General features: G+C 39.6%; 3 protein-coding genes across 5 annotated transcripts; all 3 read left to right on the forward strand.

The window, feature by feature from the left end:
* Window positions 1-65,276: 65,276 nt before the first annotated feature.
* NPVF (neuropeptide VF precursor) lies at window positions 65,277-68,787 on the forward strand. Its single transcript, XM_066181970.1, has 3 exons — window positions 65,277-65,414; window positions 67,219-67,591; window positions 68,486-68,787. Exons 1-3 carry the CDS (start codon window positions 65,277-65,279, stop codon window positions 68,491-68,493), a joined length of 519 nt encoding a protein of 172 aa, XP_066038067.1. The 3' UTR covers window positions 68,494-68,787.
* A 13,045-nt stretch (window positions 68,788-81,832) lies between these two features.
* Window positions 81,833-100,149, forward strand: SPMIP4 (sperm microtubule inner protein 4). Its single transcript, XM_066190935.1, is given in 9 exon segments — window positions 81,833-81,967; window positions 83,898-83,950; window positions 85,454-85,571; window positions 85,574-85,577; window positions 94,110-94,361; window positions 96,982-97,074; window positions 98,305-98,386; window positions 99,406-99,495; window positions 99,714-100,149. Coding segments are annotated over 9 exon segments (1,263 nt in total).
* A 9,229-nt stretch (window positions 100,150-109,378) lies between these two features.
* On the forward strand, window positions 109,379-111,832 carry CYCS (cytochrome c, somatic). Of its 3 annotated transcripts, none has more exons than XM_066195578.1 (3): window positions 109,379-109,482; window positions 110,281-110,457; window positions 110,610-111,832. In XM_066195578.1, the coding sequence occupies exons 2-3, from the start codon at window positions 110,289-110,291 to the stop codon at window positions 110,756-110,758; spliced, it is 318 nt and encodes a 105-aa protein (XP_066051675.1). In that variant the 5' UTR covers window positions 109,379-109,482; window positions 110,281-110,288; the 3' UTR covers window positions 110,759-111,832. The 3 variants fall into 3 exon arrangements, with proteins under 3 accessions (XP_066051675.1, XP_066051668.1, XP_066051659.1); XM_066195571.1 differs by having other exon boundaries at window positions 109,390-109,510; XM_066195562.1 differs by having other exon boundaries at window positions 109,393-109,502.
* Window positions 111,833-121,896: the final 10,064 nt, after the last annotated feature.

Below are 121,896 nucleotides of genomic sequence, written 5' to 3' on the forward strand. Positions count from 1 at the left end.
CTTCACATATAAACAATATATGATCTGGGAGATCTGATCAGCAGTTGGTGAAAATACATATATTAACAGTATAAATGAAGTTGCAGCAGATACATGGTACAGAAAGCAAGAAATGCCTTGTAAAAACAGGATGCCAGAAGAAGGCAGGGTATGAATTGCATTCATTTATTCATGTTGGGATTTGTTTACAGTCCTGTTTAGGTTATTTTAGTAAAAATTTCAGCAAATCAGAGTAGGAATTAAGCATAAAGGGCATTTTTAAAAAACATTCAGAGTAATGTGGAGGGGCGAATGATTACTACATATAAAGCATCAGAAACACAGGGAAAGCAAAAGGACAGAAGAGCAAAAGGAGAATGAATTTGGGAAATCAGCTGGGTATAGGGACAGGACAAGTTTAAAAGAAAAAGAGATGCGGAGACCAGGGTGATTAACATATGCAATTGCAGTCTTCAGAGCTGAGTGAATAATGACTTTAGGAGGGTGTGAAACCTCCTTTTCACTGCTGTTATTGCATTTGCAGAGGGTCAGGAAACCTATGTGCAGACTCAGCATTTCTGAGAGGCACCAGAAAAGAAGTCCCACCTGCTCTAAGATCTCTGGATACAACAAAAGAAAACTAAAAATCAAAAGAGTCTGAGCATTGAAATTAGCCTTTTGCAGTAAATTCTACTTTCATTGTGGGACTAGGATACTAGGGGCTGTATTACATTCTGGCTTCCCAGGATGGACAGTTCAATGGACTGCATTACCACGTAATCATTGATTCGGTGCCTTGAAATAGAGATTAAAGGGAAAGCTGCTGGGGAAAATAGCACTAATATAGACTGAGACTGGTTACTAAAATGAGCAGGAAAACTATTAGCCTGCAATAATTTCATAGGAAAGCATTCTTAAGTGAGGGAAAAAGAGTTTATGTTCCATGTAGAAGAATCCCTGCAGAACAGTTTCAGCTTATTAATATTAAATTAACCACAGCAGATGAGTACCACTATTGTCAGTGACCTGGCATTTTATAAGCACATTGGGGCTCAGTTTTAAACTATTTCACACACATAAAGAAAGTGAGATGGAAGATGAAAGCAAGGAAATCCACTCTGAAGTCGCAGCTTCAGAGACTGCTGCAGAAGGGTGTTCTTAAGGGTGTGCACAAAAGTACAATGAGGTGTGCTTTGCTTCTGGAGTTTTACTGCAGGCACTGAAATATGAGGCTTAAGATGAGACAGCCCTTAATAGAGAAATCATTAGGGCTATGTACAAATTGCTAAACAAGGAGGAATTTAATGCTTCTGAATGAAAGAAGTCATGGAAGGCGCGTAGAATTGGGAAAGTAATAATAGGAACTGATGTGGGGGAATGACCTGGTGAATGGGACACGTTCTTTTGAATCATACTAACAGAATCATCAAGTTTGGGCCAGCAAGATTCAGCTGTGTACCTAGCACCACTACCATGTTCACCACTAAACCATGTCCTCAAGAGCCATATCCACACTTTTTTTTTTTAATTTTCGGGGATGTTGATTCAAGCACTTCATTGGACGGCCTGTTTCAATGCTTCTTTCTGTGAATAAAGTTTCCTAATATCAAACTTAACCTCCTCTGGGGGAACTTGAGGCCTCTCATTCTGTCACTTTATGCCACAGCACAACACAGGATTTCTCTGTGTTGTGTCCCAGAGAGGCCCTACACAGAGCAAGTCTCTGCTGTGCATGCTGGGGCAACAGGACAAGTCCATGGGCTGGTCAGCTGGACCTTTCTGTAAGTCAAGGGCATCCCAACTCCCATCACTCCAGATTTTGAAGCCATGCTGTGACAGAATTACTGTCCTGCAAGTTACAGCCCGTGGTAAGTGCTCCACCAACTTCTTCCATGCAAGTGGAGCAAACCTTTTGAGTCACCCGGCACGGTGATCCTACAGCCCTCGGTCAAAACAGCCCGTATGATCTTGTCCCTCCATGTCTATCTGTAATGCCACATCCATGTACCCCTCCTCAACCAGAGAGGTGGGTGGACTCTACACTTCTTTATCAGCAGAAGAACGGCTATCACACAAACAGCCTAGAAAAAGGCAGTAATTTATTTTCTACATGATGTGTTGTAGCATTCTCTTGCAAGGCTTTCTGGGTTGTGCCAATAACCACAGCATAATCTTGTTCATCTGGGGTCTGTTGCCGATGTTGATTAAACTCTGAGTTCAGTGAATCTAGGTCTGAAGTTCTGACATTCATAGGATTTCAGATGTCAAACTGGCAATCAAATAGCCAAAACAGAAATGGTAGGAGGCCACAGGCAACACCGTTGATGTTACAACTGATGCCAGTTTGCAAGGTATATTAACAAGGCAAATATTAACCGACGAAGACAAATATTAACCTACTATCCAGACTTTCAATCAACAAGCAAAGCTGTTGATATACCAACATCAGATACCAAAGAGTATCAGATACTTTCATGCTCTTCGAGTTTATTACACTGCAGCACTTTCCTTCTCAGAAGTTTTGCAAAAGCTCAGAGTTTTAACTTAGATTTAAGATGCACTGAGCTTCCCAGATACGATGTCTAACAATGTTAATGATGGCTGCTTTCAGAAATCCCAGTAGAATTTGCATGCAATTAATGTTCTCTTCCTCTGAACAAAAACCTAGAGGTTTGCAAAACACACCATATGTTTGTCAGTTTGCCAATGAATCAAGATGTTTTTGCAGCCTTCTGAGTTTCAATAATTAATGGTAATGTCTAAAATCTAAATCACAGTCCAGGGGCACGGAACAGACCTTTTGCAATGTCCAGTATTCTTCAGCATCATCAGACACATTTCAAGTGAGAAATGAAACAGTTGTACTAACTCCCATTTCCCCCTTCCCTACCTGATCTCCCACTCTATCACCATTGCTCCTTCCAAGATATCTGACTGGATTTGTTCAAAAGGCTTATTTAATATGAAAAATAATGCTATTGCTGCAGCTCAGATTTTGGTCTCAAACATCTAAGTGTTCAGGGCTCCAGCATTATCTGCCTAGGTTGACTTGATCTTGGTTAATAAATGCTGTTTAATGATTTCCAGGTCTGAAAACATATTTTACTCTCATCAAGTACCTTCTTATTTGCCTTAGCAGATTATTAGCAACTATTTAATAACAACAATAAAGTTAGCCAAACAAAGCAAGTCAGTTACACTTTAAAATTGTGTTCACAAGAAGGAGGGCTAATTTTTATGTTTTTTCAATTATTATTTTTAAATGTAACTGCTTGAAAGAGCAATACAGAAGAGAATACTTATTGTAAATTCCTCATATGTTTCTCTTTCTTTCACCCTTGGGTGAGTCTTCTGTGATATCCTCTGCTTCCACACTTTTGAAGAAGCACTCCTGCTTTGGCTGTGACTTTCCAAGTTTCTTTTCAGTGATGATTTTATTTTTGCTAGGCTACTAAAAGTCTTTTCCTTTATTGATTCCCAGCTGATCAGACCTGTTCCAATCTTTTTCCCCAGACAGACCTAAATTTGTGGTTCAAAATGGCTAATAAAGAATCAGGAAATTCCTTAGCTATCTTTTAAAATGCTGGACTGCTTCCCCCCCTTTTTCCCCTCCAGAACAGAAGTAATGCAGGAAGTATTCTAATAATAATTATAATGTCACCAGCTCTTCTACTTCAAAGTTATAATCATCACTTGAATTGGACTATCCTTCAACTTGGGTAGTATCATGATCATTTTAATATTATTCATAAAATGGCTAATTTGTACGATTAATGATCTTAATTTATATCTAGTGTGCCATATACATTAGCAGTTCCCAGGATCAGCATATTTTTAATTTCTTGATTTTTCTCAAGTGCACCACAATAATATTGGTGTCGCATTGATAGGAGAGAACATGTGCTTTAGGACTTATTAGTTTTCCAACTCTGCCCCTGCAAAGAGCATGGAGTACATTAAAAATATTCAGAGTAATTCCTTCAAGAATCAACAAATTGCTCCTGTGTGACAGAGGCATGGGATATACCATTTGGAACACCTTCATCCTGTTAATTTCTGGGGTAAAACCACTCCCTAACAGTGTGACATGCATAATGACATGCAGAACAACATAGACTGGAACTGCCAGATTTTCCCAAAAACAGAAGGATTCAAACCCTACCATGAGAACTGTGGGACAACACTAAGAGATTACTGGCATTTAATTATGTGATCTCTCTTCTCTTTTAAAGATGACACTGTCAGCAGCAGCAATAAACATATCAGTCTTAAGCCATCTCTGCATATTTCTGGGTTTTCTATTAAATGATGCCTTGCTTGCAGTATGCCTTTTAATAAAGTGATGCAGCAGCAATAACTGTAGTGCTCAATTAAAAAAAAAAAAAAAAGAGTTTTAATGTTAGGTATGTCTTGCGCCAATACAGTTTATTTTGGTTTGAAGCTGACAGCAGAAATCCTGTTTCAGATAACATATAAATACTATTAAACCTCAGTGTGAGACAATATTATTGACATACAACTTTGGCTGTGGCAAACACAGGGGTTTCCTTTAAATATTCACTTTCTGTTTCATAAAAGCTGTATCCAGTACACCTCCACATGACCCTTTTAAGCCAATTTTAGTACAAAAGGTTTAGATTTTCTTTTTGACTGTTTGCTTCCCAGCTTCATGAAAATAGTAATGAAAATTACTTCCGTTGCCTTAAGAAAATGATGAATTTTCAAAACAATAAAACCCACCTAACAGTTACTTCTGAACTGAAAAGTTTTTGTCTTTCAAAAAATGGAACCCATGAGCAACATCTTTGACCAGTATCCCAAATTATTTTATCTGGAAATGCTGGTGCAGTGAATCCTGAGTGCTGCAGGATAAGCATCCTGTAACCCCAGGCTTCCATTTCCCATTAGAAAGCTCGCAGTTGGTTGCCCCACTTCAACCTGAAAGATCAACTTCCTGCTCTTCTGCAATGCAGTGTGTCCACCAGACAGGAGACCTTGCTGTCCATGGGACTTTTGCTAGGTAGGTTGCCAGGCCTGCAGAGAAGGGTAGGGGCATGGAGAACAGGCATAAAAAGCCCCAGGGAAGGGCTGGGCAGAAAAATTCTGACAAAAACAATTTTCCATTGAAAATTGCTTGTTCAGGAAAAGGAATGGTGATTTTCACTCACCCTGCAGGAGCTCCAGTGGAGCACCGTCTGCTTTCCTGTCAGCTCACCCCCCTTCCCTCCTCTCTCTGCTAAACTTAGCAGTCATCAAAACCCTGCAGGTTGAAAAAATTTTGGTTTCCCAGACAGGGACCATGAGCTCAAAAACTCTTCTGGCTGCAGGTCATCAATCAGGATTCATGGAGTGCAGATCTGGGTCCCACAGTAGGAAGCCAGGGAAGAGGTACCTTGTGGATATCAGAGCTTGAACTCCCCCAGTGATGCTGCCTTCTGAAAGCCTTGAAGTGAGATGTTTTTGATAGTTTTATAATAGCTTCCTTTAAGAAAATCCCTGCTGAGGGAATTTAAGATGTTGTTTGAGGAGTTTTTTTGGTCTGAATTTCCCAGAGAATGGACAGTCTAGCTTTAGTCTGGATTCAAACAGGAAAATATTTTTCAAAGTACTTTTTTTTTTTTTTATTTTAAACTTATTTAAAGTTTATAATGTCAACCCTGTAATAATTCTTTTTCAATCACAGCTTAAATTTTCCATGAGGGCAGGGAGAGAACAAATACAATTGAATATGAAGACAAGAACCATGATGATTTCTCCTGTACGGAGAAATCTTTGCTTTCTGCCATCTGGACTTTTAGGTCATCCTTTTCTCAATCCTCTACGCATGAGAACCACCCATAGGATAAGGGAGTAAGACAAATCTACATCAGAATGTCTGCCTGCCACAACAACCCCTTGAAGCCCTGGGCAACAATAACCCTGCTTTATGCTTAGATCTGACCAAGACTCTCAGCTAGTTAGCAAAGAAGTGAAAAGTGAGAAAATTTGGAAGTGAATTGCTGAAATAATGAGAATATACTTTGGTGGCTGGTTCAAGATCCATCTATCCACATTGAATTCTGAAAACAACACCTCTCAAAACTTATCCTTTATATGCCTATTGGTGTTTGAGAGTTATCAGGGCTCAGTAGTACAGCTAAGCAATTTAAACAGGAAACAAGGCAGCCTTGAGAGAGAGCTGCCAGAATTAAGTGTACAACCCTTACTGACTGCCACTGCCTGATGAAAGAAAAAAAATGGGAGAGGGTGGGCAGATTTTCACATTGTCACAGTGAGAGGAATAGAAAACTTTCTCTCTGCATCTTAAAGGCTCAAAGAAATGCCATGACTGACATATGCTCTTATACATACTAAGAACAATAAAGTGCTTGGCAATGACACACACAGGACTGGACCAAGAGACTAGGAAGTGCCTCTGCACCTGGTGCAGTAAGAGCAGGCGATAGTGTCCCTGTTGTGTGGTGCTGCCAATAATCAATAAAACAGCCATGCTGTTGCAGACACTCTCAGGAGAGGGGAAGCCAAGCACTCTACAGTGGAGGCAGTGAAGGAACCTGTCACTGATTCATCCATAGGAGCAGCCTGATGCTCCTAGGGCAGTGAGAACAGCAGGTGAGGAGGAAGAGGCTCCCCAGAGCATCCTCCAACGGCAATGACTGCTGCCATGGCAACAGCAGCTACGTGGTAGAGGAGGAGACAGGCACCAGCTGTGGCTGGGTGATTGTTTTTTCCCTTATTTTCAGCAGAGCTGCTCAGTACTGTGCTGCTGCTTTTGAAGGACAAAAGGGCAGATGCCCCTCTGCCAGCAGTGCCACCCCAGTAGCTCTTCCCACAGATTGCAGGTACCTGTACACCACCCTGAGCACAGGGCACTCCCACTCCCCTTTAGACTCTGAACTCCCTTGCACTATTTTCACTCATTTAACAAAATTCCTCCTTGCTTTCTGTAGGTGTGAGATAAAAAGAATCACTAAAGTGCCCCCACAGTTGTAATCTGCAGACTGCAGGCACAGTATGCTCTCAGCTGCACCAGCACGGAACCCTGTATCTTCATCCCTACTGCAGATTTAGTTCCTTATTACCAAACCATTCTGTCCTGGAGATTCTTAGATCAAACTCTGCCCCTGGCATGACAGCTCTGATTCTAGCTGTGATCACCTAAGGAGTTCAGTGTGAGAGTGAAAACCAGGCTCCATCCATTCTCAAAGACACCTGCAGAAGGTGAATTATCCACAGATAAGGAGACGACTCATATTCTGGAAATGCAAGCCCTTAGCATCAGATAGGATAAATTGCCCTCTGAGGGCAACAGGGAGACACTACTCAACCAAATTAAAGTGCAATATTCAAAGCCTAATGTCTGATGAAGTGACTCTCATCTGCAGAGTAATGTTGCCTTCAGATCTACTGAGTCTCATTCATCTCACACAATTTACTCCCATTTCTTGCTCCCTGCAGCTGAGTCAATGGCTCACATATTCAGGGCTGTGCTACAGCCTCTCATCTGCTTAGGGACCCCATACCAGACACAGCTAAATATGGCCCTGCCTCCTTGTTGCAAGATGCCAGCTTCAAAATATGCATTTCTCCCAGACAGAAATTATCTGAGCAATGCCATTTGCAATTGTACCTATAGGGCACATTCTGAACTCCAGTTATGGTGCGATTGCCCAGAGAGTCCATTGAAACTCAAATAACCCATTTCAGTACATTTACCAATTATCATGCAAGGATGAGTAAGAAACAATTTTCTGTTTAAAATCAGCAAATTAAATCAAGACAACTTTTATCTTTATGAGTTTCATTTGATTTTCCTGTACTCCAGATGAACTCCCACCCCCAAACCAGAAGTCATAAGTGATTAATATATATATATATTACTGAAAGCCACCAAGGGCACTAAATTAAATCTGCAATGCTCTCCCTCTCTCTACCACACACATAAATGGCCTGGAAGCCTGTGCAAGACTTCCTATTGGAGTGAAATTGCCAGCCAGCCTAAGAGCTATTAGTGCTGGTTAGAGAGTCGCAGAATGATTTAGCAGAATTTTAAATGGTTGCTGCAGCAGCATGCTCCACACTGGAGACTGGACAGTGTTCTTGGAAATGCATTTGGGAAAAGCTTATGATTTTAAAGTCATCTGGCACGTCTCTTGGTGTTTCACATTCCTTTAAGGATCCTACTCAGGCACACGCACATTGTCTTTTCATGATTTACCATCAAACTTCCCGTTTTAATTACCAAAATCATGTGTAACTCAAATGCTGTTCATTTCAACCCTTCCTTTTGTCTGTCTATGCCAGCAGCTGCTGTGAACGGTTTCAGAAGGGTCACAGGTCTACTAACATAACAAGACCCGTTCCAATAATGAGTGATAGTTGTTCATCATGTAAATTGCATCTACTTGCAGCCTACATCTACCAAAAGTGCACACTACTAAAAATTTATTATACTCAGACAAGGAAACACTGAAATCCTCCAGGTCTCTCAGCATTTTCTGATAAAAGGAAAGCATATAAAATCACGTAGATTTTTCTGTTTACATAGACAGTTTTTGAAAGCATCATTCTCATCAGCCCAGTGGAAATTATAAATGCTGTCAGCATAGAAACTGGAGCTGCATTTGAGTGCTGAACCTTGAAATTCCTATTTTTTCCCAGTGAAAAACAAGCAGTATAAGAATTTGAGGGTCAGGGAGTGAGGATGTGAGAAAAGGGACAGATGGTCATCTTTTAGATGTCTGCACAGAATAAAAACCATCTTTAAATGGAATCAGACATTTGTAGTTTCCTGTCCAAAACGGCAGATTGAACTAAAGGCTATGAGAGAGTAGGACTTTTCCCAATCCTACCAACTTCAATCATCATCTTGACAAGGACTCTACCTCATCTAGTAACTTAGGTTAACAGGAAACCTAAACCCTTTTTCTTTTGAATGATGACAGAACCACCTATTTTGGGAAAGCCTTCTTGTTTTCCAGAATGAATGGTAACCTCCAGTTGGATCCCCTCTCTGCAGCTTGTGCTAGACAAAGCACTGCTAAAGGTTTTCTATTCCTAAGCTTCAGTTCAGACAAATGTGAATCTGGGAATAAACAACAAAAGGGAAATACCAGAGTCACAAGGAAGACTTATGATTTGCCTGCAGAAGCCCAGGAAGAGGTGAAACAGAGCCTGTATGCTAAACAGACATTTTTGTTCTCATTTTCCCTTGTGAGAAGATTTATATAGAACACTAACCTATCTAGCTTGGTGCTTCCTTGCCTGTTTTTAGGACTAAATAAGTAGTCAGCACTTGAAAGCATAAACTCTATTAACCAATAACTAATATGTCTCAAACATATAGAAAGGCTAATGTTGATTCCTCAGACTCCAGAAGCCTAAGACACTTAGTAAGGGCAAGTGGCTTTACTTGGAGTTCCTCCATGTTAATTCTACCAGTGAGATTTTATGCCACAAAACTTATATTTACTGAGGTTGTTACTCTGGTGAAAATGGGTATGTTTTCAGATATCTGGTCCAATGGTTTTCAGATATTCTGTCCAATGTTTGCTTTTGTACCATTCCAACTCCTGTCAGAACAATCCACTGTCAAATGGTGAGGTCCATTTCATGGTCCTCTGCTGGTCCTTCTGGTGCCAGCCCATCCTCAAACTACCTTCCACTCCTCCCTTCTGTTGTCACACCCACCTCTGTCTCATTTCCCTATTTTGTCTTCCAATGTTGAGGCTGTCCTTGCCTGCATGTGATCCATCAGGGACAATCAAACACTGGCAGAAGAATGATATTGGTAGGTCTGTAATGGGAAGAATAAGAAGGCCAGTTTTCAAATCTGTTTTTCTTCCCTAGGTTTTTATATGAAGCTCACAGGACCTGGATTGACAGATCGTTTCCTCCCTTTTCAGCATGAGTCACCATGTGAGCTAGTCACCAAAACAAATGAGCTGGGGGAGCATTTTCCTAGTGAAGTCCTGCCTCAGAGGGATGCTATGAGGTGTCACAAAATCATTATGAAATTCTTGATAAAAGCCATATAAAAGACACTGCAAGCTGGAGCCACTGACTATTGCAGTCAACTGAACAACTTCTAAGGACTTTGGATCTGACCCCTTAGAAAACACTAAGCATGGGAATACATAATTTCCCAATAAATCCCCAGTCTCTGAAAGGCGTGGGGTTTTTTGTGGGAAGAAAACTTTGGAGAGTGTTCTGATGAGCAGTGGGCAGTGATGTTATCTAAAGCTTCCCTGTGTGAAATCTTTAGATATCATCTAAATCATCTTCCATTGACAGCAGGGTTGCACCAGAGTTTCCCCTAACCAGCTCATGCACCAAGCATGGTCTGTCTCTGCACAGACTTTTTCAAGAGCAGAGAGGTCCACCACACCCCAAAATCAAGGTCCTAACCTTTACTTCAAATGCACCAAAAGCCCTGGCGCTGGCACCCCACCACTTGTCACAATCATTCAAATTCAGTCCAAAAACTCCATAAATTCTGCATGTTTTCTTTTCCCTTTTTGGTTTCCAGTCTGGTTTGGGACTGGCAACCTTACCCTGATCCAGAGGAGGGTGCAAGCTTCCCTGGTCCAGCACTACTGCACACCTGCTGACCCACAACAAACAGCAGGCCAGGTGCCCCAGGGCTTTTCACAGTTCAAACTCCAAGGGCTGACTTTGGCTTAGCTCCAACTTCACATTTTCTGGCTTGGCCAAGTCATTTCTTCATTCTCGTTGTTATTCTCTTCTCCTTTCCTTGATACCATGCCACAAAGTTCTTTGTCTCAAGGCCAAAGGCAACTACACAGACTCTTCTGATCTCTGACAGAAGGAATGTAATTGCCATCCCAAGGATCTGTCTGACAATAGTCAGAAGACTTCCTTGCTAAAGCACACAAACATGGTTTTAGAGGAGCTGATATGAATAGAACTTCACATATTTTAATCTCATGCAATAGTGAGAGTTTTGTTTTACATTCCTGGGACTGTAGAGATTTGCCAACTTTAGGTGGACCTGACCGAACAGTCAAAAGGAGGAAAAAAAGTGCAACTAATTTATTTTCAAGATATAAGGATCAAAACTCCATAATTAAATTAACTGATGGTTGGAAACAGTGCATAAACAGGGCTACCGTGTCTTAGAGGAGACAACGTATTCTCTTGTCTGCCTGCTATGGCCTACATTTTCTGAGGTTTCCTCAAATTTTAGAGGAAACAGCAAGTCCTAGTCCAGGGCTCAAGATCCAGCAGGCAGATGGATGGATGAAAAAAGTGTGGAGAGAGGTCACAGAATACTTGGAGGAAAAAAAGATAAAAAAGAAGTCACAAGAACAAACTACTTCCAAGCTCAGAAAAAGTACTGATTTTTTAATCAGTTATAGAGAGACCAATTTCTGCCTCTCTATGCAATTGTGTATATATATATATATATATATATATATATATATATATATATATATATATACACACACAGATATAGATGCCAGACTATAAAAAGCTGTAGGAAAGTGCTGATTCCATTTCAACTAGTGCAGACTGTGTATCTTTCAACTAGGGACTGGATTCCACTTCCGTGAAACACATAGGTTCCATTTTAGCCTGTCTTTGTTAACTCTCTTTCTCCCTTTGCCCCTGCTTTTATTGCCAAGCACAACATCGTATGGTATGGAATATCCCTTTTGTCAGTTGGGGTCTGTTGTTCCAGCTGTGTCCCCTCCCAGCTCCTTGTGTCCTCCCAGCCCACTCTCTGGTGGGGTGCTGTGGGAAGAAGCAAGGGCCTTGATGTTGTGCATGTGCTGCTCAGCAGCAACTAAATGTCTTGGACACAGGATTGGAAGGGATACTCAGCAAATTCACAGAGGATACAAAACAGAGAGGAGCTGTTCACTCCCTTGAAGGCAGGGAGACCCTGCAGAGAGACCTTAACAAATAAGAGGCCTGAGCAATCACCAACCACATGAAGTGCAACAAGGGAAAGTGATGGATTCTGCACCTGGGATGGGGCAACCCTGGATGCTGGAGAGGGGAAAATGGAAAGCAGTGCTGTGGAAAGGGACCTGGGGTTCCCGGGTAATGGGAAGCTGAATCTGAGTCAGCAGTGCCCTGGCAGCCAGGAGGGGCAACCCTGTCCTGGGTACATCAGGTGCAACATCTCCAGCCAGGCAAGGGAAAGGATTGTCCCACTCTGCTCTGCAGTGGGGTGGTCTCACCTTGAATATTGTGTCCAGTTTTTGGCACCACAATATAAGAAAGTTATTGAACTATCAGCATCCAAAGGACAGTGCTGAAGAAGAAGGGCCTTGAGGGGAAGCCGTGTGAGGAGCAGCTGAGGTCACTTGGTCAGTTCAGCCTGGAGGAGACTGAGGGCAGACCTCATTGCAGTTACAATTTCCTTGTGAGGGGAAGAGGAGGGGCAGACAATGACTTCTTCTCTGTCGTGACCAGTGACAGGACCCAGGGGAATGGCCTGAAGTTGTGTTGGGGAGGTTTAGACTGGATGTCAGGAAAAGGATCTTCACCCAGAGGGTGGTTGGGCACTGGAACAGGCCCTTACATGGAAGTGGTCCCAGCACTAAGCCTGACAGAGTTAGAGAAATGTTTGAACAATACTCTGAGGCACATGGTGTGACTCTTGGGGAGGGTGTTGTGTGGGGCCAGGAGCTGGACTTGATGATATCCTTGTGGGTCCCTTCCAACTCACTTAATTCTGGGAATGTGTGATTCTGTAAAACAGAATTCTGTGATTCTGTGTTGTCAATACTTTTATTAAAATTATAAATACAAATCATAGCACCATACAAGCTGCTGTGAAGAAAATTAACTGTATCCCATCCAAAACCAGCACACCATGGCTCCTGAGCTAATAGAGTTTGTTTGTTTGTGTTGGGGTTTGGTTTTTTTTTTTGGAGGGGTGGGTATAACTGGTTTTTACTGAGTTTTTTTTCCTCCAGTCATAAATTCATTTAGCTTGTGTGAAACTCTTCCTCTTGATCCTCATGTTTTTCTAGTCATCCAGTAATAGAAAACTGTGGAAATGTTATGCGTGAGAAAAACAAAACAGTGGGAGTTTACCTAACCACTGCTCTTGAAAGTAAAGTCAACTGCTGAAACTTTTTTCTAGTCTGGCATTATTATCATCAGCTTCTACCTCCAGCTTGTTAATATTGCATGCAACTGTTTGTCTTGCTGTTTGATAGATACCAGCCAGCTCTGGTTCAAGAACATAAGACAGGAGGGAGGAAAGGACCTAACACAAAAGCCTTCTCTCCAAGCAGTAATATTACACCCCTTCTGAATCGCAGTGGGAAGCAGAGTCTGTGCTTCACTGCCCACCAAAGGAACAGCATTCTCAAGGTGAAAGCCAGTGAAGCTGGGTACCAGCACTGTCTCTTTCCAGGGTTAGGAGAGGAAAGTCTCCCACTACCGTATTTTTCGACAGAAACAGATACAAGAAGGAACAATCGATGGACCTATCACCTTCCACTTTCCCACTGAGCTACACGTCCCCCAGCCGAGCTGATAGGAAATCCCGAGGGGCTACAGAGGGTTTCAGGTTGAAAAATATTTCAACAAGTATAAAATCTCTAAATTAATCAACCTGCAAAAACTGTTTCTTTTTCAGACCCTGGTCTCTTATCTCGGAAGAGTCCTTCTGAAAATTTCTTTCCTACTTTACACAGCCTGCTGCAAATATTATTTATTTATTCATTTATTTTTACCAGAGCACTATCAGCTACAAGGCTGAGGTTTAGCTATCAGAAAATTTTTTAAGGACAATGTAACAGAGCTGTCAACAAGACCAGGTGTGTGTGTGGGAGGGTTGAAGAAAAGGCCAGGCATCTAATGCAAGAAATATTTAGGTTTTTTCCCCAGAGTAAAGCCTGAAATATCCTTGATACCTCTCAGGAAGTGCTGTTCACAAGAAACTATGTGCATACCAAACAGAAAAAAAGGTTTCAAAGGGTTCATCAGAGAATGATGCAGCCACAGGAACTGCTGCCTACTTTTGTTCCAAGCACACACGCGCATATTCACAATGGGGCTGAGAAGGGTATCTGAAAAACTGTTGCTGCTGCTGCTAGTTTCATTAGCTAAAACACATCTCCCTCGGAAAAAAAAAAAAAAAAAAAATAGAAATGTCTTTTGCTGACATTGTCATTCCCTGCTGCCCAGTAAATAAACATAACATCTATTTGTCACCATGGAAACATCTTCCGTGGTCCAAACAATGCAAAGGAGAGGTATTTGAGAAACTCAGAAGTCTGAGGAAATGAGCAAATATCTAATCTAAAACTCCATGTAGTGTCTCTTTTCACTTTGCTATTTTTTTTTGTTTTTCTCTCTAGGGTACAAGCATACTTATTTTAGAAGAAATCAGTATGTATCTTGGATATGAAGCTTAAACATTTGCTTAACATGCTGTCCCTACTGTGCCATGTTTCTCCCTCTTCCCTGCCAGAGAGGGATGTGTAAATAACTCCTTATTTGTAAATCTAAAATGCACTTGTTTGACCAGGGACACTGCATTTTTTTCTTCTTATGTTATGCATCAAAGTTAGAAAGACACTGCCACGAGCAACATAAATGGTGTATTTACATCAACAAAGTTTGTCTTCTGCCCACATTGCATAGGCAGTCAGCTGGAGATGTGGCAAACATGCCTCCTCCTTCCTGGGGGACTCTGATGCCACTGACAAGGGTCTGACCATCTTTCCTGCTTGGGGACAGATGCCCATGGAGGTGGCACCATGCTGTCCCACTAAGTCCCATAAAGACAAGCCTTTCATTTGCACAATATATGACTTATGTCCCACTGGATATTTCCTTTCATAATTCCCTTATAGCAACTGCTGCAAAATTAAGGTGAAAATAATCTGTCCACCTGTAGAATTCTATCATAAGGGTTATGGTAACCTGCAGACATTGGAAGAACATCAAGGTGCACGTGAAAAGACATTCTTGTTTCTAGGACTCCAAACAGCTAGACTTGGGAAGATGTATCCTCCTTATAATCCATGATACTTCCTGAGGCAAAGGAAACAAGGAAGGAAAACATTTATGAGTACATCTGTGAGTACATCTAGACAAAGCAACTTGTTATTTGCCAGCTATCCTATGTGCCATGTTCAGGAACTTGCCATCATCACACCCAAGGATCATGACCTTCACAAAACACACGTAAGAGACATCTTGAACATTTAATTTGGAAGAATTTGTGTTCTCTGGTAAAGGAGACAGTGCTGCCTAAGACACTGACAGTCAAACAGCAGGCTGACTGCAAACAGCATTTGCATTTCTACCTACAGTCCAGGTCCAGAAGGCAATGGAGGTGTGAGGTTTGAGCTGCCAAGGGAGCACAGGTATGAACAGAAAGCAGGAAACCACCTTTAAAATAAAAATTATAAGAAAAGGGTGATTTGAGACAGACCTAGAGGGTCTTTAGCTCAAGTTCCTTTGTCTATTCTTCTCTATGGAAACAATAGAGGTGTGTGTATATGCTGTGCATAGAAAACAACATCTTAGCTGCATGACCTCAGATGCAAACTTGAGATTTTCTGTTCTGATTGGTTTATTCTGATGAGAACCACTTTCCTTCAGTGGAGCAGCTCCTGGTATTCACCAGTGTCATGGATAGGAAGACTGATTTCTGCAGAACTTCTCCTTTGTAATTTTGATTTCTCTTCAGCCAAAGTGTCCTTAACATTAAAAAGTGAATATGAGCTTGTATCACTCCTGTACCCTTCCTCTGAGCAGCATAGGGAAAATATCTGATTTCTTTCATTTTTTTAGTAGTTTATTATTTCTCCTTGGGAGTGCAAGAACTTCTCTTAAACCTCACACATGCACACACAGACACCTCTCTCCCCTGGCAAAACTGTTTTTCCACAGGTTTCCAGGGCTTGTCCCTCACAGCTGAGGGTCGCTTACCTGCCTGAGATACAGCCCAACCCAAGTGTCTGCAAGCAAAGCAAAGCAAAGCAAAGCAAAGCAAAGCAAAGCAAAGCAAAGCAAAGCAAAGCAAAGCAAAGCAAAGCAAAGCAAAGCAAAGCAAAGCAAAGCAAAGCAAAGCAAAGCAAAGCAAAGCAGGCTTTTGGGGGAGTTGGTATGTGGAGTTTGGGTTCACGCTTAGCCTTAGCTGAGCTGTTTTAATGAAAAAAAACATTGCTGTGTTCGTGTCTTCCTGCATTTCTTTGGGATTTTTTAAAGATTTTTTCTTTCCCTGTCATCTCTCTGACATCATACACTCTCCATTAATTCCTCTCTTTGTCTTCTTTCCACAGATAGATATCTCTAACCAGCTTTCATATCTATTGTGCTGCTCTTCCTTTCTTGCTTTAGCAGTGTAATTTCTCCTCATGTCAAGTGACTTTTGCCTTCTCATCCACCTTATTTTTCCTAGACTTGATACTCTGCTCATATCAATGTGTAACTGTGTAACCATCCATCATCTTTAGTTGAGTACTCTTGTTTTATTCACGGTGAGAAAATCATTTGTCTACACTGATCCCTCCACTACGAAGCTTCAGCTATCACTTTTCTTCTCTATCCCATTGACAAAACTATGGTACATGTCCTAATAATACCTTTCGAACTGTTAACAGCCACTTTTTTTCCCCAAATACCAAGAGTAGATGAAAGTTCCCCTTCAGAAACAGTTTTCAACAAATATTTCCCAATATGCTTCCTTTATTTAGGGTGGATAAATCCAAACAAGTAATGAGATCCCAGGGCACTGGCAATGGAAAAACATAAAAAAGACACAAAGGTACATAGGGTGGTATATTTTTCACTGCCTGCCATTTTGGGGGGGAAAAAAAAAAGTCTGACTTGGAAAAAAATCCCATTCTCTCCTACACATTGCAAATATGAAAACGGACAATTTTTTTTTTTTTCCATGTGATTTCTTGCTGATTTGACCTGGAAAGTCAAAGGTGGTGCTGGTCAGATGCAGCTATGCTGGCTGAACTTTACCAAAAAGGTGGTGCAGCTTTTGATTTCGCTGTACTCAGTTTTGCTAAAAAATCTTGGTCCCTCACTTCCAGGAACATTAAAATTCATTGAGTTTATCTATGTTTTTATTAAAAATGGAAAAATGACACAATTTTAGCTTGTGATTAGGAACTACCTGTTTATTTATAGACCCATTTGTTGCCTAAAAGCATTTCTTTTACATAAGTGCTTCTTCAGACTGTTTGCTTATGTCGATCAGAAAATGTATTTTGGAAGATTAGGTCATTTGCGCTTGTGCAAATCTGAGAAATAATTCAAATAAAGCAAGGTCAGTTTAAATGAAAACCATATCTAGCACAGGGCTAAAGCCATTAAATTAAAATCACTGAACGTAAGACTCTGTTGATCATGTACTTACAGTGGAAAATATCAGATGAAGACACTTCCTATTTACTAATTTATGTCAATGCCACAAAGGTGGGATGAAATTCTCTTTAAAGTGTAAAGGTGGTTAATATATATCAGAAGGTCAAATAGGAACTGATTTCCAGTTGGCAATAAGTTAATGTTATTTCTATCAGTCATTGCAAATAGCTAATACTTGATTTTTAAAATTAAGAAAACCAAAGCTCCAAGAGGGTAAACAACTGCAAAAGCCAACTGGGTTTCTGAAACAAGGTGATAATTCTGTGCATAATATTGGAGTTTCCATCATTCATGGACAAAAGCATAATTCCAGATGTATTCCTCAGGCCTAAAAACTTTATGTGGGTTCTTAATGTCTCACATGAGAGTAGTTCCACTGAATGCAAACCTGTAGTTCTCTTGTGCCCACAAAGTGAAACTGGGGTTTTTTTGTTTCTAATAGCCAGAATTTGTTGATCATTATTACACTGAATGAGTGATTTTCAGGTTACTTGCAAAATATTTGTGTTTAAAATTCAGATACCTAAATTGCACAGTGTTGTCTGTCTTCCTCCCATGGATGACTGAAATGGGAACTTACCCCATGGAATTACATCCATTCTCTGTGTTTCAGGAGAATACAGAAGTGTGTGCACTTCAGCTACTCAAGGCTTTGCTGAATGAGGCCCCAGTGAATAGAGGGGAGTTGCACAACGGTCATTTTGAAAAACATTCACCTCCGCTAAAACTGGAATATATCAGAATTTTTCCATATGCACAGAAATGTTCCTGAGTAGCTGGAGGCACTGACCAACAGGAAACCCAGGAATGAGAACAGGAAGAACTGGGGACCAGCTGTATGAAGAGCTTCCAGTGAGGCTTCTCACTCACTTGAAACCTTTGTGTGTGATGTAGGGACACATTTGAAGCAGGTAGACTTGTCAGTTCATAAATCCTGGGGCAGTTCCATGAGATATGAGTTCCTCAGTCTCTTGGGTAAAGGAAAGAAACAAAGAAAGAAATGAGGCCACAGATCACATTTCTGCTTCTGTTCATAAGCTGCTTGTAAGCATATGTTTTGTGTGCATTTACACGTACACAGAAATACATATGCATGTAGAAAAAAAATGTAGCCAGTGCCCGGATGGAGGATCCTTGTTGGCCACAGGACAAAACATTCCTGTCCTGATAGGAGCCATGTAGTCAAAATTGAGTTGACCCATTTTCGATCCTCTTTTCCACATTCTCAATGCTTGGAAAACACTTCCTGATGTTCTGGCCCAAGCCCAGTGTCCAGCAGCCTGCTGCCTGGTGAGCCCCCTCATGGTGCAGCCAATTGACAACACGTACGTCACAGCAGCTCTCCACCCATTCTGATGGGGTGCATGTGTACCCATCCCAATTCACCATGCATGTCATTTTCTTTGCGATGTGCTGGTTGTCTTTTCACACAAACAGTCCTTCTACCTCTCCTGGGTCCCAGTAAAACCTCACATTACTGAGGAGACGGTAATACTTCCAATGCCGAGAGATATTTTGTCCACAGAGAGGCTGGGGGTTTTCTACACTTGGTTTATCAAGAAGGGTTAAAGTCTTAATTTGTAAACAAGATTGAGTCTGAATAATTTTTTTAATGCATTCTGCTTCAACTATCCCCTAAAATGTATCACTTAAAGTTAACATTAGAAGAAAATTCTATTAAGAGGGCATGAGGTAAACTCATTTAGTTGCTCAAATTGTATAACACAATGAATTAATATGGTAATGCATCTTCAGAGACCAGAAGTAGATAATAGAGGTGAGCAGAGGTTTTCTAGCTTGGCTTCAGAGAGGCAAAAGTAATTTATCATTCTGTTTCAGTTTTGGAGGGTAGCATTTCTCGTTTCTTCTGACTCTCCCTCTGAAATTCTCTTAGTTTCATTTTTTAAACATCCGGTTTCTGAGATTTTGCTTCTTTCTTTTTTTTTTTTAATTTTTTTTTTAAATTTTATTTCAGACAGAGCTCCAGTTGAATTTAGTCATACATCATTTCCCCTGGAGAGGCAGCAAGCACCAGACACTTTTACTTTCGACTTGTGCCTTCAGGCTTTAAGGGGCTGCAGAAACCTAGGACCTGCCTCTCTAGGATGTGCAGCTCACTTTTCTAGCTCACAGAAGAATGGTACGTAACGGATAAAATTATACATTTTCTTTTTTGGGTCATTGGTCAGGGAGAGACTGCAGCTGTGATTGGTGGTCTATGAGTAACCTACTGCTTTTCTTTATGGCCACACAAATAAGCATTACGTCTTTATTACTTACATGCATTGTTTTATATGAACCTATTTTTAATTAATAGAAAACAAAGCCCTTTTGACCTTACCCACAGGAAATATTGCTTCCTTTATGCTAGCCATAAATTAAGCTAATACAGCCTGAATGTCCAACATATTTCTCTCAGATAACATTCACTCAAATATTAAACAGGAAGAGAAAAGGAAGGAAAATGTAAACCATTGGCATCAAGACGGACTCTGCAATTGTTAGAAGTTGTATCAGAGTGAGAGACTTTATTGTGCCATAACAGTTGTTGGAAGTAGAGAAAAGTATCTGATACAATTGAAAAAAAAGGGAAATTTTAGCAATGTAAAATCTAGTTGCCCAGACAGGAATGTCATCTGATGCTCCACTGAGACAAACATCTTCAAAGGAATTCAGCAGAGAACAAAAACCTTTACCGTGAAGAATAAAAGATGTTGTACTAATATAGAATAATTAACCATACCAATTTGGCTGTATAATTATAGTCTCTGTGTTTTTCCTTTTGCTTTTTTAACTTCATGCGGTGCACAGCAGTAGCAATACAAAATATTTTACTTTGCCTTGTGTGTATGCTCAATGCTGGCAAACAGTAGATATCTCCTCATAAATGAGCTGTCACAAATTACTCCTCGTTTGGTGGCAACATCCTTGGTCTACATCACAGCAACAGGAAGCCTAATCAATTATGCTCCTAAAATGAAATAAGAGCTCTGTGGTGCCAGGGGCATAGCTCATAAAATTAATTACAAGGCAAGTTTACATATTGAAGTACCAGTTTATGGAGGGACTAATAACTTTTGATGAAGACTTTGACAGGATATTACTCACAAGGATTATGAAAACACAAAAATCATTTGCAACTGGCTACTCAGACACTGGCTTGTACCTCACAGCTGCACGTCCCAGCTGTCACCCAGGGTCTGCCCCTTTCCTTTGTCAAGTGCAGACAAAGATACCCAACAATATCACGATATCATTAACCATGTGGAGAGCAGAGAGCAGTCCCCATCAGCTGCCCACATCCACCAGACAATATCTCATTTCTCTGACTCTCCCTTCCACAATTCCATGTTACATCCACCAGATAATGGCAGTATGGGGCGGACAAAACTAATATATATTTTTTTTTTTAATTTTTTTTTTTTTTTTTTTTTTTTTTTTTAAGACTGGGAAACCCCTGTGAAGAAAAAGACCCAGGATATTTTTAGTGGCTGCAGAGAGGGTAAGGCTCCAGGGTGAGCCCTGAGGTCTCAGGGAATCCAGCCAGGGGCAAGACATCACAACTGCCTTGACCTCAGGGCACTTCCAAGGACTGATAATGGGAAATAGAGTTATTCAGGCGTTGGTGTTTGCTCAACTGTGGAGCATAAAAATGTAAAAGGTGAATAGTGACAGATGGCAGATCTTTGGGGGAAACAAGTAATTTTAGTGGTGAAAGCAAACAAAGCAAATTGTGGCATGGATTAATGTGGAGCCTTTCATGCAAAAATTGAAAACATGTTGCTAGTCAGCCCAGCAAATGGGTGAGAAGGCAGGTAAATTCTGGTATGGCCATTACACCACTGGCTGAACTGGGGCACCAAAAGGACAAGCACCCTGCCAATATACTGCAGCCCTGGACAATAACGCCGGAATGCCATGGCCAGCAGTGGGGTGCCAGCCACTGTTTTTCACCAGCCCACTGAGTCACCTCTTGGTCTGGCAAAAGCTGCTTAATGAATTGCCTTTATGAAGCTTCAAGACATTGAGACCCACGTAGGACATCGAATGATGAATAGCCTGCCTCAAAGATGCCATTCATAATCAAATTTTAAATGTAATTCAGTTGGATGGAATCATTGCTCTTCTGCGCATCATTTACAAGCCTGGATGCTGGTCTCTGAACTGGCATGGTACCTTCCCCTGTAAGAAAAGCTGTGAGCTACCCTGCACATGAGCTCAGAGAAGAGCTGCACAAAGCCACACAGATTAACTCTTCACAGCGTGAAATGAGATGTGTGAAACAAGGGTGTGAGTAGGTGTGAGTATGTCTGTGTTTGAACATCTTAACTTTTCTATGCATTGACCCATTTCAAGCATGTATGATACAGAGGTATCAATATGAGAGATGCTGCCATTTTCTAAATATTGAGTATAGGGAAAAGAGCTTGTTGAGCAAGCAAGAAGGGAACCCTATCCATGACCTATTTGAGAAAAATAAACTAAACAAAGACCCAGGGTCGGAAAAGTTGAAAAGAAATTTTCACAGCACCTTAAAGCAAATCTTTCAGTTCCCAAGAACAAAGTACAAGTGTGTTCTTTAAATCATCATTACAGAGTTCCTTCTTAGACTGGGCAAGAGATTTTTATTTAAATGGAGGTCTCCTCAGAAGTGCAAAGAGGCCTTTGGGGAGGTGCAGGGGAGGAAAAATGTAATTTTTCAGGCTCCAAGTGTTCTTTTGTGTTTTATAAACAGCTGAGTGACAGCCCAGTGATTAATAAGTTACATAAATAATTATAAGCGACATGTAGCTGAATCTAGTCCACATTCCAGACATGGTACATTAAATAAAGAGAATTCTGCTCTTCCCCCAGAAGAAAATTTATCTGGCAACAGCAGATAAATCAGAAATGATACTGTTAAAGTATATCCAGTTCTTTGGAGAGACAGCTCATCAAAACCAGAAGTTTTTACTGCACTCACTTTCTCAAGCAAATTGTTTCATTTACTTCAGTCCTACCTTGTGCTCATTCAGTATGAAAAATTACTTTCTTCTTTTATTCTTCCTCTCTGGTTGAGCTTATTATTTACCCAGAAATGCCCGAGTGAAATGGAGTTTTGTGCCAATACAGGCCCATGCATAGGAAGCTAAATGCTAGTTTGCAGTACCAGCACTGGAGCTCACAGGGAGGCTCACTGGATGTGTGCAATTGGTCATGTTTTACAGCATCATCAAGAAATTCCAGCTAAATTGGTCCCTCTCCCTTGGATTGGTACTGAAAGAAACAAACCTGAAGACAGTGCCTGCCTATGTTTTCTGTTGCAAAGACACATTTTTAGCACACAGGATTTGAGCAGTAACTTTGTAAGATATTACTGGGGTTTTTAGAGCATCTTTGTCTTCCCCAGCAAACCATAAAAGGGTGTAATAGAAAAGAGCAGTCTGATCCAGTACACTGCCTTAAGGTTAGGAAACAACCTTGTTTGAAATCCAGCTGTGCCCGAAGGTCTCCTCATTGGGTGGAGGGTAAGGATATGAATTCCAGTTAGAAAGGTGTATTATGAGAATGATTGCAGTACTGAGAAAACAATTGAGAAGTATTTTGAAATGTGTCTAAGATAATTTAAAAGTACTAGCTAATGCTTAACACCTCTCTTGCCCCTCTTTCAAACCCCAACATTCTTTTTGTATAAATTATTCTCAAACTCTCATGAGTTATCTCTCTCTTTTTGTGAGAGCTTCATACATTCCTTGTTCTTATGGAGAAGGGGAGTCACAAAAAGACCTAGTTTCCTAAGTTTGTCTTTTAATAATATATAACACTGAGTGGTTTTCTATATTTTAGAGTTCCAATAATCTTGTGGAAATAATAAAAAAGAAGACTTCTGGTAATGAACACTGTTCTTTTCAACAATTTCAGTAAAACACTGATCATCTGGTATATCATCTTAGCAGGTAGTAGCCACATTTCCAAGAAATGTGATTACTTCAATAATGAAAGTGTGTTTTTAATGACTTAGAGTGTGAAATGAGGCATCATTTCCTAGATTCACAGATTTAAGGCCAGAAGGGACTTGAAAGATCATCTGTTCCCAGTTCTCTTGTAAAAACACCACTATTTTTTCCATTGCTGTTACTGAAGCAAATGCATTCCTTTCTGTGAAGCTAAGCACAGCTTTTTTCCAAAACAGATTTAGTTGTAGTTTAGTGGCAGAACCTAAACTTTCTATATTTACATTAAATTGCATCTTCATTCCTTTCTTGCACTTAGGATAATTTACCATTTTAAAGGCAGCTGGCTGACAGCAAGCAGAACACTAAGATTTGACCCCTAAAACCATGAATAGACACCTATTTACATTAAATTTCAGTAAAGCAACTCCAGAACAGGGGTATTGCACTGTTGCTTTCCTGTTACCACTTCTGGCCAGAACAGCAGTGATGCCAGTAGCATCATTAGCAGAGGCAGCCACCAGCTCAATCCATGCTCTGGACCATGTATCCTTTCAAAATAGATTGCATGCTGGGATTTTCTCATCAGCTTTTCTGAGGATCAGCCAACACATTCAGGGTCACTCTTTTTGTTTATTTTTTAAGGTTTTCTCATACAGGAAAGTTTCAGCCTAAGAACTCCTGCCTGGAATCCGAAGAAGCAGAGAACTTGCCAGCACATCTTATCTTTGTGTTGCCTGCCCCTACGCCAGGGTACAAGAATAGGCACTTATGCAGTCCTATCTTTCCAAGCTGTGGCCATGGTCAGGGAAACCCTGCTCACACCCATGAGAGTTTTTAATTTCTATATGAATTTTGTCTTCCTGACTTTCTTTTCTAACTAACCTTGATCTCTTTCTTCCCCAGTGTACATAAAGGTCTTCTGGCAGAAATGTCAGTTTTAATCTGCTGTTTGTACTTTTGTAGTAGACACTAAGGACCTCTATTTTATCTTGCAAACTTTGCCCTGACCTAGCATCAGCTTAATTCCTTCATTGAGGTCCTAGCCAAGCAAAACTCAACTTGTTTTCATCTCTCATTGTAATTCATTCAAAGCTCTTCCAAGTACATCCAAGATTTATTCTGTCATTTTAATCTGCTCTGGAGAAATAGATTATCCAAACAGATGCACACTTTATTTTTAGTTTCTGATTTGTAAGCTGCAGTAAAAGTGGAAAAAATTCAATCTTCAGTAATAACTGAAATTTTCAGAGAAATTCTGATCCATCTCAGTGACTGTAAGAGAAATGCAATCAAACAAGGAAAGAGCTCAAAATATACTGGGGAGAGATGGGTGAGAGGGGAGCATTTGCTTGTTTATTATTGCACAGAACTGCTGTGCAGAACAACTGTTTATCTTCTAAGGCTTTGAGTTCGCTGCAAAAATAAAATCCTCCAGCAACCAGTGGAGGTGCTTTATAACCACATCAAGTGTCCTCTGACTCCCTATGTGCTGTTTTTGTGGCTGGCTTATAAACAAACCCAAAGATGAATTTCAAATATTTCTTTTTTGTCTTATCATACTCCACATCATACTATTTTTCCATTAGAAGTAACTTTCAGGAGAAAACCTCAAAAGATAACATGCTGAAGATCGTGTGGAAATTATTATAACCACTTTGGTTGCCTATTGCAATTGTCGAAGGTTTTAACTGTGGAGACAATGAATGGATCTCATCAAAATGAAAACCATAGAAATAAATCAACCATCAGTAATGAAAAAAAGAGAATGATATAATTTCTATTTGTCAAGGTATAATGATGTCACCACCCATTTATCCTCTGCATTTAAAGGTTGAAGCTGTTCAACAAATCTCTCCTGAGCCATATACATCTGTTGCTTTAATGGTGGCTATAGAAAAGCTTTCTGATTAGTTAACACATCATTCATCAATTAGAACAGAAGGTAAAAGTTATTTCTCCCTACCCACAGTGCTTCATTAAAAAAATAACCTTTAACGTAATGAATGACAGCAGCATCGAGAAATAAATAAGGGGAGAGATGGTGCCTGAGGAGGTCACTTTTTTGAAGAATTCCAACTTTTTCTAAAGCAAAGGAAAATGAGGAAATATGGGAAGAGGGGTCTTGACAGCTACCCAAATACAGACTTTTCTGTGGCTCAAAGGGAGTGGTTACCAGTACAATAAGACACATGCTGTGTTACAAGCCACTTTACAGAAGAGCTCACTAAATAATAAAAATGCACTAATACTTACACCAAAGTTTGCATTGAGTATTGTCCATGCTGGCAATTTATCCTCAAAATTCTTGCAAAGACAAGTGAAGTATTTTAGCCAATTCTAACAAGGAAGATGAGCAATTTTTCCACATGAATCTTTATGTGAATCGTTAGCTGAGAAATTTTGTTCTTGTACAGTGCATATATTGAAAGATGCCCCTCGAAATCCAATAGCAAACAGCTCCCTGGGTTTACAGGTAACATATTCACCTAAAGGTGAAAGACAAGGATCCTGTTTTCAACAATTTATTAAAAGAGAGCAATGTCAACTAAAGACACGCATCATGAACCCACTGTACCCCAAACTGTATACAGACTTTTATCTTCATGGCTTAGCACTGCAGGTGGTGAAGCTTTCCTTGAGGACAGGACCGTAACTGCCTTCAGGGAGAGAAGCAGATCTGAATCCAAATTCCCCATTTTAGATGTGTTCTAACCATTAGGCTACTGGGTAGTCAGCATGAATAGAGCCCAAGGCTTCCTCTTTACAGGGGCCACAAAACAAACTACTTCAATTTTGTTCAGTTGTTCTTTTTGCATCTAAGGTTGGCCATTTTGTATTAAATGAATCTATTATATTAGGTCAGAGGTTGAAGTAGGATATTTATTTTGCCATTTAAAGTAATAACAGTAACCGCTGATTCAATCCAAATTGAATTCTTTATTTGTTTTGTCCAGCAAACCACAACATTAGGCTCAAGTCAAGTATTAGGAACAGCTGCTGCAATTACAAAGTTAGCTACCCTACCTATTGTATCAAACACGGTGGATAGCTGCAGGCACAGTCAGATGACAGGGGTCCTTGGAGTGATCAAAATGAACATGTTTCACTTACCTGGAGATGGACCCAGAGTGGTTGCAGGGCCAGTGACAACAAGGCAGTAATTCACTGTGGAAGGATTAGAACATGGGCAACCTTGGCTGTTTCTCAGGCGGATCCCCCACTGCACCCTGAGCTGTTGGCATTGCTCCAGCAGCAGTTCCCCATTTACTGCAGTGGACACTGCTGGGAGCCATGTGTGCTGATGACACACAATGCATTTTCCTTTATGTCCCAACTTCTGGTCTCAGCTAGACCAGCTTTGCAGAGGACTGGTGTCATCAGCTTAGTGGACTCCTCACGGCTGTCCAGTCTGCAAGACAGTTTTTCCTCACTCACAGTGCCACCAGTAACACTAGTGTAAATCCTGAACTCATTTTCTTTCCCACTCTAACTTCATCAGTAACTATTTCAAATGAGAGGAGAGAAATCAGACAGAAGACTGACCCCACCACCTATTTAGTGGAAAAGATCCAGGAGTGGGGTCTAAGCTGATGACTGCCAGGACAACCTCTTTTTCAGTAAGAGCAGTCGTCATCTTTGGAACGCGGCACTCATCTGCAGCCCAGAAACACTTTCAGGCTTTTGCCAGCATGCCTGTGACTGTCAGCAATAGCATTGGCTTTGCAGAGCTACCAACAACCTGTGTAAAGTACAAAATCTGTGCACACTGGGTGTGGATTTTCCACCATACCATTTGGCTTACCTTGGTGTAAATTGATGGGAAATTAGAGGCAGGACATCTATTTCAATTGCAATGCAGGAGGCAGCAGGCTTGATTTTCAGTTCTTTTGAGAAACAGTCAGTAGAGTCAAACCAAGAGAGATTTTGGCCGTATCTTTTCTTAATAGTATTTTTTAGATTGGAAGCACAGTTTATCATCCAAGTACCAGTAATACTGACTGTACAGGTGTCGGCATTCAAAACACTGTAATCGATTTTGTCCAGCTCCAGTTTTGCCACCCTTAAAAGAAGTTTCCAGGGAAACACTTGGTACATGTTGCTAACTATTCTGCTGTGCAACTACATTGGTCTGGTAGGGGTGGTGGAGCAGGAGATGAGATGACCCCATTCACTCTCCATCTCAGACTGTCATACAGGAAAGGTTTTTTTTCAAGAGTAGGAGCACAGCTGGATCCCTGCCTTCCTGCTCTGATGGGCTGCAAGAGGAGTAGGACCGATAGAGAGGACGTTTCTGGTACCATTTCCTGCATGGAGTGAGTAAGAGACAGATCTATGCCCCCACAAACAGTGTCAGCAGAGATGAACAAAGCCATCAACCAGTCACCTCCCTAAGATCTGCTGTTTCAAGCAGTTGACAATGTTAGCCAGTAACTGAAGAAGCATGATGAACCACACAAGATGCTGTAAATCTTTGCATCCATTCCTCTGGAATGAAAAAATTTCTTAGGAACATTCATGGTCACAGGAGATGGCCACAACTGCCTTTCTCTTCTGAAAAAGGTAGTGAAGTAAATCTTGCTCAGAATCATCTCATACTCTCTGACTTTATGGAATGCATTAATTAATTCCACATGAGCGAGGGGATGGATTTCCTTCCATTGTGGTCATATTCTTCCATTCATAATTTCTATTATTTTGAAAGCTACTTTTTAAAAAAGCATTGTTTCCCATTGATCAGCTGGAATCCTCATTATGTCTGTGGGTTACGTATGCAGAGTGGACTGCACACAATGCGATATTCTAACACTGATTGCTCTTGCTTTGCTCCCATTTGCTACCTATTGATTTTCAGGGCTTTGGTATAATCATGTGTGCAGTTAGTGAACCCACACACGCCCCAGTGAAATGACACAGGTTAAACTGTCCAGTGTATTTGTGCCTGGATGAGCATTTGTGCAATCTGTGAATTTCAAGAGCCATGAGCACAAGCTCGCCTGTACAAAATACGCTTTAAGAGCTGACATTAAAGTTAATATGAAAGTTCAGAGGTGCAAAATAATTTAAATGCACAGAAGAGGTAGCAATAATGTTTCTAAACCGAGGCAGTGAATTATGTATATAAGAAATATTAAAAATGCAAAGCTGACTCTATTTGCATTCGGAATGCCCCCTAGCTGTTACCAAAGAGGAGGAAATTGCTTTATGCAGAATTCAAGGGCATACTACTTAGTGCTGTATTTAAGTCAAGAGGGAATATCAGTCATTTTTATTCTACCACTTAACTTGGGCTTATGTAATCTGCCTGAAAGCCGAGTCAGTTGTCTTATTTTCTATCATGGAGAGAGAATACATAATCCAATCATTAAACCTTTATATTCAGATAGTTTTGAGACCCCTCAGAACCACATTGCTGCATGTAAATCATGGTCTGTCACCAGTCCAAGACAATGGAAATATCAGTGCTTTTGGGTAGATTACTTTTGGGTAATCAGAGGGTAAAATTAAACTTATTCACCAGTTGGAGAATACATGGTTGATGTGGAACAATCAAATGACACCTGATTTTCTTGCAGTGAGTGTGGGTTAGGTATCACTTCAGAGCATCAGGGTCTAAAATGAGAAGCCTGGGTCACCCAACTGGATTTTAACTTTGTCTGGGTGGAAATTTGTGAGTGAAATTTGCCTTTTTTGGCATCCAGACTCAACAGCAGTGACTGTGGGCTGGACATGACCAAGTGACATGAACAAGTACATGAGGAAATGCCACCAAAAGTGGTGAGGAGGCAAAGGTCTCAAGCCACAGGCAGAAAACACACTGACTGCTAGGGTTGAAACCCCTGTACTACAATCACCAACAAGGATTTTTCTATAGTCTTAACAGCAGGAGAATTAATGTAGAAATAATTTTACAAACTAGTAGTTCCTGTCTGTCTCTGATCATATTGTGTCTTTTCCACTTCCATGATTTCCCCCATGAACAGTAAAAATCAATCAAATTTTCACAAAGCTTTTATTTAACCTCAACTTCACTTCCAAGATCTGTTTTATTAGTGGCAGGAAAACATCATGAAACAGCTGCTTCCACCTATCACTTCATAAGGAGAATAAGCAGAGGACCAAAATGAAGTTTACACATCTATCATCTATAAATTTCTGCATGCTGATACAGAGAAAACTATTTTTTGTGTTCAGAAAGCCAGCATTACTGACCAAGCCTGGATTTAAAATGTCAGATCAAATTAATCCCAGTTCACTGTGGTAAACAAAAGGAAATGGCAGCAAGGACAGACATATGCAAGGGCAAGATACGTTTAAGTACACAAGCAGGTTGCTAATGCATCTGTTGATTATATTTCCATTTATATTATACATCTACCATATTATTATCTTGTATTTTCAGCAGCTCTGATATTTAATGAAAAGCTAAAATAAAAAACATCAAAAGTGTATCACATATCCCATGAGTCTTCCCATCCCAACAGCTGCACAATACAATATGAATACAAATTTTCCCAACTGCCACATCCTTACAATTAAAAGAAATTACCCTTTCCTCCTCAGCTCCCCAAAAACAGTCTCTCAGAGAACAGTACAGGAAGGGGCAGTTCAAGCTCCGTGTCAGATCAGTGTTGCCTCTATCTTTATTGCTAAGTAAGAATTTCTGCTTGGAGGCAGAACTGAGAGAAAAAATTATATACTGCTCTCAGGATATTTTGGCTCACAATGACAGTAAGTTGTCAAAACTGGCACCACCTAATGTTAGGAGAGCTGTCTAAAGTGTAATTCTGGAGTACTCATGGGATTGACTGTTTTTCCAAATAGACCACATTCCTCCTGATATCGCAGAACTCAAAAATTACTGCATGATTTTGGCTACTTTTTTAAACGAAGGGACAAAAGATGGTAGAAGAATTACAGCTAAAGCCAAGAAGGAATATACTGGAGATTAAATTCAGATATGGCAATAAGAAAATTCAATTTTAAAAGACATTGATGTGAGTCTCTGAGCGTACCTCACTAAGGGGCAAAGCAGAGCTGGAAAAGCGAATATCACCTTAATGAATATCAGAGACATGGGGGCAGGAGACAGACAAATCAGGACACATGACAGAGGTCACATATTGTATCACTCGTGTCAAAAAAAAGCAAGAAAATAAATGAGACTTGCAATAGACTGAAGCCATTAGAACAGGGAGGGCTGGGAAGGAAGGGTTGAGCAGAGCTACAGAGCATTTGCAGAAAGAAATGAAGACTGGATTTGCCAGTCTTTGGCAATTACTGTAACAGAAGGTTTGTAGCAGAAATGGCCTTAGTGTGTTTTAGGGAGAAAAAGAGTGGTGAGGGAATGACACTGTACAGGGGCAGTGCAGGGTAGCAGGAACCACTGCTCCAGAAAAGTGGTGTTACAGGACAGAGGTCTGAAGCTTGCTCTCTGCCAGACATCCCTGCTTGGAAGAATTGGAGGTAATATCCATGGAGAAACCCAGAGAAAGAATACTGCTAATGCTTTGATCTGACATATTTTAATATTAAAAGGCAAACTTATGCTGACTGTTAAATCGATATCAAATCAAGACTGGAATCTGCTTTATGATCATGGACAGTGAACTCCTTACTGCTGGAGTCATAAATGATGTCACATTTCAGCAGTCCTACGGCTGCCAATATTCAGTCCAGAAATTCCCATTTTAATTAAAAACTTCAATCTGAAAGGCAAAGTGTCACTTGCTGACAGTGAAAAGCACTCCTTTGTGCTTCTCATGCACTCTTGAAGCTCTGTGTGGAGCAGAAGACAGCTTACATCCTTCTCAGCACCATCCTGGCCCCGTGGTAAAGCCCTATCTGAAGGCAAACTTACAATTTACACTATGAAAGCAAGTTTGATGTGAGAGCTGAGGAGAGCACAGGTCTTGAGCTGGCCTTTGGGGATTAAGGAATGACACTATTTGTGAACAGCACAAGCTCAAAGTATCCTGTGCTCTACAAATACAACTTCCCCGGGACTAGGAAGTCCCCTCTCCTGTGTCCCTCCCCTGTACCACTGAGCAATGCAGCATGTGCTTTAAATCAGCAGTCCTTAGTCTGCTTTTCCAATTAATTTTGTTTGGCATGGGCTGGACCCAGAATTCTCAAAAGACAGTTGCATTTCGCATCTGAGTCTTTGAATCAGATCCCAGAGGATTAATTTTATCAAGAATTTCATATCCTAGAATGACTGAAATCAACAGAGACCTTTGCCACTTCCTTATTTATGTTGCTCCACTTGGTGAATACATGCCAGTGACTGGGAAGGCTGCACTGCAAGGTCATTTTTTATACCTTTCAAAGTGAAGCATTATTTAGGCACGTGCCAAAACTTTCACAGGTCTCAAGGATTAAACATAAACCACAGGTGTTTTCTCAGGGATGAAAAGGTTTACTGACATGGGGGATGTTGAAGCAATATGTCCCATAAATCCAAAGACTGTCTGGAGGCCTGTGAAGAGGAATGTCAGGAACTGACTCCCTCTTGCTGTACTCCAAATCTGTGCTGTAGATCCATGAAGACACAGAAACATCAGGTTCTCATCACCATGAGGCACATTCCCAGGTCAGGATTCCCTGCGTGGCCCGTGACCAACTGCAGTCAAAATCAACTCATCCTGTTCAGTAAAACTTTTTCAGGACAGTGACAACTACAAGCTCTTATTCTAGACCAGTCACCCTAGAGAAATAGCAAACTTAGAGGCTTCATCAGACAGAAAAAATGTCAAGTCAGAAACTTTGTATTGCTCTAGTCCAGTAAATCCATCAAAGTAGCTGAATACAATTGTTTTGCTGTTGCAAAATACACGGGCATTTATCCACTAAAGCAGCATGGATATGGGGGATTTGCTTGGCACTTTGTCTTCTTCAAACAGACTAAAAATACCCTCTGTGAAAAATTAATGTCTCCTTTTAAATTCTAAGGTTAGCTCTCGGCTTTGATTTTAAATTCGCCCTAGATCCATCAAAATTACTTTCACAAGTGCAGGCTGGCATGATGATAATCTAAAAAAGACAGTTTCTAATTGGAACAGGACATATGTTACAGTCATGCCATTTTAGAAGGGGAAAGTCATGTTTTCTCATTCACGTTAGGATAATTCCCCATGAGAAACTACATTTCTTCTTAATCAGATTTTTGCCTATATGGTACACATCTCGCAGTAAAGAACTGGGAATATTCTGGGAGTTTCCACAAAACGTTTTTGTGGAAGAGATTATGGTTTAACATATTAGACATGCTCCATGGGAAGCATTCAACATCTACAGGAAAAACATCAGATAAACATATCTGATGTACAATTCACATCTTGTTTTACCTCTGCTTTTCACTTCAGAAAAACTGATAACAGAACATTTAGATAGAAAATACTTTTTACACGTCTCAGAAGTTAAAGAATAGCGTTCATTGCTTCAAAATTTTATTTAAAAAATCTACCTTTTACTTCAGAGAGGTAATTTTTTTCTTCTAGGCAGTCTTGTTCCACTTTGGCCTAGAGTAATTTGTACTAGATACTTTTTGATGAAGAATATGGAGCAAAATAAGCTGATGATCCAAGACAGTGTGATCTTCCTTATCAGTAATATAAGAATATTACTTTTAATTGCTTTATTTGAAAATGGCAATAACAGCCTATTAACCTGGAAATTAACTCTGGACAACTGTTCCTGTGAGATAATATATGGATTTGATTTCAATGAAATCTCTGTCTTTATATGAGTAGCTTTTAGCTAATTTTGTTGGCTGCAAATGGGTCTCCCTATTTCATTTAAATGGAGACAGAGGTAAAAAGAATCGAAAGTTTCACAATGAGATCCAAGTCCTTCCCTTTTGTCTCTATGAAAAATCCTTTACCTCACATGTAATGGTTACTCTGTAAATTACGATGTAACTTTTCTCCAGAAAACTAACTTTGCTTTTTTGCCTTTGCATCATTAGCTCCCTGGTTAGGCCAGGATCCAAGGACCATGAATGATGGGCAATGCTTTCATTGACTCAACCCAATTCTTGCAGATCTGCCTGTTTCACAAGGTGTTTGAGTCCATTCAGTAGCAGCAGCCACGAGGTGTGCATTGATCTGGCAGTAGCAACAGTGCCAGCTTAGCCCTGACCTGGTGCTCACTGCACTCTGGCTTCCGTACAGGAGCAGAAATTGCTCCTCACTGTGAAGTACGGCACAACAACTTCAGTGTTGCTTGTACCTGCAGAGTCTCCCAAATCTGAATTCTCTTTTTTCTTTTTTCTCCCTGATTTCCATTTCATCAAGCTTTTCTCATCGCCAGTGTAGGGTCAGTTTTGACAAGTGACAGGAGTCATCATACATTTTCCCTAGGGTCTGTCCTACAGGTGCCCGTGTGTGGTCCAAACAGTCCTTGGAGGACACACTGCTGCATGGTGAATGCAGTGAGAGTGCCCCAGGAGGGACCTGTGACTGCAGCCCTGCTCTCCTGCTCCCTGCATCAGAATCCTTGACAATTACACCAGTTAGCACACCAGTAAAGGAACTAATGTTCTGTGAGCTGCATTCAACAAAATTCTTAAGTACCTGCTTAAGATGTATGCCTTGCTGCCTCTGGAGTCAAATAGATTAGTCATATGCTTGCAGTTAAACACATGCAGGAGTATTTAATATAATGGCTCTGGATATTCATTTGTCTGTTAAATGGCTGCAGTTCTGGACGTCACCACTGGAAACAGGATGAAACTCATACATCAGATGCCTTCAGTCCACCAGACTGTTTAATGGCTTGAGGGGGGTGCATAAGCAGAGATTTTGCATCATGCAACAATAGGTAGGTATTTTTTTGTGGATTGATACAAAATACTTGTATCTGATGTTTCTCTGAAAGAATGCTCTGAGCAACTACTGTGAAAGGGACAATAGGAAATCACAACTGTACTTTGAATGCTCTTTTCCTGCTCTGTCTGTGTTGTGCAACAGAGCACAGATGTGCCCACTCACACAAATCAAGAGCTGTCAAGTTGGACTTTTACCATACATTTTTATTTTCAGCTTCTGGACCCTCTATAGTTTTTAGCTTAAACTATTAAAAAAATTTCATAACATCAGCTATTTCTCTCATTTTACTTTGAGACTTAATCTGAGATTTTGTGAACAGCAAATAGTTCGCATATCTTTGAGCTAAATTAATCCAATTTTCACAGAACTATAGAATTATTTACGTAGGAAGAGACCTTTAAGAACAAGTTCCACCTTTAGCCTAGCAGTGCTGACTCCATCACTAAACCATTTTAGGTAAATTGTCTTTAACTGTTATTATAGTTCACACTCAATTGGTGAACAGGACAGCAATCAAAACAGTTGCTTCTATTGGAATAATTCTAGTCAGTAGCAGCTTCACATGTTATTATTCTTTAGGTTGCACCAGGTAGAAGAAAACACTATTTCACATCAAGCTTGTCATTTCAACAAAGTGGTTGTCTAAACAACCAACATGTCATGTAAGAGGTGGCTTCAGCAGCTCAGTGACTCAGTGGCTGTAAATCTGACTTAAGCAGCCACTTAAGGTGAGTTTATGACTGCTTTGCATTATTAAAGGAACATGGGCAGCTAGAGCATACCAACCTGTCTGGCTCAGGATAGTCTACCATAAAGTGCCATATGGTCATTTACAGATGTGAATGCAAAGTCTACAGAGATTTTAAGCAATTATCTTTTAGTGAAATGCTAAGCAAGAGCTGGATAGGATGTTATTCTTTATTTTATAAGCAAAGTAGAGAAGAATACTGCATCACCTTGAAGAGGACTGGAATAGATGATGGTTTCATGGCACAGCTAGGCCACTGCACTCTGATTCAGGTCAAAATATTAACAAACACACTACCTGAGACAATGATTTGGGAACCATGTACTCTGAGGTTCCACTCAGAGGATGTCTAAGGCACATGTAGACATTTAAGAATTGCAAGATGTTCTCCTTACATTAGCTTCAGTGGATTTATTTGCATACTAGTAATTATACACATGCTGAAGTACTTTGTTTTAGCTGAAAGCTACATGTGATGGAAACAGCCTAATCTTTCTTTGTCATCATAATTAAACAATCATCACTTAAGACCTCTGCCCCCAACTAGGTGAGCTTCGAAGCAAGAACTTTGTTCTGACTGACTCAATTTCCAGAAACCTGACCTCAGAGCCAGACAAGCCTCCATTATTTATTCTCTTCATTAATGAATCATATTTTAATGCTTACAATGTCTGCTCAAAGAAGTGAAGGCTTTCCATACTAGATTTTTGCTATCATGCCTCCATGGTTGAATTACATTAAATTGAAGGCAATGGTAAAGGTGCTATCAGCTTCCATTAATGAAGGACTGGGACCCCAAGTCAGTCAGTGTTTATGAAATATATACACTATTTGCCCTCTTGTTCTACTTAGGAAAAGCACTTCCTCATATTTCTCATGTCTGAATGTTACACCACTTAAGCCTGTGCAATAATGTTCTGGAAGAGGCTGGTTAGCAACTGCCACCCCACAAGCAAGTAGTTTTGATCAATCTTAAATCCTTGTCCCTTGACACTTTAATCAAAATAATTTAAAATTCTATTAAGCACAATATGCAGAGCATTAACACTCTGAACCAGTGAGCAGTTGGAGTGGGGACACTAAGTGATATATCTGAATAACAGCCTTGTTAGAAAAGGCTATCATGTTTTGCTCCTTGCTGAATCATCAGGACTATAGTGGCAATATCACTCTTTCACTGCTAATGTATGGCTCAAAGGATCTGACAAGGAGCTAAATGTTTGATTCCCTGGGAGAAGCTGCTTTACTGAGGTGTAAGTAAAAATTTCCACGTTTTAAGACTTACATGGATTCTGGAGCTGCCCATCACCCAGGAGTAGGGGCAGGAACCAACCACCTCCTCAGTATTATTCCTTCTACTGTGCATTCCTCAATCTCTCCAGTCTAGCTGCTACCTTTGCATTTAATCCAGATCTGCTGCTCTGTCTTGAGGATCCTTTTTCTCACTGCATATTTCTCCATTGTTTTTCTAAACACCACAAGCTGTGTCCAGCATCCCAAAGAAGGACACCAAGAGGCTCAGCCACCAGTCACCGGGCAGCTGCCACTTCCCAGCACAGATACCATTTAAGAATTGAAACCACTTATTTGTCTTTCGTAACTTTGTACAGACTAAATGTACCCATACTGACCAATTTGCCTAGAGTTTTGGGGGTTTTTTGATAGTAATGCAGATGTCCATCTGAATAATGACAAAGGAGGGTAAATATTTTGGGTTGATTTTGACTACACCCATATGGCAAAGCCCCTCGTGAGGAGTGTACACAGAAAGCACAAATACCCCCACAAGACCTCTTCCATTGGACTAGAGCTCTGTTGATATTTGTGCAAGGCCTTAAGCACACAGATCTGAGGTAAAGTTAGTATTTCAGCAAATTTGTGCATAGTAAACCTCATCTTTGTCTCCCTGTTTAAAATAGAATGGTGCAGACTTAGGTGATATCTCCAGGCTCTTTCAGCCCTATTTTCTATAACACTATGAAATCAGATATGCATGACAGCCACCCGAAAACACAAATGTGCCTCTCCTATTGTGTAATAAAAAGAGCAATACTTGCCTGTAGATTGGATTGTGAAGGGTGATAAAGAGAAATTTAAATTCAAGAAATGAAAGCAAAAGGAAAATTACAATAATAAACTAGTGGAGGTAGAAACTAGAGTCATTCCTGAATGCTGCTTATGTAATGCAATCATTTGAAACAGACAGAATACTACTATTTTTACTATCAAATGTCAAACACGGGCAATGTAGTTATTACAGTTCTGTGTATAGAGAATTATTGAAAGGCTGAAAAAAGGCTAAAAACTTTGAAATCTTTCCTCCAAAAATTCCACACAAAAAGCCAAATTAGTTGCTAAACTAGTTCGACTGTTATAGTGCAGCCTTGCCACTGGCGTATATAACAAAATCTCCTGGAATTGTTTTAGTTGCAAAGAGGAAGATCAGCAGTTGTGATTATCAAAGTAAGAATCTGTGAACACAGGGAGTTTTTTAGCATATTAAGTGAAATCATTACTAATTCCCCACTCCCAAAACACATACCTCATCCTGTGTGTGAGCACAGCATCTTAGGCAGCTTTTTCTTTCCCAGTAAGATCTGGTTAAAAGCTGCTTCACCAGGTTTTAGAGCCCACTGGAGGGGCTGCACATTAACTGAGAAGACTGATCAACCCATACAGTATTAAAAAGACATTTGTAGACTCATTTAATCAATAATGTACAGTATTAGTGTGCAATTTAGATTGAGAGAAGACAGCTGTAAGACTATGATACATCAGCTAATGAAAAAGCACAGAGGGTGTGATTCAAATCAGGAGAGAGGCCAAGAGGCAGCTTCTTAGCTGATGGGAGCAGGGATAGTAGCACACACTCCTGGGTCCCTGAGCCCATAACCCACTTGAGGATTTCTCCCAGAACAAAAGGCTGAGTGAGCTCTCTCATGCAACATCCTTTCCATGGGCATAAATGACAAGATTTCTGAGCCATAAATGCACCAGGCTTCTAAAATAAGCATACAATATCATAAAATGGCCCTATGCAACCTTGAAATGTTTCAGATCTAGCCTTGACAGCTACCCAGGATATGCTGATAGATATGTATCAGCCTTTCTGATTTCAAGACTGTATCAAGAAAGAAGGATTTTTACAGGAAAAGCATAAAGAATAGAAAACTGCAAAGATCACACAGATAACCTTAAAGATATACAGCACACCCATATGGTTTTGATGCTATTCTACAGATATGCTTGTCAAGTCCTAAGGGTTGGACGATCCTTTAAGATTTAGCCCTATTTTACTGCTAGAAAATGCCCAGTTGCCTTTATGTGTAAATTCCCCACAGTGAGCAAACCTGGCCTTATGGCCTCATTCCTAAATAAATCTGATGTAACAAGGAAGTTGCCATACAGGGATTGGGAAGGTGTAGAAAAGCAGTGGTTACATGGGTCACCAGCCCTAATGCACCGTGCCTTGGAATCAAAACCTACTTTGTGCTGCCCAGGAGTTTCTGCCAGGATTGGGAGCAGTAAAAGAAGCAGGATTGGATACCTATAGCTGTCTCTCCTTCCCATTCTCTTTCTTTACATCTCAGATACAAACCTCACAGCTTGTACTTGCAATCACATATAGATTTCCATAGACATTCCTTGCCCAAGTGCTTGCTCCATTAGTGAGGCAGATACATTCCAGCCTGCTGAACATGCCAGGCTCTTGGCAGTGACAATTGTTTCACGGATGCGCCATCTGCTGCTCTCTCGGTGTGACTGGTTACCTACTTTTCATGGTACATTTCTTTTTCCTGGCCAAATGGCTTCCAAATCCATGAGGTCCTCTTTGACAATGCTGTGTAGCATCTCCTGATGTCAATACTTAGGCAAACACATATTTCCATGAGAATAGTCTTGCTAATCTCTATGTTCTCCTATGGAATTGTGATACTTTTCCTGGATGCAGCTTTTGCTAGCAGAAGTTTTTTCCTTCTGTTAGTAGGAAGGCACAGGGAAAAAAAACAAAACGTTTTCTACCATCAGTGCTGAAGGAAGTAGCTGTGGTTGAAATATATGAACTGACAAGGGTGTATGGAAAAATGGGAAGACCTTACGGATTTCTGTAGTTGTCTTCTTCATAAATCACCACATCTATCTTGTGCCAAATTCCATGAAGGGCAGGGAGAGGTGGTCAGTAACAATATATAATACTGTTTGCTTTGAGTTGTCCAGGATTTCTGCAGACAATGAAGATTTCTTTCGCATGAAAAAACAGGGATTTGGACTGCTGTTAATAGAAGAAAGAAAGAAAGAAAGAAAGAAAGAAAGAAAGAAAGAAAGAAAGAAAGAAAGAAAGAAAGAAAGAAAGAAAGAAAGAAAGAAAGAAAGAAAGAAAGAAAGAAAGAAAGAAAGAAAGAAAGAAAGAAAGAAAGAAAGAAAGAAAGAAAGAAAGAAAGAAAGAGAAAGAAAGAAAGAAAGAAAGAAACTAAACAACAGCAAACCAAATAACCCCACATTCATAAAATTTCAAGTTTTCAGAAATTTTCTGTAATCACTAATTCTTGATAATGTTCACTGTCTTACTCTACATAAAATCACTGCTGATACAAGTTTAGTTTTATGTAATACTCCATATGGTAGATTCATAAAAACCTTCTACTGGGAATACCACCATAAACTACTATTTTCTGCTATAAAAAATGACCATTAAAGTCCAGACATGCACAAACAAGGTAATCTGCCATAAATTTTGAAATGGTAAAATACTACAAATGTAAATGTATTCAACTCCCATTGCAATGCATGTAATTTCCATAGCTTTATTAGAAATCCTGCAGTTGCAGTGGTTTGGCAATAGGTGATAAATATAGTAGGAATGAGTCAGCATGCAAATCCCTTCTGTGGAAAACAATTTGAGAGATTTTATAGCCCAGAGCTGTTTATTATTTCGTAAGAACAATAATGCAAGTTCATGTTCAAAACCTGCTGAGAGAAGAATTTGCAAATATCTTATTATGGAACAGGCAGAAAAAAGTATAAGACCTATGGAATAGCACTAGGCTAGAACATTTTCACATCTCCCATTTAGCTGATTCTTTTTTCCTCATGTACTTATAGGATCCTTGTGAGATTATCACTGTATCCCTATAATAAAATGAGAGCACAGCTGAGGTTTGAGATTTCATTTTCAAGTAAATGCAACAGTCCTTAAAACCTGAGATGTATGGAACCAAAAAAGGCTTCTGGAAGCTTGGTAATATAGAAAAAAAATTGCAATTAATTTTGAAAGTGATACCTTGGGATTTTTAAATAATTTTCTCTTTCTGTAAATAGTACTGATGAGAGAATATGTTTCTCATGATTCCAAACCCCTTTATATCCATTTGACCCAAACATTTCTCTGTTTTGCATAATAGATTGCAATGAATAAATTCTACAAACATGATCTAATGATGTTGCCTAGGTATACTAGCAAGTGCAGAAAACTATTTAATTTCAAGGCTGTCTCCATTATGCATGTCACACTGCAGAGACAGTTTTGATGCCAATGAATAAACAATGAGTCAGGTTCTGCAACTGGGCTAGGGTTGGCAGGGGAGGCAAAGGACATTTCCCATCCCTCAGTGTCCTGAGCCAGTGAAGACCTTCTCTGGTGTGAGGTCTCCTCAGGTTCTATAAAGTGCAAAGCTGGCCCAAGACCATGGAGTCACCAGCTAGGCTAGCCCTGACAAAGCCTGCTGCACATGGCCCTGCTGCATTACACCACTCACAAGCACAGAAATTTCAGCTACTCAGGCCTATCTGCCCTCTGACAAATCCAGGCAGAGTGCATTTGTTCACTAAGTTTTGTGCATTAAATACGACTGCCAGTGTAGTTATAAGGATTTGCAAATTTTTTTTAATCAGGATATCAGATCAGAACCACAACACTGTTATTAGAAGTGACCGAGTTTTATCTGTTCATGAGAAACCTCGGAGAAGAAAGGTAACAATTATTTCCAAATTTATTTTAATATTTCAACAACATTTTGCTAGAAAAAAATGCAAGCAAACTGCATAGTTTGGGAAGAGCAGTTTGCATGGAATGACGTCGGATTTGCTTTTTCTTTCAAATCAAAAGAAAGTATTTTGGATCAGTTTAAAAGACAAAGCTTCAGGGTGCCCTAATTACGACCTTCCAGTATCTGAAGGATGCCTACAAGAAAAATGGACAGAGACTATTTAAAAGAGCACATAGTGATGGGACAAGGAGGAATGGATTCAAGCTGAACAATAGTAGGCTTAGACTAAGTATTAAGAAAAAGTTCCTTGCTGTGAAGGTGGTGAGGCACTGGAATAAGTTGCCCAGAGAAGATGCAAAGTTCCCATACCTAGAAGTGTTCAAGGACAAGTTGGATGGGGTCCTGAGCAACCTGGTCTAGTGGAAGATGTCCCTGCCTATGGCAGGAGGGCTGGAACGAGATGATCTTTAAGGTCTCTTCCCACCCAGAATTCTATGATTCTATGAAATGAATGGGGGCTCCGCTGATTGCTACAATGCTAGATCAGGGTTCTCATTTGAGTTTGCCATGTTCTTTCTTCTCTATGAAGGCTGGATACTTTGTCTAAATTATCTGTCCTGTCTACCTATCTGCCCTTCTACCTACTGATGGGCATCAAAGGATTCAATGCCCTCAGTATATAATGACAGGTCTGTCCCCACTCATTGAAATCTACACTACAGCCCTGATGAAATGCTGAATAAGATTTGCAAGATGCCTTGCAATGGATACAGAAAAAAATCAGATTCAATCTGATTTAAAGGCGAAATCAAAATGTTGGGACACAGAAGTGCCCATTGTTTTGTTTTCATGAAATCTAATATGATTTTGACACTTGGGGACTGTTTTAAACACTTTCTTATTCTGAATTCTCAGACTGATTTGGGAGAAATAGTAGTATTTTTTGTAAACTGGGTGCACAACAAAATGAATTATTCACTTAGTTGAAATTAAGAATACAACCTAAGTCAGCTAGATAGTGATGAGATAAAATAAATTACTATTTAGATGAAGACACTGCTTTGGAACTCATGTATATAGCAGTCATAGTTATAGAAAGATAACTTAGGCAACACCAAAAAAAAAATCATTCCTATGGTGTACCTAATTACCAGGTTTCTCACAAAAGTGTTTTTTTTACTAAAGAACCAGTAAGAAATTATTTTTTAAGATTTTTCCCTTCTGATTTCTTTACCACCTCAGAAGTATCATAACCATAAAACAAATCTAAATAATTATACTTGAGACTAAAAACAACAAGGGCCACATCTGTAGAACGCATCCAAAATGAAAGGGGCAGGAAGCTCCCATTTTTTACAAGCAGCTAACATTTCCCTGTCTAAATAACCAATCTCATTACTGTAATTTCCTTAACCAGTTTAAAAGGAAGTCATATTTCCATATGCATGACAGAGCAAGTTGGATTTTTTCTATTAATAAGAATAACAGGTCCTGGACTATTCAAGTCAAACACTGATCCCACATTTAATCATATTATTATTATTTTTCTAAGGAGCATACTTTCCCCAAAGTAGACAGAGTTGCATGAAATTCTATTCTCCCTCATGGCTGTATGAACGCAGAATAACCTCATTGCTACTGACAGGACAAAGAAAGTGCAGTAGCAGAAATCTGCATAAGGAGTTGAAAGTCACTAAAATCACTGCTACTCAGTTTCCCACTTAAGTCCCAGTTCCCAGATTCAATAAGATTTTGACCAATCTTAGTTTCATTAGCCATTTATGCACTTTGTTTATCACAGCCTTGGTATAAATAACCACATAAAACTCCTGCTCTCAGATAGTAAAAGACAGGAAGATACAGAGAGCTGCAGGTTGAAACACTTGTGGATTACATTCTCCACCAAGTCCATATTTTCTTTCAGATAGCCAAAGACACAACAGCTATATATGAAGATTATCTGTTAGATATTCAATTTCTAAATAAAGTCAGGGCATATTGGTGCTGACAGCCAAAACTGCAACTTCATGAGCAAGGTTTGAACTCTTGTCACCAACATTAAAAGTAGATTAATAGAATACCAGAATTTCAGCTGTACCAGATAAAAAACCACATAGATTTTTTAACCTATATTTCCAGAGTCTTTTGACAGTGAGTACACTGCCTGTGTAAAACATTTTTAAAATATAAGGCTTGTGGCTAAATCTTCCACTACAAGAAACTCTGTCTTAGAAGAGCTCAGGACAAGAGATAAGAAGGCATCTTTGAACCAGTTTTCAACATTTTTTTCTCTACAGTGCCCTGGACTGTTTTGTATTACAGTATTGGCAGAGCTCACAGGGACTGCCAACCACATGGAACACCAGCAGTAGTCTTATGCTTTAGTCTTACCTCTACGTCTGAAAGCCACACTACCTGTGCACCTCTTGCGGCCACTGTTTTGCCTCCCTGCAGGAAGGCAGAAAGCAGCGAAGTGCCACTGCTGCCCTTCTGTCACCTACCTGCCCTTCTGAACTGGAGCCCAGGATCTGAGTTCTTGAAAATGGTATCACAGGGTATGTGCATTTGCAGGAGGATCCACAAATGTACCTTTGTTTTTGATCCACTCAGCAGAAGAATGCCTAAAAGCTATGCACATGCATAAGAAAGCAAGATGACTGAGGACAACTCTGTTGCACAGGTGTAGACAAGGTCATCTAGAGGTCCCTGGCAGATGTGTCAAGACACACTCAGAAGGGTATTTGGGGATTTTCCTTTTACAGTCTGCTATCAGCCCTGCTATCTATTAATACTGAACCTTTTCTTTTTGAGAGACCAGCAGAAAGCAAGCATAGATAGGCATGAATCTGGCTTTTAAATATTCCATCTCAGTTCTCTGAGCTGGGTTCCATGAGCCACAACACTATGGCTTAGCAAACCAGCCTCTGAAACTGGCAGGTTTCCACCACTAGCTCACATATGTGCAAGTGTTTTTTCAGGCTTGTTTAACAAAAGTTGTGATTTCTCATTTCTTTCCTCTTCCACAGGATCATAATTTAAGACCTATCATTCAAGACTGCCTGATCTTGAGCCATGTCCATATATCACTCAGAACATTAAAACCTGACCTTTATACACGGAATAATAAATACCTGTGAGTCACTTACAAGGTAGTAACTCACTCTCACAGTTCAGCAGAAAGGGATGAATCTCAAGATGAAAATCTTCAGTTGTTGCTAAATATGACTGGACTTATAATAATACTTTTACATTGGGAAGTCAATAAGGAAGGTTAAGCGTATCTCAGAAGAATGATGACACATTAGCAAACAGAAACGAAGCAGAGCAGTCACCAAAACAACTGAAAACTCCAAGCTGCTGTAAACTCCACCTGCACAATGCAAGGAATTACTGGATTTGTACTAGAAGCCAGGAGCATCTTCAGTGAGCTCTGTTGGTTTGACTTCAGTTCAACAGGCAGAGTGTCAGCCAACACAGTCATCTGCTTCTTCACTTTTACCACCCGATTCAGCAGCCTATGCAGTGACATTGTTTCTGTGAAATGGGGGGTTTGCAGGACTGTTTGTCTCTCAAGCTCTTCTCTTTGACACCTGAGCCACTCCAGCTCTTCTGAGGGGGTGGCTGATGCATGGCTGGCGAGCAGTCAGAGGCAGCCATAGCCAGTCTCGGTATCTGCAGATGTAGCCCTCAAACCGAGTGGAATGATGAGCCTTGCATTTTTTAGGACTTCCATCAGACAGCAGTCTCTGTGTGGGCCAAGTGCAGGGCATAACCTCTAGAACACAGTGCAAGAAGAAATATTATCATGATTTAAAGGATTGACATCAAATGGCCAAGTCTCTTGAAACTCTCCTCTGCCTCTTGATAGCTATAGTTAATATTTACACAGTGAGGTCTTGAATCAAAGGAGAGGAAAGAAAAAAAGAAACTTAGACGATGTAATTTCAGCAACCAGGAACATCCAGTATAATATCTTGTGCATTCAACAGCACACAATTTCTATGTGACAGTAATATCCTCTCCTTTGCATATTAAGAGGAACCAAGAAGCAAGAGGGCACAGACAGTGCCTCTGCTCTGCGATGCATTTCCCACATTGAAAGCAAGGCAGTGGCAACAATGGGTACTCGTTTTCACGACACCTGAGCAAGCATTTTTCTGTCTTGTTCTTGTTCATGCCATGCAAATATGAGCTGAGATCACCAGCTAGTCTCCCATAATTTTGGCAGGAAAGTGGTAGAGGGGGAGTAACTGCTGCTCACCTAGCAGTGAATTATAGGGTTGTGTCTCATAATTTATGCTATCCTGAGAGGAAACTCAAGAAAAATTAATTTACGCAGCCTAAAAAAAAGACCACTAAGGAGCCCCTGTCATGGGTCATGCACTGATTTCATTTACATGGGTGTAAATCCTACATACCGTGACCAAAATCGGAGATATTATGAAAGGCTTATAAGTGAAAGAAGACTTTGATTCACAATTCCTAAACACTAGCAGCAAACAAACTTGAAAGCCCAGGAGATTGTTATTTTCAGTATGGGAGCAAAGAAAAGGAATAGCACAAAGTAAACAGGTGAAAGCCTGAAGTGAAATAAAGGGAAACATGTTCAATGGAAAGGATCAGTGATGTATTAGAATGACCTTTTGGAGTAGGAGAAGAAACCACATCTGTTTTGTTGTTTTCTTCACTGGCCAGGGAATCTAGGAGACATGTAGAGATGTTTAGAGAATTTGGTGTTGACTAAGCCCCGTGAGATGGGCCACAGTGGCAGCCTTCCTCTTGACTCATAGCAAAACATTTTCTGCCTGCTCTCATGGGCACTTGAGGACCTTGCTCATAGATGCCATCTGGTTGCTATGCCACAGGCAGCACGCAGCAGGCACAGCATGCTGGCTCTTCTCACCTACGGCGTGTCGGGATAGCGACCACTGGAGGGATCCTGTCTTCTCCTGAGCTGTTAATCTTGCATTACCTTGGTGCAGAGCAAGATGGGCTGAGTCACCATAAAGAGGTTTTTTTTCACCCCATACAGTTTTTTTCCACCAGCCAGGTAAAAAATGTACCTTTCCTTCCTGGAGTCTTGAGCTGATTATTTCCTTCTGTCAGTGCCTTGCCTCCATTTTGTCAACAGAGCAAGAGACTTTGGTCCAGGCAGACATTGTTTTGAGAAGACAGCCCCTAGCATTAGATAGTAAAGATATTTTAAAAACTAATGGATAAATTTACTTCATTAAGTAGCCTATAAAACTAGGAATAATTGAGCACCAGGGGGAAGACACCATAATTAGTCAACATTATAAATGCCTGGTTTCACAAAGGAGCACATAAAGGTTTTCATACAGCTCTACCTGCTGATCTGCTGGCAGATATCCCTGGATGTGAACTACTCTCACTTGAACAGGATCTTCTATCCTTTCAGCACCACAGTAGCAAAACTCTTTAAATGAGAAAGTTTCTATCCTGGGTCTCAGTGATAGTGCTGAACTAACTAAACTGCAATGTAAGAAAGCCTTAGCAGAGCTGCTTCTGGACTTTACCAAGCTCCACCTCTACCAAGGTGCCTCACAAGGTACAGAAACTTTTACAGAAAGCCATACTTTGGATCTCATGCCTTAAGATACTCCACAAAATCCTAAAATATATACAGTGTGATTTAATTGCCTTAGACTGAAAGCTGAAATGCTGCAAAATAGAATCAATCCATAACTAACACTATTATGCACATATTTTTCAGCCTGCAAACTCTATCAGTGGTCCCGTAGACAGCTCTGCTTGTTGCTTTCAGCAACAATGCTAGGGGAGGGACAGATATTTTAGTAGGAATAAGCTTTTATTCCTTTTGGTGTCAGCCAAATTACAAAGACTTTTCTTTATTCTACTAATAAATTAATAAAAAAAAAGTATAAGTCCTAGTCTGCCCCACCAGAACACATGCACATGTACATAGTTCCATCCAATGCAACATAAAATAGCTTTCTTGAAACAACTGCAATATCTATTATTCTTTTATGGCACATGCTCAGTACTTAAATAAACAATGCAAAAAATCATTACTGTTCATAATTCATTCTCTATGTTTTCAGACTCTGTGGTAGTCTTGCTGGGCTACCATGTCTTTAGAATGAGTCTTTTGTAAGCTGGAATGCTCTATCTGCTGGCACCCCTGCTTCCTTTTAAGCATCTAATGCAAAATAATAATGACCTTGTGAACACAAATAACATTTACAGCATCAGAGAAATAGTTATAAAGCAGTTAAAGGAAAATACAGACATTTCTTTTCCAGGCATGTTAGTGCTTTCCTATTTTTCTCTTCATTCTGTAAATTAACATTTTTTTCAGATAAAAAAGACAAATTCATAAATTACTGCATTTGGCAGTGGAATGTAGCAATGGTGGCAAGGCACAGCTGGAGAGTTTGAAATGTGGCAGCTTTCTTCGAGGCCATCATTTTCCTGCTCCTTTGGGAATCGCTGCTAAATGTGGCTACTGCTAATGTAATGAATATGAATCCATGTAAATCTCCAATGCAGAGCTGGGATCTGTCCCCTTGTGGGTAAAATGGATTTTTTTTTTCTATGCAGATTTTTTGAGTGCATATGTGTGCATAACTCTGACCTTACTTCAGCAGCTCACCTGCACTTAGGTATCCAGGTACTGTCGACCTTCTCATTTTTCATTCTGTAGAAAACTAACAATATGCACTCCCTCGCTTTTGAAGATCCCTGGCAGAATAATACACCACCTGTTCAGCCCCCCTTCCCACCCCCCTCTTCACTAATTAAGCTCTGAAACTGTTTCCAAACAAAATTGGATTTCTTTTCTTCTGGTCCCTTCTCCTTCATTCCCTGACTGCACCTTTGTAAACATTTTTGATTGGGCGTGAAAGGCACAGAAACAGCCACAAATAAAGGGATCTGTCACTTCAGCCAAAGCCATTAGTGCTGCATGGAGAAAACTGCCTGGGCTCCTACTGAGTGACTGTGACATGCCCAGGGATGGAGAGCAGCAGAGAGGGCCCTTAACTAGTGTCCAGAAGGGTCTCAGAAATGATGGGGTGCACAGGACAAAACTTCATGGCTCCTCTTCTGCCCTGCAAAGGCTACTGGCTGACTGATTCATTTAAAAGTAGAGCATTTGAATAGCTGACAGACATTTTTCAAGGAGGGGGTGGCTGAGCGAGGTGTGCATTTTTGGAATTTGTTTCCACCACAGAACAGGCAGTTGGAATTTTAATCTGTGTAACTTTCGTCTCTGTGGTTGTACAGTGTCCCACACAATGGCTCTTTGTGCTCTGCCAGAATACTGCTGCAATACATACCATAACTAATAACTGTAATAACAGTTACAAAGCTAAGATTTTTTAAATGGTCTCTAGGGCTGGAAGTCTTTTCTGGGCAATTGGCATTTTTGAAAATCCGGTCACCTAGTTAGGCTGCTTATTCTGAATGTAGAGTTTTATTTCACCATTCATTTTCTTTAAAACATAAGCCTCCAACTTGGCTCATGCAGATAAATATTAAGTGAGGGGGAAGCAATGGAAACACTTGTCAAAATAAACCAAGAATAATTATTGGATTCTGTTCACAAGTTTTTGGAGAGGAAAGATCAGGCCAACCATCAAATAACAGCTTCAGCCAAGATCTACAAGTAGAGGGCCATTGTTCTGCTTGACAGTTCTTCACTGAGGTGATAACAAGCCTGGCTGAAGACCCTTTGGGCTCAGATGTACAGTTGGGGCATCACACACCAGCTGAGCTATCAGCACACTTCCTATTCGCATGGCCTTGGAAATAGAAAATTATGTGACTTGGCTTCACCCTCTTCACTGGGACTAATCAAAGCCATGTTGTCTTACTTTTGCTGTCACTTAAACCATTCATATAGATACCACAAGCTCAGTTGTGGCACTGAAAGACAACACTGGCAGCTATTTCAAGCAACAGATTGGTTGCAGCTGGGATTCATAGAACCAAAATTAGAGTTAGTGAAAGAGTCTGGGTGCCATCCCCCTTCTCCTAAAATCCAAGTCTTGAAGTCAGAGGAATTGCACTTGAAAAATGCATATTTTTCTCTCTGGATCATGAGGGCAACCACCTCATAAAGATAAGTAGACTGGAATAAAATGGTTTTATCTGGTATGAGTCCTGTCCTATGTGCCTGAGCTCTTAGACAGATGCTCTGTCCTTTAACCTGAAATTTCCAGTTTGGACTTGTATATACAGGTAAATATACAGCAGTAGAGCAGCATATAGAAAAGTGTCATACATGTCCTTAGCTTCAGTCCAAAAAGAAAGCACATACTGAGCTCAAACTCCTCCAAGGAACTCCACATCACTTTTTTCTGGACAAGGCAGAATTTAGCTACTGACCAAAGAAGAGGTCATGCAAAGGCAGTCTATTACAGTCATCTCCTCTAACATATTTCACAAGAAATTTTATAGCCTAGCTCTGCTGCATTTCCAAACACACTAAATCACAATTATGCCACATCGTGATTCAGAAACCAATGCAATCAATTTCAGCTAATTATGCAACCAACTTGCAAAGGAGGTGTGCAGAGCTCACGTCACTATGTATAGCTGAACCGCTACTGGAAAGCAGAGTTTTGGCAGAGATATTTTGTGTGTGATAATGTGGTTTTAAATTTATGAAAAAGTGCAAACACAGTTTCAAAGCAGAATTTGGGTTTAATGTTGTGTACCTGCTTCTGCTTCCACTGAAATTAACGGCAACTTGCCACTGACTTCAGCAGAAGAAGGTCTGAGGTCATTATTCCATAGAAACTCCAGCAGTAAAATCCAAGAAATTCATTTTAGCTATTATATTTTGGAAAGCTGACAACAGCTGCATGACGAACTGAACCTGAATCTCCCAGGGAGACACGTAACACTTAAATCACAAAGCTATTCCCTTTGATATGCATGCTGTATTATAAAATTAATCTTTTGTAGCAATTAATTAGAGCAGTTATGAGGAAAGTCATGCAGACTGAGACACACATTTATTGCTCAGTGTGGCCTTGTTTGTTTAGTCAGATTCCCTTAAGCCATTAATAGAGCTTTATGTTAATTTCCTTAATGCTTCTGATCAGCATGTTCAGAGTTACAACTCCACTAGGGCTTCACAGATTATCCCAACATAGAGTACAAGTAAACAATAGAAGCTATTTCCCTCTGCATGTCATTCTCCATGGATACCTTAATGAGATTACATCTATGCCAATCCAAAATATTAGCAATAGGTAAATGAAACTCCCTGGGCTGTGACTGAACTTTCTGACACATTCAGCCCTGAAGAGGTTAAAAATAAAAAGCTGCCTGGGTTTGTTGCTGAAATTGTGAATAAGTAAAGGAAGCAAGTACATTCTTCAGCCAGATTTTTTTCTCCAAAGGTATTTATCTGGAAATGCTTGAAAAGCTGGGTAAAGCACAATCCCAATTTTCTTGAAAGGAAGTGAGATAAGAGTAGATCTTGAAAATGCCAGATGTAAATGCCGAACTGGAATTTATTCAAATGCCTTTCATGTCTAATGCATAAAGCCTGGTTTTTCCATCAGTTGCTTTGAATCAACCCTAGGTGCTTAAACATGAGAAAAACCCTAAGCTCATGGAGGAGATTTTATGTATGTAACTTAACAATTGGCTCAAATCTCTCATTGGTTTCAGATTTCAGTAGCGATATGGAAACAGCCAGACACTTCTCTCAGGATGCCAGAGAATAATCACTGCATTTGTTACACTTTCCTAAGGAAGTCAGCCAATGGAAAAATTACACACAACTGTGCTAAAAATAAATTATTGCACCCCTTAAACACAAACAAACAAACAAAAATCCCCAGTTCTAAAACTCCTAGAGTGGCTGTTTGATGCCCTTAGTTAGGTCTGGTTTTTTCTTCAGACTCTAGAGCAGCCTCTCACAGCTGCAAGACTGGACTAATGATTCCCGTGTCCTTTATTTGCAACCATGACTTCTAAAAATGACAGTCTGTGGCTGTTTCAAAAAACCAGGAAGCCCTTGGAGCAGCATGGGCATGGCTGCTTGAAGGCTGCAAATCTCACATACAGAGACCAGGTGCTCCATCCCACAGGCGGCAGAAGCTGCTGGTGTGGACAACAGATCAGACTGTGGCAGGCCAAACCCTCTAAGGTACAGCACACACAGGGTCATGGATCCCAGCATGGACTAAGTGACCTTCTCACCTAAGGAGCCAGCCACTAGATCTAGATGTCTCTCCCTTTCTCCTCAAAACCTTCAAGCCACCCACATCTGAACAATCTCATTGTCCGCTGATGCATTTCTCACAGACAGTTACAGTGTGAGCATGTCAGCAGTACTCGTGAAAAGAGCTTTTATCCTGAAATATCACTTCTTCACTGAGCACAGGACTAGCTCTTTTAACAGTCTTCTGTCTTGGCCCTGATTAGGAAAACCAATCATAAGTCTGTGTCTCCATTTATATGCTGCCTTCTCTTCCTACTTACAATGGTGAGTTGGATTTTTTTCATCAATGTAAAAATCATTTTTTACAGCCTCATTTAGTTTTTCTTCCCTTTTTTCCCCGCAAACCTGAGCTTCCTACTTAAGATGAAACCTTATCCTCTGCAGATATCCATGTTCACTGTAGTTCAAAGGCACTGCCTTCCCATCAACTTTTAGAAATAGTCTGCACTAAAAAAAATAACTGTGGGATGCAGAAGCTACTATTGAGTAGTGCATTGAACTCTGAGATCTTTGCTCTAGAGATGAACCTGAAGAAAAAAGATGAGACATATATTCAGAAAGAAATGGATATGTGTGTGTCAGTGGTATATCAGTTTCTAATCAATATTAAACCTCTAACTGCCAAGATCAATAACAGCTGCAAGGTCATAGCTGTTGCATAGTTTCTGAAACATATCAGCTAATAATGATTTTTGCTTTGTCCTTTTATGCCTGGTGGATGAGGAATCTCTACTTTCATCTTTAATATTTTCAATATTGAAATTCATATTATGCTCTCATGATCAGGTATCAGGACGTGAGTAAGCTTACCCTCTAGCTTAACAGAAAATAAACACACCACAAAGATGCTCCACTCTTTCCAAAATGTAGTTCTGGAATGTTGAGGCAATTTGGAGTCAGACTTTTCAGTACTGCTATGGTCAAAAGCTTTTGGTTTGTTGCCAGCATTCAAAATAATGCTGCAACAGCTCAGCATGATACTTAAATGGGAATGGTTCTCTATTACATTGCTTACTGTACCTTAAAGAATAGCTGGCAAATTGTCACTGCCCAGAGATCCTCAGGAATATGACAGCTGCAGGTTCTGATAGTATTTGACTGAGTCACCTCCTTAAAAATACTTTTCACCTATGATTTTTCATGAGGGGATGCTCACTCCCACCGTCTCACAGACAAGTGAAGAAGTTGCATTTTCTGGTGAAGCTGTAGCTTTGATATGGTTGCAAAGGTAAAGAAGTGAGTACGGTCTAAGCAAAAGCATAATATAATTTATGAGATTAATAGTTACTGTAGGGAAAAAAAATTGATACATTTTTGGGTACGTCTTTTTTCAAATATGAAGTTTAACTGCATAATTGTGATTGTTAGACTGTCTGAGAGAAAAAGCTCCATTGGAAAAAGGATGGATTACAAAGCATCAAGTTTTTCATCTGTAGAAAGCTGGATTATCTACCCAGGAAATTCTAAGTGCTCTTTAGGTATAATATTAATGCTCTGTTATTGTAATTATCAGTGTTCTTTTCCTTTTTAGTTGTTACATTTCTTGAAGTCTAGGTATGGGAACGTGGAGTTGCAGGGCACCCTCAGGGAGAAGTCACAGGGGTTTCTGTAGTGCCCCTGAACCAGAAAAGAAAACTAATTTTATACATTTCTTTCCTGTCTCCTCTCTAATTCCAGTAACAGTGAGGCTGTGTCCATTCACTGTGTACAGTCCACATTAACACAGGAACTTGTGAAAAAGTCCCATACAGTAAGAGCTCTTTGCCAAGTTATCACCCTCAATGCCAAATGCTACACAGTAGAGAAGATAAGATTTTCTTTATTCTGCTGTGTCCTGCCATGAAGGAAGGGCACAGATTTTGTTTAAATTAATCACACTAAAATGTGGATTTTAAAATGAGCATTTTTCTTTAGAGAATAATACTTTATAATGCACAGTGCTCAACTCATATGCACATGGTAGGAGCTATGATGCTTGCTTCTATTGTTCCAATTAACAAATATATTACCAGATGATCAAATAACAAATATAGTACATGATCACCCCCAAAAGCAAGCAAGTTATTAAAAAATGAAGAGCTCAATTTTTAATGTGATCCCCCTCTCCTCCTCTCTTATCTGTGAATTTGTGTGAAAACCAAAGGTTACAGGAATGTCTGTAGGACATAGTTTTTGTTCACTTTCACAAGAGTTTTGCTTTGTTGGCATTCAGTGGTTTTACAAGAGAAAATAATGAAAGCATATAAAAACTGTAAACATCCCCAGTGCGACAGAACTCAAACAAGAGAGGGCTGATGTCTTTGAGCTGACTGAGCCACAACAGACAGGTCTTAACACAGTAAAGAATTCCACAGACTGCGTTAAGGACTGCCAAACCTACCTCACTAACACAAATTAACTGGGAGATATGGGGATCTTAGAGTTTGGATCAAAGCCTTTCTTGTCCAGATGAAAGATCACATCAGCTTTGAAAGAAAGCTACAGATGTCTATGTGGGGAAAAAAAAAATCTCTCTTCCATTCAGCCTGTTGTTCAGTGAATTTTGAATTGCTTTGTCAAGAAGAACAAAATAACTTCCCAGCTGGAGAACGTGTCAGATGTTTCATTTAAAAACAACATGAAGTCAGGAAGGTGGTAACCAGCTTGGAGGGACTGTTTGATCCTTTCCCAAGACTATGTTGCTTTTGAGGAAAAGTAGTATTAAATCATTCTCTCTAATCAGTTCTTGATTTAAAAACAAGCAATCTTTAAAAAATCCCACAAACAAAACCAACTCACTGTGCTCTCCTGCTTAATACAAGGATGTCATGGCATCAGCACATAGTGCATGATACAGAAAACCACATCCAGGAACAGTGACCTCACTGTGCTGTAACTTACTAAAAAGGTTACAGTGGTTATCAACCAAATTGGCTTAATAGTGTTCCATAAAAAGTTATGTGAATAGTAAATTCAAATATATTTGATGCATTAGTGGATCAGAAAAGCTTACTGGAAAACAGCATCTGACACCATGTTCATTGCCTCATTCATTTTAGAGAGCATAGAGATGAGCTGATAGCTCTAGAGATTAATATACACAAGTGCTTCACTGCTAGCAAGGAGCAGACATTTTAGTGAACATCAAAGAAATGCAGTCAAACCTACTGCAGACTGTTTTGGGGACAGAAAGTGCACAGTTAGTGTCAGGATATTTTGCCAGGGTAGGGGTGCAATTTGGACTCCTCCTCTGCTTGTCACAATTCCTCTCATTTTCTTGTGTTTTAACTCTGAGAATACAGTCAAGAGACATGCAAGCTCCTTTGTTGTACAAGTGGATCAGCAGGCTCAAGTTGTTTCAGCATTTTTTGGGAAGGATTTTCAGGCAAGTTTCTATAGAGCACTTAAAAATGCTAGCTGTCAGGATTAAACTGTTGGAGTAAACTGAATGGATTCAAGCCCAGGCATTGACATAAGGTGGTTTTATAGCATAGGAAAAGGTACCAAACAGCTGTAGTCTGCTAAAATAAATCCTGCTGTGCTGCACAACCTACATTATCATCAGAAACAGTTTTACCTATGTCTTCTGACTCTGGACAATATTTAGACTTTCTGTAGAAATACATTTACCACCAAAAATGGGTTTATACAAAGCTAAAGAAAACAAGTACTCTTTTGGTGAAGTATGGACTGAATCCGGGGTCCTTTTCGCAGTTTCTTCTCTTTGAGAGGAGCAGGAGGACAGCATTTCCTCTCAGACTTGGAATTCACCTGTGTGCAGCAATCTTGTTTAGACAGACATCAGTATGTCAAAGGCACATGCTGAATATTGCAGAATGGAAAGCACAAAATGGCTCAAAACACAAGCCCCAGATTTATGGCTCCTTTGACCTCTGTGAGCATTAAATATCTGGGACAGAAATGTGCAGAAGAAAATCCTGGTTTTTTACTTATTTTGAAAAGAAACAAGCTTTCAGGTACTGTGAGCACTTGCTTTTACAGTGTTACTGCTGCTCATTTTGCTTTGATTTAAAACCACAGGAGCAGACACAAAAATATTCCAGCCTTTTAAATACCAATAAAATGTGTGAATTATCTTATAAATAAAAAAAATCCATATTAAAAAAGTCTTGGAAATAGTCATATAAATATTCTCCTGTAAACAAACCAGTTGACTGAGCAAAATAAATTTATAAATTTAGGGGAGAAAAGCATCAGAAAACAATGAGCATTCATTCCCTTTGGAAACCAAAGTGGATAAATAGGTTCAGTCATGTCTGTCCCAAGAGAGTCTCAAAGCATGCATTTTTTTCAACGTAAAGTGCAAAGAACTGCATTGCATTTTGAATTCCATTTTAAAACTAATTAAAGATTTGATTGTGCTACTTTCTCTGTGCTGGAATGCACTTCAATACATACTCAGCTTAAGGCTTGTGCTCAAGGAAAACTCTTCAAGCACTTAATATCATTAGCTATGATTTCGTGTGCTTTGCTGGATCTGGGCCATAATGTATAGAGCATAGTGCTCATCTTGCAAGTGAATGACAAAAATTGATGTCATCTGGGCAATTAATGAAATGGATTTACTCCAGATGTAGGTTGCTATATTTCAAAACAGCTTCCTTCTCATTTAATATAAATATTGAGGCTATTTAAGTCAGACATGCAGTGTTACATGGAAGATTTCAGATTTTGCTCACAGAGGCCCCGAAATAGCATCATAAAAATATATTTAGAGGCCAGCTTGACTAATGGGGATATTTAAATCTGTTTTGATATTCTTTCCTGTCCTGTCGATGCTATGTTTTTGTTTGCTACTATACTTTAGGTTAATGTCACTTGCAATAACTGTTTACTAAGTATTTTGATTTCAAACAAAGATCTAAAAAAGCAAATGACAATTTTGATTCCAGTTTACCAGGAAGGCTTCCTTTCCTTAGATTTCCCAATTATATGCCTAAAAAGCTCTCTTAAATAAATATCTCATGCCCCCATGTGGTTAAATGGAAACACTACTGAATAAATCCTTCCGTGTGGCTTTTCTCTTTCCCTTTATTTGCACACAACAGTGTATGCCCAAAGGAAGAACGTGGCCAAACTGTGTAAGAGCCTAATTTAGATATTATACCTATAAAACATGTCTACAAATAAACAAAATATAGAAAATTCTGGGCTGTTTTAGGAACTGCCAAGGACTAACCTATCATAGACTGTATTAAAATCGTACTAAAAATGCCTCACCTGAAATTACAGCATATATTGTATTGACCAGTGCTTGGAGGGCACCAGCTACAACCCACTTCTTAATGTCTAGGTCTTAGGTTTTTGTCTATAGTTTAATTAAAAATATGCCCTGAAAATACCAACTTACATTCTAAATCAGTAGATCAGTATCAAGGAAGTGGATGTGTGAGCTTTTTCTCAAAGCAAATGTCCAATCTTAGCAGTTTAGGCAAAGCAGGTATCAAGATAATTTTTTTGTATACTTCTTCACATCCCAGATTCAAGAAAAAGAATTATTATCATGTGCCACATCCAGCACTTTGTTGTTTATAAGAAAAAGAAGCAAAAGAGTCTCCACATTTAACTGGTCCCATGACACTACAATGGCAATTTTCTAGATTAGAATTAGTGGTAATTCAGTATTTGTAATGAAACACCTTTTCAATAATTTGTATTCATCTAAAATAGCAGTTCTGCAGATATGTCTATTATACACCCATTAGTCTGCACGTGGAGACAAGTTTGGTTCCTTTTGGCCACAGACATGCATTTTGACCTGACATAAAATCACTGAAAGTTGTACTGAAAGATGTTAATAGAGACACTGTGTTTTTCTAAATACCAAGGTCAGTCATTTCATCTAAATTAAAAGCTTCTAGGTATCCCCTACCTCTCTATTCAAACACTTAACTCTCCTAAGCAGCTCCACAGAACTGTTGCCAAGTTTGTGATACCTTCTCTCTCAGTACTCAGGGTACAATGGGTAGATTAGCCAACTGTGCTGATTGTGAAATGCTCCTATTTATTTATGAGCACTAAGTAATTGGCATCATTACCTGTGGAGAAGAATATGGCTGTGATGCTACAGCAGACAAGCATATGACACTTAAATTACCTGCCTACTGTGCCCATCCCCTTTTGCTGTGACTCCCTCCTTTCCACACTCACAAGTAATCAAATTAACCGTTATGTCCATCTGTTCTGGACCAAAATCCATGGCATGATGCTAGGGTGGGATTAAGCCCAAGAACTGTTTCTTCCTCAGTCCTGGCATCCACCTGTGGTGATCCACACTGACCTCCCTCAGCCTTCTAATATGGTGACAAGAGGCTGGTGGGATGAGCTTTAATTGAGAAATGAATATACAGTGGGAGGGTAACAAAGAGAAAGGAAAATTTGTGAAAGTAGGAGTCATACAGCTGTTTGTCATACAGAGATGTGAAATTCGGAGTCATTATGCTCTCCTGCATCTAGATATATAGTTGCTAAATTAAACAATCTTTAAACAGATAGGCAGAAAAAGAGCTTCCTTCCTCTGTGCCCAGCATGTCAGCCTTCTTCTAAAGAACAATTTTAATTTTTTTCTTCAAAAACAAATGCGAGAGTATAAGGGACTATATGATAGGACTAGGTCACCATTACCAACTTCTCCAGTGATGTACTGTCGTAAACAGGAAAATAAGCAGCTCACTACTGTAAAAAATTACAGGGCTGTAGTTCCACCAGGGGATTGTGGTGAAATCATAAACTATAAAAGCAGAGCTCAAGTGGCCTTATGCAATCTCCACAATGTAGCAATGGAATTATAGCCCTATAACTCAAAATTTACTTAGTTCTTATACCCAAGAGCAGGGAACCGAGCTTTGGGTCGACATCCTGCACAGACTGTACAGATTTGTTCTTCTCTTCCTGTGCTTTCTGCCTCTTACTCTTTTGCTGCCCCAGCAGCCCACAGAGCTCTCATTGTTTCTGGCACTTCCCTTACAATGCAGCAACCACCACCAGAACTCCTTTGCTTTCAGGACTAAAACTCCTAGGTTTTGTCTTTTTAAAAATCAGTCCAAAGTTCAGGGAACTGAGTAGCAAATGAACTGACTTGGCATTTGATAAGGATTTTGAGGAACAGTATTCTATTAAAAGTTCCTGATGTCCAAGCTAATATGTCAAGAATTTAAGAGTGGACACTTCCAGTCCATTTTCAGCCCATCCCAGAAATGCTGGACACCACTGATAACTACTAGAAGGACCAATAAATGTTTGCTCATAAAGGTTTAGACAATGCTCTCAGGCACATGATGTGACTCTTAGTGTGTCCTTCACAGGGCCAGGAGTTGGACTTGGTAATCCTGATGGGTTCCTTCCAACTCAACAGATTATATAATAAATTAAGGACCCCTGTGTAACAGTTTTGAAGTGTCCTCCTTCAAAACAGAGTGAGGTTGAATACAGCTGCTTCAGTACACATGGGCCCCAAACTATCACAGCAATTAAACATGAGTAATCCTGGTGTTTTCCTCTAGATGCTTTTGTTTGAAAATGGCATGCCCCATCCTGTGTTCAGGTTCTAGATTTGTCCTCTCAGTGCTTTTTTTTTCCCTTATTTACTTCTTCATGGGCTTTCCTCATTCAGCTGCCCTAAGATATCACAGATGAGCTGCAGAACAGCCAGTGCACATGTTCCAGTACTGACTTGCACCTTACCATTCCCAATTTTACTATTAGAAACCTTCTGATCCCATAGTTACACCATAAGGATCAGATCTTCACAATAATCTGTCCTCTGTGTTTTAGCTGAAGAGGGAAGCACAACTGAAAAAAAAAAATAAGAGGGAGAGAAAGTAGGGGAGAAAAGTGACTTTTTTTTTTTTTACAAGATCATAAAAATTTCAGTGCTAAAGCAGCCAAACTGTCCAGCAATATCCAGTACAAGTGTCAAAGAAAGCCACACAAAATCGGCAGTAATTGGGCCACTGTCTGCACTTAATCTTGTCTCTTTTCCATCAAGTTGGTACCTCCCTTCCCCAGCCCTATTTCAACCAGCTGAGAAGCCCTTGACCCTCTTCCTAGGAGGTGGCCCTGGCAGGAGGCTTGCTCAAATAAGCTGAACCTGTTTCTTTTTTGCTTCTTTACTGACCGGCTTTGTCAGTAAAGTGCTTGCAGTCTTTTTCTTACTCTACCAAACACAGGTGTTTTCCCTTAATTTTTTTCCTCTCCTATACTGTTTACATTCTTTCCTAAAGTGAAAATCAGTCCCTGCAACCCGCAATTCAGCTAACATATCATTTTATCTTCAAACTCCTGTGTTTATGTACAAGGCACAGGGGAACTATTAAAAGAGCATAATATTTCTAAGAAAAAAAAAAAACATTCTGAAAAAGGGGAGAACAAGGAATGAAGGTATTTGTATCTATAACTAACACAAGTTCCAAACTGAAAAAAGTGAAGGGAAAACATAAAATAATGAATCTATTAGGAATCCCTTGGTTAATTGTTAACTTGAATAAAATCTACTCATGATTTTTTAAAGTCCTGAAGGAGTTTTTAAGGCATAATTTAATGTTGTATTTTTTATCAGGCACTTTCCATTGCTGCCTGTGGACTCTATATTTAATCAGATTTCTTGTTCTTGTAAGACTTTATGAAGTTTTTCTTGATTTGCAGCCAACCAAAGCACTTTTAATAATGTATGGTAAAAGGGTTTAATTTTTAATAGACAAGAATGGGCAAGAGCCCACAAGCTATAGTAAATTGGTAAGTATGGTATTACACTCTGCAGAGTAGTTAATAAAAAGGAACATATTTATATCTTAAATGTTTTTGAAAACATGTTTATTTTATTACTAACACAAATATATAATTGAAGAACCTGTCTAATCTGGAATTATTGTTCACACCTTATTTACCAAGAAGACAAAGTCGTTTTCAGCTTGTTACCATAACAGCTCAAGCCTCTCACTGTTTCCCTGTCTCTCATGCTGTCCTGCTGCTCTAAAAGCTCAAGGAAAAGAAAAAATTAAAATGTTAAGTTACACACCCATAGTCTGGATTCAGGGAATCAAGGGTAACAGTGGTAATTAGTTCATAGGGGTTAACCTAAAAACAGGATTATTTGTACCTTGATATTTGTATGCATTTGTCCTTTCTTTACTACTATGCAGCTAACAGGAAAGCTCAGAGATACATGTAGGGGAAAATGTGGTTTAAAACTAAAGGTGTGATTCTTCAAATCAGAGAGGGCTGTTTCATAAATGTTATTTTTCCATACCAAGCTACAGTACACAAAGACTAGGGCTTTCACAGTAGAGTAAGTTCTCCTTGTCTTTCACAGTAGAGTAGGTTCTCCTTTTCTGCAAAACCCCAAAAGCTGAGCTAATGCCTCTATAATAAAGATCAAATTTATCACCATGTCCACATAATTTTACAGATGTTGAAGCTTTATACCTGTGATATTTCAGCAGAGCCATTCCTGATTTGGTATTGGTTTTCTAATGAAATGTGTCAAGTCCATTTCTCTGTGCATAAGTGTGTGTCTGTCAGTCACTCCTGATAACTTTCAAGTCTAGAAGTCAACTTCAGTTCAATTTGGCAGGGCAAATCTCTCTGAAATAACAGGCATAGCAAGAGAGGATGGAGACACTGCTCACAGAGAGATCCTACAGTAAGGTTAATCCTTACTGGACCTCAGAGATTACCCACTGTCATTTAATATTCAATCAATAAGTTATGGGAAAGCAAGCTTCACTGGTTCCCCTGATCACTGAAATATTTATTATCAGCATGAGAGGGACACCAGGCCTACATCTGCATACACAGTCAGGACACTGAGTGGAGGTATATCTATCTGCTTGGAGTCATATATATTCCAGGCAAATACTCCTTGAATTGTGCACCAGAACAGAAGCACAACACTGCAAAGCCAACACAACCCCCTGCATGCCATAGGAACAGGTGAAAAATGAATAGAATTGCTTGCCAATGAAGAGAGTTACAAATTTTTTAATCTTCTTACTTCAAAATGAGCCATAGGATAGGTCATATAATACATAATGGCAAAATGAATGTATTATGAATGATTTATCATTATGGAAATGCACAAATGCTTATTGGTGTCATGAGTCATATAACATGCAATTTTCACACAATATGTCATTAATAATAGATAAGAATTTATCAGTATATTCTCATAAGAAAAAAGAGCAATACTAAAACTTTTACTGGAATCAAATAATTGTGCCTGGAGTTGCTTATGAAATTGAGCTACTTTTGCCATTACTACTAATTATATATTAATGTCCAAATTTTAAAGTAGATATCCATCAACTTGTCACAGATCCACCTTAGTCTTATACCACTAAGCCAAAATGTTCCTACCTATGTGCCAAAATGTGCCTACCTACATTAAATGAAGGGAAAACCAGAAGCAAACACTCCCTTGCCCTAGTCTCTAGTATGCACCAGTGGGAAAACTCTTTAAATTGTCACTGCCTGTGAGGCTTGTTTCACATGTAGATGGTATAGGTCATTTCTATTGAACTGGGGAATTTTCAAAACAGAAATCCAGCTATGTTAGAGTCCCCTGAATGGCTAGGCTGATGAGTAATTTAAGATGGCAAGAAAAAACTCCAAAATTATTTTCAACTATATCCAGAGCTGTTTCCCCTCCATGTGCCTTAATCAGATCCTTTGTGGATCAAGCAGAAGCTATCAAAGAATAAACAGCCCACTTCTACAACACAATGTGTCACTAACAAATGTGTCTTCCCTCCACAAATAAATAATTTTAATAAATCATGACAGGATGCCTCTGTTGCCACAGTTGGAAGTCAGATGGGCCAGCTTATGCTGCTACTGAAGTCATGAGCACATTGATGAAGAGCACTCATGTTATGCATTCTGGTACTTGAGCACTAAGGTCTGACAAGTCCTTCCTCAGCAAAGTAATGAACAATCACTGTAATTTCTTGACTTGAAATTTCCAAGGAGTTCCTGCTGTAGAGCCATCAAAGGCAAATTAATCCATTAGAAAATACAAGGACATATAACTCCCTGACTGGCTGGCCTACAAAACACCTGAAAACTTCACTTTATGTTGATTAGAAAATCAACATACGTAGGAGAGAAGCTGAATGGCAAGAAAGTCTGATTTGGCTTGGACAACAGCAATACATTTTCTTTTTCTGTCCAGGGAAAGCACAATTTGTATTTATGCCAAACAATGTAAGAAAGAAATTTTGGATCTTGAAAATACTATTTAATTTAGAAGACAAATATCTTCACAGAGTTAATTGCTCTGATCATTGAATTGCTAAAGATCATTGATCAAGAGAGTTTCATAAAACAGCAGCTAGATAAAAGGAAGGCCCAGTGGTAAATGACCACATTAGATAGATATTAGAGTATGAATTGCATTCTTTATTGTTATTGTATGTCTTTATTGTTACCATAAAGTAAACAAACTTGGAAAATCTGTCTACTCCCACAGATTGATGCCCCCTGACATGAGGCTCCAGAGAGTCAGGAATCCACATTCAGCCCTTGGTGAAGAGACAATTGCTGCCCCTGATCTGTCAGAGCACTAAGAGGACATGGGCTCCTTCTAGAGGTCATCTCCACTGACATTTTATTCCCTCTGTTTTCTAAATAATTTGGCTCAGATTTGCAAATACCAAAATTTTGGTATCCCCAGAATTCCATTTCCCTGCCATGAATATTATTTAAAAACAGAAGACAAGTCACCTACTCTGAGAAGAAATGCATCATCATGCATTCTTACTTCCTGCATACATGGTTTATGTGTGTTCAAACAAGCCCTCTTCATGAACCACTGCTGGTACAGTATCTTTTTCCTCCCTATCTACCACATCCCACTCTAAAACACCTTGTAGAACAGTCTCAGAAAATGCAAGGGGAACCACTGCCCCTTGAGACTATACAGAACCGTGCTTATTCCTATCACATGAGCCAGAAAAGTGATCTTGCAGCCCAGAAAGCAAACCATAACCTGGGCTGCATCAAAAGAAGTGTGGCCAGAAGGCGAGGGACGTGAGTCTGCCCCTCTACTCCACTTTCATGAGATTCCACCTGAATTATGGCGTCCAGCTCTGGGCCCGCTGACATAACAAGGACATGGACCTGTTGGAGTGGTGCAGATGTTCAGAGGGCTGGGAAACCTTTCCTATGAAGACAGGCTGAGAGAGTTGGGATTGTTCAGTCTGGAGAAAGGAAAGCTCCAGGGATACCTTGAACACCTTTCAGTACCTAAAGAGAGCCTACAAGAAAGCAGGAGAGAGACTTTTTACAAGGGCCTGTAGTGAAGGGACAAGGAGGAATAGCTTTAAACTTAAGGAGAGTGGATTTGGATTAGATACACGGAAGAAATTCTTCACTGTGAGAGTGGTGAGGCACTGGAACAGGTTGCCAAGAAAAGTTGTGAATGACCCATCCCTGGAAGTGGATGGCCAGCTTAGATGGGGATCAAAGCAATCTGATCTAGGGGAAAGAACCCCTGACTATGACATGGGGAGGTTGGGACTAGGTGACCTTTAAGGTCCCTTCCAACTCAAAACCATCTATGATTCTATGGTCTTTGAACCCATTCTGCTTTTCTGCTGTCAGCCAGGGCCAGAAGGATTGCACACCACAAAGAAACAAGGAGTACAAAAATTAAAATATAAAAATTGAAATGTAAATGTACAACAGCAAAGGAAAGTTACACACAAAAGCCAGTAAATTATTAAAATACACTCTTTTCTCGCAGGAGCTCCTGATTATCTTCCTGATACCATTCTCATCTATTTAGCAATTTGATGGACTTTGTCACATAAAAAAATGAGCAGAATTTTTGACACCCACTCCACCTGGGGAAGTTCATCTAAGAGAAACTGTCCCCTTTTCACTTCCAGCTCTGTCAATGGGATTTCCCTCTGAAGGCTCCTTATGGCATTCAGGATCTCAGTTTCAGAGAATCTAAGGTAGAAATTACTGCATGCATGCACCCATCAAAACAGCCAACTTAATTAAAAAATGAGGTTACTCGCAAATCCTTCAGCTTCACTGTTCAGCAAAGACAGTAACATAATGCCAACAGATAAACAGTCCATACTATCCATGCTGCCCACAGCATAGAACATGTTCTCTTGGGACAACATTGCTAGTGCTGTGATGGAATGAACATTTTACAACTTTGATGTTGAATTGCAAAATAACATGCCTAGAGTCCAATTTTCAGTGTGAGCACTTATAGCAAGCAATCAGATTTCCTCCACATGAGGCTGATTTTAAGTACTAATTTAAATCAGTTCAAGAATTTAGGAATAACAAATGGAAGGACAACACAATATGCTTTTTTTTCTAATCTTAGCCTGGCTCACCAGCCTATCTAGCAACCAATTCAACCTCTGCTTTAAGGGTAGGTTTAGTCTGCATCCTGAATCTCCTTCTGGGACAGAATGGGCATGGGCAGTCCAGTGCTTTCACTGTGTTCAGCTAAGTGGCAGATGCCTTTTTAAAACCACTGTTGGAAATTTGTCCTGAAAAATACAGATGTAACATAACCTTCAGAATTTCTAAATATTTACTTTATGGGCAGGGTTTTAAAAGCATGTACCTAATCTATTCTGAATGCAAATTAATACATCAAATTTAGAGCATAGACACTATGTACGTCAATAGATCACGTTGATGCATAACATCCCTTAGGATCTGATCAACAACTCCAATACACAGCACTTGATTTCAATGGGACAAATGTTCCTAGGTGTACATAAGTATAAACAAGCATTCTGAGGTCCAAAAGGATTGTTTAAGCAGAAGAATGCTTACATGGGAAAAGCTTCCTTTCATAGTCCTTCTGAGGACACTGGTACAAAAGAAAGAAACAAGGTGATTTTGTCTACTAGTGATGGAGCATTGTGGCTATTGTGTATCCCTACTGTTTTGGCTCTCAAAATTAGCTAATTAAGACATACTTCACCAGAAGAAAATACTTGTAAGGTCAGCGTGTCCCTAACAAGAAGTTATGTTGTCTAAAAAGCTTCACAAAAGAAATTCCCAACATTCTTCAAATATATTCAAATTACTTCCCTAATTAATACTGGGAATTGGAGCTTTAGAGAGTGATGTCATGGTGAACAAAATTTGGTTTGTTTTCTGATTATATAAAAAGATGGCAGTTTTATTTTCCATACAGACTCTGAGCTCTCTGAGTAAGCTTAACTTGAGAAAATGAAAGTCATTTCTACCAAGTTAAATCTGTTTGCTTTAGCTACAGTGGTCTTTCTCACATCAAACAGCATATGCTTAAATGAACCAATGAAGTCCAGGCTGCAGAGCAGAGAAGACAATGATGATAAATATTATGAGGTAAGATTTGTATTACTATGACATTGTTTGGGGGAACTGTGGGTCAGATCCTGAGCACACTGGATGTTTTGGCACTGGCTGTCCTAAACTAATTCCACAGCATTCAGCATTACAGCAGTAGCAGTCTGAAAAAAGCTTGTTGAAAGAATTTCCAAGAAATTCATTTGCTCAGACATACATACTGTGTAAATCAACTCATGTTTCAATTTTCTTGCAGAACAGCTTTGTGATTAGGCTGCGACTTTTTCTGAAATGTTTCTTACTGACACAGTGAGTCCTCAATTAACATTCCTGTCAGGCATTTTATGCACATAATATAACAGATTATTAATCCAAAATTAATAAAGGCATGATTGTAATACTCAAAGAATAATGATAAACAGAGAACATTTTGAATCTAATACAGTTAATGGTCTTAAAATTTTACTCTGGAAATTGCCTATAAAAATTTCTTAGCAGGGTTGCACATTTATTATGTCTCAATAGGTGCCAAATTAAATTTGCACACTTCATCTGTATTATTTTTCATGTCTTCCCTGCAAATACTCCCTAGGAAATAGGAGTCAACCTTTCTTTTTGACTTATCATCATTGGTATAATAAACATCCTTCAAAACAAAATACAGTTTCAACTATGCTAGTCAAATCCTCTGGACTTTAGCTCACTGTCTTTTAAATACTTTCAGAAGCAGTGTGCAGGTGCAATCAGAGGGATAGTTTATTTAAAGTTTTAATCATGAAGTATGAACTAGAATGGCTCATTCCTGTCCTCTGCCAGTAAATGGAGAAGTTCACTGGGAAGATAAATAGGGATAAGGAAGTGAAATTAGATAGATTTGTAGCATCTGTGTCTTTAACTGAAATTTAAATCCATATTTGTACATATTTGCTGTTAAGCCCTGGAAACCTATTTTTGTCACCAAAATAAGTGATTTTCAATATGCCGAGGGAAGAACACTGCTCCATAAGAAGGGTCATACTGATAAAGCTGTTTTTCAGGCAATAGCTGCCCTTTACATCCTGAGACAGGTAATATACTAGGCTCAGCTCTTCACTGTATGACAACACAGATACAGAAAGTATATTTTGTGCTGGTTGCATAAAAATTAGGAGCCCAGAATCCCAATGCATCTTGTGTACTAGCGGAGGACTAAAGCCATTTAAAGTTCAGGGCAACCTCTATTCTGCAAGGCCAGAACAGGATTGATGTTAACTTGACCCAAAAGCTTTCCATTCAGTTCCCTGTTAGCCTGGATGGATATTGGGTCCAAAGCATCCACCCAACGCTGAGGAAGAAATGAGCTAACCTTCAGGTAGCTTGGTCTACCCTCCTGTTCATCCAGACCAGATAAGTAAGAGTCTGGGTCTGTGTGAAGTCACTAAATATGTTCAGCATCTTCCCCTCTGGAGAACTTCAGGTGGTGACACTAGCAAATGTGGACCTGACAGCAACTGCTGTCCTAACTTAACTGATTGCACAGGTACTGACACCTGTGCCCAGAAATACTCCCAACTGACACCGTTTGAGTTAAACCATTAGTTGATACTGATATGGAAATATGGCCTTGTGGACAGACTTCTGAAAAGGTAAGCAGGACAATGTCAATGAAGTAATCCATATGATGTAGCTCACATTACAATGGAGTTTAGCAAATAGCATTAAAAAACATTACATATTAAAAAAAAAAAAGACCATTACCCATCAGCTTTCTAAGGAGGTATGAAATTGAATAATTTGTGTCATTGGTAGCTGGAGTAATGCCCTATAAAATGATCGTATCCTTTTTTAAATTATTTTTCTTTAGATTAAAGATAATATTTTGGAAGACAAGCAGAGGAGTCTCAATTTTGAAGAAATGGGAGACTGGGGGTCAAAAGATATCACTAAAATGAATCCTTTTACAGCAAGCAAGATGCCGAATTCAGTTGCTAATTTACCTCTTAGATTTGGAAGAAATTACCCAGAAGAAAGAAGCATTAAACCATTTGCTAATTTGCCCCTGAGATTTGGAAGAGCTTTTGGAGAGAACATACCTAATAACGCTCCAAAGGTATCACACAGGCTTGGGAGATCTCCACTTGTTAAAGGTTCCAGTCAACCACTTCTAAATTTACCACAGAGATTTGGGAAGTCACTGGCTGTCAATCTGCCTCGAGATGTTCAGGAATCCGAACCAGGTAATGCAACATAAGTGTTCAAGCCACATATTAAAATGCACATTAAATCATAGGTTAGCAATGATTAAATACAACTAGAATTCCTCCAGGAATATTCCTAAGCATTTCAATATGAGTTCAATTTGCCAAAAGAAAGATTTCAGTTTTTTTCAAATCAAAAAGTCTCACCTCATGTAGTAGACAATCTTTTTATTAAACCTTTTCTAATGAGAAGGGGCCAAATAGCCAAAGCAGAATTATAATAGCCAAATCTGAAGGTGTTCATATGACAGGATTAGATTTGATTCTTTTTTAGATGAGGTTTCATTTTGAAAAGTTATAACTTTGATGAAGAAGGTTCAGAATCATTAAAATATCCCATTTCAGCACTATAAAATTACAAATTTACCTAAAAATTACTCTTTCATTTTCTAAATTTATGCAAATTACAGTTTAAAAAAAGACAACATTCCAAGCTGAATAACAGCATTCAGAAATTTTTTTTTATCCAATCTTTTTCTTTTTTCATATTTTCTTACTGAGACAATGTTTGAGATTTTGATTTTTCATTCCACAGTATCATAAAAAAATTTTCATGACATCTCAGATTTTTTTCAGGATAGAAAAACTATTTCCTGCTATTACTAAGAATAATTTAAACCAGCTCTTCAATAACAGTCGTTCTTTTCATAACTGCTGCCTTACTGGAACTGCCCATTTGTCTTTTAACCAAGTTTCAGTTGGTTACCCCTGACCTCCATCTGACACATGGATAAAGTAGAAGTTCAAGCCAGAAAAGATAACTGATATATTAGAAGCCAAGGTTCTCTCTCATTTAATTTGATTCCTTCCATTCCTTTCTCACTGTCTCACCTAATTATAACAGCTTTTGTTTTATTTGTCTGGTATTTTTAGGGATATGAATTCTAACAGTTACGTTAATACTGGCATGACATTATGAAGACAGAATCTGGAAGACTTGGAAAAGCCGAAATGTGTTTTCAAAACTAAAGGTTATGAAAAGGAAATCTGTGAATTGAAATGCAAACCTGCCTCCATGTATGCATAATGTATTTTTTCAGTAGAAAACCTTGACATATAAGGCAATGATAATTGCAGTGATTGCTGTAGTAGTTTACTTCAGTGGCAGTGTAGTATAAATTCTATTTATTTCTGCGCTACTTATGTCCTATTGGTTGTAAAATTGAATTGAACAATGGCTGTAGAGTTTAAAGCATTTTAAGCAGAATTAAAAGAAGCATAAAATTAATAAAGATGCACGGTTCAAATAAAAAGAAGCCTATGATGTGAATAACAATAAGAAACAGGATCAAAACTGATGATAGCCTTTGTGTCATGAGCAGCTAAAGAAAATCAAGTGTTGAGAAAACACTTTTTCCTGTTTTTTATGGGTTATCTTAGATATAAATCCGAAAGGCAAGTTGTCTCTCTGGCAGCTGGCTCCTACACCTCTTCTGCTCACCAGCTAGTCCAGCTTTAAATTGACATTAGAATCACACACACAAATGGGTGCCTTCATCAGCAGCCCTTTGATGATCAGTCTATTCAATAGGTTGTAACCAGACAATCTGTCTCCCTCCAGTTCCTCTCTCCAGCTCTCAGACCTCCAGGTCCCTTTGAATCCTCAGTTGCTGGCAACCAGACCACTCTCTCTACTCTCCAGCTAGCCTGGCTTGAGATTTGCTATCAGATCATACACACAACATGTGCAGAGTGTCTGTCCATGCACAGTGCCTATCCAGTGTCCGTCTGAACCTCCTCAAGGCATTGAGTGGTTCTGTTCAAGTCCCATCAAGAAGTGGTCTAGGAGTTCTGCTCTTTGTTACTGTTCTGTTGCCTCCTCTTCCTCAAGGTTTGAGTACGTGAGAGTTTATTACTTCTCCTGTCTCTTGTCTTAGTCTTTATGCTGAAACATCAGTAACCAGATATCCTTACATTCCACATATCTTTAGAATAACCTGAAAAAAAACCCCTCTCAAATTGATCAGATAAATTCATAATGGGACAGATGCTGAGCTGCCATTCTTCCACGAAGTTAATGAGGCTACAGGACACTATTCAACCTGCGCCTCTAATGTGAACCTAATTCAATCCAAAGGAATCAGACTATAGTCCTGAGAATATATATTCTCTCTACTGACTTATACTGGAAATAATAAAGAGACAGGAATTTCTAAACAGGTAAAAACCAATGAGATTACACTTTCTGAATGTAAGAGTCCCAAATCATTGTTTTGTTTTTTTTTTTTCTCTGAGCCTCAGAAAACACTTTACCTAACAAGTGCCGTTGAAAGACCTGTTTTGCAGTATAACACTTGGGTATAGCAGCCAAGTCCATGCTGAAGGTCATTGGTCAACAAATCAGATGTAGGGAAAGTCAAAGATGCAGGCTATGAAGTAGAAGTCTTGCCATTGCCTACCACCAGAACAGGTGTCATTCATTCTTCAGTCAGAAAAACCAGGATCTTTAAGTGATGTACAGTTAAATGGACAGCAGAAGAAAATGCCCTGAACTTTGAGATGTGCTTCTGGTCCTGTAAACCTCACTGTGCATCGTGTGAAACAAAAGGAAACAAGATTTGTGAGAATCCCTGAGCAGCAATAGAAGCTGTCTTTTTAAGGCACATATCACCTAGCAACAGGGAAAGGGTACACATCAATTGGCATTAATGATTGCTGCTGTGGGAGGAAAGCAGGAGCCCAAACACTGGCCCAGCAGCAGGTAAAATTAAGCTTTCCTCTTATTGCAAGCTTCATAGCATGGATACAGGAGATGGCTATTGATTTATTTTCCCTCAGCAGAGGAACTTCTAGGTGAAAAGTACATAAAGTAGGAATTATGCTATGCTGTGCAAAATTTCTGTTTGGCTTGAGAGCACATGAGCCAAGAAAACAATCACTAGGTAGTGCAACAGGAGGAGAAGGGGCACAACAGGCAACATACATTGCTCTAGCTATCACTCACTGGATTATTTATTATCCACATACAGATATTATTCATGAATTGGGAAAAAGCAAGGAAAGGACACAAGTAAATCAATTGACAGACTACTGGGACTTCCTGGCATGAATTCTGGTAGGGTTCAGGAGCTCCCAGTCCTCCTTGCTATACAAGTAATATTTATGCCTATTATTAAAGTCTCCATGCAAAAACCAGCAGGCTTATTTTAGTTTCTGTCTTAAGTTTATAGAGAAGACAGCTGACAATGTACTGATTAATTTATAAGTCCAAAGGCTCATCATGGGGTTGATTTCAATGTATCATTTAGACAGATTTAGTGGAGTGTAAAGTGACACTTTTGGTTTACCCTCAGAAGGAGGCAGACTTGGGAATCATGTTTGAAATCTGTCAGTCTTAGATTCTTTTCAATTGCTTTTGCTTTTGCCTTTTGCATTCTCTTTAAAATATGACAACTGGGCTATCCTTAGTCATGACAGACCACTAGAAATTTCTGAACTTTAAGCAAGACATTTTAAAAATTTCCCCAAGTTAAAGAGCACCTGTTAGCAGGAATTGGAAATGCTTTCCTTAGTGCCACCCACAAAAGTACATCTGGCACAGGTATATTGATAGCCATAGATATCTGATTTGCATTTGTGCTGCTCTCCTGATGACATAATGTAGAAGGGCCTCAGCTAGTGCTACTCAGTTCTTCTGTAGCACAGAGTTTGGATGAGAAAAATTTGTGCTACTAGGAAAGAAAAGAGAGGCTTACCGTATCTTTATGTGTATTTTATCTCATGAAAAATAGATAGAGCAAAATACATTCTTTCATCTCTTCATAACTGGGCACAATGCATCAAATGCAGTGATTAGCCAGAAGGTCAGTTCTATGGCCTTACTCAGAACTGTATCCAATTAAAATTTTAGTGAAAACCAACCAAAAATGGGTTTCTCTTACAGCTGTCATACAAATTATCCACTTAGATCCCTAGAGTTAACTGGTAGAAGTATTCTAGATTGGCTTTCAGAAAACTCAGATACCTCTGTAGGCTACCATTGTACTTGAAATATTGAAATAAAGTATATGGTTATGACAGATTTCTAAACCCAGAACTTACTAAGTGCCATTCAAGTTCATTCCATCCTTTTATTACCATCCTCCAACATGCTGATGGTGCATAAAGCAAAACGAAAAACAGAAGGGTATTTCCATTGTTTGCAGGTCTTAAAAAAGGAGTCAGGTGATTAAAACAGACATAGGTCAGAAAAAACTTGCACAGGGAAAATTCATTTTGCTACATCCCAAATTTTCAGAGGCACCCAAGTACTGCTTTGTCTGACACAGCAACACCTCAGCAGATAACTGTATCTTTTAAGGCCGTGCTTTCAACAGAAAGTTGGACCACACGATCTCCTTTCTCCTCACACATATTTGATACCTCAGCCACACTGAAAGAAATGTTTAAATAATAGAAACTGGAGCTAAACTTCACATGCTGCAAACTGTATCATTAATGCGCAGACATGCAACTATGCAATATCAGTGTGGTAGGGCACACAGAGCCATGTAGATGTCTTTGCAAACACCACATTTGTGCATATACCGGTAACAAGAGCTAGATGAAAAATAGTTCAAAACCAGAGGCAACTATTAGGAATACTGTAAACAAAAACTTTGCTTGGGTTTTGGCCCTTAGTTCCTAAAGCCGCCCCACCTCACATGAAATAAAACATAAATTAATTTGCATCACTGAGATTCAAAGTACGTCTTATATCTCTGAGGAGCTTTATATCACAGTTATCAGCTGAAAACAGATTTACAAGTTGTGGAGATGCATGTGCTGGGCTGATCCAGGGTGGACACAAGCAGTTTACAAAAAACACCATATCACTTCTATCTTCAGCTGGACAGTTAAGAAAAAATATAACAAAAGTCTCATGGGTGAAGATACGGAAGATAACTCCCAAATCCTCTACCTCTACCACCTTCCCCCCCTGCAGTGCAGGGAATGGGGATTGGGGGTAGGGGTCAGTTAATCAAGTGATGTTTCTGCCATTCCTTCTCCCTCAGGGGGAGGACTCCTCACATTATTCCTCTGTTCCAATGTGGGGTCCCTCTTCCTGTAGACACTCCTCCATAGGCTTCTCCAGTAGGAATCCTTTCCATGGGCTGCACATCTTCACAAACTGTCACAGTGTGAGTCCCTCCTGTGGGGTGCTGTCCTTCAGGAACAGACTGTCCAGTGTGGGTCCCCTGCAGTGTCACAAGTCCTGCCAGCAAACCTGCCCCAGCACAGGCTTCTTATGTAGGTCAGAGCCTCTTTCTGGCATCCACTTGCTCTGGCATGAGGTCCTCCATGGGGTGTAGGGGAACAGCCTGCCTCACCTTGGTCTGTAAGGATGCAGGGGGATCTCTGCTCCAAAACCTGCAGCATTTCCTATTTGGATGAATTACTGAAGGAAAGCAGAGGGGAGCTTTTAAAAATCATCTGCTTCTCTTACCTGCTTAATTCTGTGGGTACTTAAAATATATCCACATCTTGGAGCAATAAAAGTGTTTGGAATTTATTCTATGGCCAATATGGAGAAATTTATTTGTAAAAGAATGGAGACAAACTTTCTTTGAACTCTGCTGTCGAAGAGAGCGGCTCAAGAAAAACATAAAAGCGCATGTTTGGTGCTGAGCTTGTCTTTGAGTGTAGTTACCATTTTGACTAAGTACCTACTTGCCTTTAAAAGACTATCATCAATTCTGAGAGGTGCAGGTTTGCTTGTCCCTCAAGACACATTTAAAATTAAATTGTACAGCCCAATTCAGCAGCTGATTTCTTTTAGCAGCTATGGAAGAAAAGTCAGAAGTTTAATTTGGATTCTTGCGAAGAAATTAAATCATTGGAGGTACTCCAGAGCAGCCTATAGTGTAGTTATACTGGGATCACATATGGCTTATGGAATCTTGAAAGAAGTGTGAACCCAGGTGATTCTGAATTGCTCTTGATGTGTCAGTCTGTGGAAAGAGCAGGGGGGAGGAAAAGAGCAGACAGTTTTCAGAAATTTCTTTCTGTGTCTGCTCAGCCACCACTGCTTGTTTCTGGAAGTCCTGTATTTCAAGACATTTCCTACCAAATATGTTCTTGTACGTATTTATACTGCATACGATTTTATGAATCTGGGGGGGGCCTGGAGGATTTCAGAGCCACCCCCATCTCAAACGTGTAACTAGCAATAAATTCCTTCTGGGTCTTATTTCCTTCTGCTGCTAAGTGCAGATGGTGCACAGCTTGGCACTGGCACATCATGTGCCGTAGGGATTTTCTTAGTTACCTCAGAAATCACCAAGATGAAGCTACAGTAACTTGGACTGACTGAAAAGGAGCGCATTGGAAAAAGTTTGCAGGTAATGTATAAAGTCATGGGGTTTTTTCCCCATTTTCCAACATGTAACAGAAAAATATTCTCATTTTTTAGTATTATTTGACAGTGAATTATCTATTCCTGTTTTTTTATAATACTTTTCTCTTAAATCACTATTGCATTACATGCGCTTACATGTGTGCTACAAAATTTCTCATTCGGATCCTCACCAGCTAATAAGAACAAGAGAAATCACTGTGCATGCATATGTACCTATTCTGTCTCTGAATACTTGACTGTCAGAAAATGTGATAAGCAGAAGCCTTAACTGAAACAATTCAACCCCCTATAAGCTTGTAGTGGACAGTATTGTTCATACATGGGATACATGGTCATCCTGACACTGTATAGGATCTTTCTAAAATATAAATCGACCTTGTAGTCTGATCCTGCCAGCACACTGGGATAAATTTAAAGTAACTCCAGTGGAATCAGTGGATTGATTGATTGACATGACATGGAAACTGAGTGCAATTTAATTTATAAATAAGTTAAAGATTCACTGAAGTCGTGAAGAAGCTGCCACATGCAATTTAACAACATTTTTCATGTGAGCAGACCAAAAGTGGGGCACAGTCCCTAAAACCAAAATAATTTCAGTCGCTAGAAAATAAACGCTGTTTAACTGTTTCTTGTAAACATGCAAGTCACGGCTTCATATTCTGGGTTATAACAAAAACCAGAAAAATTTTATGTAATTAATTTGATAATCTAAATAATCAACTATTATATGCAAATGAAAGATATACATAAATACATTTTATACAGGAAAACTGACGCGGAGATACAAAACTTAAGTCTGTGCTCCAAAGAAAAAGCAATTTGCAATTACCGAAATGCGATTCAAGTCTGGAATTCTCGTTGATGCAAAACTGCAAAATGGTCCGTGGCCACGAGAGGGCAGAAATAACATTCCTTGAAAAGCCTGATTTTGGAGAGTGTCGTGTATTCCCTTATCCCTTCACCTGGGATGTAAATTAGTGCGACAAACTCCTGGAGGAGTTAGGAAAATGGAAACTACTGCATTAGCTTTACAAAACCTATCTCATGAACTTTAAACCTTAGCAAATCTGGTCTTCTCAACTTTCAGTCTTTTAATAACCATTCCTAGAACAAATAAATTTTTAAAAAAAGAAATGACAGTGGCATTTGACATAAAGCCTGAAGAGAGGATTTGTTGCAGTGTGTATTAATCTGCCTATCAATGTTTTCTAACTTTTGCCTTTTAACACCTGCTTAAGGACAAGAATATATATATGTTCTTCTCTCATTTCAATAAACAGCTTGCTTTCACTCTTTTTGGATCTGAATGCATCTGTAGTCCTCACAATTTTGTGGCTATCAAAAACAATGCGAAGTCCTGGGAATGATGACTCTGTCTTATTCACTGAAATGCTAACATCCCTCAATTTTTTTTCCCACCAAAATTATGGGGGAAAACAAAAAGAATTAGATAAATTACTGTTCTCCCTATTTAGCTGAACTGGCCTCACCTTTTCTTGACCCACTGTATATATGTAACATAGCTTTCTTCACTTAGAAACATGTTTCAATTTTTGGTTTCCACTGGCTCTGTCGCATTTCACCATCTGAAACATACTGAGTTTCAGCATGGAGGGCTATTGGCTTACCTCAGCAAGTCTTCATCTTTCCTGCATTAGTCAAGGGGAGGGTTATAAGATCCCTTCCCTGGGATTGTATATGTACCACCGCTAAACACAGATTTGTATTTTACCTGTCTGTGAGAGCCATTAAGTGATTTTTAGTCCCTGAGAGTGGAATATTTTGCTTAAGAAGGTGGATTATGCTTCAAGTTCCTTCATGTAAAGCCCCTTCCTCTCTTTGATCCAGCAAAAGGGATAGTTTTCTTTATGCCACTTTCCGCATAACTGCAAGAGCATGTGGACAACATGGACAGGCCTTGAGTGTGGGATTATAGGAGCAGGCAATCAGCAGGGCAGTGGAGTAAGAGAGGAAAGCAAGCTCTCAAGGAAAACCATAGAGAGGTAGAAATGGAAGCACTAAAAGGAGAAGTCACTGCAGGACATTTTTTATATGCTTAGGTAGATAGCTGGAGTAGTAAAGTTGTCAGGCTTGTAATTGTCATTTTTAGGACTGGGTTGAAGTCACCTTTTCTTAGGTTTCCTGAATAGCCTGGGAAGAATTCTTGAATGAACATACTTCTTAATACCACCTCATGTTTGCTTTGGATGTCTGACCTTCACAGCATTTTATAAGCAGAACTGGTTGTGACAAGTTTATTCTCTATATTCTTCATGACACAAGATGGGACCAAAAGCACAAGAGTTTTTACCAAATAGTCTTTGAAAAGCCTTTAAAACACACATTCACAAGTCTATGGGCTCTACTAGGGTGAGTGCTGAAAGAGCTGCCTGATATCTTGAGCCCACTCTAAACCTTGAACAGTCACACCAACTGGGAGACATGTCTGAGGACTGGAAGAAAGCAAGTGCCATTTGTATCTTTGAAAACGGCAGGAAGAAGGAGCCATGGAACTACAGGCTGGTCAGGCTCATTTCCAGCCCTAAGAGGGTATAGAGCCACTCCTTTTGGAAACCACTTCCAGGCACATGAAGGACAAGATGACCAGGAGCATGGACTCACCAAGGGAAAGTAATGGTTGACCAACTTGATATTCTACAACAAAATGACAGACATGGTCAGGACAATGGACATTGTCTACCTTGACTTAAGTTATGCTTTTGACACAGTTCCCCAGAAGATCCACATAGAGAGATAATGAATTATGGGCTGAATGACAATGAAAACTGGCTGAACTGCTGGGCCCAGAGGGTGATGATTGGTGCTACAAAGTTTAATTGGAGGCCAATAATGAGTAATGTACCCCAGGAATCAACACTGAAGCCATGTTGTCATAATTATCTGGGAGATGGGGCAGAGTATATCCTCAGAAGTTAGCTGACGATAGAAAATTGTGAGGGTCATGATGCCAACCAAAGGGATCTGAGCAGGCTGGAGAAATGGACTGACATGCAAATCAACAACTCATGCAGTTCAACAAAGGTAAAGTCTTGCATGTAGGGAGGAACAGCCCCATGCTGCAAGGAGGACCAGCACATGTTGCAGCTGACCAGCTGGAAAGCAGCTTTGCAGGAAGGATTGGGGGTGCTGGTGGACACCAAGTTGGACAGAGGCCAACAAACTGCCTTTACTAGAAGGAAGGCAAACAGTATCCAGGACTGCATGAGGAGGAGTGGACAGCAGCTTGAGGAAAGTGGTCCTTCCACTCTACTCAGCACTGGTGGGACCACATCTGGAGTACAGTGTCCAGTTCAGAACTCCCCAGAACAAAGGAGAGGGAGCTACTGGAGCAAGTCCAGTGAAAGGCCACAAAGCTAATGAAGAGTCTAGAACATTTTTCATATGATGAAAAGCTGAGCAGAGGAACTGTGCAGCCTGGAGAAGAAAAGGCTCAGGGAGGATCTCATCAATGTGTACAAACACCTGAAGGGAGGTTCCAAAAGAAGATGGAACCAGGCTCTTTTCATTCGTGCCCAGTGAGAAGACCAGAGGCAATGGGCACCAACTGAAACACAGGATGGTCTGTCTGAACATAAGGAAGCACTTTAGACTGTGAGGGTAACTGAGCCCAGAGAGGGTGTGAAGTCTCCCTCCTTGGAAACATCACAGGCAGCCTGCTTTATGTGGCCTTGCCTGAGTAGGGGTTGCACCAGGTGACCATTACAGGTCCCCTCCCACCTCAAGCATTCTGTGATTGTGTGATATCCATCTTTCCCTGACACCATTGCTCCATCAGCACAGGACATCCACTGCAACCTGGTAAGGGAGCCATGCAGAGATGTATCAAGGACCTTCATCCTCCCAATTCGCTTTTTTCCAAAGAAATTCAGTAATGTGGAGATACAGGTGGCAGTGAAACACACAACTTAGGTACTGATATATTTACATGTGGGGGAGGACCTTTTTGTGTTTCGGAACGTAGAACTGATGTCTTAAGCCTTTTTCTTCCAGTCAGCACACCCTTTATAATAACAGCTGATGTAGCTCACTCCCATTGTATCTTAAAACCACAACTCTAGATCTTCCATAGTATATTTTTGGAAGGAAATAACAGACATTTTTCAACAGTTGAGTAATTAATGAAATGAAGGAAAATATTCTGCTGAGTCTTTCCAAACAGTCAGCTCTAGAGTAAGATGGAGCATGAAAAAAGACATACTGAAATAATTTATTTTTCAGAATATTGTGAACTCTGAAAATCACTGATACAACTGTATCATTCACACATAGCACAAACATTAAAGTTAGTTCACTTTAATACGATGGCCAAGCCATCTAGGTTAAAAACAAATCAGTGGTTCAAAATAGCAATAAACTAATTACTGGCTCGACTGGTTAATAAAAACACAGTAGTGCATTTAATAGGTATTCAGAAAAGCTATTTCTATATTATCACCTGCCAAAAGACATGCTTTCTCACACTGCTTTTCCAAGAAAAGTAGGACCTCCAGCTAGTTTTGCTCTCACTGGTGAAAAAAAAGCAAGAGAAAAAACACTCTTTTCAAATGTATCCATTTATTTTGATGCCAATTCAAGCCAAACAATAAAACACATCGAGAGAAAACAAAAGGTCAGCAGAAGAAAGTAAAACAGATTAAAATCTATCACCATGTCTGTCAAATATAGGAAGGCAAAAACATCCAACAAGCCAACTAACCAGAATCCAAACTCAACCAGCGGCGGCCAGCTCCAACTGTTTTGGAGGATGGTGTGAACATCCCACATAACACCTTAGCAAAGAATATTGGTATCTGCCTTACTTGAAATCCACCAGGGTCAGCCAATTTGTCAAGAATTGAACCAACATCCACATGACTTCACTCAATTCTTCCCAATCAAATTTTCTGTAACAAACTGTCTTGGTTTGTGGCTGTATTTACTGCTTTTTTCAGGAGAGATAAAACTGCATATGATCTAGATGTGCCTTGGATCCCAGCTCCCAGGTGTGCTCTAACATCCTTCCACTCCATTTAACAGTCAAACACCTGCTGACATCACCAGCTGCCTCATTCTACGTACTGCTCCTGATGATCCCCAACACCCACAGCAAGATGCTGTGATGTCAAATACTACCAGAACACAGACCAAAGCATAGTCACAGTGCAGTGCACTGAATAAGAAGGTAAGATTAGTTCAGAGTTCAGTCCTACACAGTTTCCTATTAATGCTTTTCTTCCAAAGAGACAGACAATGAAGGTTGGGAAGAGAAGGGCTGATCTCCAAATATTATCTCCTGTGCTGGAAAAATATTTCTTTAGGGTTCTGCAAGCACAGTATTTGTTACACTTAGAAATCAATTTTTACTTAGGTATCATTTCTCAAAATAATCATGTATCGTTTTCCTATACCTTCCTACTTCCTCCCACTGGGAGCTTTTCCTCAGCAAACTTCCCAGTGAGATAAATCATTCTCTTGACCATGGATTTCTGAAATCTCTGGGGCTTGAATGTGAGTGGTGATGGCTCCTGCTTTGGAGAGATATCATCCTGGAAACTACTGGGTTTTTTTGTGGGTGATTTCCCCTGGATCAATAAGGACTTGTGACTTTGGTCACTGAGCTAAAATCCCCTTGGATTCTTCTGCCAAGGAACTGGGTCAGTTTGCCAGGGAACAGTTTGCCAGAACTGGACAGGCAGTGTGGGCCCCTCTGCATGCGTTGGACTATGTCCAGAGAGCAGTGTTCTTAGGGATGTCTTGACCCATGGTCTGGGTCCTGCTCCTAAAGGGAGGTGTCAATGACTACAAGCTTGAGGTCCCTGAGCCAGCCACCTGAAAGTGCTGTGAACTTTCTGGAGCTGAAGGCAAGTTTTAGGATTCAAATTGTGGTCTTGGACTTCTGCAGGTGCAGGGACAGGGAATATATATGTTCAGAACCCTTTTGATGAGGAACTATGGATTATTGTGAATCAGTGGCCCTGGTGCTGGTATGCTGGGTAAGACTTCAGATGGGTTTAAGTCTGTATATACACTGTGGAATCGAAGCTGAGTGAAGTCAAATCATGAACTGGTGCTGTGGATGATGGTTGAATGGTAGGAGACTGATGAAGTAAAATTGAAGGCATAGATCCCTGCCTCAGTGGGCAGCTGCTGTCACGGAGTTACAAAGAGAACCTGTGAAATGTAGTTCCTCCCTGTATGTGCAACAGGCAGGGGAAAAACCTACTAGTCACAGGCTCCATCTGCAATTCTGGCAGACAGAAATTAATTTCTGAGAAAAGCTAATAAAGCTGCATAGAAAGGAAATTCCACTGGGGTCTGAACAATGTAGACCCAGAACTGCATTGCATTATAGGAACACAGCAATTCTGCTGGACGGAAAGTCTGATTTCTGTTTCTGGCCCACTTTCAGATTATCCATCAACAACTCAGAACATTTTTCTCATTGCAAGCTGGTTGTACTTGAATCTGAGTCATCAGTGTAAGATTCCCATAGTGTTCATATAGAAAACATAGCAGACCTACCCAATACTCTATAAACTGCCAGCATGACAAAATTAGTTTAGGTTTTTTCACTTGAATATGGCCAAAAACTCCCATATAACCTGGCAGAATAATATATTTCAAATATTTTAGTTCCCTATTCTATTAAGGCAGAGCAAAATCTTTTGCATTTTACTACAGATGCCAGAGGAGAGGACTTGTTTAAAATACCCTTTTTGTCAAAGCTTTGCCAAAGTCAGGATAGCAAACATGTAGCAGTCAGATGAATATAAATTGCTCCTTTCTCCTTGAGACTCTTCTCAGACTCTTCTTCCCATTGTAAGGGAAGAAGAGTCTAAGAAGCTAGCAGATCATTAAGTGCAGAGCAACACAAAAGTCTTAAAACTCAAAATGTAAGGAGGTAAAACAAAGGTCTTTCAGCCTTCTTCACATGATTGGTTTTTAGTCAAAAAGAGTCTTGTCACAGTGTGTGGAAAGGAGAGTGAATTCAGTGCTTCCCTTTCTGAACTTACCTAGCCATTATTACACACTGTGCTTGTCACGGAGCAAACAGACTCCTGAGGGCTTCCTCAGGATTGTCCCAGAAGAAGCAGGCACAGATACAAGGGAATGCTCTGCTGGCTCTTGATGGATGGGAAAGGAAGCAGTAGTGCTTCTTTGTCTACTTTGTCTAAGAAGTTGATGTTTTTTTTTTTAAGATTCTTTATCACTGTGAACCAAAGCTTCATCTGATAGAAAAGTCCTGGTGCTTTTGTCTTGCACAAGAGAGCTGCTCAAAGCAGGGGCAACTTGTTTGGATATAAATGCCTGCAAGAAGTTCTGGAGAGCTCAGGGGCTTATACTGACCTAATAGAGCTCTTCTCCTCACAAACAGCTGATCAACCAGCACTGAAATACAAATTTGTTCATGAAAGGAGGACAGAAGTATTTCCCCTAAGCACAGATGGAGAGACAAAAACCATGGCAATTATGGAAAAAAGGATTTTCTATTAAAATATCAGGGTTTAATGTCCTTTTCAGAGGGGGACTTTACAGTGAAACAGTGAATTCACCAAGTGAGACTTTCTGTGCATAAGTCCTTTCCTGTGCAAGACCAAACTTTCTGCTTTTACTTGAAAGCTTATTTCCAGCTTCTGTTCATCATTAACACAAAGCAAAAGTATCACACCTCTTTACTCTGCTTCTTTTCATTTGTTTTTATGTTTGTTTTGTAACCTGGTATAAATAACCAGTAGAAGTAGAAAAAGCAACCATTGTTTCTTGATGACACTCGCCAGAACTCATCTGTTTTCTCCTTAGTATCCAGATGCAGTAACAAATTCTCTGGTATTTGGTATTTTATCCTTCATCTTCATCCCTAAAAAGTTCAAATATGAAACATGATGCTACTGCATAACCTGCCCCAACACTACCAAAAAAATGAGGGACCTGAAGTCCTATCAAGAGCCTTCAATTTGAATATAGTACTAACACCCTTTCAAATTCCTGGCTTGTTCAGCTGTCTCAAAAGACAGGTAAGAACAGAACTTGTAAAGGAAAGTTATTCCATTAGAAGTATTTGATATCCATTTACTGTTACTGAAAGCATTTTCTCATGGTTCTGTTTTTCTGATAAGACACATTTTTTTCCTTTTGCTTTAATGAAACAAAATATCTTCTACTTTCTGCAATAGTCTGTCAGTTCCCCAGGAAATATGTTCACTACAGCTGAAAAGAGACTGCTAAAATAAATTATACTGTGGCTTTAGCATTCAAAATCTCTTGAAATAATTTTCCTAAAGAATAAAATGAACATGTATATTGCATTTTTAATTTGGAAAAAATGAGACTATTTTACAAATCAATCACCAACATTTATCACAGAATCTACACCTGTTTTAAGCCTTTTTTTCCCCTAGATTACAATTTGACCTAGAATTACTGAAATAAACTTTAAAATTAAAATTTAAATTAAAGGAAGCTTGCATTTAGCTTTCATAATCATCAGTATGTAGTCAGAAAGTTTCAGGAATCAATGTGTTTTTACTGTATTTTACAGTCTCAATTATACTACTAGCTGGGGGGCAGGATATGGCAGAATTCCTGCAATTTTTAAAGGTATGGAAAGCTGAACTTCCATGCTGCTTGGCACTCGTGACTTTTTGCTTATTTGATTGATTGTTTGGTTTTTTGGTGGTTTGTTTTTTTTTTTAATGTAAATTTGTATTTTTTCCACACATAATAGATTTCAGAGTGAGCCTCAAGTTCTCCAGTGTTCTTCCATATGAGATTTTATCTCTATCGTTAGCAGAATCTGGTCTTAGTTTCCATCTTTCTGGCAGCCTTCTGGTTTACTGCTATTGATAAATTCTTTCATTATTAGTAATGTCTCCTACCTAACATCTGAATTCCAGTCAGAATACTTTGATATTATTGGATTTTCACGCTTGTCAAACTGTGTCTTGATGCCTCCCACTTACATATTTGCCCTAAGAGAAGTTTTTGTGATATTCCTTGCATTGCAGGAATTTAGTGAATTTCCATCTGCACTCTTTAACTATTAATAGGCTTGGAAGTTTACTGAATTATAGACCTGATCTAAAATTTAATGAATATCCAGGAAAGAATCATGTTAGCTACACAGGATACCCAGAAAAAGGAAAACATAAGCAATGCAACAGCAAAGCACCTTTCAGATGACAACTATGTTAGACCCAACTCTGAAACATACATTAAATACACATAGCAAGGTTGTAACCTTCTTTCCTCTGGGACCATGAAAATCTGTATTATGACACAGGTAATAAGCTACATTCTTTTGCTACTGTAAATACACATATGAACGCACCAATCCATATCTGAAAAGAAGATGGCTGCATGTTTTACAATATCATATGTTTTTAAAATGCTACATTTTTTTCCTAGTCACATAAATACAAACAAATAAATAAATAAATAAAACAGTTCTTCTCAGCTTTTAAAAAGAATTTATCCATTAATTTTTTTACATTATTCTCTTGGACTGAAGAATTTGTTACCAATATTTGCATCGCTAGACAGTGCCCCTAAATAACCAGAAGCACATACATATATTTGAATAATGCTAGGTTGTATATGTATATATACAAATAAGTTAGCCTATATATTTTACCCTATCATCAGATAGTCAGATTCAGCATTTATATCCTAAGATTATGTGTATAGCTATTTATAGGTTTATTGGGAAACAGTTAATAAAAACAAATTCAGACAATCCAAAAAATATTCAGTTAATTCCAAATCTGTCTGTTGCTCTGTGGCTATGTCACTTGGCATGTATTGTGGACTATAGGAGAAGATGTGTAGAGTGAAACAGTGGGTACTGAGGATCTCAGGTGCAGAATAATACATTTCAGATGCTATTTACTTTGGATTAAGGGTCCATTTGTGGCTGTGGTACCCTCCTGGTATATTTCTGGAACACAGCTTTCAGTAAATTACATCTATAAGGAACCCAGCTCATGGACTCCAAGACCAAGGTACTGCTAAACAGAGACCATTGGGAGACCCATGTCAAAAGTGGCATCCTGGACTAAAATGCTAGCATGAATAAGAACTCTCCTTCCAAGACATGCTGGAAGTTGTTGGCAACACATACACTCAGATGTGTTGGCTTCATGCATGATCAAAACAGTTACTGGAGGCCTTCACAAGCTCATAATTTAAGACACTGTATTCTTACTCTCCGGCTTGAGATCCACATGACATGCAAAACAAATCTGAAGGGGAAAATGCAATTCTTTTGTAATAAAGAAGGCACTAGCAAACTGATATTCTGATTCCAGAACATTAGTTTTTTGGTGGTGTGGGTTTTTTCTCAGAAGAGAAGAGCCAGAAATCTGGAAGCTGTCTGTTGGAATTCAGAATAAATCTAATAATCTGGAAGTTAGAAATCCTAATAGTCTCCATTAAATCATTGTCTATAGTGCTGAGACTCTTAAGGATTGTTCATGGTAGACACTTTAAAACTATGTTCACCTTAGCCCTTTTTTGATAATCTCTGGGCTGAGACATTTTTTAATGTGTCACTGAGATCTCAAATATCACTGGATCAACATCGGCTGTAAATGTTTCTTTGGGAGAAGGAAACTTGTAAATATTTTAAGTTTAACACACTCCTGTTTGAACTGAATAGATGATCAGACCTTTGCATGCAATGCTGCTCTTTTATGTCTAAGGTAAAGTGGTTGTTCTGCAGCTTGGTAGTCTATAGATAGCAGTCAACAGGAATGATTTATTAATGTTTCTAGTGAGAGTTGGCTTAATGAACATCAAAGCCACACAGGTGACTTGGCATCTACCTGACTACTTTCAGATTGGGGGCAAAATTTTAGATAGAACCAGAAAAGTTTTCTGATACTCTACGCCCATCAGATTCTTATTTCAGTTCATCATACACATCAAACTGCTTGATTTCAAATGACACCAATGTATGGAAACACAGAGAGCATCCCCAGGCTCTAGCACATCCATGTGAATGCCTAACACAGCTTTCCTTCAGTATGAACTGCAGCTACTAAACAATAACATCTCTCACCCACCTCTAGAAATGGAGAGAGGAAGTTTTCAAAGGCATAAATAACAAATTCTGAAATCACTGGGAATTAGATGCTAAAGCTTCCATCTGTGCTATTGCATATATTTGCTGTCCATATGCTACTTATGTAGTACTGAGAATGCAGGTATGTATGTGCTGGCAGCTGATACTCAATTACACTGCAAGATGCAAGTGCTGCACATATCTATCACCTTCTTTCTTCCTCTCACTGATCAAAACTTGACTCAACCTACATTAAACAACTGCCAACTGCTGTTGTACTAACTTCTCCTAGTGACAGTTCATCCTAATAGCATTAGCCAGAATAAGCTGAGTAAGTCAGTTGTAAAAATTGAGCCAAGTTGTCATTGTCTAAAAGTCTTCAGGTAACTATCAGTGTTGCTGCCATCAAAAGATATTTTGGTTTTGGCATTTTTTCTTTCAGACATAAAGAGTTCAGGAAATTCCTTCATTGCTGCAAACTTACCAGAGAAGCAAAAACAAAGCATGGAGGAATTGCTCTACATGTACTGCCAGAAGACAACCGAGCAAGAGAAAAGGATATCCATGTACATTTGTTAATGGATGTGCACCTTATGATAGTGGAGAAGACCCTTAGCCAACATAGGCTAGACATATATTTCTCACAGTCAAAATGTTTAAAGGAAGTGCTTTCACCAAGAGAAGCACCAGGCAGTGAAATGGTTGGACTGCATTTTAGACTGAGATGTACAGATATCTGCAAGGGCACTTCAAGTTGTTGTTTTTTGTTGGGGTTTTTTTGTTGTTGTTGGTTTGTTTTGTTTTGTTTTGTTTTGTTTTGTTTTGTTTTTCCCTACAATGCCCTAAATATTAATGTAGAAATATATTGGTACTCACAAATCTCTAAACAGTATTTTGCTGGAATACTCGAAGTTCCAAATTTCCATATTTATTTTTTGCCCATAATTTGATAACTATTTACTGTTGGCTATTGTCCCAAACATCCTTCCTGAACTTAAAGATTTCACTTTTGGCCTAATTTACAGCATCCACAAAGTGTATTGGCATAAACACGAAAAGTCAGTGCTCAGCTTTTTCAGAAAGCTGTTATAAAAGAAGAGATATGTCTAGACAACAGCTCTAGAGCTGTTGGGGAATGCTTTTGGAATTAGGGCTCCTTTTCCTAGACTCTAACCATAGCCAAATTGTTCTTTAAAATATACTGAGGTTGGTGCCACTTCCACTGAAACCAGTTCCAAGACTTCTTCTTCAGGAGAGCATAACTTTAAAAAAAAAAAAAAAAAAAAAAAAAAAAAAAAAAAAAAAAAAAAAGAAAAGAAAAAAAGAAGAAAAAAACCAAAACAGACTGACTAACTGAAAGACAGGCAAATGATGATGCCAAATCTCTGTTGTTCAGACAGTCATGTAGGATTCAGATCACCATTACTGATTTACAGAAAAGCTTTGAAAGGAGAGCACGCTGCTTAGGGCTGAGACAGAAGAGTCCAAGGATAGCCCTCAGTCTGCAGCCTTTCCTGGACAACAGGAATAGAAGATGCAGACTAGAATGTCAAAGAGTTAAAACATGAGTCAAAGACCGGAAACTTGCCTTCCTGTCCTTGTTCTCCTCTCTGTTATCATGAGCTAACCTTTATATGAAATGATCACAGAATATCTCAGTTTGAAAGGGACCCATACAGATCACAAAGGCCAACTCCCTGCTCCTCACAGGACTATCTGTGACGAGATAGTCCTCACAGTTAGGTTTATCCAACACTAAACCACGACCAAGAGCATTGTCCAGATGTTCCCTGACCTCTGGCAGACTTGGTGCCATGATCACTCCCCTGGCGTGTCTGTTCCACCAACTAGTCATCCACACAGTGGAGAATCTTTTCCAAATACCCAGGCATAGCACCTAATGAGAAAGTAGATGAGTGATAGCAACTACATGTCCCATCTCAGAAAACCAACACAGCAGTCAGAAAGGGAGAAGAGGTTAGCAAGCTACTTCATAAACCTGTATTAATGACATCTATTGGCTGTTTGTTCTGGGCAACTCCCACAGTTAAAAGTTACTGCAGGAGAGTCGTTCAAAGCATTCACAGCTACCCACAATCACAAAGGTGTTACTACACTGGGGCAAAGGAGAGCAGCCTTTCCTCCATACTAAGGTTCTGTAAAACAGAGAAAACAGGCAAGCAACAAAGCTACAGTAACCTCAATAGCAACAGTTTCACTGATCTTGAAAGGTACCAGAGATACAGTTAGAAGCTTAGTCTAGAGAAAATAATTACAGACTAAAAAGATGAAGTGGGCAAGATTCAAATGAAGTGTTTTTGTGTTTGTGCCTCTCATAGTACTGGCACAAATTTCAGTGGGGAGAATATAAGCCTAAATAAATATGCTTATAATAGAATTATAAACAAAACTTCAGGAAGTATCCACAGTGAGAATTAATTAAACTGTAAGGCTTCTTCTAATGCCAGGAAAATCTTACTGATTATGGCTGATCTTTCCACCTGCATTTCCATCATTTTCACACTCATTTGCTCTCTGTTGTTTTGTTTCTTGCTGTGGAGCCATTTTCAGATTCTTGTCAGTGAAAAGCACCATGCAGTTTGGCTGGATTCTGTGAGGCCTTTGGCATCAGAAGGAGCTGAAAGTGACCCCAGAGTGCAGAAATAATTTGTTTTAGGGTAAAAAGTTGAAGCCTGTACCTATTTGAGGCATTCCCATAGCTCCTATTGAGTGTTAGGTGTGTGTGGTAAGGAATTGTAAGAGCCAGGCTTTCACAGGGGGAAATGCTCAGCATTCTCAGGGACTTTAAAGTCAGGCATGGGTGCTCAGTACTTCTCAAAATCCAGCCCTGCATGATGTAGATTATGAAACATGGGATAATTTCCACATTGGCAGCACCTATGAGTTTCAATATTAGCAGTCCCGTGAGAAATCAAGGTAAAACCATGCCAATTTATTTGGATTTTTATAAGGGAATAGAGCATAAGCTTCATAAATTTATGTGTTTTCTTTGCACAGAGACCTTCCTACCGAACAATACTATGATTTCACTCAGCTGGCACAAAAAAAAAAAAAAAAAAAAAAAAAAAAAAAAAAAAAAAGTTTGTATGAATGATGAACTCTAAGTTTAAATTATCAGTTGACCATATTGTGAAGTTAGAGAATATGGAAATTGAATATCCATTCTACTCTGATGAAGAGAAGTGCAGCTATCACATAAAGTCAATGGGTCACGTTCTGTAAAAAGGGATTAGTTAGTAACAAAAGACAGCAAACACGGTTGGCAAGGAAATTCAGAATACAGAATTGCACCACTTCAGTTCAAGTAGCTCTTCAACAGGGATCTCTGAGTTTGCTTTATAGGTTGCCTATATTTATCAACTAGAAATACTCAAAAATATTAGCCTTTTTACTTGCTAGAATCCAGATCAAACTGAAGTACTCATGACATCATATATATTTCAGTCCATTTTTCTCATACATATTTTTATATATGCATTTTTGGAGGAGGCTTGTCAGGGATTATTTTCCTCAGTGGCGCTGGTAAAGAGGTATTTGAATCAGTTTGGGTGCTGCGGGAGTTCTGCAATCCAACACTTTGCCACTTGATGGCACCAGCAAAACACTTGATCAAACTACCGGGATTTTAGATTAAAGTAGTTTGAAGCATCGATGTAAATTCTTCAAAAAGAGAAAATAAACAACCTCGTATATCAGCATTGATAAGTATATTAGAAACCTGAGAATAATTCTTTGATAATTTCACAGTCACCTTTACAGGGCTGCGAGGTGCATTCCTCATGACAGTTGCTCACTAGAATGGATCATCCAGGTACACAGGCTGAGGAGGAAATCACAGCACCTTTCCAGGGATTTTCTTCCTTATCAGGAAGCAACCAGGGGCGGCTGTGACTCTATGCCCTTGTAGCAGCTATATAAGCAGGAAGGAGATTTTACAGGAGTAGGTCAAATTCTGCCCCTGTACACACTGAAAAGTACATAATCTTGGACTCTGAATATTTGATCAATAGATCATTAAAATGGTTTCTCCATTACTATGCACTCACATCTTAACCTGAAATATGCTGGGTCTCTAAAAACATTTTCATTTGTCCTAGTTTAAGCATTTTTTTCCCTATTATATTCTATTTCCTTGGTCTTTAAAAGACCTTTAAATTGAAGGAAAGAATTTATCCTTTAAAACAAAAAGGGAAACATACACACAAAAAAGTCTTCCACATTCATAGTCCAAGGTCTTTCAGAGGAAATGTTCTTTCTGCCATCAGGAACTACTATATGGTGACAGCCACACGGAACTTTTCCTGAAAAATACACTCTGAGTGGTGCTAAGCAGACCTACCTGGGAGCTGTTAACACTCAGTTTATTTACCTTATAGCCTGTGAGGGCTGCTTTGAGCCATTGCTGTCTTTTGTGGGAAATGAATTACAAGGTATCGCAATAACTCGTTGCACTTTCATGGACCAACAATGCATTTGCCTTAAGGATGAACACTATTTATCCTTGTCCAGTTTTGCACACTGGAATCAATCACTGACTGGGTGCAGATATGCTTTGCTAAGTGCACTCGCAGTGGGTCACATACACATGCCCTCCCAGTCAAATGTACTGGAGAAAAGTAGTTGTCTTCTCATTTCTATAGGTATAATGGGTCCTCAAGTTCATATCAAACAAGACCACAAAAATTGTGAAAGGCACTGAAAAGCACCTTTGAGCCACTGCCAAGAGCCGTAGTTATAAACACACACACACATCAGGCTAGAGCATTGGCAGATGTCCTTCCACTGACAAGCCACACCAGTAAGGTTTCCAGTAGATTTAGTAACAGCATAGAATGAATGAAAATTGTCTTTTTTTCCCTTTTTTAAGTATTTACATTCCTCTGGCTGTATCCCAGCTCCTTGATCCATGCTGGTTCCCAGACCTGCAGATTCCTGACCAAGCAGGTTTTAAGGTCAGGCAAGATAAGTGATTGCCTCCCTTTGCAAGAATAAAAGGCTGCATAGAAAGTCAATTTACACATTTGAAACAATTTATTCACCAGTTGTGATTTCCTTTCTGTTAAAATTGGCAAGAGTGATACGTCTGATTCTCTTAATAATTTGCAGATTACATTAGAAAGTAACAGGAAAGAGACGCAAAATGTTCTCTGACCTGATCTAGAAAGGAAGATGAAGGTCATGAGGCTCCCCATGCTGCATCCCTTTCAGGCCAAAATCACACTGGAAGAAAGAAAGAGATCTTTAGAGGTCCCGAGCATGTGTCAGAGATTTGGAAAGTAGTATTAAGTGGGAAACCCTCATGAAGGTCACACGGGTTCCAATGTGTCCCTTATTACTATTACTATTATTACTATTACTATTACTATTACTATTATTACTGAACAAATACATCTCCCTACTTAAAGCTCTGACATCACGAGGAAAGCTGTAGGACTACTGCACAGAAGTCAGATTGTCCATAAGGATACTCTCTCTCATTTGAAACTTGATTTATGCCTATTTTATCAAAAAGTGTTTGAAGAGTGCTCACAGTGCACTTGTTGCTAGGGAAATGGGATGGTGTTGATCTGAACAACTCCCTGGATTTGTTCTGGGCCTTTTCAAACTGGAAGCATAAAACCCTCCACCATGAGCCTTGACTTCTTTACAATAGACAAACTACAAATGCTCTATGGACTGAACATAGAGGGGCATATGATATAATACTGAGTAACAGTTTCTTTTGCGATACTGGCAGACTCCAGCAAAAGACTAATAGAACTCCAGTGAAAACAGTGCCAAATTTTTAAAAAATGCTAATAACTTTCTTCCTTTCCAGAAAAAGCTCTACCTTTCTTCTCTCTCTTCTGCCCTCCATTCTGGGTGGCTTCAGGCTTGATTAACCAGTATGAGTTTTAAAAAATAACAAATATTCTAAACAAACATCTACCCTTAAAAATGCAAAACTTTGCTGGCTGTTACAACCTGAGCTCACAAACCTTCTCTAAATCATGGCAGTCATGGAAATGCATGTTCATCCTTATTTTAGTGCTGCCTTAAGTTTAAATGTTAAAATAAGAAGTGATCTACAACAGTAGTTAAGTGGTTCTGCCACACCAGAGCTCAAAGCAGATTGACTGTCCTTATTTATGTGCATGTGTACCAGCAATATGTCCAATTATTGAAGTGTAAAATGTAGTAAGTCATACCGTAACATAACAAAACTGAAATTGAAAATACAGTTGTATTATTGTAACAGAATGTGAATATCTTTTCAATTCAGTTACAGTTGTATTATTATAACAGAATGTGAATTGAAAAGAAATATTAAGAAGTATTTTACACATCTACAGCAGTGGTAGATATACACCAGTTCTAACAGTAGAAATGGAAAATCAATTAGAATTATCCATGGCATAAACTTTCAAAGATTGCTGGTCTGCAAGATAGCATTTCTATAAAGGCTTCTCATTATTAAAACAGACATGAAGATTGAGTCAGAGTCCCAGTTCATTATAAATGTAACAATATACAAATGGTTGCCAGAATTCAACACTTAAAGTCCTGTTATCTTTGTAGCATTACAGATTAGAAGTAGATCTTTTGTTCAGCTCAGTTGAGGCATGAGTTATGCTGGCACAGCAATTTGTGAGATATCACACCTCATGTTGATTGCAGTGAGTCCCATAGCAGCACAGCACGGATTTCACAATGAGGTGCATGACTTCTGTATCTTGTATCAGAATGTGTGAATAAAATTGATCTGGCAGTTGATATTTATCTTTAAAACATCCATGTTAGTACAGAAAGAAATAAGCACATAACTGTATTTAAACTCTGTGTGAAGGGACTTATTTCCTCTTTGTAACTCTGCAACACCTATCTTTACAAAGACCAATTCAATGATGGATTGGCCCAGCTGCACCCTGAGTCACAGATGACTTGAAGAGAGCTTGGGTGCAGCTCCCATGTCACAGCCATGTCATTAACCAGGCTACTGAACAAACCCCAGCCATGGGAGGAAGAGAGCTCCCACAGGAACTGCTAAGGGTGAAATGATGGAACCCCTGCAGGGCCTATTAACATCCCAACAGTTCTATGTCCTCAAGCTGAGCAAGGGGAGGAGCCCTGAGAAGATACCATCATCTGCCTGGAAATGGTTCTGGGACATCCCTCTTCTCACTGAGGAAAACATGAGGTTTAAGCAATATGCAGATTTGGATATACAGCTTTTGAAGAAACAAGAAACATTGTGTGACAATGTACAAATAATAAAGCTTAAAAAAGGGCTCTCATCTGACAACATCTCCTACCCATTTACAATAAAGACCCTTTGAAGCAAGGCCTGGTAGATAAGCCTTTCTTATGAAATTGAAAAGATTATGAAAAGATTTTGAAGCTCTAGGTGAACCACTTAGATTAGCCCAGTAATACTTACTTCAGGCATTTGTTTTATTTTTTATTATACCACAAAGAACCATTAAGCAAATTAATTACTTTGTCAACCATTGATATATTTCTGACTTGATAAAATTGCCAAGAGACTCTTAGCTAGGCTTATTGATTAAATTCTTGCCCTTTAAAGTAGTGTTTTATTTTGCTTGCCTTTAAAAAAATAACTCCCCAAGGTGAAATAAAAATAATGTATTAGCATGGTATGAATAGGTAATTTCTCTGCAAGTATAAACATGGTATGTTTTTCGTTTTGCATTACTGATAAAAGGATTTTTAAATTTTTTTTTGTATTATTAACTATTTTTTGTATTGTTAACTATTATAGAGCTTATTACACAAGCGTCTAGGAAGACTGATTTTTTTTCTTCACTGTTGTAAAAAGACATTGCACACATCATATGATCCTGATGTCTTTTCAGTCTTTGGCACCTAGCAACACAAAACATTCCTCATGTAATGAGTGGTATCAGTAAGAACACTCCCTGCACTGTTTAGACATTGATTTGTCCCTAATGGTATATCGACTGCACTGATTCAGATAAAGTGTGGGAGATGCAAATGAGAGTGGGTCACTTCAGGTAAGCTATCACATTTCTTCCCTAATATAGGCTTCCCAAACCACCAGACACTTTGGCTAGGTACATTTCACCCGTATCTTATCTTTCCTTAATGAAATAAAAGGGCAAGTTCCTCTCACAGCCATAATTGCACAGTGCAGGTGCCTTGGCAATAAGAGCAGCAACACTGTGAGGCACAGAAATCTCTCTTGAAAGAAGCATACAATGATTAGGTTTAGAAGATTAGCAATGTTTACATGACACACACACCCTCCTAACAAATACTGATTTTGCTGACTTGCCTATGGGCTAATTGGGTTTTCTTAGCTATGTTGTTCACGGCCTCTTTAGCTAATGCCAATTAAAGTGTTTGAGAGTAACTATAAAGAACAACTTCTCTCTCATAAAGCAGATTTATGAGAGAGAAACCTCAGAAAAGTCCAGCTTGGTAAGACCTCGTTATGTCATGACACAGAGCTCCAGGAACTGAATTAATCTGGCTCCTGTACAAGTGTGACTTTGTTTACACAGCAACTGAGGGAAGGTGTTTGCTATCAGTAAGTTGCTGTATGAAGTGGTGCTAAAGTTAAATGCATCCAAACAGAGTGCTAGTCTTTCTTACTGGGATAAACCACTGCTCTAATTTTCCTCAGATTTCATGATTCCTCTGATTTTATTAAGTCTTAAATTACTCTATCATTAAAAACTTATAGCTGAAAAGAACAGCCACAGGAACATGGGCACTCCATGAAATCCCAGTTCTCAGTATCCCATAAAATCTCCAGTTTAGCTTTATTGCCCTTCCTCACAGAAATAAATGTCATCTTAGAGAAAAATTTTGATTACACAAGCACAAACTCAGTTACTATTAATTGGAGCTGTGCAAGAATCTTAAATTCCCTTAAGCCACATAAAAGGAAATGAGAGTCAGTATGACTGATCACGTAAAAAAGCTGCAAGGGCAGCATCACTGGGAATTCTTTGCAGGGTGCAAGCAAAGGGGGATTAAAAAACTAAGATACCACCTTTTTGATTCTCACATCTCTCTCTGTTCTTGCGAAGTGTTATATTTAATCTAAAGCTCAGTGAAATGTGAAATAAGGAAATTTTCTTTCTTTCTGTCTTTCTTCCTGACGACTTACACCAATCCAAGACCACTGTGCCTGCCATTTTTCCCCTCTCACCTCTAACCCACACATATTTCCAGATACACCATGTTCCCAAAAGTCACATTACTTGAGGGTTGAGACACTGGGATCAATTCAAACAGCCATCAACCTTTCCATCCCATTATCTCTAGCAAGGCTTTTGACATGGTTGTTCTGAGGAAGAAAAGAGGTAAGAGAGAACTCCCTTGGTCTACCCTTTATTTTTGAAACTTTCTTAAAAAACACTGTGGCAGCTGTGACTGTTTTCTGCTGAAGTTTAACATAATTTGACTACCCCAGTGCTAAAAGGTAAATACCTTGGCTTAAAATAAAGCTATATGTGCTGATAGTTGCAGTCTCACAGAGGATGCCTCAGCACTGAAAATAAAAGAAATTCATGTGGCCCCCTTGTAGCCTCAAAAGCCAACAGAGATATTAGTACACCTGCCATTCCCACAAAAGCATGATGGATCACTTGGTGTGTCTGGTATCTTCTGCCAGACAACTAATTCTTCACCGTTCAAAAGAGGTAAAGAAAAGTAAAAAAAGTAAGTCATCCGTGGGATCAAAAGGTAGCATTTTTTTGGGCCAAAGTCATGCCTGCCACCTTCGCTGGGGCCAACAGAAATAATTGTGAAGTAAGACCCAAATGATTCAAAACATTTTATCACTACACAAAGAGTAGAACAAGACCCAGAGAGAAAAAACAACTCTTCCTGTCCCTTATGCAGCCTGAGATGAAACCATAGACATTCACTATTTACAGAACAGTATGTAAGCCATCAGGAGGTGTTTGTTTTTAAACCCAGCAGCATTTTACCCTGAGAGTGTTTTACATAAACATTTTACATAAAATATTGGAGGAAAAGAGCATGAAATTATTGTTCTTAATTGACAGACACTTTGTTTTAGAAGACTTCAAAGATCACCTTCATGAACTGATGAGAAGCACTTGGCAGCTCCTGACCGCACAGGGTTAAGGGGAATTTGGGACAGGAGAAAGCCAGCACCTCTGTGTGCCATGGCAGTGCTTGTCAGGAAAGGTTTGGCAGTAACTGTTTGAAACAGGAAAAGCACACCCTGTCATGGATAAGAAGCTTTTCAGGAAAGTAAAAGCTGATAATGTTAAGTGGGAGGTCAATTTGCATTAATTAGCTGCCATTCCCAGTCATCAATACAATGCTGTACTGTTATTTATATAATTGGGTACATGAATGATTTTTAGTGAAGTATTTGTCTGTCCAAAACCAAAATCCTTTCACAGAGTACATAATGCTGGGAGTAGTCATTTTTGGCCAGTTTTTACTGATCACTGGTCAATTTAAGAAACACTAATCATGTGTGGAGGAGGACTTACAAAGCCTATTTTTGCACAACAGGAGGATCATCAGAGACCAAAATCTATTTTCAGCAAAGTTTAACAGGTTCAGAATTATCAGGTAAGGGGACAGTTACCATGGGCACTTAGGAAATACTTTAATATCATTTGCTGTTCCCTCCACACATTTTGACTTTCTTGGAGACTGGGACATTCCAGTTCTCACCACTGAAGGAGAAATCCCTGGTTAAATATAGATGACCCAGACTAGAGTCAGGTGACTTTTACCAACAGAAGGTTGTGATTAAAAGCCTTGTCTTTTCCACATCTCTCCTTTGCAAAATTCATAGTATCTATTATGTAATTAATGCTGGCAGCATCACTGTAGGGTAAATAAGGAAACAAAAGGCAGAAAGACTCAAGAGAGAAAAAGTGGTGACAGAAACAAGGTTGGAAACTAATTCCACTGCAGTCATCTAGAAACATTTAGTTATTCCTGATGGTGGCATTAGGAGCTCAGAATAAGCTTCACAATTCATTAAGCTTCAGTGTCTGCTGTTCCTGTTTGTAAAAATCGTGCACAGAAAATGCAGTAAGAATCTTTCCTGCTGGTGTGTGAATCAACCCAGAGCTCCTGCAACTGGCAATGGGAAGATGGCCTTCTGTGAAGAGAGCTTTTTTCTGGTATGAGATCCAGCTCTCAGCTGCTTGTCACCATCTCTTTGCCTGAGACAATTAGATTTCCAGATCTAGTGGTGCAGATGATCGTGTAGAGTAGTTCCATGAAGACTTCATCACACATCACTGGGTTAACTGATGCTGATTAAATAGCTGTTCTGCTCTAATCCTGCTGATTTTGTACCATAAAAGTAAAGATGAGTTCTGTTTGCACATCCATCAGATCAGTTTCCAAAGGCAAATGAGATATTAGCAGCAGGTCACTCTCTTCTACCAGCACCTCTTCTACCAGCACAGCTGTCTTTATAGTGAGCATTCAACGACAGCTAAAAATGCAGATCCATCTGTCATTCTGATCAATGTAGACACACTGTTTACAGATGTGGCAATAGAAACTATAAGAAGAAGTTCATTTTAAGTCAGTTCATAACAGTGACTACAAAAGAAAGCTTACACAGTTTTCCCTGCCTACCATATGTGACTGCCATGGAGAACTTGATTCCAAGTTATTTGACCTGAGTTCATCATAACTACATACTTGTTGAAACTTCCATTTGAGTACTAATAATGCAGCAAATAAATTTTTCCACCAGTTTTTTGTTTTATTAGCATTTGCTAAATAGATAATTGAGGGAGAAGAGGGTGACCATGTTATTTCAAGTCTTTAAAATAATCTTTTCCATACAGCACACATATTTTGTTTATACATTCCCTATTTCTTCTTATCCTTCAGATTTCCATGTTTCTTGAAGAAAATGTTCAAATACATTATCCAAATCCACCAGGGATAGTGGCCCCCAACCCTATTTTAAAGAGCTCAAATATAACTTTTCTCCAAGAATAACCAATATGCTACAAAACACTGAAATAGCTCTGGAGATCACAACATCCAGTCAGGTCTTCACAGGTAAGCAATTTTCATTAAATTAATTTAGCTGGTATAGCAATGCGTGTAACACAAATTGTTAGCCCCAAAATTTCTCAAAGACATTGATTTTTTGGTCACTTTTTTGTCAACAAAGGACACATAAACTGTAAATTATCTGAGGTTTTTCAGGGGGATTGTGGCTTAGTTCTGATTTTCCTAACCTGTAGAAATGTGTGACAATAAAACATGTCTCTGTTTAGAAAGAGTTCCAATATATTGCCTTATCCTGGGAACTTACATAAAAGCAGTTTGCAGATTGACTGGAGAACTAGGTGAAGACACAGAACTAATAAATACTGCATTTACAAAGAATCTCATGCTTCCACCACAAGTAATACTGGCAAGAGTATTATCAGATTCAGCTGGCAGAATTAAGCCTTCTCTTTGACAGTACTTAAGCACAGGGCAAAGCTCACTCTAAAGCTGAGGCAAAAGTTCAGAATACTAAATCAGTCCTGACACAGGTGGTTGACAGAACTTCTGTAACAGATTAATGGCTTATTTGGGGTTTGCAGGAGGTGAAGTTACTGTGATTATCTGCTTACTTTTTTATCTGATCATTATAAGTTGGCACCAACACACAACAGATTCAAAAGACCTTTTGCCTTGAGCAGTATGTGTAACAATGTCCATAAAAGGAGTTGGCAGCTGTCATATGAAGAAGGCAGCACTGTAGAGACTGAAATGTATTGGCTACATGTTCAGCTGCTATTAATCAGGACAGTATGACTCACCAATTTACTGTCCTTATTGCACTGTGTATTTGATAAGTAACTTGCTACCATTGCTGACTACTGCTTCCTTACTGCTTCCTTCCTAACCATACAATTTAAGTTTGGCAGAGTTTCTATGACTTATACTCCTCCATCTGCATGAATGATTTGCCTTTCTTCCTCCAGGGGGCATCAATAACATTAGCAGATTCTATTTTAATGCCAAGATTTACTCTTAAGGATGTATAAAACTATATTGAAAAACTCTGTGTTTGTTGTCTTTGACACTTTTTATATTCTCCGTGACTTGCATAAAAGGGAAAAGGTATTATCTGCATTAAATGCTACTCATGCAAGCAGAACATAATATGGTATATTAGCAGAGCAAATTGAGAGTTGTGTTTTGCTAATGCATCATTACTTGTGATGGCTTTATATACACAGCTCTGATTGATTGTAACTCTGGGCAATTGTAACTGACTCAGCAATTCTGCAGGTAAAACAGAAGGAACTCATTCCTGCTCTGCTGGCTTTATAGCACTTCCAGATTCAAACTGCATGGACTTACACAAAGCAGGGTAACTAAGTAAGGTGCTGTCATTTTCTTAGTTATAGTCCAAAATGGCCCTGGATTAGAAGTCCCCAACTTGTCCTCCTTTTCTTCTATTGGATTAAAATAAATCCAAGTAAGAAAATCCTTCTGATTTACATTTTACATTTTCTGATGCATTTACAAATTTTTGATAACTGAATCCCTGTATCTGAAATTGAAAAGCCGTCTAACTTTTTTTTCAGTGTGATGAAAAAAAAAAAGTTTTACTTTATGATAATGAACACTTCAAAGCACACTTTCAACAGTTTGTCTCTGGAAATGAAAATCCAGACCAGCACCTTACATAATTCAAAGCTGAGCAGTTTTATTGCCCTCTGGCTTCCAAAGTGTGATTGGCAGAGGCCTACCCTGGGCCATGCTGATTTACCTGAACAGCACTCATTCACTCAAAGCATACATATGTTGAATATCAAACACTAAGATTCTTCAGCACATTAACTGCAGAAGTTCATTCTCTGGCTACAGGACTCAAATGTACTTTACAATTGAACAGCTCCTTAGGCTCTGCACCAGCATCTGAAGCCTCAATAATGCAAATGATTCAAAAAGGTCAACAGTATGTGAGCAGTAGATCAAACTGTGGTTGAGAAAGCTAAAAAGTCACATGCAAGCGAGCATCCTAAAAACCACCTGCAACTGTTCCTGAAAGAAGTTAAGAACACAGTAATTCAAGTCACCATTTATACTATCACTCATATGACAAGACAGATGCTTATAGAAGAAAGAAGAAAGCACAAGACATCTATACCCATTTATATCTTATGCACTGGAGTGGAATGGAATATTTTATTTTCCAAAGCATAAGGAGTGACTCTTACCTCCCTATATGACAGAAGCAGTAGTGAAGGTCTGGGCCGCTTCTTTTTGACTGAGTGACCTCTAACTGTGCCTTTTCACTAGACACAGTCAACGGTCTGCTAAAATTAGCAGTCCCTCCTAAGAGACATAGATGGCAGTATAAATCCTGCTACTTTCTTCATACAGAAACATTTCTGCTGGTCTGTCACAAGTGAGAGCTCCTGAAGGGTGCACTGCACGCTTACTTCAAGGTGAACATCCCCATGAATCAATTCTGCCATAACAGTACTCCTTCAGATGCCTCCACCTGCACTCAGCTTTCCCCCTGTTGTCACCAGCTACTAAGGCACAATGCTAAGTGAAATAAAAAGAGCAACCAGCCTAGGTCAGCAGTGCAAAGTGACAGAAAGCACAGACCAGAAATGATAAGTGAGCCAAGAGCAGGACACTCTCTCTTAGACATGGTACCAGAAAGTTCCTTATCTTGATTCAAGCACAACAATAAAAAACCTTCTGAAAATCACTGACATGTTGCAAAAAGAAGCATTGTAGAGGCAGCAGCTTTCAGGAAGGCCCAAATTTTAACCCCTTCCAAAATCTGCATGTTCACTTTCCTATGAAGACTTCAAGCCCAGATATTTAGACCAACATACAATATGGGAAAACCCAGTTAGCCTAAGTCAGCCAGGCTTACCGCTGGATATAAGGCATGAGGAAAGTGGAATTCTGTTGCACAGACTTTGGCATCAAGAAACATGTCTGCCTACATGGAGACCAGAGGATGGGCCAAGAGTGATAACACTGCCTGAATGGATCCCTAGCTGTGAAGTTCCTCAGCACCAGACAGTGCTGATGGAGCTGCAACATTCTTTCTCCAAGACAGCAGTACAAAAACATTTACAAGGAGAGAGAGAAAATCCTCACAGATAACATTACCGAAAGACACACAAGAACTATGGTTTCAATGCTTTTTTATTTCTTTAACTGACACATTCTTTTAAAAATGGAGTAACAAATAAAAAGAACTTCAATACAAATTGACTGGCCTTTCCCAGAGAACCATAATAAATTCAAACAGTAAAGAGAAGAGAAATTAGAGCAACCCAGGACATGTGCAGACTATCTGAGAACACTAGAAGGGCTTGAGCTAGAGGCTGTGAAAACATGACTTTTCCAGAGAAACATATTAGTGGGATAACCACTGGTTTGGAAAGAGTTGGTTCATTAAAGGCCAAATGGATTAATAAATGAGTATTACAGTCTGACTGGGTATGACAAGATGACTTTTAATGTCCACAGCAGGGAGATTCAGGAATAGCTGAGGAGAGGATCAGAAAAGAGGCTGCTTCAGTTTATGAAAGGAGTCATGACACAGTTGCCTACAACAGCTGGGGATCAGAGTTACTGCCCCAATAAGGGGTCAAAGGCCCTCCCAAACACCAAACTTCCACGTTAAAAGGATCCTCTGCTACACTGCAGGGGGTCAAACAAAACAGTCCCCAAATACAATATATTTAAATATCTTGAATAATTTTTGTAAAGATTTTTGAAAATAAGGAAGCAACAAAGGAAACTTTTGTGGAAAGCTATCTCAGAATGTAAAGAATATACTTAAATTGCTATTTTAAACTATCTTAGAATGTAAAGAATACACTTAAATTGCTATTTTCTGTGCGCAGACAGATTTATGATGGTGCTACACAGATTACAGGAACATAATATGGAACAGCTTTTTAAGGAACAGCTCATATTGGTTCAATGTATATCTTAAGAAGCTGCAGCCAAGTGGGGATTAGAGAAGCAGAAACAGCACACAGACGTTCATCACATCAGACGTTTTTTTAAACTCTTAATTAAATGAGGGATTATTCACTTGTTTCCTAGAGAGAACCTGAAGAGGGAGCAAAATACCATTGTGTTTTTCATTGAAAATTTTTTTTCATTGTATTCTTCTAAGCTGTCCCATAAAGGAACCACATATATTCCCCTCTCCCTTCAAGAAAATCATCAGAGTTCAGGAGACTGGCAGTATCATACCCTGAATACATGGCTCAAACAGAACCTTGCTTCCAGCTAGTCCTTATCCACTGAACTTTCCCTTACAAAAAAAGAGATACTAGCAAAGAATCATGGCACAAATCTCCTGTGACTTCATTCATGTGTAAGATCTTCAGGAGGTCAGTCAGGACACAGTGCCCCAGCAGCACACTATTTTCTGTGCAAGTATTCAGAGTACAAAGGGCTGCAAGGCTACCAAAAGGATATAACTAAAATTACATTATGGGAGTCAGAGACCTTATTTTCCATTAGGAGAGGATACTTACTTTCTATCCCACCTTTACACATTTCAGAAACAATGAGACTTTTAGTTGTTAAAACAGAGGTGGTTTATGCTTTTATTAGGACACAAGAAGTGTACAGGAGAATCTAGAGAATTTAGTACAAAAATAATCAAGCAGCATAATAACAGATGAAATTCAAAAGTGATGTATGAAGAAACTTACTGCAAAGAACTGCTGAAGACAACTCAGCATCTAAATGAGTATTTAGATGATTGTTACCTTCTGGAGGAATTATTTTTAAATAAATGAAGACCCCTGCCTTTTGCTCTGCTTCTAGTACAGCAGAACTCAGGACAGAAGAAAAGACAGAATATTATGTTATTTGGACTTCTTGCATTTAGTTTTGTACAACACACTTCTGAAGTAGCAAAAACCAAAAAAGCCTGGGGATATGATGAAGACAAAAAGATTGACACAATTTTTTAAAGCCTTAGAGATGTCCTAACAGCATAAGAAAAACATCTTCCACACGAGCAATTTGGATTAAACGTACTCAGAGCTCGGAAATTTCATGCCTTAGGATTATAAACTCATCCTGGGTAGTTTTTTGTGTCTTCAAAACATCCAGCATTCATCATTGTCAGAAACAGGACTAAACCCCTAATCTGCTCTGATAGAACACTTGACGCATACCTGAAGTCAGATGTAAAAAGAAGCAATGAAGCTGGGCTAATAAAATCTGATTCTAAAACTACCAGCCAGGTGATTACTTGGTGACCAAACTCATAAAAACATGACACAACAGGCAGCAAAACAAACATAAGGTCCTCACATGGAGGAAACCCACCTCTCCACTGACAGAAGCACCCCATGTGTTCTACCATCTGCAGGAGGGACTTCCTCTCAATGAAGAAGAGTATGAAGAAGACAATCCATGAATGTGTTGTCTCAGGACTTGGTCAGGCTTCACATTCAACAGCTCCTCCTGCTGCTGTACACAGAGGCCTCGTAGCTCTGCAGAGAACTGGGTTTACACTTGCAAGAATTTAACCTGCCAAAGCACACTAGTTTCATTTCTGTGGGAGAGTGGAGAGAAATTTGCCAGTTTATGGCCTTATCTCTATTTATTTTATAAAAGGTTTCCCTTTTGAAAATTCTAAGGTAAGCAAAGTTTTTATTTTTAAGGCTCTCATGTAACTCTTGGGACTATATTGGTGCTCATATTTCATGCAAAGTCCTCCTGTCCGGCCTATGCCTTAGACAAAAGAAATGCATAGGCTTTAGTAGATTACATTAGATTAGCACATCATCATTACATTAAGACACCTAACCATACAAATCTCCTTACAAAAGGACTCTTAATTTTAAGATTTTCTTGGGGCTAAGTTGATGCTTTGGAGACTAATTTCACAATATCTGAATTTAGGCTGTTGCATTCTCACTCTACAGCTTGGATTATTCAGAAGACAACATCCCAACTGATCATGTAAGTGAGAGGACAGTAATCCTTGGTTCCCGCAGATACACAAAGCAAATGTGTTATCAATGTAACTGTCATCTGCTCCAAATAGGATATTCCAGAAATTCTTCCAACTGTTTGATTCACTTCAAAAAAAAAAAAAAAAAATTGAAAATGGGGTGGTTTTGACTAACTACTTGCCATCCAAAAGTTGAAATTGAGGCCAGTAGAAATTAGTTATTGTAGCATGTTTTTTGTCAGATGCAATCAGACTTTCAGACAATGTTCAAGGACATTTATCATACTTCTATTATTTTAAGCTTTCCAGTAAACTGTGGCAGACTCCACAATAGCATGAGACTAGCTCTAAAGTTAAAAACATAATGGACTTGATAAAAGAATATCCCTTCATTTGCCTTTCAGTTCTTGAATCCCTAAAATTAATTTTGAAGTTCTTTTCCAAAAGAAACACAGTTATGTCTTTAAGAAAAGCTGAACTTCTGGAAAATTTCCAGGTCCTGAAACTTTCAAATGTGAATCACCTTCTTGGTTAACTTCATTAACTTTGTCCTCGAACTAAAAAAGTTGGGGGTTGTTTGTTTGTTTGTTTGGTTGGTTGGTTGGTTGGTTGGGGGGGGGTTTGTTTGTTTTGGTTTGGGGGGGTTGTTTGTTTGTTTGTTTGTTTTTTAATAACTATCTTGAATCACCTCTCTTTTTAACCTACTTTCACCATGGGAACTGGATTAAAAGGATTCAGAATGATTTTTCTGAGAGTAAAACTGAAGCTGATGCAGTCCCATCCTAGGACAAGTCTTGCATTCAGTCCTTTCTTGCTATTCCATACTTCAGTGCAAAGTACTCCAACTATAAAACTTACGTTTTGTACTCACTACTCCTCTGTACTCATCCAAACAAGATGCCTCTGTTGCATTACTTGTCTCAAACCATCAGCTGATTACAGAGAATTTGTATCCCACACATCTTATTCTGAGGTCCAGGGTTACTTCTCTGTGACCCCACCAATACCAAGGCATCTATGAGTCTGCAGGCAGCTACTGGGACAAATGCTTGAGCAGGGCAACCCCACATCTCCACACAGGGAAGGCAGGCATTGAGTCAATGTTCTCAGTTTGAGGTATGTGTTTGTTTTAAGTTGACAAAGAGTGACTCTGAGCCCTGGAACTTCTTATCTACCCAGCTCTCCAGAGGCCAGGTGGATTACAGAGACTTCTACCCACTCCAGTTCTGGGGACACTTTATCATACAATAAGTGGCTGCTGAATAAATTTTCATGCCTGAGCCATAAAACCATGGCATCAAAGAATGGTCAAAGTACATTTTCACACCTGTTAAACTCATCAGTAAATTTATCGCTCAATAATCCATGTCATTATAATGGTTGTGCAATTGATTCAGCTAGGAAAGCTTGGCAATCTCCCAGCTGCCCACTCTGCTTTGTGCTCTGGCTGGATTGGCTGTTGTCTCCACCTGTGCCTCCTGTAATTTTTTTACAGCTCACTGCAATGCTGAGCAGCATTGCCTCACCCTGAGCCTAAGCGGAACCTACAACATCCCGGCCAGGCAATTCTCATTACCCGGCACTTAAGAAACATTCTTATGTCCCTTAGTGCCAAGTAGATGCTTTCACAGTTTCACAAAACTCACTCTCCAGAAACACAGGAACAGCAGATATGGAAAGAATTCCAAGTTCTGCCTTCCTCTGCTAAGATCAAATCCTTCAACTGACACTCTATACACTGGCTGTGGAAAACATTTTTATGTCCCACTCCCAAATAATTTGCCTTTATAACATAGGAATGGGACAATACAGCAGCAGTTCTTTTAAATGTGGCACTAGTTTCTTCCTTTTCAATAATGGCAATTAAGCATTGAGTGCAATCCAGATACTCAAGTCAATGTAATACTTGTCATTAAAAAAAACCCCACAATATTGTCAGAGACAACTGCACAAAGAATAAATATACTGCCACAAGAGATTACTAAAAGCAGTCCTTAAAATAAAACCGGGAGCTGTTTGGTAAAATATCACACAAAAATAGAGCTAGGTCAATATTTAGCTTTGTCTTAAGAAGGAACACAGCCACCTTTAGGAACTGCAGCATCTCAGAGGCTGCCCTTGCAACTGTTCAAAGCAGTAGCAAAACTGGCTTCTCTGTCTTACACTGTATAAAACACAACAAGCGGTAAAGATTAGAGGCACACCATTCATCAGGCATTTTTATTCCCATTTCAATCTCTAATGCTTTTCAACTTTGTTCCCCACCTGTTTGGGTGAACAGGCATCTGTCTTCCTCCAGAAGAGCCTGTAAAAGACATAATAAACATGAGGTCAGCAGTATATTTCAAATGACAGGACTTGTATCATAAAAATGTTGAAAAGTAACCCTAAACCCATACGTTTGCCACTGTGTGATATTCCCTTCTGAAGGATACTGGCATAAAAAACTTCTCAAGCCCAGCCCAGAACTCTTTCATCTTTATAAACTGGGCTTTGAAAAACCCAGGAAGGGATACACCTTTCTCCCAAACAATTCCAAATTCCAAAGAGAGCAGGTTTTCTGAACAGCTTCAGTACAATTCAGAAATCATAACGGTGCAAATTATTCAGTACTGCATTGTGATGAGGTAAGATTTATCACTCAGATCATAACTCCAACTGTTTCTTAAAACCAGCTCACACCACAATGACTCCAGAGGAAATCACAGATTCCCCTGTGCTGGCGCAGTTTGCAGGTAACCAGCATCAGCTCAGGGTTGTCCCACTTCCACATGGTAAGAGGATGAAAACAGGCTAAGGTACTCAAGCTGCTCAGGGATGAAGGGATGATTTCCACAAGAAATGGGTTCTAAGTTATTTGTCAAAGACCAAACCAGAAGTTTAGAACAGAGTTAAGAAAAAAACCTCACATATTCTTCTGAGTTACAGTCTAGGTCCATAATGCAAGGCTACCTTTTTTCTTTTATTTGCAGTGTCCCTCTTAAAGAGATCTGTATGCCTCTTTGGACATGTTTTGTTTACTATTGGACTTGACACATTTGCTTTATTTTTCCTTCCTATGGGACAGAATTACATAGATTTACACACAGAACTCTGATTGCAAAATAATTGTAGTTCCAGTGTGTAGAGGCCTAAGCTAATTAAAAGGAAAAGGTATTCCAGGTGTAACCACAGTGAATAACTGAAAGACTAAAATATGAGCCTTCTAGGCAAACCACACCAAGGCAAATAGTCTAATGAACGTTAATGCATGCAGAATAAAGTACAGAGCACTGAAATTGCACCCTGAGTCATTTTAGTTTACCCCAGCAATTCAAACCCACAAAGCCAGAAAAGTCCTGCCTTTGTCTTCAGTGTTGCCTCTGGAAGACCCACACCACACTCTGCCCTACTCAGGAAGCCATATGTAGGATTTCACATACATGTTGCAGGTGCCACATTTAGCAGAGAAGGCAAAAAATTTCATTATTAGTCTGTCCTATCACAGAACATTTCAATAAATAAACACTGGGCACCTTGAACAACATCTTTTCCCGCACCTTCTAGTGTACTTACAGGTCAATTCTTACCACAGTGTCGCTCCAGATCCACCCTTAGTAATGCCTAAACAAACTCAAACAGATACAAGAAATCCTCTCCATTCGAGGAGATTCTCGAGGAGATTCGAAGATTTCTCCATTTCTTTTTACTTGTGAAAACACATCCTCTAAACGACTATATTGTTTTATGAGTTAGAACCTCTGCTTCCCCTAATGATACAGTATGGAAACCCACTAATACTCTGTATAATTTATACCTTCAGGAAAGGGTATGACATCATGACTTCTGGCAGCCAGTCACATTGGAGACATCTACATGGTGAGGTCTAGGGCTGATAAGGTAACAGTTCATTTTATAGACTGATTTTAGTATACTAATATTTAGCACTGGAAAGCTCAAAGGTTGAGTATTTTCCCTGAGAGCATTTCCTTACTTCAGAAGTTCAATAAAAAGCAATCCAGTTGTCTTGAATCAAGCTGCAGTTTTCAAAAACAGTTTCTTGGAAAAGACCCTGAAAAAAACATTGCCACAATGTCCCTCCACATGCATCAGTAGAGTTAACACAACGTGCAATTCTCATAATGGAGCGTACGTATTTAAAAGGCAAAATGCAACAGAAATTAAGACAGCTACAGATGCCTGAAGTTTGCGTTCTGTGAAGAAAGGGAGAACCTCTGAACAGATGTCAGCAGGCATCAGTCCACAACAAGGGCTTGAAGAGGGTTAAGAATTTACACTGATGCAATTTCTTAGAGCAGCTTTAAAGGTGCTTTCACCCCCCTCCTTCTTTAAAGACAGGAAAGACCCATGGTTTTATCATGAGTCTTGTGATATTAAGTTACATCTGGCCCTTCAAATCATCCAAGACACAGAAGCCTTACTAAATGAAACTCAGTCCTTACAATCATGATAAAAAGTCTAAAAATGAGAGCAAATGGCACCATGAAGGTTTAAAACCAAATGGCAAATAAAAGAAACAGAGGATGCCTTTTGTCTGTATAATAATACTTTTCCAGTCAACCTCATAATTATGGGAGTCTGACATGATATCAGATTTGAGTTGGGCAACAACAGCAGAATCCAAGATGCTGACTTAGGATGGTTTCATTGCACATATTTCCTCACTCTTAATGAAGCAGGTGAATTTATCTGTATATTATTAGCAAAAACAGGTTTACTGTGGCCAGTGAACTGTCAATAAAATCACAGCATAAAAGTTAAAAGTTTAAGAATGCATATTTTCTATATACCTTGTGATGAAGTGTTAGAAAATGCACAAAACCCGTGTCTTGTACTCCAGACACCATGAGCTGTCACTCGTGTGTCTTCACTGTCATGAAGGCAATGCACTGTCTGAACTAGGGAGTGATGATTTCTGAATGGTCTTGTGAATTACCTGCAAAATTCTGCCATCAGAGGAACCCTTGATATATTTTTACAGTCTTCACTCTTTTCTGCTTCATGTTGACACTTCACATGAGCCCTGCTCCATGGGCAGTTACAGAGGCACACCTACACCAGTTCCAGCACAGCATAAAAGCACACACAGGAAAAAAATGTTTTTCAAATGCCAGACAGTGGAAAATTCTGACAATTTTAAAGTCCATAGTTAAAGCAAACAGTCCAATGTCTTGTGAACACTGGACATTATTACACTGGACTTTCCCAACAGCTCTTGCTTCTCCTTGCCAAGGAGAGTAAGATGGCAGTCATGCCTGGAATTCACCATTTAAATTCTGCTTAGAAGGCCACAATGTGTGAATATTGACATGTGCTCTTTGAGCACTACCACACTGCTGGGCCGGTGTTTGGGACACTTCCAGCCCTTCATGTGGCAGTCCCTTCCATAACTTGCTCATCTTTGTCAGAGCAGTGTGACTTTGGCATCCCACACACACGGAGGATCCAGCTGCACACCTGCTGCCCTACAGCCCTTTGTGGGGCCACACTGGCAGGCGGCCCTGGCCGCGTTCTCAAGGGGGATTTTGCCTCATTTTGGTTACTGCAACATTTCTACATCATTAGTCCCTTGGTTCCTTTGGAGAAGCTTTTAAAAGTCATGGACAAGCTGATGAAGGGTCTGGAGCAGATGCCCTGTGAGGAGGAAAAGCTAAAGGAGCTGGGCAGGTTTAGCCCAGAGAAAAGGAGGCTCAGGGGAGACCTTATCACTCGCTACAAATGCCTGAAAGAAGGCTGTATCCTAATGAGGGTCGGCCTCTTCTCCCGGCCAACCAGTGACGGGAGGAGAGGACACAGCCTTAGGCTGCCCCAGGGGAGGTTCAGGTTGGACATCAGGAAGAATTTCTTCACAGGAAGAGTGATTAGACATTAGAATGAGCTGCGGAGAGAGATGGTGGAGTCGCTGCCCTTAGAAATGTTTAAGACTGGACATGACACTGAGTGCCAGAAAATGCACTCGGCGACCGGAGGTGTTTCTCGCCCTCACTGACGCTGTAATTCCGTGACGGCGCCCTTTGCTCCCACCCTCACCGCCCCATCGCCACACGCCACCCCCGCCACAGAGCGCGGGGCGGGCGTGTCTTTTGCATCACTGCCCAAGCCCCGCCCACCGCCTCGGCCACGTGCTGCGGGCGCCGCACGACCCTTGCCGCCACTTGCGTTGTGCGCATGCGCCCGCAATCCCCGCGCCCCGCCGCTGCGCGCCCCCTCCGCACCAGAGTGACGTATGACGTCACTCCGCCGGGCTAGAGGGCAGAGGGGAAGGAAGGAAGGAAGTCCGGGGGCCCGCCAGTCGCAACCTACCCCACTATCCTCCGGCGGCGTGACGTCTGCTGATTGCAACCAATCAGAACTCCAAAAGCCGGCACTTGATTGGTTGTCACGCGGAGAGGCGGGCCGCGGGCGCCGGCAGGGGTTGGTTGCGGCGGTGCCGGGTTACATAGGGCGGAGTACAGCGTGTCCTTGGGCGCAGACGGAGCGGGTGGTGTCGGAGAGTGGTCGCTGTATCTGAGGGTCCAGCGGGGTAGGCAGGTGTGGGTGGGCGGCTGGGCCCTGCGGGGTGGTGACGGCTGGCAGGGGGATGGGGCCAGCGGGTGTTGCTCTCGGCCGTCCTGAGCGCCGTTCCCGCCTGCCGGGGCCGCGGCCTGAGGCGGAGGCCGGGGTGCAGCGGAAGGTCACCGTGGGGCTGGGCGGCCCCACCGCGGGCGAGGGCCTGAGAGAGGCTCAAGGCCAGGCTGGGCACGGGGAGAGCCGGAGCCGGGCGGTGCGGGCGCCCTTGGGCGCTGTCGCCTCCTAACGCGTGGCTGCCGGCGGGACCCCTGGGGTCATCCCGGGTCATGGCGACAGCCGGATGCCCTCTGCCCTCCGGCCCTGCCCGGGTGCGTGGCTGGCCCGCTTTTACAGCTGTAGAGGAAAAGCCTGCCGAGAGTCCTGTGCTTTTATACGAGGTCGGTCACGACTAGGAAACAACTGTTGCAGCCATACGAGTTACGTTAAATATGTTCCTCAGAAATTGTCGCCGTACCCTTTAAATGCTGGGAGGCAATTAGTTTGTCCGCGGGTAGGATTTTCCTACCCTTCCAGCGTGTTTATCACCTTGATACCTCTTGGGTGGTCTTATGATTCCATACTAACCTCCAAGCCCACGAGCTGTAGTTTGTGGACAGGCGGTGCTGGAGAATTGCCAGGTTCACGTGCTGTGTATATGGGTTTTGTAAACCAGTGGGACGCTTTTTAAAGTTTCAACTCAGTCGGTGACCTTGAGGTTGCGATACTGACCTCTCTGTGTGTTCTTGGTCTAGTACTGACAATGGGAGACGTTGAGAAAGGCAAGAAGATCTTTGTCCAGAAATGCTCCCAGTGCCACACAGTTGAAAAGGGAGGCAAGCATAAGACTGGACCCAATTTGAATGGCCTATTTGGACGCAAGACTGGTCAAGCTGAGGGTTTCTCTTACACGGATGCTAATAAGAACAAAGGTAAACTTAAAGCTGCCCTTAGGGGACAAAAATACTCAGCTCTTGGTGATAGTTTTAAAATAAATCTGCCAAAAATTGAGCAGTGGACAAGAATATAAGTGTTTACTATTTTGAATTCATTAACTGTTGTTTTTTTTTTTACCTTCTTTTAGGTATCACCTGGGGTGAGGATACTCTGATGGAGTACTTGGAAAACCCAAAGAAGTATATTCCTGGAACAAAGATGATTTTTGCGGGTATTAAGAAGAAGGGCGAGAGAGCAGACTTAATAGCATACCTCAAAGTTGCCACTGCAAAGTAAAAGTTATCTGCTGCCTTATTTATTTCACAAAGGAGATGGCAATGGAAATGTCAGTGATGAGATTGGTTTTTAAACTTTCTATTTTTACATGTACTGTGTCTAACCTTAAAATCTGTCTCGCCCATCTCACGGGGGGGTCACTGGAGTACACGCTTGTTTGGCAGCCATTAACTTAACAAAGACTATGTAATTGGGTTCAGCCATCCCGGATCGTAAAAATTAAAAAAAAATAAATAAACATTTCCTGCCTCTTCATTGTTTAAAATAAAAATGTAAATAATCAAATGAGTAATTGTCAGCAGCATAATAGCTTTGACAGCTCAGCTCTTTAACATTGAAAAGCAGGGTGGTTTTTTGGCATCTTCCACCATACATCTTCTGGTACATTAACAACAAAGGCTATAAAAAAACCCCAATCCTAATATGATATTTTTCTAAATTTAATCAGTGTTAGATGTTGCAATATGTATTAATCTGTCTAAAGCTTGTGATAAAAATGCATTTCTTCTGATTTGAGTACTATTTGTGAACTGGCAGTTGTGCCCAGCCACTTGTCTTTTATCTAGGGGAAGCATGTTACCTAATTCATCCAGATGTTGACAGCTGCATGCACCTATAGAATATAACTCCCCTTCAGAAAAATCTCCAGATTTGACCTGTTATTGATGCCCTTTGCTCAGTAAATCTTCTGAGAACAGCCATTCCTAGTGTAAGAGAAAAACACCCTGTTCTGGGAATTCGAGTGCTAACGGCCAAGCTGAGAGTTATTTAATCTTCTTAGTTCAGCAGAAACATTCACCTAGAATCCATTGTTACAGGCAGTTTCAGATGAAGGAGTGCAGGAATGAATGTGCTGGTAGACTAAAAGACAAAACCAAGCAGTCTTCCTCTGTGCCTGGCTGTAGCCGCTATCATTTCTGAAGGTTCTGTTTCGCACATTGTAAAGCAGTGTTTTTAATGTTTTAACTGCATTTTTTTCATACTAAGTTGTTCAGAAGAATGTATTTACTGTGTACCAACAGTAAGGCATAACTTGGAGCAATCAATACTGTAAATTAAAAAAAATTAAAAGTCTTGCTTGCTGTACGTGTATGAAATTAAGTGGAAAGTGGTGGGAATGCAGAGCAAAGTTGGATGCCCAGATTTACATCATTAGGACACAAGACAAAAAAAAAAAGCTCCACGTGGAGAAAGGTAAATTCAAATTGAGGTGGTGGGGGAAGCAAAAATGTGGCAGTTAGTGTTTTGGACCAGAACCAGTAAAGCTCTTTCAGGGATGTGCTGCTTCACAGCATTTTCTGCTGTGCTTCCAGCGTGAGATGGGACAAAACTCAAGGTAACTCAGAATCTATAGCTGTGCTGTAGGATGGGCTGCATTTGATTTGTATGAAGTAGTGTACTTATTACAAAGGGCATTACCCAGAGGAAATGATTGAAAAGAGCTAAGATTAGTAACAGTGATCTCAGTGACTGCTGCCATATATGTTATAATTATTTCTCCTTTCTAGACTAACCTGCAAATGGTCTTGTAATTATGGATACAGTAGTAACCAACAGCAGGTTTTTTACTTAAGTCTTGTTAAGAGAAAGCTTCAAATTGTAGTAGTTTATTACTGTTCCAATTTTCGTAAGTGATGAAAATAGTACTTTTATGGCTATGCAGAACTGAGGTTTTTTTCCATGCTAAAATCCTGATAGAGCAGTTGTAGATACAGAATGTACCTACATGACTACAGCTGTACCCAGCTGTGCAGTCTTCTTAGATGATGATGGTGAAGAGAGAGAGTTGTGACACTTTGTTCTGTTTCACCTTTATGAAAAAGACTCTGGTGTCCAAGCTGCTCTTCTTTACAACTTGTTTCTTTGCTAGATCAATGAGGGAGGAGGACTTTTCAGTAAGGTGTGGTAATTCTGCACAGATTACGATTGACAACAGTAAATTACCCATCATCAGAAAAACTTCAGGAGGAGGCGGAGTTATCCTTTGCCAAAGTAAGCAGGGGACACAATTTAGCTTACCTCTTCTATCTTTCTGTACAAAGACAAGTGTTACTTCTACATAACACTGAAGATTGATAAAATTTAATTTTAGACTCAAAATGCATTCTTGATAATATGTTAGAGAAAAGACCATTCAGACGTTTAAACTTCTGTCTTTCTGTGTATACAGACTGAGAACAGCAATGGCTCAAAAGTTTTGTAGTAGGCAACTAGCCAGCCATTTGCCACTGGAGAAACACAATACTGTGGTGTTTTTACTAATGGATAAGCAAAGAATATTGAAAGGGAAGGAGCTTAGATTATCACTAGAGGTAAGTGTTCATGCAAGGGCTTGGGTGGGTTCTTTGCAGGGTGGGAAAGAGGCATCATGATCAGTAACATAATCAAGCTTTAGTTTTTTGTTTCCTAGTTTGTATTATGGAGTAGAGGGTTGGGGTTTGCCTTTGTTTTATGTAGCACCAATTTAGTGGTTTTCTTTCTGACTGATACCAGTGTAGAAACTTGGTATTTCAGTTGTTCCTTTACAGTTCCCAATTAGGGAATCAAAGCACCACTGCCAAATATTGCGCCATCCTGGAAAAATTGTGCTTGGCTACTGGTTCACAGCTTTGATGGGGCATGCCTTTGAAACTGATCTTCTAATATTTTCTCATGTAATTACGCAAATGAATGAAGATAGTTAATGACTGGAAAAAAGGTGCAATCCAAAAGCACATCTTTTCATAGTATGACTTCCAAATAAGTCAGATGCTTACAAAGCTACAAAACTTACTAGCTGTACATCCAGTTGAAATTAAGTGATACAGAATCACTCTTTTTTATTTAGAATCTTAATAATTCAAGTGTAACTACTCTATAACTAGCTTGGGAAAGTTTCATTTCTTGCTGCCTGTACAAATGTTAATTATTGTTGAAGATAAAGTTCTTAATTTTGATAGATTTAGTTTTGTATGGGATTATGTAATACTTTCCCTTTTTTGGTATAAAATACAACATCAGTTTCTAAAATAAATGTGGTATGGTACACTATCCTCCTTTTCAGAGGAGAGAGCAAAACCAGCTAATAGGTAATAATTAGATATTCTAGTCTCTCACGTGTATCAAAGCCCATTGAAATGCACACATTTACCTCTATAGTAAGCCTTATCATTTGCCTTCATTCAAAATAGATCCTAAAATCTCATCCAGGGCTAAAGGCAACAGAATGTTTTACTACATACAGGATGAGTTGAACCATTTCAAACTGATGTGCTGAAAACCAAGTTATTCTGGGAGGTGAGCAGCCCAGAGCTAGCAGTAGGACATATTAACCCTGGGAAAGAGTATGAAATTCTGTCCCTTCCCAGTGCTGCAATTGCTGAGTCAGGACTCCAGGTAGTTGTAACTCTGCTCAGATTTAAAGCTTGCATGTGAGTACTTGCATGCTTTTTTCCAGGATTGTTCTTGTGATCTGAAATACAGAAAATATGGTGGTCACCTTTTGAATGATTGCTTTCTGCTTAGGGGTCAGTGTCACAGGAGATAAAAGAATGGTAACACCATTCAGATTCATATCCTCAGTTTTCAAAAGGCTGCAATAACCAACAAACTGAACCTGTGTGCGGGGAAGAAGATGCTCTATCCTCTGTTGAAGCTGTCATTATGCAAAAGGAAAGCCAAAAAGGAAATTGGCAAAAGAGGAACTAATTATAGCACAGTGTTCAAAACATACCTGAGAGCAGGGGAGGTGTGTTCTCTCCAGGTTATTTATGCATTTAATTTTAAACAGCCTTGGATAAAAATAAACCTGTCAGTGAAGATCAGAAGTCATTACTCTGCTGGTTTTACATCTCATTAAAACGGTTCAATGCAGTTTGCTTATGTAATGTGAGCCACTGCTGTTTTCCTTTTAGAATCACCCACTCTCCAGATCCATCTCTCCTTTCCTCTATGTGTTTGAGCATATTTTTGTGTGTAAGTCTGTGCTATCCCTGTCTTACCCCACTACCACTCTTCTGGTCATAAGCACTCAAATGAAAAGCTGTTAACAGATATACCAAGCTGTATTCTCACCCTTAAAATAATTCACAGAAATTGACTTCTGATGACCCCATTCAGTTGTGAGTGTCTGGTGACAATTTCTTTATAAGATGTCTCATGGTTCTTAGGATATGAGACATTGCCTTTTATTGGTGTTTTTTAATTCTAAATTTTTAAGAGCTAACTAAAGCAGGTCAATTTATGTGGCTTTTACCTGCACTATGCCTCAGGGATTTTTTTTTTAGTATGGGATACAGCATGATTCTATGAGTATTCCCTGATGTGTAGTCCTTCCAGATAAGAAGAAAGATGCACGTACACTGCACTTTAAAAATACCATGGTTGTCACCTATGTGTCACCAGTGCCCTCAATAACCTGGTGCTCTTACTCAGATTTCATTGCCGGAATGTTCCTACATTGACTGTAAACAGCCTTTCCCTGGAAGTATGTCTCATTTCTACGGTTGATTTTTTGTTTAGAGAACAGAGAGGAAAGGAAATCAGATTTCTCCATACCTTGCCATGTTTCCTGTAAGACTCTAATTTTATTTCCAATTTTCAGTCAGTTTATTTGCTATTGATCACAGAATCACTGAATCATTTCAGTTGAAAAAGGCCTCCAAGATCATTGAGTCCAACTTGTGACCAACCACCACCTTGTCAGCTGGACTGTGGCACTAAGAGCAAACCACGTCCAGTTGTTCTTGAACACCTCCAGGAATGGTGACTACCACCTCCCTGGGCAGTCCATTCCGATGCTAACAACCCTTTCCTTGAAGAAATTCTTCCTGATGTCCCACCTGAACCTGCCTTGGAACAGCTTAAGGCTGTGTCCTCCTGTCACTGGTTGCGTGGCCAAAGAGGCTGACCCTCGCTTAAAGTGGTAAGGTCTCCCCTGAGCCTCCTTTTCTCCAGTCTGAACACTCCCAACCCCAGCTCCCCCAGATTTCCTTTTAGGACTTGTTCTCCAGACCCTTCACCACCTTTGTTGCCCTTCTCTGGACTCACTCCAGCACCTCAATGTTTTTTCCTGTAGTGAGGGGCCCAGTACTGGACACAGAACTTGTGGTGCAGCTTCACCAGTGCCAAGTAGAGGGACAATCATTTCTCTGAATATTAGATATTAGATCTGTATTCCTTCCAGTGGTATTTCACAGGAAAGATACCACATTTTTAATTCCACAAATTTCTGCCATAATGAATAATTTTAATTCTAATTCTCATGTACAAATTGTCACTGGTTAGCTTGCCCATCTGCTTTTTCTCTTCTTCGTTTCACATGTTACTGTTACTTTTTATACTTTTCATGTCTGAAAGGCATGCAGCTTCTTTTACTTTACTATTCAAATGAAGTCTTTATTTAGACATCTCTTAACTCTACAGTAGACTCTAAAATGTACATCTCTAATATGGACTCTAAAGGTAAAGACTTTACTTGAAAAATCCTTCTACATTGTTTCAATTTAATTTTTGTTTGCTTTAAATTCAGTTTCAATTGGATACCTAAGAAAGTCTTTTCTTGTGATCCTCAGAAACATGCTTCCCAAAAACAATGATGGAAGCGCTGAGAAATGTTTTTAATTGGCAGCACTTGATCAGTTTCTTGCTTGCACTCAATGAACAGGAGAGGGAGCCAATGTACAAAGAAGCTGCAGAAGAGTTGCAACATGCTCTTGAAGGTAGTTTTGAAAAAAACCTCAGTTGGAAAGACGAATTTCATTTGTACACTAAGCAGTTTTAATGCAAATGCTCAGCAAAAAACGCTGGAGGTGATTATCCACCTGAATACAATGATATGTCTGCAATAAATCTGTGGTATTCTGAAGTCTCAAACCAATTCATGTTTTATATTTCATCAGGCGTGCTCAAGTTTGAAATAGTCTGTATTAAATTTCAGCCTATTCAAATTGCAAAAGATTCAGCTAGAAAGCAAAATGTTTCTTTCTGACAGCTCAAAAGAATCTTAAATCAAAGGTGGCAATCTCTAATGTGTATTCTGGATTTGTTCCTAATGTGGAGCTCACTTTGTTGTCATCAGTTGAAGTATTAAGCTTGAAACGGATATACAGGTAATATAGTTTCTCCACTAGCAGTAAGCTAGAAACAGTGCGACTTTTTTTAGCAAAAATGCACTTTTAAATCTGTTTTAATGCTGCTTTATGGATGGTGCTTGGTGATTGTCTCAAATTACCCTGGAAACCATGATGTTTTACAACGTGTATTTAAATACTAGCATTGATACTATATAAGATCCTAGAAAAACTAGGATTTGTAACATTTAGTTAGAATTTTACATAGCAAGGATATTTCTTATGAGGATATCAATGTTAATTTAACTATCAGTATGGATTTTCTGGCACATGCTTGATCATGAAGCCTTTGCAACTCTTCAAAAGATCATGCTGCCTTTTGTCCTGTCAGTTCATGGTCAATGTGTAAGTTACAAGTTAAGCTTGTTTTGCAGTGCCTAACTCTACCAGGAGCAGTCTGGTCAGACATGAAAAATTTAGCTCATATATGTGTTTGCTCTCACTCTGAATTCTCAGTAAGATGACATCTCTCTCTGTACCAGCATCCAGTGACACATCAGAAAAAAACTCCCCAAAGAGAGATGCAAGCAAAGGCAGAGCTTTGCAGATGAAAGACACTTCCACATCAGAAAATCTATCAAAAAACATATGGTAGTCTTCTACAAATGAACTGGATCATAGGATAGAAATCAAGATGACACAAATGAAGCAAAGAAAGGGGAAGCAAAGTGGAAATTAACAAGGTTAGTACAGGGTGACATATTATGTGTTCAACAGGGGCAAAGAACGCACCTGTGATTTCACCTATTGCAGAATGAAGGGAAAAGCGGAAAAAAGAATGAAGTGGAAACCCAGAAGCAACCAAAACCAAATTTGTGTATCTTCAGTTGAAGGTTTAGAGGGAGCGGGTGTGTGTGCTCAGTGAGTATCTCTTTGGTTGGATGCATTTAATTTTGCTTCAGCTAATTGAAGTCATCCAATTGAGGCTACCTGGCTCCAGCAGTCTGCACTTCACTTGCACTGGTTTTACTGATATATGTCCCACGTTAGCAAATCAGCCAGCTGAGAAATGGTGTGATGTTTACTCAGTGCACCTATCAAATGATGTTTTGCAGGGCTTTAAGCTCTGATTCTTCAGAAATGCCAAAGCCTAATGTCCCTACTTACACAACATGCTTGGGTTACACTGCAGTTAATTGTAAATTTAAATTTCACTCCAGCTCCAGATCTTACCTGAAAAATACAGGTCAGTAATCTTTAGTAGATACAGTGAACATACTGTAGATAAAAAGGTAAGAAGAAGCACAGGAGAGAGTAGTCATACAGCAGAGTCAGCATGAAAAAGAGCCTTTGTTCCTTAGCCAGAATATATAAAAGTATTGATGGGCAGCTTGGCTTAAATTACATTTACATTGCTGATACATTTTATTTTAAATGTAAGGATGCTAGTTCTCTGATCTGCTCTGTGCCAATCCAGAATGCAGTTGAAAGTCAAGTCATCATGAAAGTCTCCAGAAGTGAAGATAAAAAGCCCAGTGAATCCAGATATACTGCCGTGCCATCTGTCTGGCTCTTTGCCTGTCTGGCTCTTTAACAGCAGTTTTGAGTTTCTAGGTAGTACAGGCTGATGCTCTGATGATCAGGTTAGCCAAATTTATGTTTTTCTCTCAGAAAATGCTTTCCAATAAACTTTTTTTATCATCTCAAGATTTCAAGAAAACTATTTCCTTTGCGAAAGCAGTTAGTTTTATTTTTCTCATACAATCAAATCAATGCTGTGTATACAACTGGTGCTATTGCCAGGAAAGCAGGAGAGGGAAAGGTCACCATGAAGGCTTCTTCTGCTGCCTGAGTGAGCTAGCAAAATCCCCTCCCAGGGCTTCACACCATGACCCAAAGACAGCACGGTCCCAAGCTGTGCACTCACGACAGTTTGGTGTTTGGCAGCTGGAGTGTTTTTGCCATAGCTCTGGAAAACCTTTCTGGGTTCCATGCCCACTGCAGCTGCGGCTAAAAAAAGGGGGGATGGAGGGAGGGATAGAAACTGTTGTCAGTCTCTTCACTGTGGTGTAGGGGTTCAGTCTGAGACAGTTTGCAGTTTGGGATGGTGTGCCAAGAGATGTTTTTCCACACAGATTTATCTTAAATCTTGACCTTCCCACTGCCCATTGCTAATAATGTCTGCTACATCTTACCTCCTCTTGGTGCAGCTTCTTTTCCTGCATGACTGCAGCAGGAACTTCCAGTAACCAGGTCATAGACACAGGTTTGCCTTCTTCAAAAAGGGGGACAGTCTCCACTGATCTTCCAAGTTTGGGGAATTTCCTTCCTACTGTGTTAAATTTCCAAACATCCTTTCTTTCTCATGTCAGAGTTACAGATTTTGGTTCTTACTTTAAAGAACAGCCCAGGGTCTTAGGATCACTGAGAAATCTTTAGATTTCTCCAGGCCTTTGGAGTAATCCAGTCACTCATCTGCTGAACTGAAAGAGCTGAGATCCTCATTTTCTCTAAGGTCTAAGATGCAGGGAGTGGTTTTGATTTTTTTTTGCTGGGTGGCTTTTTTGTTTTTTGTTTGCTTGTTCATTTGTTTTGCAAGAACTACTAATAGGTTTTAATTTAGAGAGTCTTTGAAAGGCCCATCCAGTCCCTTCCTCATGGGAGAAGAATATAATACCATAAACACGAGGGCTTTCCTTTTATTTTCCTCTTTGTCTATCTACTTGAATTTGATCCTGAGGGACTTCAAATACAGGGCAATTATTGGGTATTTTTTACTACTTCATCTGCAGATATTCACTTTGTTGGTGCAGATCATGTGCTCAATTTTTCTTTATTTATGCACCTAGTGCAATATAAGAGCTTGTAACTTCACTGAAAGTAGTAGTAAATATCAAGCGTACATTTTATGACAGCACTCGATATAAGGTTTTAGATGTAGATTTCTTCACTTTCAGTAGCACAAGTGCTTAAGTCTAAACAAAAGCTTTATAGGAGCACAATGAGAATCTTTAACTTGGAATTTCATATAAGAACAAGAAAATATTAGTGAAACTCTGAAATGTTTGATCCTCTGGTGACCCATCCTGTTTTCTTTCGCTGTCTACAGCTATTACAGCTACATTTTCCCAGAGAATCAAATATATGGTTCTAGTGATTGCTAAAACATTCAGCCAGCAAATGCTTCGTTTAAGCTATTTTTAAGAGACATTCTGCATAAACACAGTAACTTGTACATTTTTCTTTTTATTTAATTGATGGCATTTTTTCTCTCTCACAAACATGGTGGGTGGAAGAGGAAAGTGGGGCTCATGAGCTCTGACTGCTGTACAGAGCTCTTTCCTAAAGCTGTGGATGTAATCCTTATGGGTGGGACTTTCTTTTTCTCCTGTGACTTGTTCATGGATAGTTTCTTTCCAGTCCAGAGAAAGAGACCTTCTCCCTCTTCATGAAGCCTTTTAAAGCAAAGCCTGATATTTTGTTACCTCAGCCCGACTTTTCCAGTATATGTAAGTAAAACCAGTGTAGTTTGTACAGTCTTGTGTCTTTCTCTACAAGTTTGAAGTGGTGCAGGGGTTTTGTTTTATAAATAGAAGAGTTTTCACTACTCTCAGGGATGGTATCCACTTACAATTGTAAAATTATATGCTTTGAAGTTTCTAGCTGTGGGAAAATATACATTTATCTGAATTTCGCAAGTAGGTGGAATTTCTCTGTTTTGCAAGCTTTGTAGGAATTATATAGCACTATAAGCATTTTTCTAAGTGTGCCCCAGAAATGCTGGGGCTTTTTTCTTATGCTTTAATGCATATGTGAGACTGTGAACCTGCAAATACATAACTAATCCCAGAAAATGCAAGTGCCTGGAAGTCTACACAGCATGTATAAAGCATGCCAGAGGTGTGAACTTGACTGTTTATTTCTTGTCAGTCTCAAAGAACCCAAGGTCTTAAAACATTGCAAGTGTTGACTTTAAATCAGTATGGACATGTGTCCCATGTCTGCCTAAAGTTTGGCTCCTACACTCAAACGTCATTGTATAGGATTTACTCTCCATATTTGCCTTGGTTTTGTTGCCCTGCCACCATAACCAAAAAGAAGACCTCATCTGGGGAAATTTCACATGTATATAACACTTACTAAGACATCTCAATAGGGGCCTACAAGGCTGGTGTGTGTGTGCATATATACAAATATACATACATATATGTATATATATGTGTATATTTATTTATATGTTTGGGCTTTTCTCTTTCAGCATTGCTTGCTTCTGTGATTCTGTGTCCTTTCCTGAATTGTTTCTCTGTAGCTTCATTTGTTTCTCTGAGCTTGTGGCTCAGAAAGGCTTAGCGGCCAATATTTATATTCCTTGCTTGAATTCCATGTTATGGAAGGCAGAGGAGGCCGCCCAATAATTACACAGAATTACACATATTTTGCTGCTCTTGCATTGAATCTCATAGCAAGAAAAGCTAATTTAATGACTGAAGCAAAAAGTTTGGTTAAAAAGACTTCCTATTTGTGGAATCCTGGATTTATTTCTTTTATATCCCTAGAGGGATCAATTCTTCATCCTTCGTTTATCCAGCATTAAATAGTCCATTCAGGATGAGCTTGTCTGTCATGAACAGATGCTGAATTTTCCACCACCCCCAGCCCAGCTCCTTCTGAAAAAGTTGTGGTTCCTCCATTCTCTTTGAATAAAATCTTGTCTTCTTTTTGCTCTGCTGTTTGCTCATTAATTACTATCTCAAATGTATATATGTGCGTGTGTGTCTGTGTGTGTTCTGTAGTCTCTTGCTGCTTCACAGTTTATGTATAGATAATAAGAAATTTAAAGTCTGAAGCTCATAAATTATTTCAATAATGATGACATCAGGGCATCAGATTCGATGCACTGAGGGATGTTTTTTTTTTTTTTTAAAGTAATGATCTTAGTAATTCAGAACTCATAAATAGGATGCGGGATAAAGATGTGTAGCCCAGGACAATGTTTTCAGCACTCCTGTTTTTGCAGCTCCTTTCCTTCTATTCAGATGCATTTTCTTGATTTGTGTCTGAAGCTCAGAAGGAAAATAATCAGCTTTT

The sequence above is a fragment of the Chamaea fasciata genome, unplaced genomic scaffold (genome assembly GCF_029207755.1).
Source record: "Chamaea fasciata isolate MVZ Bird 193981 ecotype frontalis unplaced genomic scaffold, bChaFas1.0.hap1 SCAF_1, whole genome shotgun sequence".
NCBI classification, from domain to species: domain Eukaryota; kingdom Metazoa; phylum Chordata; class Aves; order Passeriformes; family Sylviidae; genus Chamaea; species Chamaea fasciata.

Excerpts from the sequence above, each read along its gene's own strand:
- NPVF (XM_066181970.1), top strand. The coding sequence starts at position 65,277 with ATGAAAGTCATTTCTACCAAGTTAAATCTGTTTGCTTTAGCTACAGTG. Across the intron at positions 65,415-67,218 it reads ATGATGATAAATATTATGAG|ATTAAAGATAATATTTTGGA; the intron begins GTAAGATTTGTA and ends ATTTTTCTTTAG.
- CYCS (XM_066195578.1), top strand. The coding sequence starts at position 110,289 with ATGGGAGACGTTGAGAAAGGCAAGAAGATCTTTGTCCAGAAATGCTCC. Across the intron at positions 110,458-110,609 it reads GGATGCTAATAAGAACAAAG|GTATCACCTGGGGTGAGGAT; the intron begins GTAAACTTAAAG and ends ACCTTCTTTTAG.